This window comes from Perognathus longimembris, chromosome 16 (genome assembly GCF_023159225.1).
Source record: "Perognathus longimembris pacificus isolate PPM17 chromosome 16, ASM2315922v1, whole genome shotgun sequence".
NCBI classification, from domain to species: Eukaryota; Metazoa; Chordata; class Mammalia; order Rodentia; family Heteromyidae; genus Perognathus; species Perognathus longimembris.
In genome coordinates this window covers 29,431,867-29,562,513 of record NC_063176.1, presented here as the reverse complement: position 1 = coordinate 29,562,513, position 130,647 = coordinate 29,431,867, and the positions used below count along the sequence as shown (strand labels likewise).

General features: G+C 42.2%; 2 pseudogenes; both read right to left on the bottom strand.

Moving 5' to 3' along the window:
- Window positions 1-44,620: 44,620 nt before the first annotated feature.
- LOC125364708 lies at window positions 44,621-50,494 on the bottom strand (annotated as a pseudogene).
- A 4,607-nt stretch (window positions 50,495-55,101) lies between these two features.
- Window positions 55,102-121,554, bottom strand: LOC125364515 (annotated as a pseudogene).
- Between the last annotated feature and the right edge of the window lie 9,093 nt (window positions 121,555-130,647).

Here is a 130,647-nt window from a genome sequence, read left to right as displayed (position 1 = left end):
ATAACATCAATCTTGACTTCTCCAAATACTTGTGAAGTAACAGTGAGGAGACTTTCCTGTTTACAGTGAGAATCTAGTGAGGAGACTTTCCTGTTTACAGAGAGAATCTAACACTAAAGGCAGCTGGTCTAGCAAGTCTCCTTAGGGAGACTTGCTAAGTAGGGGGAAAAAGGAGATTCTCACAACAACTGGTGGCTTCCTTTGGCCCACAAACACCAGAAATTCCTTACTGGGAATGAGTTCCCAAGGGCCTATTAGTGTGCTAATGAGGCATCGGAGTAACCGTGCCGGGGCTAAATTTTTCCACTGGTTGGAGACTTTAATTCTCCAACAATTCCCCCTTTTTTATTAACTTTATTAATTTTATTAATTTTCCACAGCCGCTTCTCTAGAAAGTTTAAGGGCAGTTAGTAAAACATCAGAGGAATTATTCCTAGTGTAACGCTTTATTATAGCTATGATAGAACAATATCCTAAGAAAAAGACACATATCATAAGTATTAAGGCAATAGAAGCACTTCCAACACTATGGGTAATACTTTGCCACCACCCCCTAGGGTCTAGTCCTTCTAAGGTCTGAGCTAGTCCTTGGGCTATATCATCAATAGAAGAGGCATCTGGCAATTCCTTTTGAAAAGCTTCAAAAACCTCCCTGTACAAGCTTTGTTCACTTAACGTACCATTTAGTAGGGCTCCATCTATAAGCATTTGTATATCATTCCATTCACATTCAGAGGCATTATATTTATAAGGTGTTACACAGACATGACTAGAATTCCAATCACAAGTCAAAAACAATCGTTGCTGTAAAGCCAAATATTTCTGTCCAAGCCAAAACACTCCTCCTTTAACAGCTTCTAACTCATCTTGAAGGTGGGCATTTACTTCCAGCTGGTGTTGCCACAAATTGTGGGAGTCCTGGTGCCACTGCACCATAAAGTCATGAGTTTGTACGGATTGTCGCAATGCGGCTCCGGATACTGCTGCAGTTGTAGCAATGGCAATCAGTCCAGCAAGTCCTGCAATAATCATTCCAATGGCACGACGACTCCTCCTCAGAAGCCGCTTGAAAAACTGCATTACCAATCCTTGTACAAGTCCTCCAGCCCAGGGACGATGCATGCGAACAGGAACCCAAAGGGAGTTGCGCTGGGTTAAAATCATGATCCTATCTTGACTAAAAATAAAGGTGACATTGTTATTCAAGCAAGTATACAATTTACAATTTATGCTGGTACTGGCATTCTTAGTTATGTTTATGGGGCCGACCATCAGTACTTGTGGAAAATGAACACAAGCAGAGATATTATAGGTCTTTACAACTGTGAAGTTGTAGGAGGCCGAGGATCCTTTAGTTCCTGAGTAAGTTCCATTGGCCAGCAATACAGGAGCCAGAGAAGCTGCTAATTTCCAGAGATGACGTTGTGGAGGAAATAGCCTGTTTCCATGGGCGAGAGCAGGCCGGGGGTCACTAAAGCCTGCTCCAAACCACCCTAAAAACTGTTTAGCAGACATGGCATTGGACATGTTCATAGATAAAGTAGGTTCACAAGATGAGTTATATTCAGTGCAGTTTTTCAACCACACACCAAAAGGTCCCCAATCATACCAAGTATGCTGGGATGTATTCCAAATAGTTGGAAAAATTCCTCGACAACTTTCCCAATGTCTTTCAGTAAAGTTCAGGTTCAGATAAGTAAAATTGTCACATTTAGGCAGGCCAGCAGGGCTAGGATAATTATCTAATTTATAGGTATGAGATCCCACAGACCAGGAAGACAGTCTAATCAGCCGAGTTCTACTGGAGTTATATGAACCTCCATGCTGAATCCAATATTGATATCTAAAAGGGTAACATGGGGAACGGCCTTGACAGATAGCTTTAGAGAACTGAGAATAAGAGAAGTTAAATGATCTTTCCTCTTCCATAGGAAAGACTGGAATGCCAGACCCATAGGGGGAGAGAGTAAATTAGGAATAGATGTAAAAACAGAGACAGGGGCTTTTGTCCATAAATATGGATGTAATAAAGGAGGGTTAGAAAATATAGGCCCAATACATTACCTCTGATGTAGCCCCTACAGGTTACCAGTGCACACCTGTCCATTTGAATGGCCTTATCACTTGAATGAGAATGTCTCACCCCCTTGATGGACAGAGGGGTGTTTGTTGCTGGATCCACTGGTGCAGGTGCTAGAAAGATGGGCTGTCTTCTGTAGAAACATAAGCATACCCTCGCCCCTGGGTTAACAACTCCCCGGGGACCCAATCTAGCCCAACCCCCAATCTAATCCAAACCGGCTGCTGTTTGTTTTGCATAGGCGGAGCTAGGAAGTGTCGCTCAGCTCTTGCTAAAACATCTCCTTGAGACAAATTTAAAAAGTTAAGGACAAATAATGCTTCTGCAATGACAGCAGGGGCTGTTTTATAAATACTTTTCATAGAAGTTGCATATCCCTCAGTACTATCCATACTCCTCCTCTTTAGTTTTGTAATTTGTGTTTTTAATGTATAATGAGCTCTTTCTACTGTACCTTGACCTTGAGGATTGTATTCGATTCCTGTAACATGAAAAATGTTATGAAATTCTAAAAATTTTCGTACTTGTTTACTGGAATAAGCTGGTGCATTGTCAGTTTTTATTTGAGAAGGAATCCCCATGACTGCGAATGTTTCTAGTAAATGTTGAATGACATGAGTCCCTTTTTCCCCTGGTAGAGGTGTTGCCCAAATAAAAGAAGAATGTGTATCAATGGATACATGCACATATTGTAAGCGGCCAAATTCAGGGATGTGTGTTACATCCATTTGCCAAATTTTATTAGGAGCAGTTCCTGACATGTCAATTAATTTTTGAGGGCTACATAAATCCGAATCTCCTTGAAGAATGGAAAATAGGTTAGGAATTCTGGGAAATCCTAAGAAAGGGCAAAGCCAATTGCTGTCCCTAGTAACTTTTGAAAATTATTAAGAGTTTTAAACTCTTCAGTATGAATTTTTATTAATTGGGGGGTAATTACTTGTCTTCTAACTAAATATCCCAGATACTTAAATGGTTCTTCTGTTTAAATGAATTTTATCAGGGGCAATTATTAAATTATACTGTTGAAAGTCTAAAGGCAAAATTTGTAACAATTTTGATACAATATTTTTATTAGGTGCAGCAAATAATAAATCATTTTATTGAAAACCTGTAAAACAAACTGGAGTAGTAATTAAACAATCATCTTGATAGCCATCGTTTTCCTATATCCAACTTAAAACAAACATTTTAAATTTTTTATCTCAGAATACATTTTTGATCTCAAGTCTTTTACCAAGCCTGGTTGTATTAAAAGAAATCTGGAGCCTAGGTATCACCCATTGCTTCATGCTGCTTGTTTTTCACTTCCAAATTTCTTATCTAGAAAGGCATTCTAAAACCTTTTAAAGTAGAGGCTTTCACACCTTTACCTCAGCCTGTATTTGCATAGAAAAACTGAAGCCCAGGGGGCACATTGCCTCCTGGTTGTCTGCTTTAAAAGAGCCATTTTCCTATATACAGAGAGTTAATGAAAGTTGTGTACTTCTATCCCCCATTAGTTTATATACTTTAAAATATTTACCTGATTATATGTGACTTAAGATAGTTAATCTTACTGTTACAGTACAGTTTACACTTAAAAAATTTAGTACCTGATTTGTTAAAGTGATACCCAAAACAATTGTAACAAGAGTACACTTAGCAGTGTGCCCCAGAATTATAACCATGAGATTTCAGAGTTAGCATATTTGCCTTTTTAATACATCCAAATTGCAAACCTGTACAGAAATCGAGTTATATCAGGTAAATAAACTTTTAACTCTCCTTTAAGATATTCCAATTTTAATCCATCCTAAGGGGCAGTTTTAGAAGTATCAGTCAAATCATACATTTTACCCTGAGGTTTCCAATGTTTATACCTGGAAACAAAAGAAATAAAAGAAAGGCCTCCATTGGCCTGTCCTATAGAATGGGCCTATCTCCATCCTACTCCTTAGAGCTTGATGAACTGCCTTGGGGCCAGCTTGCCCTCTCCCACTATGAATGGACGCCACCCTACGGCTGTCCCATCACGTGGATCGGCTAAACTGTACTTTTGTCAGTTTACCCCTCACTACTGAGGATAGGTTTAAGGGCCCATGCTAAGTTCTTATTTATTTATTTATTTATTTATTTATTTTTAACCATGAATTAAAGAATTTTTAACTATAGTTCCTTTTAAAATAAATAATCCTTTAAAGCTTTTGGTAATGCCCAAATTCGATGATCTTTTGAAGTTTAAAGTTAAACTAACCTATTTTTACATCATACCTTTTTAATCTTGAACACATTCACACCCACATACATTTGTGCGCGCGCACACACACATACATACATTCACATATGTAGGTATTAATGTAAACAGAACTTAAAAGCAGTCCAAACAACTATCAGCCATACATTTTTTAGTGGCAAAAGGTATATTTTCCAATCTTACTCTTGTAATGACCAAAACTTAAAACAAAACCTTTAATGAATGATTTTAGCATTGTTTAGTCTTATTCACTAGGGCCTATTAGTTTTAGCAAAGTATCTTAGCATACTAAACACTGAAGATAACTGGGTTGGGGTCCCCTGGAGTATTACTGAGTCCACCTAGCACTTGACTCAGTGTTTACTCTCAGGCTAAGATTAGCCTAGCCAGCTGTTTGAACTCAGCTCTTAGCAGCCTGTACTTTTTCTGCCTTCTTGCAGAAGGAGACACAGTACCTAGTAAATGTTTTGCCCATAGACATGTAAATGGACAACAGAAATAAGGGAAACAAAAGTTTATGTTTAAAACTGGTGCCAATCTCAAAGACAAAACTAGTCAAGACAAAACAGAACATAGAAACAGAGGCTTTTACGCCTTGGATGGCATGTCCAGCGTCCACAAGCTGCCAGCCAGAGTGATGGAAAGTCCATAGGGCCCTGAAAATTCTCAGGGGGATCCTCCCCAGTGGAGATTTCCATCCCCTGGCAATCAACCTGCCGAGGCCGCCCACTAGAGGACTTTTTTCCCAATTTAGCACTCCACACGAAACACAACTAATCAAACAAGGACAAAGACACATGAAACATGTAGCGCAGGCGCAAATTAAAAGTGCAATTGCAGTAAAAATTCTCTTGAGAAGTAAAAGAAAAATCACTAGTCCTTCCCCAATTCCAGGCTGATGGACTAAAACAGGGAGTGTCAGCTCCCCTGCTAGTGCCTGGTTGTAAAGAAAAGATGATGGGGAAGCCTCCTTCACTGAAAGGGAGCCATGAGACGGCCCCGTATTACAGCTGTCCTAAGTTAAGTGACCCTGGTCAATATCTTGTTAATGAGGGGGCTGTGCTACACCTCCAGTTGGAGGGGGTTGAATGACAGGAAAAGTTTGATAGCAAGAGAGAGAAGCAGAACCATAGGACTTAGATTAATTAAAGTAAAAGTGGGCTCCGCGGCCACAATTATTTGTTCTTTACTTTCACCTTCCTGACTGCCCCTGGCAGATCGAAAGAGCATCTGTAGCACTTTGACTGCACTGCTGAGCTGCCTAAATTAGCATCATTCTCTGAAGGAGCATAGGTAGAGGCTGAAGGCTTATTTGATGTTAATTTTTCTTTAACAAAACTGACAGGAGATAGTTCAGGTGTTGCCATGTCTTTTAGCTCCTGCCCAATTTGAGTTTTTACCTCCCCGGACAAATTATAAGCCTTCATAGCTTTTTCCACGTCAGCCTCTGGCTCAGCAGCTGATGTTATGATAGCATCAGGAGACATCATGCTCACGGCTGTATATATTAATGCCCAAACAGACCAAAATGTAACTGGAACCTTGTCTCCACACCGATATTCATTTTCCATATTATTCTCTACTCGTTCCCAGACTTCTAAATCTAAAGTATCTCCCTCTGGGAACCATACATTATACTCCACTACCTGTACACACTCATCTCTTTGTGAACACGAGACCATAGCTCCATCCCGTTTCAATACATGGTGGATAAAATTAGAAAATGGAGTTGGTTTAGCTTGTCCCATAACCCCGTAATTTTTTAAGAATAGGAGCTCACCACACAGATCCCTTGTCTCCTGTGAATTACACACAGATCCCTTGTCTCCTGTGAATTAAAAATATCTCTCACCTCACTCGAGAGCTCGGCAGTTCCGCAATCTCCTGTGGATCAATTGTCAGGTCCCTGGGTCCGGACGCCAGATGTTGAGCCTGGGTAACTGCAGTGGAAATCAGGACACGGGGGATGCAAGGCGAGTGAACCAATGCATACTTTATTTCAAGAGGGCCAGGGTTTATATAGGGTTAGAAACCAATATTACAATTACAGGGTAAAAGATCAATACAGCATGACATTTGTCTCAAATACAGAAGTGGAGGAAATTTCCTACTGTGAGGGCAGGAACTTGATACAAATGCCTTTCTAATTACAGGAGGTAGTGACTACAAAGATTATTGATATCAAAACAAGGAACTGTATACAACCGAGGTAGAACTATAATTATCTCCTAGCTACTATCTCCTTAAGGCTAGATAACATCAATCTTGACTTCTCCAAATACTTGTGAAGTAACAGTGAGGAGACTTTCCTGTTTACAGTGAGAATCTAGTGAGGAGACTTTCCTGTTTACAGAGAGAATCTAACACTAAAGGCAGCTGGTCTAGCAAGTCTCCTTAGGGAGACTTGCTAAGTAGGGGGAAAAAGGAGATTCTCACAACAACTGGTGGCTTCCTTTGGCCCACAAACACCAGAAATTCCTTACTGGGAATGAGTTCCCAAGGGCCTATTAGTGTGCTAATGAGGCATCGGAGTAACCGTGCCGGGGCTAAATTTTTCCACTGGTTGGAGACTTTAATTCTCCAACAAGTGGTGAGATCTCTTTATTGTCCTTGAGAAGTCAAGTGATGTATGACATATTTGTAACTCCTGATAACTCATTCCCGGAAATGATATTTAACCTATTTACTCTAAAAAAAAAAAATCAAAGCTTATTCCTAAATAGTTTTTCCATTCATTTCAAATATCCTTAGCTTTCCAGTTTATTCCTTAGTTGGTTTCTTATGAGTGCAAGCAGAAAGCTATGAATTAAAACATGCAGTTTGCCAGATTCAGTTTGAATATGGCTCAAGGATATCTCCAGAAACCTCACAGATCACAAAGACAGCATGGTTCTCTTCTTGGTCCACAAAGAAATCTGCTACTGAAATCTCTGTGACCAAAAGTAACCTAGGAAGAAAATGAAAATGCCAAGAGTTTCATCTTCTCATTTGATTAAAACATTTACCCATTCTTCTCCAAAATACATCATGGAAACAATATCATGGATAGTTGTTAAGATGTTTTTGGCTTCAAGTGACTGAATATCAGCTGAATGTGACTTGGTGAATTTCTCATTCCCCTTTAACAATGGTCTGGAAATGCAGGTGTGATTACTTCACTGGGCCTTTCCTTCTTCCTTTCTGGAATTCTCTTGTATCTCCTCATGGTCACAAGATGACTGCATCACTTGTAAGCATCACACCTCCCCTGACATCATCCCAACAGAGAAGGGAAAGCCCAGAGTTCTCTTTAGGCATATCTTTATTTTATTCTTAACTGTATTTCTTTTGTTTTTTTCTTTTCTTGGTACTGGGGATCGAACCCAGGATGTTGCACTTGCTAGGCAAGTACTTTACCACTGTGCTACATCCCAGCCCTCTTTTTTTCAGGAGGAAAAAAACCCTTTCCCAAAGGCTCCCTGGCTGTCTTCTCCTTCCTTATTGTCTGGAGTTGGGCCAGGTGCCCCCTTGATGTCTATAATTGGTAAAGACTGTCAGTACTTAGAACAGACTGGATTGTGGCAGGAGCTTCTTAAGCATTTGCTGAATGAATGAATGAATGAATGTAAGTGGCGTGGATAATCATCTGGGCTTAGCAAGGGCAGCCTATACTAAAGTCCATTTTTCTAGAACACACTAGATGCTGCTGGATGGATGAAGAACACTGATAGTTTTTTAGCAGGGGAGAAGAAACTGATTGCCACATAACACCATATGCTACTGCTTTTTAGTGTAGGGAGCCAAATGCCCAGTAAAGGGGTTTATTATCTCCTAATAGCTACTTTGTTTTAAAAAATAATTTTTGGTTTTAAGTAAATTGTTCATGCAAGAGAATATCTTAGTAGCAGACAAGTTACTATATTCTGAAGATAAACAGGTATTGGTTACTATGGGATGCTCTCCCTGCCCAAAGGCAGAAGGGTGAGCATCTCTCCAGTGTATCATCCAGCAATCCAGACCTCTGCATGCCACAGCACTCTCCACACTGGCCTGCACACTGCTGTCCTTTCTTCACCCGCCTAGAGGCTTTCCCTTGTTCCTCCACCCCTGCCCCTTCCTTTCCTGTGTTCATGGTTCTGTCAGCCATTCTGCCAGCCACTTCCACAAGTGGCTGTAGAAGCCATGCTGTTGGGCCTGGGTAACTGCAGCCGTAGTCAGGACACGGGGGATGCAAGGCGAGTGAACCAATGCATGCTTTATTCCAAGAGGGCCAGGGTTTATATAGGGTTAGAAATCAATTTTACAACTACAGGGTAAAAGATCAATACAGCATGACATTTGTCTCAAATACAAAAGTGGAGGAAATTTCCTACTGTGAGGGCAGAAACTTGATACAAATGCTTTTCCTATTACAGGAGGTAGTGACTACAAAGACTGTTGATATCAAAACAAGGAACTATATCCAATCGAGGTAGAACTATATTTATCTCCTAGCTACTATCTCCTCAAGGCTAGACAACTTTGATCTTGACTTTTCCAAAGACTTGTGAAGAGACTTGTGAGGAGACTTCCCTATCTACAGTGAGAATCTAACACTAAAGGCAGTCTCCCGGAAGAGACTTGCTAAGCAGGGGGGAAGGGAGATTCTCACAACAATAGGTGGCTTCCTTTGGCCCTCAAACACAAAGGAACTCCTTACTGGGAATGTGTTCCCAAGGGCCTATTAGTGTGCTAATGAGGCATCCGAGTAACCGTGCCAGGGCCAAATTTTTCCACTGGTCAGTGACTTTAATTCTCCAACACCATGCCTCACTCTACAGAGCTCTTTACAGCCTGTGGCTGAGAGGAGAGGTCTGTGAATACAGAAGAATGTGGGGGGAGGGGGTGGGGGGACAGGAAGGTGCCTGGCACCCTGTATGGCTGCAGGACCCCATCACCAACCCAACCCAAACCCCACTCAGCACCAAGATCACATGTTCTCTCATGCTGAGCACTGAGAACTGTTTTTTTTTTTTGTGCATTAATGTTATGATATTTGTCTGACATTGACTAATAAGTTCCTTGTGAAAATCTCCCACAAGCAGAGTTCTGTATCTATCTTGCTCAGTGTGCTAGTCCTTTCTCTTCCAGTTCCTTCCTTCTTTCTTTTCCTCTAAAATTGATTTCTATTTTTCCTACCAATTGGCTCTGAATTTTGGGGTTACGTGAAAAAAGAATGCTACTTCAAGTGTGGCATTTAGTTTGAATGGCTGTGCTTTTGGACATTGTCCAGAAGGGTTTTCCAGAGTGCACATGGTAGCCAAGTGACTTGGGGGACTGCTAGGAAAAAAGATGAAGCAAAGTAGCAGCTGAGACTCCAAAGGTCCAGATTAAAGTCAGTTGCATAAACCAAGGTAGGACATGAAAGTACCATCCCAGAGAACCATGCAGACACAGTCATGTACAGAGAAAGGAGTTTTCAATGTCAGCAAAGGACTGACAGGCTAGCTCTCAGGATAGAGAGAAGGAAGTTTAGTTCTACATTGCAAGGGAGGCTAAAGGTGAGACAGGGAGGCTGAGGGTGGGAATTTTCACTAAAGGTGGAAAGTACTACACAGATGGACAGATCTGAGCAGATGCATTCTGCTGATGCAACTGGAGGCTGTACTTTAGGAATGAGATGGAGGTTAACAATTGTAGCCAGGCCTGGCATGGCAACAGTAGGCTTGGTCCCCAGATAGCTTGTCTGGGTCTCTCTGTTCTCTCTTTAGATGGAAAATGCAAGAAAGTTAAGATGGAAAGCATTAATAGTAGTTGAGCACAGTGACACATGCCTGTAATCTCAACACTCACTAGCCTGAGACAGGAAGGTCACAAATTTAAGGACAGCCTGGATTACATACTGAGATCCTGTCTCAATAAAATAAAAAGAAAAGGGGCTGGGAATGTGGCATAGTGGTCGAGTGCTTGCCTTGCATACATGAAGCCCTGGGATTGATTCCTCAGCACTACATATATAGAAAAAGCCAGAAGTGGCACTGTGGCTCAAGAGTGCTAGCCTTGAGCAAAAAGAAGCCTGGACCATGCTGAGGCCCTGAGTTCAAGCCCCAGGACTGGAAAAATAAAAAATAAAAAGAAGAAAAGGGGAGATGGGTGGAAATAAAAGAAAATAAGAAAGGAGAAAGAAAAAGCATTCATGATTTGAAAAGCTTAGAACTGCAGGTGTGTGGGAAACACCTGCATAGTGATTGGTAGGAGAGGAAGAGGAGACTAGACGGATGGACCAAAGGGCAGATGGTCTCCTGTCTTCATTAGAGTGCAGTCTCCCAATGATGAGCCACTAGCCTGTGCCTGACTCCGTCCCACAGAGTGAGCAGAGACACTGAGAAGCTACTTATGAGGGTAAGTATGAAGCCTTGGCTCCCTGCCCAGTTCAGAGAACTATGAATACAACTCTCCTGGGTCAATTCACCACAAACAATGTGATGGGTTCAAATAACTCCCTTTCCACAGAAGGAGGGCCAGTCCTGGGTAAAGGATAAAGTTTAGAGCCTGGCACTGGTAGCTCACACCTGTAATCCTAACTACTCAGAAGGCTGAGATCTTAGAATCTCAGTTCATAGCCAGCCTGGGCAGGAAAGTTTATGAGATCTGTATCTTAAATTAGCCAGTAGAAAACCACAAGTGTAGCAGGGGCTCAAAGTGGTAGACTGCTAGCCTTGAGCAAAACAGCTCAGTGATAGTGCCCAGGCCCTGAGTTCAAGCCCCATGGCTGATTAAAAAACAAAAGAAGATAAGGTTTTTGCTGGGTTTCTGAGAAACATCTCATGCTGTTTCTCATCCTAGATGCCTATGGGAGAGTATAGCTTTTTCCTTCCCAATTTCACCTTCTTCTTCTATCAAAACTGACCTGCCGCTCTCTCATCCCTTCAGGGTTTGCAGTGTGCTGAGTACTATCAAGGTTATGTAAGGACATCAGCAAATAGCACACTCACTTTTCTATCCTCCCTCCCTCCCTCCCTCCCTCCCTCCCTCCCTCCCTCCCTCCCTCCACACTTTCTTTCTTTCTGGTGGCTGTGGGGCCTGAAATCTGAGCCAGAGCACTGGAGCTACAGAAACCCTTTCGTTCTTGGGTAGTTAACTGGAGATAAGAGTCTCACAGAATTTCCTGCATGGGTTAGCTTTGAACTAGGATACTCACATCTGAGCCCATTGATTAGATAGGATTACAGGTGTAGGAAACTGGCACCGGGCTTGCACACTAACATTTTAAGAAAGGTGCATCTACTCAAAGAGGGAATTCTGAATAAGTATCATGTGTTTGGAGAGTAGGTCACTCCAACTATTAACAATTCTACAAATACCCATTAGTAACATGATTATTTAAGTCCACTATTCTCTCAAATGATTTGGACTGAAACAGTTCATTTAATCGAATTTTAAAACCTTACTCTAGCAATAGCCCCAACCTAACCCTAAACCTAGCCCTAAATTTAATCATAGTCCTAACCCTAACCCTAGCCCTAACCCTAACCCTAGGCCTAGCCCCAACCCTAACCCTAGCACTAGCCCCAACCCTAAACCTAACCCTAGCCCCAACCCTAACCCTAGCCCTGATAACAATGGGAAGGGAAGTCTTAGGATTATCAGCAGGGATGTGGCTGTCATGATGCACAAGATGGATCTCTAGCTGTCCTCAAAACCCACACAAGTTTTGGGGAGAACTGTTATGCCCTCCGGGGGAAATGGCCCCTTCTCATCCAGTGAAGCTGCACGTAGACCCTCCTCCCTTTGGTTTCCATGCAGGACCACACATGTCCTTCCCCAGAAGTCTGTGTTAACTGGGTGACTGGCTCATCTGGGGGCAATTACCTTCCCCTCCTCTGAGGTCACATCCTGTACCACTTTGGTCAGGCCTCCTTGGGACCAGGGGAGGTCATATCTGCATCCACCCCAGCCCCTCCTCCTCCCTGCCCTCTCCCTACACAACTCCAATCTCACCAGGAGTGGACCCCTTCTCTACTCAAGCTACACCACCTGTGGGCTGGCAGTTTGGTTACCTCTAATAAACTCTTTCCTGCCTAAACAACCGCATGGCAGTTCCTTCCGGCAAACCTTACAAGAACCACGAGAGATGATCAGGGATATACACCCTCAGACACCACTGTACCAAGAAGCAACCCTTGCTATCTGACAGCATAAAATGTATCAGGGGAGAAAAGATCAGCACACAAACACAGTCTTCCCTTGTTATCAAGAGGTAAGTTTAAAGACCCAGGTGTGCACTCAAATCAGTGTACACTGAAGTCTCATGAAAAATAATTTGGCCTTGCAGCCCAGCTATGCACATCTCCTCTCCTATGCTGAATCATCTCGAGATTATTTACAATGCCTAACACAATGTAAATGGTTTTATACTACATGTTTGGAGAACAAGACCTAGGAAAAAGTGACTGACTGTACACAGTACAGCTACAACTACCACAGGCCTAACTATATTGTCCATCTGAGACTGGTTGAGTCTGGATGCAGGATCTGTGGGCACAGAGGGCCAGCTGTGAAATCTACAGCTAAATAATAATTTTAAATATGAATTTCTTCCTTTTTCTCTCTGGAGTCCTTCTTTATGTCCCAGCAGCCTCTTAGTGGTAGAGTGCTTGCCCTGGGTTCAATTCCTCAGTACCACATAAACAGAAAAAGTCAGAAGTCACACTGTGGCTCGAGTGGTTGAGTGCTAGCCTTGAGCAAAAGATGCTCAGGACAGTACCCAGGCCCTGAGTTCAAGCCCAGGATTGGCCTAAATAAATAAATAATAAAGTCCTGTTTTTAATAGTCTTGAGCTTGTGCCCATGTTTCAATACAGTGGAGGTGACAAGAGATGGGAGAGGAAAGAATGCAAGTGGCCCTGGGCTGCAGGAGGCTGGGGTGGGAATTGTGGAGAGACGATTTGAAGTTTCCTGGTCCAGGCGTCACCTAGTCTTGGTTCTCTGCTTAAGCAAAGCTGCGCGTTCTGGCAAAGAAAAGTTATTATTCATCAACAAGACACTCATTAAGATACATCACCTGTAGTTGTCATGATTCTCAAGTACTTAAACTTTTTCAAGTATGTGTGTTGATGTGGTGACTCATAAGCTAAAAATTGCCAAGATACAGTGTTTACTTCCTAACCAAACACAGGAAGGTTTGGAATTTTCCCTATAAAGGGTAAATGTGGTTCTTCTGAGTATATGGATTTAATGCTCATGCTAGTCACCAAGTGAGAAGACTTACTTTGGCAATGGGTTTGAGAGCTTTTATCATTCTCATTTGCTTCTGAACCTTTACACCTTGCAAATTAGCATTGCACATTCACAAAATAAAGAAGTATCAGCATATTTTAGCCTGAACTGTGATATATTATTCAAGATTTCCCTAAGAATGTAGCATGTAACCAGTCTCCTCTTCCATAGCTTACCTTATAAAAGAATGGATTGACTGTTTTTCTTTTTGAAAAATTTTAGGTTTACAGAAAAGTGAGGCAAAAAAAGATTTCTTATATACCTCATTTTGACCTCTTCATACTGTTTTGTCTATTGGCATCTTGCATAAGTGGGATATGGTAGTTAAACAGCTGACGGGCCCAAATTAATAAGATTCATACCAGATCTGCAGTTGACATTAAGGTTCACTCTTTTTTTTTTTAAGGTAGCAGTTTACAATTTTATTTTTTATAAAAATTGGAAAGGAGATCAAAATTGCCATCATCCAATTACTCTATTAACAGCTGCATGCAGGAAGCAACTCGCCAGATGCTTTGCATTCTTTGCAAGCTTTTTGGACAAATTTTTGCTTTTCATTTTAATTTCACTGACTTTGACTTTGTGTGCAGGAGGCAAGTTGGTTGAAACTAAAAGCTTTCACAGATTAGTGCTCAAGGAAGACCCACAGTTTGTGACACCAACAGGTAAATGGTAGGATAATGGTGGGTAGTGTGATTCCATGTAGAATGGGAACTTCAGTTCGGTATGCTCAGTAGGCAGAGCTCACAAATCTTTTTCACCTTCTCTACCCTCTCACACTGGCCAAACATTCAAGGGAAACGCCAGCCTCACAAGCAGGCACACACTACATCGTGAGTCTCCAGGAGCAACAGAAGGGCTCTTCCTTAGCAAAATTCTCTCACTATTAGGCCCTGTGTCTTTTCCTCTTTAAGATCAGGGGCAGGTTCGACTTCTACAATCTTACCTTCTCTGTGACCAACAGCAAGGACACAACTGTTATGGCAAGAACTTGCAGAACCTCATAGCTCACACAGAGGGCGGTCAGAATCACCCAAAGAATTTCCAGTCTTTTCATCTTGCTTGATTTGAGCAAATTAACTTCTTGAGTTTGCGCTGGGAGAGAGCTGGGTGGTAGTTCTCAATGCACCTGAAAAGACCCAGCCTCCCCTCCGCAGCTCCCCAAAGGCCCTTTGCACGATAGGCCTGTCTTCTTCCTCGGTGTCTAGGTAGCCCTAGGGCACCAGGGGCTGAGCTGCTTTTTAGGGCCTCACCTTGTGGATGCAGCTCAGTTCGCAGAGCCTCACTGGCTCGGGACCTGGACGGTCTTCTGCAGCCAGCGTGCACCCTTCCCTGTCACCTGAAAGCCATCCAAGGTTAGTGGAAAACGATAGGGTCAGTACTCTCCATCCCTGAGAAAGGTAGGCCATGCACTTCCGTGACAGGTCTGCTGATCAGGCTCCAAAGAGAGTCAGTTGTGGGTCCCCCGAGTCCCTGGGTGCAGGGAGGGGGGCGCAGAGACAGGGACCTTGAGTGGCTCCCTAGTGACACTCTCCCAAACACAGCTGTGGTCGCAGGGAAGATCTGGAAAGTTTTCTGCAGAGGCAAACTTCACTGATCCGATGGTGCTGATCTCCAGTTCCAATCACGCGTAGCAACTACACATACGGAGGAGAGGCTGCTCCCCACCTCCTACCCACTCTCCCTGCCTCTCGGAAGCTTGGGGCATCCAGGCTCGAAGTCCTGGGCTCCCCTCCGTAGTGCTCCACAACATGCCCTGCGCCCTGCATGCATGGCCCTGGCGCCAGGGAAGGCCTGGGCGTGGCTGTAAGCCGTAGGCTGGCCACTCTTGAGGCCTGAAGAGTGGAGTCCCGCAAGTGTGACCAGATCATCTTCTGGGGTACTGGATCAGCCCACTATCCGTCTGGAGTCTATCTTCCATTAAGGCCACCTTGGGCTGGCTGAAATGGTCCTTGCTTGCCTCAGCCTTGGTCTGGGCGGAGCTCCCAGGTCGCCAAGGCCACAGCAAGCAGCTCTGGAAATGGTCACCTCCAACCCAGATGCTCAGACACAAAAGCTATGTGTTCTGCTTCAAGGATATAGGGAGAGACAAGAAACAGGGCCATTTGTGCAAGTGCTGCAGGGATTGGCTCTCACTGAGATCGAGACAAGGCTGCGGCCTCACAGGCACACGTGAGCCACCCGCCCAGCCCTGGAGCCCCCCTCCCCATGCTTCCACACCTGCTCCCACGCCCCAGGATGTATGGCCACCCGGTGCCTGGCACCAGCGCCAGTGGGCCCTTGTGCCCAGCGCGCTCTAGGGCTCACTTGCTGTTGTACTTTCTGTGGCTTGGGCAGATGTACATTGCTAGGTCTACCATTGTGGCATCAAGCAGAGTAATTTCACTGCCCAACAAATCGTCTCAACTTCTGCTCATCCCTACTTCCTGTCCCGTTGAAACCTGTAAATTGGCTTTCAAGAATCACATGAGGTTCCATGTTCACTTAATTTTGTCCTGTATTTTTCTATTTCTTTGGTAAAATTATAATAATTTTTTCTTTTCTTTTTTTGCTTACAGGTATATACTTAAGCCACATAGCTTTTCAATGATTAGTTTTTTTTTCAGTGATTAGTTTTTTCTTCTAGTAAGTCTAAAAACAGTCATTCCTTGGTAAGAAAGTATACAATGTAACATATTTACTATGTAGTGTTATATGGATTACATATATTTTTAAAGGGAAAACTTTGAGTCTCACTTAATACCACCAGCACCACTGTTCTGGAAGCTGCTCACATTTGCTCAAGGAAACACAACCATTGTAGAGTGAAAGCATTATTACCTCTTTGCTGTTTCCAAGATTTCAGCTCCAATAAATCTACACATCTAAGAGAGTTGTTTGAAATAGTCTAAATATAAAATCACCTCAAATAATTGAAAATATTTTAGTAATGTAAAAGACAATTTCATACAAGGCATTTTTTTTTATGCCTGTGGCTGAGGTGCATGCGTGTGTATGGGAGGGGGGTGGAATTGGGAGAGTGTACAGTTTTTCTTAGATGATTACTAAACTTTTATTAAGAAATGCCTCATATCATTTTGGTCTAAAAGAAAATGTCAGTTTCATGCCTGTTACAAGTGTTCATTTTGTTTCGATTATTTTACACTTGTAACCTTGAATCTAAATCTTGGAAACCTGGGAAGTTTTCCTCTATCTGTTCCCTCTCCTATTTTATTGTTATTATTATAGGAGCTGGTGTCAAGATTTGTAAAAAAAAAAAAAAAAATACACGTTCTTCAATAATGATCTTATATTTAGGAAAGTTTTTGTTAAGGATGTATGTTTCCAGTATTGTCTTTCATTCTATTGACCTTGGCAAAATACACAGTAGATTTTCCTGATCATTGCATTTTTTTCTCAGTCACTGAAATGTATCTTTTGTGGTTTTAAGTGGATTATTTTACAGGTGTGACTTTATCACTGAATTTTTAAAAAGAGGTAGAATTAAGTGGAAATTCAAGAGAAACCCTTCTTATTAATTCAGATATATTGGAATAAGAATATTTTGGGTGTGTGTGTTTATTTTTTAAGGAATTCATGTTTACTTGAGATTGGAGAACAATGCTTTATATGTGGAGAAGTAGCAAATGAACAAGAAGAGTAAATAAAAGTGATGGGGAATAGTGTAAGGGGATTTTATAGACAGATAAAACATTAGCTATCAGGCAGTCTAAGTCTTATGTTTTGTAGAAAACAAAGTTGGCTTAGAGAGGTGGCATGTTTGCCTACAACATACAGTTAATTGGAGAAAAGACCTGGAATAGCATCTAGCATCAGATAAACCTCAGATTCTTGTCCAAGGCACCAAGAAACTAATTGTAATGATTACTGGCCAGCATATTTGCTTCAGATAGTAAAGAAAGCATCAAAAGAGCATACATAGTGTTTAAAATAACGTATGAGATATGTGTTGATTTCCAGCAGTTTGAGATGATAAAAAGTGAAGCAAATCCTGTTATATCATTGGAAAACTTGGAAAAATCATGTTAAATAAATAATGACATACAATTAAAAAAAGAAAAGAATCACATGAGGGGCTGAGAATGTGGCTTTGTGATACAGTGCTTGCCTAGCATGCATACAGCCGTGGGTTCAATTCCTCAGTACCACATGAAAAGAAAAAGCTGGAAGTGGTGTTATGGCTCAATTGGTAGAATGCTACCTTAAGCACAAGAAGCTCAGTGACAGGCCCAGAGTTCAAGTCCAAGGACTGGCAGAAAAAAAAAAAAAAAGCATCACAGGAACAACTCCAGAGGAATTTCAATCAATGTGAGCATCATTTAAATTAAGGTTCCATTCACTTGATTGATTGGTTGGAAGTCGGTTTGTACTCTAGGCCTCATGCTTCCTAGGCAGGTGTGCTATTACTTGAGCCACACCCTCAGCCCAAGCTTCTCTTTCTATAAATAGGCTCATTTTTTCCATAATTATGGAACCTGTGCATCTCATTTTATATGCTAATTGTTTTTGCTCAGTATTGTTTCATGATCAGTTTCCATATCCAAGCAGAGTCCACCCATTGCTGACCTTGTTCCAATGTGTTGTAAGCACAAATGACTTTGAACTGCTCTGATCTTGCAGGATGAATTGCCCTTTGATTACCAGATGTTTGTTCAAGTTCTAGCTCTTCAACAGTTGTTCAAGTTCTAGCTCTCTAGAGCTATCACATTTAGGGTTGGGGGTAGGAAACAAAGGCATGAAACTCACTCATTTCATACTTTTGGTCTGCATACACAGCTGGTGTCTGTCTGAGATGCATTTCTGTATCTGTTTTGGCCTTGAAAACAATTTGATTCTTGTGAACTGAGTGATGTCTACCTTTTGTTCAATCTCTTGTCTTGTGTCATTGTTTTAAGGACAAGAATCTGAGGATCCTTCATTACTCTATGTTCATCTTTGCAATCCTAAAAATACACAGGAGCTTAGGGATTGTGTTCCTGGAGTATAAACATCCATAGCTGTCTTTAATGTTGATTATGATGTTGAGAACACTTGATTGGTCTAGGACTTGAACATATAGCATAGCATACTTTCTTGTTCATGGGCAGCACTCTACCACTTGTGCCAGTCCAGTCCAGAATTTTGCTGGTTAATTAGGGAGTGCCACAGACTTTTCTCCCCTGATTGGCTCTGAACTGCAATCCTCAACTCAGCCCGATGATCAGCTCTGTGATCCATTGACACACAACTTGAAATATTTTAACTATCCCAGAAGTATTGTCTCTTAAATTAATATCACAGTGTTCATTTACCATGTTCACATCATTTTACTGCATCTAACTTTTACTCAGGCCCTTTTGGATTTACAGTTGCAATTTCCAGCCTTTGTTTTAGCAACATCATCACTTAAATGATACTTTATTTGGATTTATAGAACTTTGAAATTGAGTTAGAGTCAATGTTAGGATAACACTTTTTGCATTCACTTTTCTCTACTCCTGGCCTGATGCCTTCCCTATCTTGCAGTCCTGTCCAACTTTCTGGAAGTTCTAGCAGGCCACACCTTGACAACAGGGCCAGCACAGGGCCATGTTGCTGGTGGGTGGGAGGTCTTCTCATCTGGGAACACCTCCCAGATGAAAATCAACACACACTGTGAAGGAATGTGTGTCTTCAGGCTCTCTCTTCCTGCCTGTGGGGTGTCTCTGGTTTAGGGTGTCTGCGAGTCAGGACCTCCTGGATCAGACCCTTAGGACACAAAGTCCTATGGAAGGAAGAGGCTGTGAGGTAGGGTGGATGATGGGTCCTGTGGTAGCCAAATCACACCTCCACCTCTGTTCACACTAGTTCTTAGTCGCCAACCTACTGTGCATTTTACAGCAGATCTGCTCTAAGTTGATTTACACAAGTTGATGTGAGGCTTACACACCCCAATAAAGAAGTATGTAGTTGCAGTTTTAGTAGACCACAGTCAAAGTCATGCTCAGGAGCCTATGCTCTCAGCCAGCTGCTCACAGAGCCATTCTGCTTCCCCCTCCAGTCCAGAGCTAACCGTGTAGGATTCGAGTTCATCTTCTCAGTCAGTCTCAAAGAGTTGAGAGTTTGGAAGATTGAGTAGAAAGGAGAGAGAGCCAGAGAGAGACAGACAGACACAGAGAAACAGAGAGAGAGAGAGACAGAGATAGGAAGGACAGGGGGGAAGTGACGAGGGAGGGACAGACTGTATAATCCTCTGACCAGAGCCAGGTGGGCTGCCTTGTCTTTTAGGAGGTTTAACCAGATGAAAAAGTAGAAGCACCAACACAAAAGGAAAAAGGACACAGGCACAAAAGTTTATTCAAAAAGCTAAAAGATCAAAGCTTCTCCATGGAGAAGAGGCTCCAGGGCTTGGTGACCATTGGTGTGAAGACACTGGTCTCCCTTGTTCCCTGCGTACTCCCACACACATTCCCTGTGCAGAACCCTGCCTCCTCTGGGCAGTTGACAGTTACTGGATGGAGCCCAGTCCCGGCTTTCCCAAAGCTACTCAGGCACTTCAGAATCTCCCCCAGAGGGTAAGTGGTGAGGTTTTAAGGAAATCAGGAGATGATGGAGCACCTCCCTCCAGAGGGATTCATATAACAGCAGAGCACCAGGTTAGACTCTGAGAGAGTGGATTGCTACAAAAGAGTGAATATGACCCTCCCCAGGCTTTTCTTTTCTCAATAGGTGAAAACTTCTATATGTGTTGCATTTACTCATAAAAATGGGGGCATGGTCCATTCTCCAGCATAAAGGGTATTGTGTAGGGTTAAATACCAAATCAGCAATGATCTAGAATACAATGTTGTGAAAAAACAAGGAGGTAATGAAACTAAGCCTTAATTAACACTAAAATCAATCTGACCACAAGTGGATCATTCCCAGAAACCGAGTGGTGACTATATGTTGTGAGTCACTAGCTTTCACATATCTGCATGGCAGACATGCAAAGACTGGCTTCTGGGCTCCCTCATCCATGCAGAAGCCTGGGCTTCCTGGGCCTTGATGATCACAGTCACCTGTGTTTGTGCAGGTGGAGTTCACAAACCAAAAGGACAACAAACTCAGGGAAATGGGCACTCACTATGGCATCTGTTCAAACCCCTTAAAACCAGGCAGGTCTTTCCTGTGTGATGTACAAACCTCTCAGGCACAAATGAAAGCAGGTGCCCCCCACCCAGCTCCGTGAGGGTATTTATGGTATGGAGTCTGTGGTTGTTGGTCATCTCTCCAGGGCTGAGATATTTGAAAGGAAATTGAGCTCTTTGCCATAATGAATAAATGCACCTTCAGGTAGATGTGGACAACCCTGTTTCATAATAAGTCCACAGTTTCTCTCCTTAGTAGAAAAAATAATAGCTATTTGCAAAAGGAGCTTGAAGTATTTGCCCTACTAATTATCCCTGAATTGCATGCTCACAAGACTTGGTGAGTGAATACAAAACAGAGTTTATTGACTGGATTCCCTATTCTTATGAAACTCAGGAATTTCGGTTTAGTCTGTTCTTCAGAACAAATGGAAGCAAACCAGTATAGTGACATTGGTAAGAAATAGAACAGGGAAATGTCCTTAGGATTTGTGATCTGATTTGCCTAACTTGCTGCATGCCCTGAGCAGAGGTGTGAGCTCTGAACTAAGGAGTACCATGCTGCTCTCAGCTTCACTAAACTAGGTATTGTTAGAAAGGGAATAAGTGTGCATCAAGAATCAGTCAACAGTGAAGGAGAATGTGTTGAGTTCTGCCTATAGGCATAAAATGATCATTTGATGGATGCTGGTGGCTCACATTTGTAATCCTACATGGCTGAGAGCTGAGGATCATGGTTCAAAGCCAGTCCAGTCAGAAAAGCCCCCAAGGTTCCTATCTCAGTTGACCAGAAGAAAGCTGTAAGTGGAACATTGGCTCAAGTGGTAGAGTGCCAGCCTTGAGTGGAAAAGCTAACAGACAGTGCCCAAGCACAGGAAATTTGGGAGAGAAAAGTTAATTTAGTCTAAAATTATTTTATTTAATACAAACACAGGAAAGCTTCCTCCTAAGTGTGGGATGGATTGTGGAACAGTGAATGAGCCACAGAATGGATTCATTGAGCACCTTAGAGAGCCAAAGCCCTGGACTGTGAGCAGTGAGCACAGAAGAAATGAGAATACTTCTGCCCTCTTCCACCCCAAATGTCCCTACTAAAATGTGCCCAAGTAACTCCTAGATTTTCTGAGGTAATTCTTTTGTTTAAAAATGTATTGTTATTATAAAGGTGATGTATGGAAGACTTACAGTTACATAAGTCAGGTAATGAGTTACATTTCTTTTTGGACAATGTCATCCTTCCCTTTCTACCTCCTAGTTTTTCCTTGCATCCCCACCCATAATTTGTAGAGTTTGTTTTCAACGTGGTGTGTTGGATAAGAGACTGTGGGAGGCCATTAATCTATATCTGGACTACAGTAAGCCTGGGTAGGTGGTAAGTGGAAAAATCATGGATTATACATATCTTCATAATCTTTCCTACTTTCTAAGGAACAAAAGCAGATGTTTCTCTCCAGGAACCTCATAAGGAAGTCAGTCCAAAAGAACTGAGAAACAGACTAGTCAATCCACATACATACACATATATGTACATTAATCTAATAGTTTATACATTAGACAATGATATATTTGGTAAAGAAGTGACAGAGTGAAGGATGGGGAATAATTAAATGAGAAAATTGTTTTTTGCCAGTCCTTGGGCTTGAACTCAGGGCCTGAGCACTGTCCTTGGGTTCTTTTTGCTCAAGGCTAGCACTCTACCACTTGAGCCATAACACCACTTCTGGCTTTTTTCTGTATATGTGGTGCTGAGGAATCGAACCCAGGGCTTCATGCATGCTAGGTAAACACTCTACCACTAAAGCACATTCCCAGCCCCATGAAAACATTGTAATGCATAAGTTTGTGACAGTACCTGGGGAGGCTTACTGTAAGCTCTGGCCCATCTGGCATCTAAGACTTGATTTGAAGTTAGTTGAGCTTCCTACTGTCATGACTTCCTCTGATGGAAGTCATCCATCCATTTCAAAGTGAAAGAGGAGAAGCTATTTTTTAATGCAGTAAAAAGTCTGCAGAATGTGCTTGATAAGCAGATTTCACCACATAGGCTTTGTTTTTAGGAATGCTGAAAGGAACGAGGAAACTAACCTAGAATGACTGACTTTAATAGAAAGGACACAAACAAATGCCAGGGCATTTTATGGAAATCATTGCAGAAACATTTTTCCATCATTAGTCTTTGTGTGTTTGAGTCCTATGGTGGATGAGTTTCTAGTTATAACTATTTTCTGTGATTAACCCAATTGTAATATGTCAGTTCCAGGAGCCCTGGCAACTTGCTATTGAGAACTGGGTCAACTAATAATCAAATCTAAGATATCCAAATGGCTTTGGAGCCAGGATTGTACCTCATTCAAAGGTGCTCCATTGGAAGCCTGTAAGCTTATATCACAATACATATATACTGCAGGTCAGCAGCTTGGGAGCACACCACCATTTTCATTTAAGAAGAGAGTCTCAACTGGGGCTGTAGCTCAGTGGTAGAGTATTTTTCTAGCATGTACAAGCCCCAGGAGCAACAAAAAGGAAAAAAGAACTAAAAAAAATATCTTTCAATATTCTTATTTGACCCTCTCAAAGAATAGTAAAATCTTTAGACTGTAGGCACCTGACAACAACAACCCCGTGGCTCACACCTATAATCCTAGGTACTCAGGAGGCTGAGATCTGAGGATTGCAGTTTGAAGCCAGCTGGGGCAGAAAGGTCTGTGAGATTCTTATCTTTAATAAACTACTTTAAAAAAAGCCAGAAGTGGCACTGTGGTTCAAGTGGTAGAGCACTAGCCTTGAGCAAAAGAAACTCAGGGACAGTACACAGGCCCAGAGTTCAAGCCCTAGGACTAGCAATAAATAAATTTAAAAAAAAATTAAAATCTGTTGTCGTAGAATTATAAGACTTTCAGACCAATCAATTGACTGTGGAAAATGAAGAAAGAAGAAGAGCTGGGGAAAAGCAGTTGGAAATAGAGAAAAGAGCACTTAATTTCTTACCAGTAATTGTTTTCTATTTTTCAAAGGTTTTATTTAATTCAGCCTAGCCTAGTGCTTCTGAGTGAAATCCTAATGCTGGCTGATAGGTGGGATGTTCAGAGGATTTGCACTAGAATTTTCTCTAGTATCAGGAAATAACTTGAGTCCAATTTTTAGGGTGTGTACACACACCCAGAGTCAAACATGTCTGAATGGCTTCAGCTAATGCTTCAAGGAAACTAACTACAATGCCCAGTTCATGACTGTTGCCTGGTAGCCTCAGGAAGCAAGCTTCTACTATGATCTGCTAGCTTTTGTATGTTTTGGATCCTTCGGTTATTTCAGGCACTGGACTCAGAACACTACGCCCTAGTGTCCACAATCAAAGCAAAACCAAAGAGCTCAACTTTCAGAAAACTTGTAAGTTCAGAGAACTATTGCTCTCAGTACACAAAGTCCTTAACGTTTGACAAGAGAAATCCTCAGATTTGCTACATCTCATCATCAAAGTCATGATTACTAATGATGTGAAGAATCCACTTATTTTCTAAGGAGACCTAGAGTATGTTGAAGTTGTGGTTCCAAGACAGTCAGTAACTTACCATACACCATCAGTCCCTGAGTCTGCTTGATCCCAAAGTGCCTACAGAATGTAATTGTAGCCAGCAATTGACATTGTTTAGATCAGCTAGCAATATGTTAAGCTCCTTACATAAAATAATTGACTCAATCATCACAAAGCTAAGAATACATAGGTGTTGTTATTGTTTAGCTAGTGTTTTGAGCTACACAGAGAATAAGTACCCTAAAGATATTTCTCAAGGTCACCATGAATTGTGATCAGCCCTTATTTTTGTTTCCCTACAGCTCTAGAGAGAATTCTGATTTGTGAGGGATTGAAGGAATTCTAAATAAGCACATCAGTGACTTGAATGGATTTGTTTCGGTTTTTTAAATTTTTATTGTCAAACTGATATACAGAGAGGTTACAGTTTCCTACATTAGGCATTGGATACATTTCTTGTAGTGTTTGTTACCTCCTCCCTTGTTCCCCCTCCCCTTTCCCCCCTCATCAGTTGTTCAGTTCATTTACACCAAACAGTTTTGCAAGTATTGCTTTTGTAGTCATTTGTCTTTTTTACCCTGTGTCTCTCGATTTTGGTATTCCCTTTCAGTTTCCTAGTTCTAATACCAGTATACACGGTTTCCAATGTACTCAGATAAGATACAGAGATAGTGCAGGTACAACCACAGGAAAGGAATACAAGAAGATCATCAATAATAGAATCTACGGTTTCACATAGCACGTTGAAAGTAGTTACAACAATGATATAACAATAGTTTCCATAACATGGAGTTCATTTCACTTAGCATCATCTTATGTGTTCATAAGGGTATAGCTCCTGGGCTCTTGTGATCCTCTGCTGTGATTTGCCTAAACCTGTTCTAATTATTCCCTATGAGGGAGACCATAGAGTCCATGTTTCTTTGGGTCTGGCTCACTTCACTTAGTATAATTTTTTCCAAGTCCTTCCATTTCCTTATGAATGGGTCAATGTCATTCTTTCTGATAGAGGCATAACATCCCATTGTGCATATATGTTCCACATTTTCCTGATCCATTCGTCTACTGAGGGGCATCTGGGTTGGTTCCATATTCTAGCTATGACAAATTGTGTTGCAAAGAACATTGTTGTGCTGGTGGCTTTAGTGTGTTCTTGTTTGTGGTCTTTGGGTAGATGCCCAAAAGTGGGACTGCTGGGTCATAGGGCAGTTCTATGTTTAGCCTTCTGAGGAATCTCCATACCGCTTACCAGAGTGGCTGAACTAGTTTATATTCCCACCAGCAATGAAGTAGGGTTCCCTTTTAGCCACATCCCCTCCAACATTTGTGATTGTTAGTTTTCTTGATATAGGACATTCTTACTGGGGTGAGATGGAATCTCAATGTTGTTTTGATTTGCATTTCTTTTATGGCCAGTGATGTAGAGCACTTTTTCATATGTCTCTTGGCCATTCTCATTTCCTCATCAGAGAAGTCTCTTTTTAAGTCTTTAGCCCTCTTGTTGAGGGGCTGTTGTTTCTTTGCGGTTTTGTTTTGGAGGAATGTAATTTTTTTAGTTCTGCATATATTTTAGATATGAGGCCTTTGTCCGTTGTATGGCCGGTAAAGATTTTTTACCAATCTGTGGGCTTTCTGTTTATCTTGAAGGCTATGTGCTTTGCCCTGCAGAAGCTCTGCAGTTTGATGTCTATCCTTTCTTTGATTTGTAGCGGATTTGTTTGTTTCTAACCAGCCTCTAATCTTGAAACTGTCTCTGACAATTGGATTTTGCATTATTCCCAAAGCCAAGTCTCCCACTAGATTTTCATTCTTTCTAATCGCAATGACATGTCTGCTCAGAAAACTCAAAACTGAGGAAAAAAACATTATTTTAAATGTTGGCTCATTCATTTGCTCATTCACTTATTCCTTAACAACTATGTGCCAGGAGTATAATTTGTGCTGCTAAAAGCTACAAAAATATCCATGAGATATAATTTCTTCTTCTTCTTTTTTTGCCAGTCATTGGGCTTGAGCTCTGGGCCTGAGTGCTGTTTCTGAACTCTTCAGCTCAAGGCTAGCGCTTTACCATTTGAGCCACAGTGTCACTTCTTTTGAGTTCTCTGGTGGTTAATTGGAGATAAGAGTCTTACAGACTTTCTTGTCAGGGCTAACTTTGAACCACAATCCTCAGATCTCAGCCTCCTGAGTAGTTAGGATTACAGGTGTGAGCTACCAGCACCTGGCTTCCATGAGATATAATTTCGTACAACTAAAAACATGATCTCCATGTCATAGTATCTTGTGATTTGATAACTTTTTAAATAGAACAATATGATATTCAAAAACCATAGCAGAGTTATTAGCTAATTGGTTATTATAAGGATTAAAAGAAAAAATAATTGAGCCTGCCTGGTGGCTCATGCCTATAATCCTAGCTACTCAGGAGGCTGAGATCTGAGGATCAAGGTTCAAAGCCAGCCCTGGCAGGAAAGTCTGAGAGACTTTTATCTCCAATTAATCACCAGAAAACTGGAAGTGGTGATGTGGCTCAAGTGGTAGAGTGCTAGCCTTGAGCTGAAGAACTCAGGGACAGCATCCAGGTCCAGAGGTCTAGCCCCATGACCAACAACAACAACCAAAAAGATAATTGAGGCAAAGTATATAATACCTAGCAATTTTGACTATCTACTTTCTGGAGTTATCTGTGGTTTTAACCTTAATAACACAAAAGTGCACTGGAGTAGTAAGGCCATTGAGCATCATACTCCTATGTATTAAATGTAAGAATAGAGAGAGGCCAAACAGCCAGGCACTGGTGGCTCACACTCAGTCCTAAGATCTCAGCTTCCTAGGAGGCTTAGAATTGAGATCTTAGAATTGAGGTTTGAAGTCAGCCCATGCAGAAAGTCCATGAGACTCTTTTTTTCTTTATTGAAGTTAAGTAACTACATAAGTTTCATAGTACACATTGTAACCTTCCCAATGATGGGCATCATCATTCTAATATACAAAGCTTATGAACCCTATGAACATTAACAATAAGACATTTTCTTCCAGAATGGTTGATATGTACATTTCTTTCCTTTTGTTGAATATCATCTGTTCCCTCTTTTTCTCTCATTTCGTTCCTTTCATCACTGCCCTTGAGTTGCTTAGTTCACTTTCATCAATGTCTATTGCAGCTGTTGGGCCCATCTGCTGTACTTTTTCACCTGCTTTTCATACATTCTTTTTAAAAAAATGTATGTTACAGTGACATTCACATACAAAATTGTTACTGAGAGTGGACATTTTGCTATTCCTGATGATGTGATTCAGAAGTCTCTGCAAGGAATTCTGGAGGAATTCAGAAATGTTTTGGGTGCTAGCTAGAAAAGGCTTGAAATGCTGTAAGTAGAGCTTAATGAACAATTCTATTAGGTTCCTAGAATGACAATGTGGCTGGGGCATGCAGACAATAAAGAGTTCACATAAGATCTCATATGAGGATGAGGCCTCTATTGGGAATTGCATTAAAGGCTATATGTTTTACACTCTAGTACAGAGCTTTGTTGGTATTTTGTACATGTCCTGAAACTCAATGTGAGGGTAAATACAGGGTTGCTAGACTAGTTGATATTACAGAGGAAATTTGAAATCAGCATGGGGACTGTGGCATGTTTATTGCCAGGTACTTTAAGTCAAATGTATGGTAAATATTGTATGATGAAAAAGAAAGGTACATGTACAAAACTGGGACCAAGAAATAGTGGCTGTTGAGAGATTAATTGAAAAGAAACCAAGGGCTGGGAATGTGGCTTAGTGGTAGAGTGCTTGCCTAGCATGCATGAAGCCCTGGGATTGATTCCTCAGTACCACATAAACAGGAAAAAACTGAAAATGGCACTGTGGCTCAAGTGGTAGAGTGCTAACCTTGAGCCAAAAGAAGCTCATGGACAGTGTTCAAGCCTGAGTTCAACCTCCGCGACTGGGGGAGAGAGGAGAGGGGAGAGAGAGAGAGGGTGGGGGAGAGAGAGAGAAGAGGAGAAGAGAGGGAGAAATGCTGGAGGGGAGGGGATGTGGCCAAAAGGGAACCCTACTACATCACTGGTGGGAATGTAAACTTGTTCAACCACTCTGGAAAGTGGTGCAGAGGTTTCTCAGAAGGCTAAACATAGAGCTCCCCTATGACCCAGCAACCTCACCCTTGGGCAAAAGATTACAAACAAAAATATACTAAAGCCACCAGCACAACAATGTTCATCGCAGCACAATTCATCATAGCTAAAATATGGAACCAACCCAGATGCCCCTCAGTAGACAAATGGATCAGGAAAATGTGGAACATATATACACAATGGAATGTCATGCCTCTATCAGAAAGAATGACATTGCCCCATTCATAAGGAAGTGGATGGACTTGGAAAAAATTATACTAAGTGAAGTGAGCCAGATCCAAAGAAACATGGGCTTTATGGTTTCCCTCATAGGGAATAATTAGCACAGGTTTAGGCTAGTCACAGCAGAGGATCACAAGAGCCTAATAGCTATGCCCAATGAACCCATAAGATGATGCTAAATAAAATGAACTCCATGTTATGGAAACGAGTGTTATGTCAGTGTTGTAATTACTTTCAACATCCCATGCAAAACTGTAGCTTTTTTCTTGTTGATGATCCTCTTTGTTTATTTGTTTGTTTTTGTTTTTGTTGCCAGTCCTGGGGTGTGGACTCAGGGCCTGAGCACTGTCCCTGGCTTCTTTTTGCTCAAGGCTAGCACCCTACCTCTTGAGCCACAACACCACTTCTGGCTTTTTTCTGTATATGTGGTGCTGAGGGATCGAACCCAGGGCTTCATGTATACGAGGCGAGCACTTTACCACTAGGCCATATTCCCAGCCCAATGATCCTCTTGTATCCTGTTCCTGTGGTTGTCCCCACACTATCACTATATCTCATCTGAGTATCCTGGATAATATATACTGGTATTAGAACTAGGGAAGTGAAAGGGAATATCAAAATAGAGAGGCAAAGGATAAAAAGACAAATGACTACAAAACCATTTCTTGTAAACCAACTGAACAACTCATGGGGGGAGAAGAAAAGGGGGAGAGGGAGAGGGGAAATCATGGAGGTGTTAACAAATTATACAAGAAATGTACCCACTGCCTTACATATGAAACTGTAACCCCTCTGTACATCACTTTGACAATAATTATTCAGAAAAAAAAAAGAAACCAAGTACTTTTTCACCAGGACAATAGGAAAGATAGGTTAAGGGAATGTTATGAATGTGTAGGATGCACAACAGGCAAGCTCAAGACTGAAATGGTTGAATTCATGGGAAAGAACTTGAAGAACATGCTTTCCAGAGAGAGAGAGAGAGAGAGAGAGAGGCACACACTCAGGAATGCTCTGTTCACAGAAGGCTGCGTAGGCAAGTATTTCCCTTAGTGCCATCCAGGCATTCAAGGACAGCTAAGGCCATGATCTTTTAGGGCCCAGCTACTGCTTGAACTGCGGCAGATCTTGGCATTGGTGCCACATTTGCAATGGCATTTGCAATGGAAGAGTTAGGAGGACACAAAGATAGATTTCAAACGAAGAAGTAAGGTTGAAGCTAAAGATGCAAAGGAGAATTCAGGAAGTTAATATCTGTCAAGGAGAGCCAGGGACAATGAGTGCTATAAGCTAAAGGAAAAGACCACACAGGCTGCAGCTGGCGAGGCCTTTGGAACAAAGCTGTTCCAAACCTTTGGAACTTACATGCTTCTTCCAGAGGCTCTGGATGATCCTTATGTAGCTATTGTACTTAGTGATAGTTCTACCATGTTTTCAGACTTGCTTTGGTTTCATTCTTCCTATATCACAGCTCACCACTTGGGGATTGTAATTTTCATTATGTACATTTGTATATTAAAATTATATAATGTACGTTTTTAGTTTACAGGGCCTGACTAAGAGTTTGCCCCCAAGTCGCAGAAGAAATTTGGACTTGAACCTTTGAGCAGTCCTGAAACTGTGAAACTGTTGTGGACTTTTGGTTAGCAAATGAATACATAGTGCAAAGAGATAACTGTGAGCTTTTGCGGTTCGGGTGTAGGTGTCTCATCTGGTTACATGAGATGTGTTTGGTTGCACGGTTGACAAGGGGTGGGTTATAATTTTTAATTGGGCTAAATTGATTAGATTGAGAAGGGGCTAGGAGATTAGGAAAGCACACCTCTGGGTATGTCTGTGAGGTTATTTCTAATGAGGAGTGGTGAAATGGGAAAATCTTGTTCCAGATGAGAGTGGCTCTATGCCATGGGCTGGGGCCCAGATGAAATCAAAGGGGAAAAGGGCCAGCACTGGTGGCTCTCACTGGTAATTCTAGCTACTTGCTGAGATTGTGGTTCGAAATCAGCCCTATCAGGCAAGTCTGTGAGCCTCTCATCACCTATTAACCACCAGAAAATAGGAAATTGCACTGTGGCTCAGAGTGGTAGAGCCCTAGCTTTGCGTGAAAAAGCTCAGGGCCATGAGTTCAAGCTCATTGACCCTCCCTCCCTCCCATAAAATGCAGAAAGGGAAGAGTGCTGCTTTTTTTTTCTCCATCTTTCCCCCCTCTCCCTCCCTTCCCTCTTCTTTCCTTTCTTTCTCCTTTCCTCTTCTTTCCCCTCTCCTTCCCTCCCTCCATCCTCCACTATCCTCTCCCCCTTCCTTCCCCTTCACTTTCTGTCTCTCCTGCCTCTGTATCTTTTCCTTTTTTCTTCCTTTCTTCTCCATGCCATAATTGTCTGAAGTAATGAGCCAGATCAAACTTGACTCCCCCCACCCCCAAGCTGTTTCACAGCAATAAAAAAAACTCATTAGCACAGTTTCTTGGCCTTATCCTGTCACATACACGTTAGGATCTTCTGTGCCTTTGTCTTCCTTGTTACAGTGCTATGTGACATCAAATTCACTATGAAGTCTGATGCCTCAATATTTCTAGTGTACTTTGGTTTGTTCCAGTTGTTCCATTCCCTCTAGAGCCTGTCTCACCTTCACCCAATCCCTACTACCCCATTCTCTCACATGGGCCATTCACTCAAAATTACAATCACAAGTAGAATTTTAATTATTTTATTATTAAAAATTTAAACAAAAACACATACTACAAGAAAAGGGGAGGACAGAGCTAGGCCTCTCAGCCTCCCTTCTCTGTAGGCCCAGAACTTGGGCCTGCTCCATCTACAGGACTGGGGCTTGGGCCTCCTCTGTCTGCAGGCCTGGGATTCAGGCCTCCTCCATCCACAAGCCTGGGGTTCCCCCTCCCTTGGCCACAGTCCCAGCCTCATCCATAATAGCATTGCCCTCACTTAATGGTAAGAAGAGGCAAAGTGAAGTAATTTGTTGGAGGGACAATGATGTGAAATTATGCCCATAAAATTGTCCCAAGCAATGGCCCAGGAGTCACAATGAATATAAAGCCATTCTTGCTGTTGTAAAGTATAGGGTATGTAAATAACCTGTGAATCTCATCCAAGATACTTATAAGATTCCACACGGCACATATGGAACTAAGGTGGCTACCAATTTATAATAGGGAGTTAACACTTTTGAGGGAGTAGCAGGCAAGGAAAGTCATAAAAGAGGTCCCTTCTGCCAGAGGACCGCTGTTGGAGAATGAGGTGTAGTTAAAGTATATGCTTCCCAAGGGGCTGAGTAATCAATATAATTTACATGTTGGGAAGAAATGGCAGAATTTACTATGCTTAAGGCTTTAGCTGCTTCAGTTGTCATTTTTCTGGGAGATGTAGGGTCAGGGTCCCCCTTTAATAGATCAAATAAGGGTTTTAATTTAGCTGTGGATAATGTAAGATAAGGGTGAAGCCAATTAATATCTCCCAGAAATTTTTTGAAAATCATGCAAAATATGCAAATGAGAAGTCCTAATCTGCAATTTCTGACTAGTAAATTAATAAGGACCTCAAATATGACCAAGAGGGATTTTTATTTTTCTCTGCCTGGGCTGGCTTTGAACTGTAATCCAAGAAGTCTTAGCCAAAAAAGCCCTTTTTATTTCCAATTAAAGCAACAGGAGAACAAAAGGAGTAGCGTTTACCTGTAAGTTGTTAAGAATTGACCAACAAATAGTTGTCAGAGTCTGCTGTAACACTTAGAGAATAGCAGACTGAATGAGATCCATGTGCCATTAAATCAAATCATATTATTTAACCTTACCTTACCAGCAGGTGGAAAAGAACACAAATGAATGTCTGGGCAAGGCTGTAGTGGCATCTCTGGATCCCCTGGATAGATTGTCACACCTCCTGCTGGTTGCCTGTAAATTTCTACACAGACTGGTTAAAGACATTTTTTAACAGATATTAGAAGGCTTGGGCCTTTAACCATCTTCCTAGTCACAAAATCCACACAGATTGAAGGCCAACCAAGTATGCTCTCTGTAGCAGCCAGGACAGTTTGTGAGTCATGGAGGGAGAAGACACCAATGCTACCCCAATGCAACCCTGTGGTCACCAAACACAACTCTGATGCTTTTAACCTTGGAATAAGTCTCAGTTGCAACTCTGTCATGATAGGCCTGCTAAAAACCCAACTCTAATCTTGGGGCAGGCAGAGACAGGGTAGTAGCCTTTGACAGCCTGGGCCTGTCAAAATTCTCACAGGACTCCTAGATTGCCTGAGCAAACCAGGCAGTTTGGGAGCTGACTGTGGAGGCAGCTTCCTGTAGCCACAGACTGCCACAGTCCACTCAGCTAGCACACGTGTCAACCTGCATCCTATAAAGCAAAATGTTAATTTTGGGTCAGGAAAATTTAGGTTAATAGTCACATTTGTGCAGTTGTTCCAAAATGACTCTGGTCCCTTGATCTTAAAGAGTTTATGAGAGCATAGGGAAAAAAAGAGGGGAAAAAATGGAGAAGCAAAATCTTAGTCTATATCAAAGAATTGTCAGGATTAGATGTACACTTGACTAGAACCTTTTGGAGTTTTTCTTAGACACATTTGCTTGCACCCAAACATGATCAGTTTGGGTTTAAAACCTGTTTTTTTGTTTAGTTTTTAAGTTTTACCAACAGATAGACATAGACAGACATACACAGACATACAGACAGTGTGCACAAGCTTTGGGGTGCACTTAGAATTGTTCTTTAATTGGCCATGTAAGTTTTCTGGAATTCCAGTGGCAAATGATATTATTTTGCCTATATTCTAGAATCACATGGTTAGATAGTAAACAAAAAATACCTTTTCAGCAAACCAAAATTTTCAGATTATCCGAGAAGCCACATTTTGAGAAACCAGTTTAGCTCCCATGGGGAGCTTATGGGAGACAGGACATGAACACAGACAGCAAGCTCACAGAAAGACACTTTAATCTTCCAGCATTTGAATTGCAAGGCACCTTTGAAATGCAAGGCCATAGTTACAGAGTTCAGAGTGGGGGCAGGGTTACCGGGAGCTGGAGACCCCAAGTCCCTGCCTAGCCTCCAGGAATTTGGCATGCCTGTCACCTGAGGGATGGGCAGGCTTCCACTCCAACCAATCCTATTGTTGACCATGTGCTCAATGCTAGAGAAAGCTTACGATTTAGCCAAACAAGCAGGATTTAACTGAGTCTCCAAACTTAACATCAATAACAAGAATAGAAAACCTTTTTTTCTAGTCTTTTAAAGCACATGCTAAACAAATATTGGTAACTTTGGAAGCTAGCACCAGCCCACCCTATGTCACAGGCAGGCAGGCAGAGTTTAGAGAGAGGCAGAAAAAGAGACAGAGAGAACTTCATCTGCCTGAGTGCTCATAGAAGTTAGGTAAGTCCTGCAAAATATTCCAAATATGTAAGTGCGGCGGGCGGCAACCCGATCCAGCGGGGAAAGACGACCACCACACGAGGATCCTTCTCAATCACACTTTATTGAAGAGCTGCTTGGTTGAGGGAGAGCTGAAGCGAGGGGCGCCAAAAGGCCAAAAACGCCTGCTTATATACAGTTGGGTGAGCATGAGTCGCTCCCTGATTGGTCTGTGACCGGTTGCTACTAGCAACCGCCACGGGATTGGCTGGGACTAGAACTCACTTGCGCATGCGCGGGGTTTAGGCGGGTAAGTCCGTTAGGCTTTGCCGTTTATGGAGTTGTTTACCACTAAGGCTGCAAGGAAGTAGGCGCCATCTTGTAATGGCGTTGTTGCCGGCTTCCCGCAGTTCCCCCTTTTTGTTTTTGTGCAGGTAAGAGTAGAGGTCTGATCTCTGTGTGCTATTTTGGAACATTGTACTGGATTTCCCATGAGTGTTATCCATTCATCGGACGCCAGACCCGTCCGATACCTTTTTTCCAGAGGTGGGGTCTAGGGTATCTACCCACGTGCAATCAGACTTGCTCTTCTTGGGGCCTGTTACCCCAGGACTCCCAAGTGCGGTGCTATTGCCCGGCATCCTGCTCTGCTCAAATGCACGCCTATCCCTAGTGCAAGTGAAGCTACCAGCTTCCTCGGGTGCAAAGGCCGTGCAATTGAGGGCTTAGTCCCTTTTTAGGGCTGAAAGCCAAATCTGGGGGGAAGCTCCATGCTCCAAGGTGGCTAATGCCTGTGAAATTACAACCTTGTCCCTTTGTGTTTGGGTTCGCAGGCGACAGACCAACCAGAGGCAGACCACACTGCCCCCTAGGCATAGTAGTAAAAATACACCTGTTCCCACCCACTCCTTAAAATAGGATATTGCAGAAGATATCCAGTCGGAAAATTGCCCCAGGGTTATTGGATGGACACGTGTCCCATTTAACAAAGTTATTTTCAAAATAAGCACGGCAGGAAGGGGAAGCCCTGAACTGAGTGGAATTTCTCAAATCTTGAGCCTGGGTATTCAACGGCATCATGGCCTCCGTTAGCATCAGGGTCTTATTGACCGGGGCCGTAGATGTCTTGTTTCCCTCCAGTTCACCTAACACTTTAATCAACATCACAGGATTACGTAAAAGAAATCTATTAGTACTCTCCACATACGTCAAATTTCGTCACCCCAGCCGTATGCAGGAGTGATTCCCTTTGAGGGAAAAACAAAAGGTCCCACTAAGGTGTATGCTGGTGTGGTTGAATCTCTCTACCGGATTATCTCTAGGAGTAATGCATGGGACTTCCATGTTGCAGTCTGCAGAAAACAAGGTGGGGAGGAAGGGAGAATCTGCATGCAAGGGCATAGGTACTGGCCATGCCTTAGTCACAGCCCATAGTGTCATTTCTTTTGCTGCCATCGGGGCTGCAGTCAGCACTGTTGCAAGTAGCAGGGGGATCAGTCGTACCACAGGGCAAGTGGATGGCGTCTTCATCTTGCGGGTCTTTATTTTCGCAATGGGTTTCTTCTGTCGTTTCCACAGGCCTGGTCAATCTCGTTGGCACCCAGTGAGGCACTTCTTGGCCCTGAGGAAAAACACAAACAGCTCCCCTGGATCTCGTTATCACCGGATCCGGTCCATACCATTTATTATCCAAAACCTCTTTCCACATGACCATATCCTTTCTGACGGTGACCTTAGTGGCTGCATGACTATTGGCAGCCGACTCACCGGCATCATTTAAATTAAAAAAATTAAGTGTAAAGAGTACAAGGGAAAGCCTTTCCCTGGGGGTCGCTGTCTCGGCTATTCCCCCTTTTTGTTTGTCCAGTAATTCCTTTAGGCTCTTGTTAGCCCTTTCAACAATTCCTTGGCCTTGAGGGTTGTAAGGCAATCCCGTTGTATGGGTTACATGCATCTGAGCGCAAAAGGCGCGAAATCCATGGGAGGTGTACGCTTGGCCATTGTCTGTTTTTATTTTTAATGGTTTACCCCACGCTGCCCAAGCCTCCAGGCAGTGGGTTTTTACATGTGCAACCTTCTCGCCAGCCAACGCAGTGGCATGAATTATCCCTGAGAATGTATCCACTGACACATGCACATATTTTATCCTGCCGAATTCTGACACATGAGTCACATCCATTTGCCATAAGGCATTGGGCTTGAGACCTCTTGGGTTTATGCCAATATGTGGGGGGTGGAGAAAGGTGACACAGGACTGACAGGCTTTTACAATTCTCCTGGCCATTTTCCTGGGTATGTGGAACTTTTGCCTCAGTGTATTAGCGGAAACATGATAGAGTCTATGGAATTCTTTGGCCAAAGCTATTGGGTCATCAACAATGCAGGCCATAATTTGTGCAGCTCGATCCACTAAATCATTGGCTCGTGCCATGGGTCCTGGCAATAAGGTATGTGCCCGAATATGGCCAATAAAGAATGGACAGTTGCGTTGTGAAATTGTGTCCTGAATTTGGAGGAGCACATTAGAAACCATGCTGCTCTGTTTAATAGAGGCTGCGATCTCAAGGGAAGCCACAGCATTGACCACATACTGAGAGTCCGAATACAAATTAAAGGGCTCTAAAAAGGTTTTAAACACTTCCAATACTGTCAAGCACTCTACCACTTGTGGAACATCCGGGCGGAAGGTCAGAACCACTGGTGTTCTGCCCTGTACCAAATACGCTCCTTGTCCCGATTTAGACCCATCTGTGAATATGGTTAGCGCTCCTGGCAAAGGATCCTTTTGTGTTAACACTGGGAAATAAACCAAATTTCTCTCTATAATAGCAAATAACGGATGCTTGGGGTAATGGTTATCAATTACCTTAGAGTAGGAGCAAACAAGCACGGCCCACACATCTACTGTAGCAGCTAAAATTTCCACCTGTTCGCGGGTATAGGGTATAATCAGTTTGTCCGGAACTTTTGCAAAGTGTGTTAGGCAATATTTAAAACCTAAAAGTGTTTGAGAAGCTACCAATTCTGGAAAATACTGGATTGTCCTGGCACCAACGGAGTTACCGTGAAGCCACCACAAAGGGCCGTCCTGCCATATTACTCCAGTGGGATAGTTTTTTGTTTTTATGATGCACAAAGCAATTGGAGCAGCGGGATCATACTGCCGCAGTTGTGCCTTAGTCATGGCTTCTTCGACCCTACGCAAGGATTGTAGCGCAGAGGGTGTTAGGACCCGAGGGGAAGTAACCTCTGGGTTCCCTTCAAGTATAGAGAATAAAGGCAATAATTCTGATCTAGGCATGTTAAGAAATCCCCTTATCCAGTTAATGTCTCCCATTAGTTGCTGAAAATCATTGAGGGTCTTCAAATGTGAGGTCCGAAAAGAAATTTTTTGTGGCCTAATAGTTTCCGGGCTTATAACTGATCCCAAAAATTCAATCACATTTGATTGCTGAACCTTTTCAGGGGCGATGGTCAGGCCCTTGGCTGTTAACAAGGATGTAATTTCCTTATATACTGTATGGAGTGTCTCTAAGCAGGAGGCGGTCAGCAAGATGTCATCCATATAATGAATAATTTTTACTTCTGGGAATCTCTCCCTTACTGGAAGCAAGGCCGAATCAACAAATAACTGACACATGGTAGGGCTGTTAGCCATACCCTGTGGCAAGACCTTCCATTGAAAGCGCGCATCGGGTCGCTCATGGTTTACCGACGGCAGAGTAAAGGCAAATCGTTCCCTGTCTTCTTCACATAAAGGTATGGAGAAGAAACAATCTTTGATGTCTAAGGTAATGACTGGCCAATTGCGGGGCAGCGCTGAGAGCAAGGGAAGTCCCCTCTGGATGGCCCCCATGACCTGCATTTGGGCATTTACGGCACGCAGGTCATGTAGTAGTCTCCATTTTCCGGAGGCCTTTTTGATTACAAAAATTGGAGTGTTCCAGGGTGAGACAGAGGGTTCAATATGTCCTAATCATAATTGTTCTTTTATCAGTGTTTGAGCGGCTTCTAGCTTTTCCTGAGAAAGGGACCACTGGGGGACCCATACCGCCTTTTCTGTTTTCCAAGGTATGGGCACCTTGCCGGGTGTAGAAGCCTTATTTTCAGAGACCCCTAGGAAAAACCCAAACCTTGTCTGTCCTTTTTACTGGACGGTTGTAGGGGTTCGGGCTTGCCCTGTAAATGTTTGCCTAATCCTAGTGATGGGACAAACCCTTGATGTTGCATCATCCTCTTGCTAGCTTCTGAGTATTCATTGGTTAGTTTTAAATTTAACTGTTGTTGGACGTCCCTTCCCCATAAATTTATCGGGACTTTGATGACAAACGGTACAACCTTGCCTTTTTGGCCTTCCTCCGTCCTCCAGACCAGCTCTTTTGCACTGAGATCCGGAGAACTAGCGTACCCTAGTCCCTGTAATGTTTGTGAGGATTTTTGTGTAGGCCACCGCTTCGGCCATTCATCCTTCCGGATTATGCTCCGATCTGCACCTGTATCCACTAGTCCAGAAAAATTCCTTCCCTCTATTTCTAATGTTAATATTGGCCTTTTGTCTAATTCCATGGACAAACATGTAAGGTCCACTCCAGTGGATCCAAGGTCTGCATTGTTTCTCTCAATATTTTTTGCAGGAAAACGGTCATGCCTTGAAGGCAGCAGTAGAAGCTGAGCAATTCGATCTCCTGGAGCTATGGAGATAACTCCACGGGGAGCATGACAAAGGATTTTTATAGTTCCTTCACAATCTGGGTTAATGACTCCTGGGAGGACAATTAGCCCTCTCATAGTGGAAGAGGAACGACCAAGAATCAAGCCCACTGTGTCTTTTTCAAGGGGTCCTGTCATATCAGAGTCTATGACCTGTACACCCATCGCCGGAGTTAATACTGTTCCGGTGGCGGCACAGAGGTCCAGCCCTGCGGAGCCTGAAGTTGCCCTTCGAGCCTGGGTGGTTGCAGGTGGGGGGCTGGTACCGACGTTTGAAGTGCCCCATAGATTTGTGGGCCCTGGGGACGGGGGCCCCTCTTCCCGTTTTTTGACTCTAACGGTACAGCTTGGGGGATCGGATGTCCATTGATGTCCTTCACTGACCTACATTCATTGGCCCAATGTTTTCCCTTTTTACATCGGGGGCACAGACCTGGTTGTCGCTGTCCTCCCGTTAAATTAGCTGGGGTCTCGTTAATTTTCGGGCATTGCCGCTTAAAGTGTCCTAATTGGCCACACTTAAAGCAGCCCTTCTGTTTGTTGTCCCTAGCCATGCGAGCGGCAGAAAGCACGGCCGCCGCCAAGCCTGCATTTGTCAATGGGCCTCCCACCTCTCGGCAAGCTTTTACCCATGCCTCAAGGCCCTTTTCCTTTATAGGAGTTATCACTCTTTTACATTCCTTGGTACTTTGCTCATAGATTATTTGTTGTACAAGTGGCATGGCAGCATCCAAATTCCCAAGTACACGCTCCGCCGTCTCAAGCATGCGTGCCACAAAATCAGAAAATGGTTCATTGGGCGCCTGAATCACTTTTGTAAGGTTGCCAGCCACCTCTCCTTTGTTTGGCAAGGCCCGCCAAGCCTTGTAAAATATCTCATTTACCTGGCGGTAGACTTCAAAGGGGTAGGTGGTCTGTTCCACTGCATAAGCTCCCTGTCCTAGGAGCATGTCCACCGACCATTCGGCTCTCCCTTCTTGGAGATTCTTTCTGAATTGTATTTGTGCCTTGTCCTGAACAATGGACCTAAAGTCAAGGAACTGCCCGTGACTGAGACATGTGCGCGCAATCTCAAACCAATCCGTGGGCGTCATGGCATTAACCGTGAGTCGCCGCAATAAGGCAGTGGTATAACTGGCTGTAACTCCATATGTGTGCACTGCCTCCATTAGATCCCTTAGTTGTTTATAAGAGACTGGCTCATAGGTCCTTTCATCTGTTATTGGGTTCTCAAAGACTGGAAAAGCCGCGGCCAACCTAGACCACATACTTCTCTTTATGAAGTTGCTCCGCCCGGACACTGCATAAGGCGCGGGGGGGGGGGGGGGGGGCAGAGGGTGTTTTTTGCCTGGGGGCCCTGGCCCCAAGGGGGTAACCAGGTCCGTATCTGTCCTCTTCGTACCTAGCAGCTGCTTCCTCCAAGCCCTCTTCATCTTCTGGGCTCAGCTCACTGCCCGAGGTATGGCCACTCTCGGCCTCGCTCTCTGATTCACTGCCCTCTATGCTAAGAGCTGAAAAGGAGTTATCAATCTTAAATTCCTCCAAAGAAGGATACAACGGGGCAACTGGTTCTTGTCCTTGTCCCTTTTGAGTTTGCTTTTGTTTTGTCTGTCTCGTCCCCGCCGCCTGCGCGGTCGAGGATTTTCCAGAGGGCTGCAGTCCCTCCTCCAGACCCTTATGGGGTCTCCCTTTTCTTTCTTTCATCCTTTTGTTTTTATTTTCCTTAGGCCTAACCACTTCCCCCTTTACTGATGAGGACTCCGAAAGACTATCCTGGTGTTTACTAAGGGCCCTTTGACCTTCCTTTATAAGATCTGTGGAGTGTCCATCTTCCAGGCATGAGCGTACCATGCGCCATAAGGGCATCGTCGCTCCCGAGATCTCACCCTTTTCCTGAGCGCTGTCTAAGTCCCTGCCTAATTTGTCCCAGCAGACGAGGGTCAAGCCGCCAGAAACCGCGAACCACGGCGCCTGTTGGTCTATATCAGTAAGAACCTTCTTGATAGTTGCCTTGCCAACCTTAAGACCGCACTGTTTCAGCAATGTCTGAAGAGGAGTGTAAAGGTCCTCGGAATCGGTTGTTTTCCCCTGAGAATTTCCCATGTTGCACCCTTATCTACGAGTGTCTTATCCACGGGCGAAAACCACGTTATCTACTGTGGACTTACTTTCGCTTTTAACTTACTCTAGATCAATGCAGCGGCACTCTTTTCCAGGTTCGTCACAGCGCAAACAGAGCAAGCACACACCCGCCACCAGCACCCACAGCGGAAGGATAATAAGAAGCCACCAGACAGGAATGGCAGTCCACATACCTGAGGGAAGTTACCTCCTCATGCGTTGGGTTCTGGATCCTCTTCAGCCCCTCGCGTGGTTCCCGGGTTTCGGCACCAGTTGCGGCGGGCGGCAACCCCGTCCAGCGAGGAAAGACGACCACCACACGAGGATCCTTCTCAATCGCACTTTATTGAAGAGCTGCTTGGTTGAGGGAGAGCTGAAGCGAGGGGCACCAAAAGGCCAAAAACGCCTGCTTATATACAGTTGGGTGAGCATGAGTCGCTCCCTGATTGGTCTGTGACCGGTTGCTACTAGCAACCGCCACGGGATTGGCTGGGACTAGAACTCACTTGCGCATGCGCGGGGTTTAGGCGGGTAAGTCCGTTAGGCTTTGCCGTTTATGGAGTTGTTTACCACTAAGGCTTCAAGGAAGTAGGCGCCATCTTGTAATGGCGTTGTTGCCAGCTTCCCGCATGTAAGATTGGGCTCAAGCTTGAGCTGCTTTCCTGAAGCATTTTAGACTGTCCCCCACTTGATGAGCAACCAGCAGAGCTGAACTAGAGATCAGTTGACTCCAAACACCCACAATTGCTGATCCCCTTGACCTAGCCCAGTGGCTTTATGGAAAATCCAAGCTCCAGGCTAATGGTCACTCACCCTGGTTGGGGTTTCAAATCTGTCATGGTGGATGGAAGTAGAGCTCTGGGTCAGTAGAAGTTACCTTGGTGGTGTTAGCATTTCCCTTGCCTCAGGTCCCTCCCCTCTGTGAGCAGCCTGCATCTAGGAGAGCTGTAAGTCTGCCAGGACTGTTGGTGGGGGCTCACCAGTATCTACCATTAAAGGAGTTTGTTGTTCTGGATGAAGCTATGACAATAGGGCTATGACTGATTTAAACATATTCTCAACATGGGTCAATCTATCTTTAGTAGGCTCATTGAATAATTTCTCCTCAGTGTCTGAGCCATCTGAGTCTTCCTTAATATCTAGCCCATTGGGTTCAGATCTTATTAATTTTCTCAGCTCTTCCTAGGCAGCAGCATACGCTCCCAGGGCTGGGCAACACTCATCAGGTCCCTGTTCAGTTTCTCCAATCGACTGATTGAATTTAATCTGTTCATGTTGTAATGCCCAGATTTTAAGGCCACCAAAGACAACCATCAGAGTCCACAGTCAAAGCCAAACTGCAGGGTCGTTTTATTGCAAGTTCGAACCCGGTCCCCCCTGCATACTCCTTGCCAGTGATGCTGAGAGGCCCCAAGCACTATTCCAGCACAGCTTTTATAGACAAGTACAGAGAAGATGAGGGAAGATGAGGAAGACCCCCGGTTACAAGTACACGATTGGTTGACATTTGCCCCAGTTTACTGGTTGCCTCAGGATTGGTCTGGGTCTTCCCGCCGAAGCATGGGTCAGACAGCCTCAACCCTGGGGGTGGGCCTCCAGGAGTGGTCACGTAGCCACATTCCTGGAGGCAGGCGGTGCCCGGGTCCGGAACGGGGTCTGAGAGCTGACACTTAGTCATGTCCAACCTTGAGTGGGCTCCGGGCATGGACAATTAATCATGTCCGGGGCCAGATGCACGGCGGGAGGGGGGGAGGGGGGGAGTCGTGTGTTTACAGAGTAAGCTATAGGAAGACTGCTGGTATTTTTTCACTTCCCCATGGGTTAGCAAGCAAAGGTACAGAAGCAAAATAGCTGTTAGGGGCATAATGTTCACAATTTTATTCTCTACACTCTTCAATGTCTAGGAGCTAAGCAATCTCGGACCAGATACCAAAGAATAATAGCATCCACTGGGGTTTTCTCAGGGCCATTTGCATCATAATGTTCCTGAATCTTTTTGTCAATTTTCTGCCAAGTTTCTAAGTTATTGGTTCCTTCCTCCAGGAGCTGGGGGCATGCTTCCTCAATAAAGTGAAAGAGATGTTCTAACTGACTTTGGCCAACTTTCACCACCCGGGCATGAAGCATGTCTTTGGGGGCCTGCATGTATAGCATGCAGCCTATACTTTGTCCCATAATTTCTTACTCCTGACAATACTTTCTCTCTCCCGCTCTCCTTTCCAAGTGATCTGATGTCCTTACCTGAGCGGGGTCCTCTGCCGTCATCCCAGATGTTCAAGTCCTTGTTCAGGCGCCACATCTGCCGAGCCAGCCGGGAGCAAAAAGGAATCCTGACTGAGGGTGGTGAGGATTAAAGAAAAGGAAAAATACAAGACAAGAGAAAAAAGACAAGAGGCAAAGATGGGGTACGGGAGGTCTGCAGCCTCAGATTGTAACTCAAGACTGCAGCCATGTTTATTCTTAAATTCCAGCTTATATGCAGTATGAAAACCAGGAAATATCATAGGCTTAAAATTCCAGAACACAAAAAGGCTTGGAGTTAGCAATACCCGACATAGCTAAGACAGGGTGAGGTTGATTAACATAAGAATGGACTCCAGAGCAATATCTGATGGTAGCTAAGACAAAATGAGTTTGGTTAACATAAGAATGGACTCATGGCAGACATAGTAAAGCATTTCCAATTTTCCATTAAGCCATGTCCTTGCACGTCCTTGAAAATACAGCCAGAGGTCAGGAAGACTTTAGCTGCAAGTTTGGCTCCTGACAAGTGCCAGGTAAGCAAGTCAGACCTTGAATCCCATTCTCAGTACTGCCAAAAGAAAACAAAAGCCGGGTGCTGGTGGCTCAGGCCTGTAATCCTAGCTACTACAGATTGAGATCTGAGGATCCCAGTTCAAAGCCAACCCAGGAAGGAAAGTGTGCGAGACTCTTATCTCCAATTAACCACCAGAAAGCTGGAGTGGAGTGTGGTTCAAAGTGGTAGAGCACTAGACTTGGGCTGAAGAGCTCAGGGACAGTGCCCAGGCCCAGAGTTCAAGCCCTATGACTGACAAAAACAAAACCAACCTCCAAAATAGCCTCATATGGAGCTGATGTGGTTGTCGGCCTTTACAGAACTGATGTATTTCTTCAAGAATTTCCAACACTTGCTCTCCCATCATAAATATGGCTTTTTTTTTTTTTTTTGCTACTCCTGGGGTTTGAACCCAGGGCCTGAGCACTGCATAAGCTTCTTTTGCTCAAGGATAGCCCTCATGCCACTTCCAGCTTTTTCTGACTATGTGGTACTGAAGAATCAAACCCAGGGCATCATGCTTACTAGGCAACCACTTTATCACTAAGACACACTCCCAGCCCATGGCTGCCTTTCTTATACATACCCATCACTGGGCTGTAGTAATTATACTAGACTCCAATCACAGTGGACAGATTTATTCTTCCAGTTTCAGAAATCTTATTTACAAAACCTTTGTTTCTATAGCATGCACAAAGTGCTGGGGCTCCAACACTTAAAATCCTTTCAGCCATCCCTGCCTAACTTTCTTATTTAACTTCCAATAGTACTATAAAGGACTTGGTTTTTTTTAAAACATTAAATAATTTTATTCTTTTTTCCTTTATATTGCTTTACAGTGTTAAGCATGTTAGAAAACCTGAAGAAATAAAACTTTTGGTTTATGTAAAGTATGTATAAAAATATCTCTTCAAACCAGTATCTGATAATTACATTGCCCCATTTTAACAATGCCAAAAATAAAGAAAAAATAAAAATGGCTGTAAGTCAAACAAGAAGGCTAATTTTGTTAAAATTTATTTTAACAATTTAACTAACCCAACTAGTGCTAATGAAATCACACTTAAAGTTACAGCCAGATAATATGAGAGAAAACATTGTGTGTGGCTACTTAAACGTATTCCTCAAACAAAATCTGGTTTGTGCTTAGATGGCTGGGTTTACAGTTTCAACAGGAAGCAGCAATAAAGGTTGTGAAAATCCCCAACTTTTCTAATAACCGCTTTTTTATAGCAAGGAAAAGTGAAATACTATTACGTTTTAACTGTTGGTATGAAAACTGGAATTGTTAGTATGTTAAGTAAAGCTCTTTAAAAAAAAAAGTCAACACAGCAAGACAGTTAATTACTTTTGATTTATAAAGCCCCCCAAAACAAATTTTGCTTGCTGGTGCAATTGATTTAACCTACAGGCAGTAACTGTCTTTGCTTTGTCAAGTATTTTAACAGTGCAAAACATTAGTAGTCTCAGTATCCATTGCTCACCACATGTGTCACTGCAGCCCGTGATCCATCACAGGGAGGAATCAGTGCTGAGGAAAATGCAAAGCAGCATTTTTGGAAGATGCTGTGATTTCCAGGCACACTACCACCTATGTCAAAGGTAAGTAGGCAGCTTCATGTGCAAGAGGTGGCATATGTAATCAAGATGTCCATAAGCAAATGTAAGATACAGTATTGAATCTTTCTGCACAAAACCCAGTGATAATAATTCTGCTACTCAGAACAGTATTCAACATGGACGAGCAGATCTCCATGCTCAGTGGCTGGATACTGGACATTGCACTTGGGACATTACACCAGGCTTTCATTTAGTGCAGCACTGGGACTTTCTGGTGAGGTAATTTTTCTCGTTTTCACTTTCTCCCTGGGAAGCTGCAAATGCCTCTGTGAAGGCAAACTCGTGAAGTTGTTTCTGTTGTTCCAACAGAGCTACCCTTGCTTGTTCCTCTTGCTGCCTTAGCAGAGACCTGTAAAGAAACCGGACCTGAGATCGAAGAGCATAGAGAATGGAATTATAACCATTATGCCCCAACAGCTATTTTGCTTCTGTACCTTTGCTTGCTAACCCATGGGGAAGTGGAAAAATACCAGCAGTCTTCCTATAGCTACTCTTTAACCCCCCGAACCCGAATCTGAGCACGAGAGATTACAACTATCTGGCGCCAGGATGTGATTGATTGTCCACGCCCGGAGCCCACTCAAGGTTGGACATGACTAAGTGCCCGGTCTCAGACCCCGGCCTGGATCTGGGCACAAGAGACAAGAACCATCTGGCTCCAGGAATGTGGCTACATGACCACTCCTGGAGGCCCACCCGAATCTGTACCCCAAGGTTAAGGCCATCTGGCCCATACGTTCGGCGGGAAAACCTAGGCCAATCCTGAGGCAACCAGTAAACTAGGGAAAATGTCAACCAACTTGTAACCAGGGTTCTTCCTCATCTTCCCTGTACTTGTCTATAAAAGCTGTGCTGGAATTGTGCTCGGGGCCTCTCAGCGTCACTGGCAAGGAGTGCGCGGGTGGGGGGGGGACCGGGTTCAAACTCGTAATAAACGACCCTTGCGGTTTGGCTTTGACTCTGGACTCTGATGATTGTCTTTGGAGGCCTTAAAATCTGGGCATTACATTTGGTTCCCTAAAATGTTAAAAGGCTACACTGCTGTAGCCCAAAAAGAGGTCTGTGTACTTGAAAGTTAAAATGTTGAATGTAATTTCCAGTTTGGAGTAAAGCTCCTAATGGACATCTGATCCTGCAGCCCCTTGGTAAAGTAGAATAAAATTATAGATCCCTGGCGAGGTAAGGTCAACGTCCCTGAGTCAGCCTGAAGAATTTACAGAAGATGGATGATCTTCACCCATCAGCCCCCCCCTCTTAGGACCAAGGGACCAGAGTTGTTTTTGGGAAGATGAGGCAGGATAGACTAGAGGCATGGGAAACAGGTAACAGTATACAGAGACTGCACTTGTGAGAAATGGTTACAGGCCAAGCATTCTATGTTGGTTTTTAAAAAAGAAAATATTCCTAGCCTTATTGGAAATATCTGATTTAAACTTATTTTCCTGGCAAAATGACCCAAGGGCCATTGATTACCTAAAGCTTGTCTTGACATTTAGTGATGTGCCAGCCTACAAAAGCTAGTGTGCTTAAGAAGAAATCAGGAAAATACTAGGAAATTTACTAAAGTTAGACTTTAAGTTAACTGAGGTTAAGCTTCTCTAACCAGTCTTTGGAGAAAGTTGCAGGTAACCCAGCAGAAGGTGTGACATTCTACTGGAACCACTGGGAGCCACTGCTGCCTGACACCACCATGGCCCCTGCCCATTGCATTTGAGTGAGGACAAGAAGAGTCTAACAGTCATCTGGAAGAATCTACATCTTCAGATGGGACTCTTATCACATGCAACTGATTTTTGTTGGAAAGTACTTTGGATCTGCTAAAACCAAAATTTTGGGGGGACATTCTTGAGTTACGTGGAGTTAACTAGCTCTTTTGAAAAAATTGGATATTGTAAAAAAAAATTTCAAGCAGACTGGCCTGCTGCTAAATTCAAAGCATGTATGACAGGCTGGAGAGTCACTTCCAAGCAATGCCTGGGTGGGAGGGGTGTCCAAGAGTATTAAAATATGTCCAGATGGATTAGGATGTGAGCTCAGAGAAGAGAGGGAGGTAACTGCCATCAGGTGTGTGGCAGTTACCAAGGTAGCTGGACAGAGATTTAAACTGCAGGGGGCATCTTCATGGAGCCCTCCTTAGGGTGGATCTTACACATGCCACTGGGCAACCTTAAAACTCTAGCAGCAAAGAAGCCCCAGGAAATGTAAAGAGGAAAGTTAGCATAGAAAGCCTTGGAAAAAGGGATAAATGGTTTCCTCTTGATTAAAAAAAAAAAGGGATTTAAAAAGTCAATTATCACAGAATGTTCCAGTAAATTGCTGATGGCGTGAGAAATTAAAAGATGATGTGAGTGGGGATATGTTAAATTTTACTTTAGAGAGAAAATTGGGAAAACAAAAATGTTTCCTTTAGATTAAAGGTTTTGGCATGTTAAAAGTAAAAAAGACAATCCCTAGAAAGTTTGAGTAAGTGACAAATGGTATCAGTATATCCTAAAATTAAAGCATATGAGTAAAGTTGGTATGTAATCAAATTGGCTATAATATAAATAGGGTCAGAATTGGGACTTCGGTGTGAAACTATGTTTGTCTGTACTTGCATCTGCAGGGCTAAGGGACTTGGATGATGTCATCTAAATGTTAACCAGAAAGATCTCATGTATCTTTAACTACTTGATTCCCTTGCTAAGATGGTTTTGTATGTAAAGCCTGGATTTGCTCATATGTAGCCTTAGGATCAGATTTGGGATCCCCTCCCATAATTCCTAGCTTGCAATCAAATTTGTTATGAGCTTTTATCCCCCCTCAGAGCCCTATAGCAGGTCCACCAAGAGATCTGGCCCAATTTAAGGGCCCTTTATGAGACTGGACCTCCTCCTGAGCCACAACTGCTACCAACTAAGTAAAGCGCCACCGACAAGGAAACTTGGATGACTGAAGCCTGTGGACTCATTCACAGTGAGAGAGAACATTCTACGCTGGTGGCACAACAGAGGCTGTGTACCAAAAGTTGGACTTGGCTAACTTTACCTTGCTAGGCCTGACATATATGGTTGGTACTTCCGTAGCTAGGGAGAGAGCCTAGACACCCATAAACCCTACCTATGGGTGGTCCGGTGGCTTGGGGATGAGCTACTGTAAATCCCCTGGCCACTATTAATTACTCCTACTGGAGTCATGAGATCATGGCCCCACTGTAAAAAATGAAGAAAAAAGTATTTCCCCTGCCAACAGCACTTTACTTTCAGTTGTGACCAGACCCTTGTTTGTGATTATGCTTGTCCTGATTATAAGACCCGGTATTATTAATAAGTTAGCTGCTTTTTGTTAAGGATAGGATTAGCACAGTGCAACTCATGATTCTTAGAGCCCAATACCAACCCATTGACCCTGAAATTAGAGACTCAAGCATGTAAGATCCAAGATTTGCTCTTAAAGGTTCAATTGAAAGGGGGGAATGAAGAGCATAGAGAATAGAATTATAACCATTATGCCCCAACAGCTATTTTGCTTCTGTACCTTTGCTTGCTAACCCATGGGGAAGTGGAAAAATACCAGCAGTCTTTCTATAGCTACTCTTTCATCCCCTTCACCCTTTTCTGAACTCTATACGTACCCAAATCTGAGCTGGAGAGATTACAACTATCCGGTGCTGGGACATGATTGATTGTCCACGCCTGGAGCCCACTCAAGGTTGGACATGACTAAGTGCCTGGTCTCAGACCCCGGCCTGGATCTGGGCACAAGAGACAAGAACCATCTGGCTCCAGGAATGTGACTACATGACCACTCCTGGAGGCCCACCCGAATCTGTACCCCAAGGTTAAGGCCATCTGGCCCATATGTTGGGCGGAAAAACCCAGGCCAATCCTGAGGCAACCAGTAAGCTAGGGAAAATGTCAACCAACTTGTAACCAGGGTTCTTCCTCATCTTCCCTGTACTTGTCTATAAACGCTGTGCTGGAATTGTGCTTTGGGGCCTCTCAGTGTCACTAGCAATGAGTGCGGGGGGTGGGGGGACCGGGTTCGAACTCGTAATAAACGACCCTTGCAGTTTGGCTTTGACTCTGGACTCTGATGGTTGTCTTTGGGGGCTTTAAAATCTGGGCATTACAAGATAAGAGCTCTTCGAGTCTCTTTCTCTTTTCTTCAAGTTTTTCCCTGGCACTATCATTCTCTTCTTTGTATTTTCTCTGTTTTATGCCTGCTGTCTTCTAGCTGTTGTACATCTGCATTTCTTTGTGAACACAACAGCTGATTTAAATCGTGAACTTCTTTTTGAGTTTCTTCATATTTTCTTTGAAATTCACTAAGTTCAAAATTGAACTGAGTTATGGTTTGTCATTATATCTCAAAACCTTTTTTGGCATTTGCCAATTGGTTGTAATATTTTTGCTTCTCTTCCTTAAGAAAAGCTTCAGATTCAGTCTTTTTTGTCTGCCATGGGAGTAAAGGAGCAGCTGCTCCTATTTTCTGTTCCAGCTCAAAGATCTTTCCTAAAAGTCCTTTAACGTAGACCTCATGCTGCTAGTCATATACAAGCCACTACTGATTCTTCTCTAGAGCATCTTTTAGCTGCATTTCCATCTTATGAATATTACCCACTGATGAGTTGAGGCAGCCAGCAGCCGAAGTCTGTGATAAAGGGATGGTACTGGCTTCGCTATCAAGTTCAGCAAGTCTTGTTGATGTGGCAGACAACTGTTTCTTTAGCACATCTGTCTCTTCAGATAAGGATTTCAACAACTGTTCCCTCCTTTCACCTTCCTTTGTTTTCTCTCCCAGCTGTCCAAGCAAAGCAGTTGTATTATATCTGGTCTTCAGCTGTTCTCTGAGTTGCTGTAGTTCTTTGTCCTTTTCTGTGAGGTAATAAGCATTCTTCTCTCTCTCTCAGCTTCAAGAACTCAAAATTTCTCCAAAAGTGTGTGTTTATCTTTATCAGTCAGTTGTCCTTTCCCGTTTGTGGGTTCATCCACTGATGTTTTATTTATTTTTATTTTTTTAATTGCTTTTTTGCCAGTCATGGGCCTTGGACTCAGGGCCTAAGTGCTGTCCCTGACTTTTTGCTCAAGGCTAGCACTCTGCCACTTGAGCCACAGCGCTACTTCTGGCCATTTTCTATATATGTGGTGCTGAGGAATCGAACCCAGGGCTTCATGTATAGGAGGCAAGCACTCTTGCCACTAGGCCATATTCCCAGCCCCCACTGATGTTTTAAAGCTGTGATTTAACCCTTAAATTTCTGTAATTCAGTTTCTAATTTGGAATTATTAGGCTTTAGTCCCCACTTACTCTTAATTAAGTCTTTTGGACTTCTGGAAGACATCTCTGAAGTGGTTGCCAAGTCCAAAGGAGGGATCCAGACGCCAACGGCTGATGGAGGGACACCGTGCCCGGGGCAGGCTGGAAGCCGGGACCTGCGGCCTGCCCACCGCCTCCCAGGTAGACCGACCTCTATGAAGTACTTGTTTGTCAATCCCCAACTACCATAAAGTAAAATATGTAAAGGATGTAGAATATCTATGAACTCTCTTGGAGGAAGGTAGGGACCACTGAGAGAACTTGGGGTTCCTTGTCACACCCGTAAACCTTTCTGCTTTCAATACTTTTTCTTTGCCAGTCACAATGCTTGAACTCAGGGCCTGGGCTCTGTCCCGGAGCCTCTTTGTGCTCAAGGCTAGCACTCTACCACTTGAGCCACAGAGCCACTCCTGATCTAAGATCAGGTGTGACTCACTGAATCTGGCTCTGTGTGTGTGTGTGTGTGTGTGTGTACATCAATTCTGAGGCTGGAACTTAGGGCTTGGGTGATGTTCCTGATTTTGGGGGTTTTTTTGCTCAAGGCTAGCACCCTACCATTTGAGCCACAACTTCAATTCCAGTCTCTTGGAGTCCCATGGGCTATCCTGCCTCCGCTGGCTTTCAAATGTGAAACCACCTATTTCAAGCCTTCTGAGAAGATAGCCTTACAGATAGGAGCCACCAATGTCTGCCTGGCATTTACTTTTTTTTCTGAGATAGGGTCACATTAACTTTTCCCAAGCTGGCCTTGAACTCTCAATCTTCTGCTTCTTGAGTAGTAGTTTCCATCCACCCTCTCCCTCCATTTTTTTCTTTTTCTTTTTGCCAGTCCTAGGGCTTGGACTCAGGGCCTGAGCACTGTCCCTGGCTTCTTTTTGCTCAACAAAAAACTAATCATAAACAAGGCTCCATTATTCTGTTAGTTCAAACATGGATTCTAATTCTGTGGATAAAAACTAAACAAGAGCCAGGTACTGGTGTGGCTCACACCTGTAATCCTAGATATTCAGGAGAATGAGATCTGAGGATTGCCCCAGCAGGAAAAACCTGTAAGACTCATCTCCAACTAATGACCAAAAAGCCCGAAGTGGAGCGTGACAAGTTGTAGACTGCTAGCCTTGAGCCCTGTATTCAAGTCTCAAGACTGGCACAAATAAAATAAAATAAAATAAATGAAACTAAACAAAAACAACAGTGCAACCTAAACACAAATCTTAAGATTTCATTTTTGTGATTGTGGCCATAAAAGAAAGCACTACTATTTCCATTTTTCCAGAGTTGGAAAATCTTAGAAAAGCAAATGAATTAGAGAAAGTAAATTCCATTTTTTTCCCTCCTGATTGTCCATGAGATACTTTTTCACATAGTTTATCTGGGATTACTTTGGGGTTTAACATACCAAATATTCCATCCTATAAACTTCACAAAAGTAGAAATGTAGTGAGAAACATTCTCTGTACTTCTTACTCTTTAGTATAAGTGCTTACTTCTCTATGAGTCATGAAAATTAAACTTCTTCAGAACATATTGAGCAGAAACAATTATTTCTAAACAGGAAGTAAAGAAAAGCACTGTGGAATTTACAAATTTATATTGTAGACTCTCGAAAAATAAAACACACACACACACATACACACAAACCCTCTGAAGACTTAAGATTTGGTCCTTAGAAATTTCAGTGTAGCTTAAATAAACAACAGTATGTTTCAATTGTCTTTTCTCCATCGAAATCTTTGCAACTTAGTAGTACATCCAACAATATGATGTTATTCAGAAACTAAAGAAAAAGGACACAAGAATTTCAAGGGCTCAAATATATTTTTATATTGATATTGTGTCTTTCTACCCTAAAATAATACACTATTATTGATTACATACAAGATGAGGTGAGGTATTTGTAAAATATTTGATAAAAATAATTAATATACAGTATTCTACATGAGATGGAACCTTATGAACTTCTAAGTCTTCTAAGTGTTAAGTTGATCATCTAGTTTAAATTGTCCTGAACAGACTTGTATAGTTGTTCCCTAAAACCATGTTCAAAATGGAGGATCTTACAGTTCTCCAAAATTGATGCTGAAAAGGGAAAGTACACAATTGGCAATTTGTTTTTCATATCCAAAGTAATGCATTCACACAAAATCAAGACCTCCATACTTAGCATAAAAAGAAAAAAATACTGTATCAGAGATATAAAATCTCTAAGCAATGGTTAGGCTAATTCACCAACACTAAAGAAATTCAAGTGGTCAACAGTCTTGAAAATGCTTTATTGAAATGTGTGATTTGTGTGTAGAAGATGTGCTTGAAAATCGGTTTTTGAAACTTCTCAACAACCAATTAACAAAAAAAAAGGAAAAAAGAAAAGAAAAATCCCACTATCCCACTGGACTTGACTTCTAGTAGCCCAGTGTAAAATTTTCCTTCAAAACATTTTCCATTACAGAAACTAAAGGAAACAAAGCTATTATATTTGGAAATTGTTGGAGTTTCAGAGAAGAAGCAACATTTTCTTAGACAAAGAGGTGACTTCTTTTTGGTACAATTGGATGAACATGAACTTCACAGTTCTTAGTAGAACACCAGAGAGGTGCTCAAATCTGTATGCTTGTCAGGTTGAAGAAACAGAGAAACACAGACAGGAAAAGACAAAGATAGTGGGAAAGAGAGGGGAGAAAAGAGGAATGGAATGAGACATGATTAGGTTTGAGTCTAGTAATAAATTTATCAGAAGCTGTGGGCACCTTTTTAAAAAGTTCTAAAATTACATTACAAACACTGCCCCCCAACCCCCAGACCCATTGTCCCTGCCTTGGAGCGATTGTGAACATCTATGCACAAAACTTAAAACAGAAAACAAAATAACTCGGCCCCTCCAAACCCCAAAACAAACCCAAAAAGGCTGTACATTTATTTACATAGAATTAATAATACAAGCATATAGGTGGCATGGTTCAATTAAAAGGCTTTACTTGTTATGCCAGAAACCCCACTAAATAAAAGGAACTAAGGTTAGCATTAGGAATTTTGTTGTAACATCATGACAAAATCTGGGAAGGCAAATCCTCAAAGCTCCCCTCATACTGATCTGTCTCAGCAAACTACAGAGCAAATACATAAATAACGCAGAATATGATTGAAAATGTGAAAAATTTAAAAACAGACAACATAGTTCATGGTAACTTTGTTGAACAGTAAAATAAATGAAATTCATCTACACCTGAATGAAACATGTTTAACAATCAGAAAAAAAGTTTAAACAACCACAAAAAGTAAAAACTTGAAACAAATAGTAGGATTTGTTTTAAGGGCAGGCACACAGCGCCCCAGCAGCAGATTCCGAGTTGTTGCACTGGTGTCTTCTACAGGTGAATTAAACAGGCTGGGCTCCCATGGGCAAGATGACTAACAGGGGGACAGGACAGTCACACAGGCGAAGCGCCACACCTTGCGAGGACCCCCAGATTGCACTGCAGAGCTGGCTTTGTGCATAGGAGGCACACAAAGAAAGGTGATTCAGGCAGATATTATTTGTGGGAGAATTAACTTCTCTGACCAGTGGAAAACATAGCCTTGGCACAGTTACTCAGATGCCTCATTAGCACACTAATAGGCACGTAGGAAAAAATTCTTACTAATGAGTTCCTTTGTGTTTGCGGGCCAAAGGATGCCACCTTTTGTTATGAGAATCTCCCCTTCCCCCATACAGAGTCTCCCTGAGGAGACTGGCTTGACCAGCTGCCTTTAGCGATAGAGAAATAGACTCTCACTGTAGATAGGAAAGTCTCTTCACAAGTCAATGGGAAAGTCAAGATCAAAGTTATTTAGCCTTGAGGAGATAGTAGCTAGAAGATAATTATAGCTCTGCCTTGACTGGTTATGGTCCTTTGTTTTTATATCAATAATCTTTGTAATGACTATCTGTAGTGATAGGAAAACTTTTGTATTAGTCTCCTTCCTCCCAGAAGTAACCTCCTCCACTTTTGTATTTGAGATGGATATCATGCTGTATTAATGTTTACCTTTAAAGTTGTAAAGTTTATTTCTAACCCTATATAAACCCTGGCCCTCCTGAAATAAAGTGTGCATTAGTTCACTCGCCTTGCATCCCCCCCACCCCCCCACCCCCATCCTGCAGTTACCCGGTCCAACAATTATTCAAAAGCTACTTTGTCACATAACCGTTGAATAATGTTTGGGAAAGCTTTGGGCTTTGTTGTTTGTTTGTTTGTTTTTTAAAGTTTTACTCCTTGTATTTAATTTTTAAATAACAAGGTCACCAAAACTCATGCACGCTGCAAAAAAACTCATGCAGTAGTTAAGGTAAACCATCCAAGCAGTTTTTATTCATTAATATTCATAAATACACACAGCAGCTTCATTAGAGATTTCAATTTTCCTCTTAGTTTGAATTAGGAGAGCCTTTTGCATGTCAAGGTACAGGAAGCAGAAATCACTGAACTGCTACCTACATTTACCTGCTAGAAGTAAAAATTAGTTAAGTGGAAATGATCATCATATATATTTTCTCTCTTCCTTTTGAATGTACACAATGTAACAAGAGTGAAAGACCTGAAATTAAAATCACCAAACAAACCAATACAGCACAGAGGACACTGTTTACGAATTGGTAGGTCATCAAAGAGGAGGTGATGGAGGCTCATTTCCTTTATTACTCACTTTCAATTAGGTTTTCTAAAGCAACATCTAAAGGCATAATATCTACCCAGCACATTGCACCAAAATCTGCCATCTCCCCCTGTTCATCCTCATCGGAGGTTGAGCTCTCTTCACGTACTAAAGTGGACCGAAGGAGCTCTTAGACGAACAGGCTACGGTCTGCATACTCGCTTTCCATGGACTGGCACGCTCTTTCAGACATTTTAGGATCATTCAACCTGTGTAAGTTAAAAAGAAAGAATTCATTGCTAAAAGTCAGTGAGCCCAGGGGCATATCACCCACTGTGCCAGCTCCAGGGGCAGCACTTAGAACATGGGACACTTCACTGGAACACCTTGCTCTACCCTATCACCTTATTGTGGTTCCATGAATCCCTCACACTTGTAGTGACACCATTGCCTTGAGGTGTGACTGTCCCAATTAGGCTCAGTGAGAACAAAGCAACAAAAATAAACACTTGGACTCAGTTCCTACTCCTTCTAGAAAAAAACAGTGCTTTTTTTACTCTATGTGCTATACTGGCCTGGAATTCAGGGTGCCTTAACCACTGGTTTTCTTGCTGGCAGGTGGCCACTGATCATTTGCCTGTACCTGTAGTCCTGCTTTTTGCTGGTTATTTAGAGATGGGGGTCTTTGCCTGGGCCTCAGACTCCTGAGTAGCTAGAACTACAGGTGTGAGCCACTGGTGCCCAATTTAATTTTTCCTTTTTCTGAGGAAATATTTCTGATGATTAGATTCTTAGGGAAGTTATTATTTCTTTATTAGCCAGAATTTCATGTGTGGGTTGGGAGAAAAAGCAGCAACCCTGATGACAAAACAAAATCTAAACATAGACAGCAGAATATTCAAGTTTTAAGGAAAAAAAATATAAAATTTCTTTTGACTGTTTCTATTATTTCCATTTTATTCTTTTGTTGCTGGTTCTGGTCTTGAACTCAGGGCCTGGGCACTATCCCTGATCATGTCTGCTCAAGGTTGGTACTCGTATTCTACTACTTAAGCTATAGCTCTACTTCTGGCTTTTTGGTTCTTAATTTGAGGTAAGTAAGAGTCTCACAAGTTTTCCTGCCTGGGCTGACATTGAATTGTTATTCTCAGATCTCAGCCTTCTGAGTAGCTAAGATTATAGACCTGAGCCACCAGCTCCTTTATCTTATACTAACATAAACGTGTCTAGATATGCAGCAGCAGGGGCTGGGAATGTGGCTTAGTGGTAGTGTGCTTGCCTAGCATGTTTGAAGCCCTGGGCTAAATTCCTTAGTACCACATAAACAGAAAAAGCTGAAGTGGTTCTGTGACTCAAGTGGTAGAGTGTTAGCCTTGAGCAAAGTTCACTGACTAGGACTGACAAAAACAAACTAAACAAAAACCAACAGCAAGAAAACTGTCATGATGAACTGCCCTATGTTCTGGTGAAATATGGGCTATGATAGGAAACATGGCTTATCCTCAGAGCCTGGAGAAATGATATGAATTGAGAATCCTACTTATTGCTCGTAATGCCTAGATTTTTAAGGCCTCCAAAGACAACCATCAGAGTACAGAGTCAAAGCCAAACCGCGAGAGTCATTTATTACCAGTTTGAACGCGGTCCCACCGCCCCCCCCACCGCCCCACCACACACTCCTTGCCAGTGATGCTGAGAGGCCCCAAGCACAATTCCAGCACAGCTTTTATAGACAAGTACAGGGAAGATGAGGGAAGATGAGGAAGATCCCTGGTTACAAGTACACGATTGGTTGACATTTGCCCTAGTTTACAGGTTGTCTCAGGATTGGCCTGGATCTTCCCACCAAAGCATGGGTCAGACGGCCTTAACTCTGGGGGTGGGCCTCCAGGAGTGGTCATGTAGCCACATTGCTGGAGCCAGCCGGTTCCTACCTCCTGGTCCGGGCCGCGATCTGAGAGCTGACAGTTATGTCCAACCTTGAGTGGGCTCCAGGCACAGACAATTAATCATGTCTCGGTGCCAGAGAGTGCCCAGATTGGGGGGGGGGGCGTGTGTTTACAGAGTAACTATAGGAAGACTGCTGGTATTTTTCCACTTTCCCATGTATTAGCAAGCAAAGGTACAGAAGCAAAATAGCTGTTAGGGGCATAATGGTCACAATTTTATTCTCTACGCTCTTCATTCCCCCCTTTCAATTGAACTTTTAAGAGCCAATCTTGGATCTTACATACTCAAGTCTCTAATTTCAGGGTCATTGGGTTGGTATTGGGCTCTAAGAACCATGAGTTGTACTATGCTAATGCTATCCTTAACAAAAAGCAGCTACCTTATTAATAATATAGGGTCCTATAATCAGGACAAGAATAATCACACACAAGGGTCTGGTCACAACTGAAAGTTTTTATGGTTGGGCCATGATCTCATGACTCCAGTGGGAGTAATAATAGTGGCCAGGGGATTTACAGTAGCTCATCCCCAAGCCACCGGACCACCCATAGGTAGGGTTTATGAGTGTCTAGGCTCTCTCTCTAGCTACAGAAGCACCAACCATATATATCAGGCCTAGCAAGGTAAAGTTAGACAAGTCCAACTTTTGGTACACAGCCTCTGTTGTGCCACCAGGGTAGAATGTTCTCTCTCACTGCAAATGAGTCCACAGGCTTCAGTCATCCAAGTTTCCTTGTCGGAGGCGCTTTACTCAGTTGGTAGCAGTTGTGGCTCAGGAGGAGGTCCAGTTTCATAAAGGGCCCTTAAATTGGGCCAGATCTCTTGGTGGACCTGCTATAAGGCTCTGAGTGGGGGGGGGGGAGGGAAATCATAACAAATGTGATTGCAAGTTAGGAATTATGGGAGGGGATCCCAAATCTGATCCTAAGGCTGCATATGAGTAAATCCAGGCTTTACATACAAAACCATCTTAGCAAGGGAATCAAGTAGTTAAAGATACATGAGATCTTTCTGGTTAACATTTAGATGACATCATCCAAGTCCCTTAGCCCTGCAGATGCAGGTACAGACAAACATAGTTTCACACCGAAGTCCCAATTCTGACCCTATTTATATTATAGCCAATTTGATTACATACCAACTTTACTCATATGCTTTAATTTTAAGGCATACTGATACCATTTGTCACATACTCACTTTCTAGGGATTGTCTTTCTCACTTTTAACATGCCAAAACCTTTTAATCTAAAGGAAACTTTTTGTTTTCCCAATTTTCTCTCTAAAGTAAAATTTAACATATCCCCATTCACATCATCTTTTACTTTCTCATGCCATCAGCGACTTAGTGTAACTCTGTGATAATTGACTTTTTAAATCCCTTTTTTTATCAAGAGGAAACCATTTATCCCTTTCTCCAAGGCTTTCTATACTAACTTTCCTCTTTACATTTCCTTGGGCTTCTTTGCTGCTAGAGTTTTAAGGTTGGCCAGTGGCATGTGTAAGATCCACCCTAAGGAGGGCTCCATGAAGATGCCCCCTGCAGTTTAAATCTCTGTCCAGCTACCTTGGTACCTGGCACACTTGATGGCAGTTACCTTCCTCTCTTTTCTGAGGTCACATCCTAATCCATCTGGACATATTTTAATACTCTTGGACACCCCTCCCACCCCAGGCATTGCCTGGAAGTGACTCTCCAGCCTGTCATACATGCTTTGAATTTAGCAGCAGGCCAGTCTGCTTGAAATTTTTTTTTTTACAATATCCAATTTTTTCAATAGAGCTAGTTAACTCCACGCAACTCAAGAATGTCCCCCCAAAATTTTGGTTTTAGCAGATCCAAAGCACTTTCCAGCAGAAATTAACTGCATGTGATAAGAGTCCCATTTGAAGATGTAGATTCTTCCAGGTGACTGTTAGACTCTCCTTCATCCTCACTCAAATGCAGTGGGCAGGAGCCATGGTGGTGTCAGGCAGCGGTGGTTCCCCAGTGGTTCCAGTAGAATGTCACACCTTCTGCTGGGTTACCTGCAACTTTCTCCAAAGACTGGTTAGAGAAGCTTAACCTAAGTTAACCTAAGCCTAACATTAGTCAAATTTCCTAGTATTTTCCTGATTTCTTCTTAAGCACACTAGCTTTTGTAGGCTGGCACATCACTAAATGTCAAGACAGCTTTAGCTATCCCTTGGGTCATTTTGCCAGGGCAAAAAGTTTAAATCAGATATTTCCAATAAGGCTAGGAATATTTTCCTTTTTTAAAAAAAAATCAACATAGAAGGCTTGGCCTGTAACCATTTCTCACAAGTGCAGTCTCTGTATACTGTTACCTGTTTCCCATGCCTCTAGTCTATCCTCATCTTCCCAAAAACAACTCTGGTCCCTTGGTCCGAAGGGGTGGGGGGAGCTGATGGGCGAAGATCATCCATCTTCTGTAACTTCTTCAGGCTGACTCAGGGACGTTGACCTTACCTCGCCAGGAATCTATAATTTTATTCTACTTTACCAAGGGGCTGCAGGATCAGATGTCCATTAGGAGCTTTACTCCAAACTGGAAATTACGTTTAACATTTTAACTTTCAACTATACAGACTTCCTTTTGGGCTACTGCAGTTTAGCCTTTTAACATTCTAGTTTGTAAAAGCTTTTTCCTGACTGGCTGGGGAATTGATCTCTGGTGGTCTAAAAAATGTCTACATTACCTTTTCAGGCCTTTAGCAGATATCAATAAGGATACAATCTCAGGTCTACAAGCTTTTTTTCCTGAACAGGTGTACCAGCTCAAAATTCACTGCTAGTTAGGGCTTTGAGCAGATGCAGAAGGTTGTGATTTTCAAACTATCCTCACATTTGACAAACTTACCTTTACTATCCACTATCACAGATGACTGGCAAGTTCCTGCCCAATAGACAGACATGGGCATTAGAAAGGCATGCTTACGAACTATTCTTCTAGGACCTCCCAGCTCTGATTAACTTTTGAAAGGCCAAACAGGAGTGACTCTAGGATCTGACACCATCTCTGCCACCCAAGCAGGGGCTTACTGCCTCTGGATGTTCCATGACTTTTGTCCCAGGAGTGATTTTCCACGCTGGTATAAATGCACCTTTGGCATTTCTCTTGGTCCGTCACTGGACTTGGACTCAGGGCCTGAGTGCTGTCCCTCAGCTCTCCAGCTCGAGACTAGTACCCTACCACTTTGAGCCTCAGAGCGACTCACGACTCTGTTCCCAGCACTTCTGCTGGCCAACTGGACACGAAAACTCTCACCAGGACATTTCTCTGCCTGGGCTGGTCACAAATTGCAGATTCAGATCAATGAGTCTTACAAGAGGCCACTTTACTCCAATTAAAAGCAACAAGGTGGTCCACACAGAAGTAGTTTTTAAGCATGCTCTTACCGGGAACTTATTAAGGGCCAATGTTAGATCTTGACAAACTTGTAGGAATCATTTGTCCTTCTATGTGGGCCTGCTGGAAATTGTTACCAAAAAAAAAACTACAAACAAACTGGGGTGGCATTTAAACATTCATTTTGGTAGCCATAATTTTCCTCTATCCAACTTAAAACAAACATTTAGGACAAGTTTTACTTCCAAATCTCTTACCTTGAAATGCATTTTGTTTTAATTTAAAGTCTTTATATTTACTATTTAGTGCTCTGGCTGCTCAAATTCTTTATCTAGAAATGTATTTTAAAAGCCTTTAAAGTCAAGGCTTTTACACCTTTTCCTCAGTCTTATTTGCATCCAAAAGCTCTGAAACCCAGGGGGCATCCAGCTTCCTGGCTGCCAGTTTTTTTTTTTGTTGTTGTTGTTGTTTTTATTAATTGAACATAAATTTTTTTACAAGGTGTTGTGCAAAGAGAGTGCAGTTACATAGTAGGGCAGCGTGTACATTTCTTGTGATATCTTACAACCTGTTTTTCCATCCCTTGTCTAGCTCAGGTAGACATATATGCAATATACAATGTATCAAGCACATATACAGTGTTCACAGACTTGGTCTCTACTGTCTCTCCGTCTCCCTTTGTTAACAGTCATATATCAGGGAGATCATGCCCCTTTGTTTTCTGTGTTCTAGGCTTGTCTCACTCAACATTATTTGTTCGAGTTCTGACCATTTCCCTGTGAATAACAATATTTCACCATTCCTAATCGCTATGTAGTATTTCATTGTGTATAAATACCATATTTTTTGGATCCATTCGTCTGTGGAGGGGCATCTGGGTTGTTTCCATATTATGGCTATTGTGAATTGTGCCGCGATAAACAGAAGTACAAATGTCTTTTTGATATCTTGGGTTTTGCTGTTTAGGATAGATGCCTAGGAGTGGTATGGCTGGGTCATAGGGTAGGTCTATATTGAGCTTTTTGAGAAACCTCCATACTGTTCTCCAAAGTGGTTGTACTAATTTGCACTCCCACCAACAATGGAGAAGGGTTCCTCTTTCCCCACAGCCCCTCCAGCATTTGTTGTTTCCTGAGTTCCGAGTATAGGCCATTCTAACTGGGGTGAGGTGGTATCTCAGGCTTGTTTTTATTTGCATTTCCTTTACTAGCAGGGATGTTGAGCATTTCCTCATGTGTTTCTTTGCCATTTTTATATCTTCTCTTGTGAAGTCTCTCTTTAGCTCTTTTGCCCATTTCCTAATAGGTTTATTGGGTTTGGAGGGGCTTAGTTTTTTGAGTTCTCTGTAGATGACAGATATCAGGCCTTTGTCTGTTGCTGTGCTGGTAAATATCCTTTCCCATATCGTTGGCTGTCTTTCTATTTTGGTGGCTATGACCTTAGCTGTGCAGAAACTTTTTAATTTGTAGTAGTCCCATTTGTTGAGTCTTTCCCCTATTTGTTGTGCCCCTGGGACTCTATTCAGGAAGTTCCTTCCTGTGCCTATAAGTTCTAGTGTCTTTCCTACTCTGTCCTTCAGTAGTTTCAATGATTCAGGTCTGATGTTGAGGTCCTTGATCCATTTTGAGTTGATCTTGGTGCATGGTGATAGGCTTGGGTCTACTTTGAGTTTTCTGCATATGGCTGCCCAGTTCTCCCAGCACCAGTAGTTGAAGAGGCTATGTTTATTCCATTGTATGTCTTTAGCTCCTTTGTCGAATATCAGTTGGCTGTAAGAGTACGGTTTTATTTCTGGGTCTTCAATTCTAATCCACTTGTCTTCCGATCTGTTTTTATACCAATACCATGCAGTTTTTGTTATGATGGCCTTGTAGTAGAGCTTGAAGTCTGGTATGGTGATACCTCCTGCAATATTTTTTTTTTTTTTTTTGCCTAGAATTGCTTTGGCTATTCTAGGTTTTTTGCTGTTCCATATGAATTTATGGATTGGTTTCTCTATTTCAGTGAAGAATGTGGCTGGGATTTTGATGGGTATTGCATTGAATTTGTATAACAATTTGGGCAATATGGCCATTTTCACTATATTGATTCTGCCTACCCATGAGCATGGGAGGTCTTTCCATCTCCTTGTGTCTTCTTTGATTTCCCTTATTAGATTTTTGTAGTTTTCATTGAATAGGTCCCTCACGTCCTTGGTTAAGTTGATCTCTAGGTACTTTATGCTTTTTTTGGCTACTGTAAATGGAATTGTTTCCATAATTTCCTTTTCTGTTTGTCTATTGCTGGTGTACAGAAAGCTGCTGACTTTTGTGGATTGATTTTGTATCCTGCTACTTTGCCAAATTGGTTTATTAGGTGTAGGAGTTTGGGTACTGAGTTTTTTGGGTCCTTCAGATATAAGATCATGTCGTCTGCGAATAGGGATAACTTGATTTCTTCCTTGTCGATGTGGATCCCTTTGATGTCCTCCTCTTGCCTTATTGCTATGGCTAGGGATTCCAGCACTATATTGAACAGAAGTGGGGAGAGTGGGCATCCTTGTCTTGTTCCTGAGTTTAGGGGGAATGATTTAAGTTTCTCTCCATTTAATATGATATTAGCAGTTGGTCTGTTGTATATGGCTTTTATTGTTTTGAGGAATGTTCCATCTATTCCTGTTCTCTCCAAAGCTTTTAATAGGTATGGATGTTGTATTTTGTCAAAGGCTTTTTGGGCATCGACTGAGATAACAATGTGATTCTTGATTTTAGTTCTGTTTATGTGGTGAATTACGTTGATTGATTTACGGATGTTGAACCATCCTTGTGACTGAGGGATGAAGCCTACTTGGTCATGATGTATGATTTTCTTGATCAGTTTCTGGATCCTATTAGCTAATATTTTATTGAGGAGCTTTGCATCTGTGTTCATTAGTGATATTGGTCTGTAGTTCTCTTTTTTTGTTGGATCTTTGCCTGGTTTGGGGATGAGTATGATATTAGCTTCATAGAATGAGTTTGGAATTTCTCCCTCCGTTTCTATTTCGCAGAAGAGTTTGAGGAGTATTGGTATTAGCTCCTCACTAAAGGTTTTGTAGAATTCATTGGTGAATCCATCTGGGCCTGGGCTTTTCTTAGTAGGGAGGTTCTTGATTACCTCCTGTATCTCACCGTAAGTTATTGGTTTATTTAGTTGATTTATTTCTTCTTGGTTCAGTTTGGGTAGTTTGTACTTCTCTAAGAATTGATCCATTTCTGTAAAATTATTGTTTTTTGCTGAGTAGAGGTTTTGGAAGTAGCTCCTTATGATTGTTTGAATATCGTGTGTATTTGTTGTAATTTTTCCGTTGGAGTCCCTGATTTTTCATATATGAGTCTCTTCTCTTCTTTTTTTTTGTAAGTCTTGCAAGGGGTCTGTCAATTTTGTTTATTTTCTCAAAGAACCAGCTTTTAGTCTTATTTATTTGTTGAATGGTCTTTCTATTTTCAATCAGATTTATCTCTTCTTTAATCTTTGTGATCTCTCCCCTCCTAGTCGTTTTAGATTCTGTCATTTCTTGTTTCTCCAGTTGTTTTAGTTTCATCGTGAGGGTATTCACCTGCTCTGCTTCCATTCTTTTAATGTGGGTGCTGAGTGCAATGATCTTGCCCCTCAGTACTGCCTTAGCTGTGTCCCATAGGTTTCTTTGTGATGTGTTTTCTTTGCCATTGTGGCTTATGAATTCGTTGATTTCATCTTTAATTTGGTCTGTGGCCCAAGTGTTGGGTAGCAGCATGGGGTTTAGTCTCCAAGAGTGTGTATAGGCTCTGTGGTATCCTTTGTTGTTGAGGGTTACCTTTAATCCACTGTGATCAGATATAATACATGGGATGATGTCAATACTTTTGTATTTGCTGAGGTTCTTTGTGTGGCCTATGACGTGGTCTATTTTGGAATATGATCCTTGGGCTGCTGAAAAGAAGGTGTATTGGTTCTCTGTAGGGTGAAAGGTTCTATATAGGTCTGTTAGATCCATTTAGGAAATGGTGTTATTTAGGTCCTCAGCTCCCTTACTAATCCTCTGGGTGTTGGATCTGTCTCTTGGAGAGAGAGGAGTATTAAAGTCACCCACTATGATTGTGTTTGCGTCTATCTTGCTTTGTAATTCTTTGAGAATTTATTTGACATATGTCGGGCCTCTTTTGTTTGGTGAGTATACATTTATCACCGTGAGTTCTTGATTCTGGATTTTTCCTTGTATTAATATGTAGTGTCCTTCTTTGTCTTTTTGAGTGGACTTTAAAGAGAAGTCCAACTTGTCTGAGATCAGAATGGCTACACCTGCCGTTTTGGTGGGTGCATTTGCTTGGTAGATCTTGCTCCATCCTTTCATTCGAAGCCTGTTTTTGTCCCTTGCTGTAAGGTGGGTCTCTTGTAGACAGCAGATGTCAACTTTTTATTTGCGAATCCATTCTGCCAGTCTGCTCCTCTTAATCGGAGAGTTTAAGCCATTTATATTTAAAGAGATCAAGGATAAGGGTGTTTTTTCTCCTTCCATTTTCTTGTTGGGCTGTTTTTTCCTGTTTTTTTTTTCTTCTTGTCTTTAGTGAGCTGGTCTTTCTGCTGGACTTTGGCTATTGAAGTTTCTTTCTGATTCTGTCTGTGTGTCTTTTACGATCTCTGTTGGGTGTGCTTCCCCTCTTAATATTCGCTGTAGGGCTGGTTTTTTTATTCACATACTCCTTTAGCTCCTCTTTGGTGTGGAAAGATCTGGTTCTCCCTTCGAATGTGAACTCCAATTTCGCTGAATATTTGATCCGAGGTTGTAAATTGTTATTCTGAAGTACTTGGATGGTGTTCTTCCACTCACTTCGAGCTTGGTAAGTTTGTGTGGATAAGTCGGATGTTATTCGAATCCTCTTCCCATTGAAAAAAGTTTCCTTCTTCGCTTTGGCTGAATTCAGAATTTGCTCTTTAATCTTGAGGTCTGTAGCCTTGAATATTATGTGCCTTGGGGTGGTTTTCCTGGGGTCTGGCCTGCCAGGTGTCCTATATGCTTCGGTTACCTGGATGGGGTCCCCTGTGAGATTGGGGAAGTTTTCTGCAATAACTTTATTGAGAACATGATTAAGCCCTCTGTTCTGGTATTCGGCTCCTTCTTCTATTCCAATTATGCGCAGATTATATCTCTTGTATTTGTCCATTATTTCCTGGATTAGTCTTCCCTGAAGCTTCACCTTTTCTTGGAGTGTAGTCATTTTCTGGTTGTTGTCAGCTGCTTCATCGTCCAAGCGAGAGATTCTGGATTCTATATGGTCCACTCTTTGTGCTATGGTTTCAATTGCGGAGTTTAAGGATGTCAGAGAGCTATTTATGGTTGTCATATCAGCTCTGATCGTGGAAATTTCTTCTTTTAAAGAGTTGTATTTTAAATCTATTTTTTTCATGCATTTCAATTCTCAGGATGTGGAGATTTTCTTTAAAGGCGGCTGGCATTGTATCCATTTTTGCTTTCATTTCTTTAAAGCAGGCTTGCATTGTATCCATTTTTGCTTCCATTTCTTTCTTGGTTTCCTGGGTGTCCTTCCAGATTTCCGCTCTAAACTCCTGGAATTGTTTTCTGATTTCATTTCTGACACTTTCGATCATTCCTGTTAACATGGCCTCATTTGCTTTTTTAGTCTCCATCTCCTCTTCAGTCCTGCTGCTTTTTGGAGGTGGCGAGTTGGCTTGCCCTCTGATGAACTGACTTATGTTTCTTTGTGATTTGCGCTTCTGGAAATCTGTGGATGGCTTCTCAGGTTTGGTTTGTAGCTCTTTCCTCCCTCCTGTGTAGGCGTATCTATGGCAGCAGGTGCTGCCGCTGTGGCCCCGCCCACCAGTGCAAGGTACACCTACCAGAGCGGGCGCTGTCGCCGGGGGCCCTGCCCTCCTGTGGGCTGTTGTCCACTACAACATGCACTTTAGCTGGATATGCCTCCCAGAGCGAGTCCTGGGTTGTTGGGTTGTGCTTGCGCCCTCCCGCAAGTCTGTTGGGGGAGGCAGTATGTTTGGGGCCCAGTGGGATCAACTGTCCGGGTGTGGCTTGGCACCCTCAGACCTCGCCTCCGCTGCGAGGGGGGGGACGTGATCAGGCTCAGGTGACCCTGCTGGGCTGGTATTGCCCACCAGCGCCTGTGATTTTTTTTTTTTTTTTGGCCAGTCCTGGGCCTTGGACTCAGGGCCTGAGAACTGTCCCTGGCTTCTTCCCGCTCAAGGCTAGCACTCTGCCACTTGAGCCACAGCGCCGCTTCTGGCCGTTTTCTGTATATGTGGTGCTGGGGAATCGAACCTAGGGCCTCGTGTATATGAGGCAGGCAGTCTTGCCACTAGGCTATATCCCCAGCCCACGCCTGTGATTTTAGTTGTAAGAGTCCGCAAGGTCCAGGCACCTCGGGTGGGGCTTTCCCTGCCAGCCATCCCCCGGCCCCTGTTGGGAAGGGGGCGGAGCTGGTTCTGCCAGTTCAGGAACCTGTGGGGCCTTGGGGCTGTTCCGCCCTTCCCCTGCTAAACTGGCTTCCCAGCGCCTGATGGGAGCTTCCCGCCTGATTTGGGGGTTCTTTGTTCCCTCGGGGGTGGGGAGGGGGAGGGAAGGAGATCTAGCTTCTTTGTTGGGCTTGGGTCTCTGATAGCTGGTCTCCCGTTGGGGGAAGGGATTATGGGGGACTCACTTTTGCTGCTTTGTGTGTGTGTCCCGTGCAGCCATTGGCCCTTCAGGGGTTGGCGAAGTGTCGTGGTGGCTTCCCTGGTTCCCTCTTTCTGCCACGCTGGGTTCCCTTGTCCGAACCCGGTGTGGACCCGAACTTCTCGTCGCTGCGGTGTGTGTCTTGGTCCGCACCCTGCCTTGTGTCCGTGGGGTCTCCCGCTATCTGAATTCTGCGCTCCTGGCAGCCTGTCTGCCGATTGCTGGGTTCCCCTTTCCCAGCCTGACCCTGTTTGGGCCATGGTCGACTGGTGGGGGGAGGGTGCCCCGGTGAATCTCCGGCTCCATGTAGGTTTTCAGTTCTTCTTTTTTGCTCCTTTTTGTTTTCCTGCATTTCTCCACTGCTTCTGGATGCTGGTTTTGCTGGGTTCTTGGTGGGGTGTTGGGTGTTGGAGTTCCCAGCTCGCTATTCAGTTGGTGCGAGTCTTGGTGCCTCCCTATTTTTTCGGCACCATCTTTCTCCTATCTTCTGCAAACTTCTTATCTGGTCTCCTAACAGGATGTTTTCCTACATCTCTGTCAGCTCCTTACCATGCATCCTCCTTCTCAATGCCGCAGCCTCTTTAATCTTCCCTTGGCCATTCGATACTGTTCTGTGTGAAGTGCAGTGTGTTATCTGAAAGTTAGTATTAGTAATTAAGACTGGAGTAAAAAACCTGTGATGCCAATCACTCAGGCTAGCAAGTGGACTGTCCCTGGCTGCCAGTTTAAAAGAGCCATTTTTCTTTTCTTCAGTTCCAGCTACTTCAAGAAGACCTTTAAACTCGAAAGACAATTTTTCTTAATGCAAGAGTTACAGTTAATTACAATTGCAAAATTAGAAATACTTATCCATTCAGCTTTCCAATAAATTAGTGAGAAACATTGGCTCATTTTGCCATTTTTTTCTACATACACAGAGCTAATGAGAGTTTACATACTTCAAAATACTTGCCTGATCATATGTAACTTAAGATAGTTAAGAATCTTATTTGTTACATCACAGTATACACATAAAATTTAGTACCTGAATCATTAAACTGATATCCAAAACAATTGTAACAAAAGTACTTTTAACAGTTCACCAGAATTACAAACACAAGAAATTCAGTCTCAGCATCTTTGCTTTTTCAATACATTTGAATTGCAAAAACAGCACAGGAATCAAATCACGTCAGGTAAATAAACTTTTTAACTTAGTATCTCTCAAAGGGCAGTTTTAGAAATTTTAGTCAAATCATTTCTTTTTACCACCAGGTTTCCAATGTTCACCTGAAAACAAAGAGACAAAAGAAAGCCCTCTATTGGCTCCATCTTGACTCCATAGGGCTTGATGAATTCACACCAACCTGCCCTTTATTAAATCAAATCTTAATTCATTAAGATACCCACTTTCTTTTGGCTGCTAATTAAAGAACCCTGAGTAATCTTTTTTAACTCTAGTTTCTGTTTTTTTTTAAACATTTGGTAATGCCTGAACTTGATGATCATTTGAATTCAAACTTAAACTTAATTTTGCATCATACTACAGTTTTGAACATGTTCACACTCACACATGCACACACACACATACATACTCAAAAGATCTTAAAGCGCACAAAATAAATATCGACCGTACATTTTTTAGTGGCAAGAGATATTTTTGCCAGTCTTACTCCTGTAACACGCAAATTTTAAGACAAAACTTTTAACAAATAATTGTAGCATTCTCCAGCCTCATTTTCCAGGGCTTGATAGTTTTAACAAAACATTTTAGCACACCAAATAATTTTCTGCTTAAGGAGGAGGCTGGGTGGGAGTCCCCCAGGGTTCTTTTTTACAGACACTCACTCTGATTGTGAGCTGTCGCCTGTAAATCTTCTTAATGAGATAAACATAAATCCAGGGGGTTAAGGGAATCTGTCCATTTCGTTCATCACAGTCAGGGAATACAGAAAACAGAGAACAGTCCAGACCAGAACAATATAGGCAAGCATTTTTTTCTTTTTTTATATCCATATGGCTTCTTCCCTTAACATCCTTAAAATTATCAAGTAAGAGAGTTAGGGGAGTGCCCTGGGTCTGCCCCATCTGAGAGGGAAAGAGGTGAGTCAGAAAGACAAACAAGGAAAGGAGGAGAATTCCACAGAGGCGTGGATCTAGGGGCTGTGAGATAAATGAGCAGATAAGGAAGTCCTCCTTCACAGGCCAGGGTGAATCTGCAAGTGAAACTGGTTAGGGAACACAGAACACAGGACAATTCGCTGGCATGCTTCAGCGTTTCAGGCCACTTCCCAGAACACAGAAGCAATCACAATTCGCAGGATGGGATAGAGTAGCTCCAGGCCACAGAAACAAATGCAGGCATGCTGCCCCTACATGCCCGACCAGATGGGCTGAAAACAGCTCCAGACTCAGACTCAGGCACGAACTCTCACTTTGTGTCTGACCACACGGCTGAAAACAGCCCCAGATTACAGACTCAGGCACAAACTCACTTCATGTCTGACCAGACGGCTAAAAACAGCCCCAGACTCAGATTCAGGCACGAACTCACTTCGTGTCTGACCACACGGCTGAAAACAGCCCCAGATTACTGACTCCGACTCAGGCACAAACTCTTACTTCACGTCTGAGACCACAGACACAGATTCAGACAATGACAGACAACACAGAGACAGACAGAGCTAGCTCACTTATAGATCAGCTTTCAGCGACCCGTTGACTAGACGTCTGGTGGGTCTGGGGGTTTCCCGGTCAGGGAACCAAATGTAATGCCCAGATTTTTAAGGCCCCCAAAGACAACCATCAGAGTCCAGAATCAGAGCCAAACCACAAGGGTCGTTTATTACGAGTTCAAACCCGGTCCCCCCCCCCCCCCCACTCCTTGCCAGTGATGCTGAGAGGCCCCAAGCACAATTCCAGCACAGCTTTTATAGACAAGTACAGGGAAGATGAGGGAAGATGAGGAAGACCCCTGGTTACATGTACACGATTGGTTGACATTTGCCCTAGTTTACTGGTCGCCTCAGGATTGGCCTGGGTCTTCCAGCCGAAGCATGGGTCAGACGGCCTTAACCCTGGGGGTGGGCCTCCAGGAGTGGTCATGTAGCCACATTCCTGGAGCCAGCCGGTTCCTACCTCCTGGTCCAGGCCGGGGTCTGAGAGCTCACACTTAGTTATGTCCAACCTTGAGTGGGCTTTGGGCGTGGACAATTAATCATGTCCCGGAGCCAGATAGTGCCCAGATTCAGGTTGGGGGGGGGGTATTTGTTTACAGAGTAGCTATAGGAAGACTGCTGGTATTTTTCCACTTCCCCATGGGTTAGCAAGCAAAGGTACAGAAGCAAAATAGCTTTTAGGGGCATAATGGTCACAATTTTATTCTCTACGCTCTTCATTGCTAACTTGTTAAAACAATTTAACAATGTCAATACTTGGCCAGGCATGGTTCATGCCTATTATCCTAGCTACTCATGAGGATTGCAGTTCCTGGCCAGCCTGGGCAAGACTGTGCATTAGCTCTTTGAACAACCATCAGTTAGTACCTAGTAACATTTTACAGGAATAGGAACCTGAAGCAGAGATTAAATGAGTTGCTCATAATCTTACAGATGTTAATCTCTAGTGAATGATTAGATTTATGGTTCAGAAATGAAAAGCTCTACATCATAGAAATGAAAGAAAATGTATATATATTGTATATATGCCTACCTGATCTAGGGAAGGGAAAGAAAAATGCTAGTGTAACAGATCACAAGAAATGTATGTAACTGTATCCCTTTTGCACAACACCTTGCCAGTAAAATTTAATTAATATAAAAAAGAAAATGTACATAGAAAAAGTAGTTATATAAAATCCACTAAATCTGCTTTGAAGGAAAATGACAGGTTACATTCACAACTGAAATTAAGTAAGAGCACTGGGTGTGCTGGTGGCTCATGCCTATAATTCTAGCTGTGGCCCAAAGTGGTAGAGTGCTAGTCTTAAGCAAAAAATCTGAGTTCAAGCCCCACAACCACCGCCCCACCCCCCAGAAAATGTTAAGAAAGTCACTAGAGGGGCTGGGAATATGGCCTAGTGACAAGAGTGCTTGCCTCGTATACATGAAGCCTTAGGTTTGATTCCTCAGCACCACATATACAACAAACGGCCAGAAGTGTGGCCCTGTGGCTCAAGTGGCAGAGTGCTAGCCTTGAGCAAAAAGAAGCCAGGGACAGTACCCAGGCCCTGAGTCCAAGGCCCAGGACTGCCAAAAAAGAAAAAAGAAAGTCACTAGAGAATAGTTGATGGAACAGTGTGTGGGTACAAGGCTATATAGTCTCAATGAGAACTACGTAAGTGTTAAAAATTGAATTGTAAGACCAGGCACCAGTGGCACACATTTTGTAATCCTACTACTTAGTAGTCTAAGATGTGAGTTCCAAGCTAGCTCAGGCAGGAACATCTGTGACAGTCCAATTTCCAATTAACATCCAAAGACCCAGAAGTGGAACTGTTACTAAAGTAGTAGGGTCCCAGCCTCTAATCAAAAAGCTAAAGGACAAGTGCTGAGGTCTACAGTTCAAGCTCCAATACTGGCGGGCGCACCGCCCCCCCCCCCCACACACACACAAAGAATGGCGTTGCTTTGAAAAGGCCAAGTCAAATCTATTATATGAAGGTACAAAGTGGCACAGACTTCTACAGTATCAAAAGAACTATAAACAAAATAGGAGTGAGACCTGTAGCCCTTTGGAGAACATGTGATTCTGATATTATTGTCTTGATTTTCAGGACATAACCTGATGTGATACCTAAAAGGAATTGTTTAGCGAAGATCTTTAAACAAGGGTTAGCAAAACTAGCTGGCACCATTACCAAACCCTGATTTAAGATAACTCATCATTTTCTACATCAAGTATCTAGGAACCCACCCCCCAGAAAAAAAAAAAAAAAAAAAACACACCAAAAAAAAACCACAAAAAAACACAAAACCAAAAACCTATAATCCCATTATAAGTTCTCAGGCAAGATGAATAGAAACTGCCTATGGTCAAAGATGAGACCAAAGATAAAGTCCTAATATACTACATACTAATTGCATGATCAGAGACCTTACAAACACCATAGCTGCTTTCCTTACTTTAAAGTATGATAAAATGTGATGTTCTAAGGAACTCAGCATTCAATAATCTGAGGAGCTCAACAATCAATAAATCTTATTTCTGTTACTTGGTTTTCTACTTTCATCAGGAAAAATGAATGAACACAGATAACTACATATTTGTCAGAATATGTAAAGTTTGGGGGAATTGTTTTGGAGAAATACTGCCTTAGATAAATCAAGTGAGTCTGGATCAAATGATATAATAAAAGATGTGAGCAAATGGCAACTCCTTCGTATAGCTACTTAAAGATAATAAAAGTGTAACTTAAAAAAATGTTCAGGGGGCTGGGGATATGGCCTAGTGGCAAGAGTGCCTGCCTCATATTCATGAGGCCCTGGGTTCGATTCCCCAGCATCACATATACAGAAAATGGCCAGAAGTGGCGCTGTGGCTCAAGTGGCAGAGTGCTAGCATTGAGCAAAAAGAAGCCAGGGACAGTGCTCAGGCCCTGAGTCCATGCCCCAGGACTGGCCAAAAAAAAAAAAAAAAATGTTCAAAAGGCAGGGCATGGTGACATATGCCTGTAATTCCAGAACTAGGGCAATGTAAGCAGGAGGATAGTGAGTTTAGGGCTAGCCTAGGCTCCATACATAATGAGACCTTATTTTATTTAATTATTTATTTTGGCCAGTCCTGGGGCTTGAACTCAGGGCCTGAGCACTGTCTCTGGTTTCTTTTTGCTCAATGCTAGCACTCTACCTCTTGAACCACAGCGCTACTTCTGGCTTTTTCTATATATGTGGTGCTGAGGAATCAAACCCAGGGCTTTATGGACGCAGGGCAAGCACTCTACCATTAGGTCATATTCCCAGCCCTGAGATCTTATTTTAAAATAACAAGAACACCCTTATAAAATGGTATGCAAACTGCATGCACAGCTTCAGGTGACAAGAAGTCCTTCCAGAATCTACAACTTGAATCCAAGGACAGCATTTAAGAGGCAGCCCATGTTATACTCTGGGAGTATTGGGTAGAAAAAAAAAAGAATCCCAGAGCCAGGTGCTGGTGGCTCATGCCTATAATCCTAGCTACTCAGGAGGCTGAGATCTGAGATCTTGCCCAGGCAAGAAAGTCTGTGAGACTTTTCCCTCCAATTAACTACCAGAAAACTGCAAGCGGTGCTGTGGCTCAATGTGGTAGAGCACTAGCAGCAGTAGCCTGGAGCAAAAGAGCTCAGGGAAAGTGCCCGGGCCCTAAGTTTAAGCCCCACCACTGAACTCCCCCCAGAACCCCCTCCCCCCAAGCCCAGATCAAGTCCACTGAGTGAGCAGGTTTGAGGTTAAAAAAGTGAAAAGTGACAACAGGCCTTTTTCATTCCTCTCACTTGAAACCTCATCCTTAGATCCATAAAAGATAAAAACTGGTCCCAACATTTCAATAATTCTCTCTTATGTGGCAAAACTCCTGGGATACTGATAAAAAAAAATACTAAGACTTGAGAAATCAAGTCACTTGTATATGACCCAAATCTATGACTTTGCAAAATCATGGGCCCTCATACATTTTTTATTTCATAGTTTCTTCTAATACACTAATGAATTATCATACACACTACAAAGATAATTCTGTATACTAATTTTCGTTTTTCTTTATATTCTTCTTTAAAATCCCAAACTGTTCTTCTAAAATGTTTCTTTTTCTTTTTGGGGGGTGGGGGTCATTGTGTGCTGATAATAAGGCTTAAAACTCAACACTTGGGTGTAGTCCTAGAACTTTTCTTCTCAAGGCTGGAGCTCTACCACTTGGGCCACAGCTCTCCTGGCTTTTGCTGGTTAATAGGAGATAAAGAGCTTTATGGACTTGTTTGTCCTGGCTGAACCACAATCCTCAGGTCTCAGCCTCCTGAGTAGCTAGGATTACAGGAGTGAGGCCACTGGCAACTGGCTCAAAAGTTCTTTACCGGGGCTGGGGATATGGCCTAGTGGCAAGAGAGCTTGCCTCCCATACATGAAGCCCTAGGTTCAATTCCCCAGCACCTCGTATACAGAAAATGGCCAGAAGTGGCGCTGTGGCTCAAGTGGTAGAGTGCTAGCCTTGAGCAAAAAGAAGCCAGGGACAGTGCTCAGGCCCTGAGTCCAAGGCCCAGGACTGGCAAAAAAAAAAAAAAAAAAAAAGTTCTTTACCTTGAAAATAGGGAAGACATAAAGGGGCTGGAGGCACAGCAAGAAGTGGGGACAACCTGCCTGGCAAGATGAGGCCCAAAGTTCAATCTTCTGTTTGCCTATAAACTTTGGACAGAAAACTATTTTCTTTCTTTTTCTTTTTTTGCCAGTCCTGGGGCTTGGACTCAGGGCCTGAGCACTGTTCCTGGCTTCTTTTTGCTCAAGGCTAGCACTCCACCAACTTGAACCACAGTGCCACTTCTGGCCTTTTCTGTTTATGTGGTGCTGAGGAATCGAACCCAGGGCTTCTTGTAAGCAAGAAAAGCACTCTACAACTAGGCTATATCCCCAGCAGAAAACGATTTTCAATTACCTGTAATTTCAGGTTATCCAATGGGTGGCTTACTGTGTACTGAAAATTATTTACACAATGGTACATCACTTTTTAAACATATTGTGTGCTAATAATAAGAATTGAAAAATGGATAAGGGGGGAGGTAGAAAAGGGGGGAGGTAGAAAAAATGTGGGAGGAGGTAACAAGTTGGATAAGAAATGTGCTCATTTGCCTTATATATGAAATTGTAACCACTCTGTACTTTGACTTTGACAATAATGAAAAAAAAGTATAATCCCCCAAAGTATTTATATTTAGTGTTCTTAGAAATTCAAAGAAAATCACCACTGTATTAGGAAATTTCTTTTGTACCTTTTGATATTTCACTGCTTACTGAAAATCATGTTATGAAAACAAATGTACTTAGTATAGCTGATATATACATGGTGTTTAAGTTTTATGTAAGGTATAAAAAATTAAATTCATATTTGATGATATATGCCTTGAGAAAAAGAAAATCATAATTCTTTATCTAAAATAATTTGTAGTTTTAATTGGGCTGTTTTGAGTTGTCATGGTTTAATCAAAGGAAGAGGTTCCATTGATTTTTGGGTTTTTTTTTTTTTTTGGCCAGTCCTGGGGCTCAGGGCCTGAGCACTGTCCCTGGCTTCTTTTTGCTCAAGGCTAACACTCTGCCACTTGAGCCACAGTGCTACTTCTGGCCATTTTCTACATATGTGGTGCTGGGGAATTGAACCCAGAACTTCATGTATGCGAGGCAAGCACTCTTGCCACTAGGCCATATCCCCAGCCAAAGGAAGAGTTTTTAAAAGCTCAAATATATACATACATATAAAAGAAAAAATATTAGACTGCAAAGAGTCAAATAAAAGTGTTTCTTCCCCGCCCTGAACCCTCCCCCAATCTATTAATAAACAAGTACCTTGTTAAAAAAAAAACTGGAAATTCTGGAGAGACCGCTGACTGCTTTCTGTATTTGCTGTGTTGGTTGTTGCTGAAGACTGTGTGATTGTAGTGGTGACACTGCTTGTGTTAGTGTGCCGGGTGGCGTGCGGTCTCCAGTTGTTGCTGTGCTGCCTGGGCATGCTGCTGTTCTAGCTGCAGCTGCAGCTGCAGTTGTTGTAACTGAGAAGTGGAAGGGCCAGAAGAATTAAGCTGTCCTCCTGTAGAACGTCTCATTCCTGATAACTGAGATAAAAGCTCTGCCAATGGAAGAGAAGACAGTTAACACAGAGGAAAATAAGCTACAGATCATTCTTTTACTGGGAGAGCACCAATAGCATTGTGAATAAGTAAACAGAGCAATAAACAGTTCAGCTAAGGGCTCAATTCCTGCCTCTTATAGGCAGAGATTTCTGTTTATGGGGAATGCAAAAGCATGGATGCTAGCTATATATATATATATATATATATATATATATATATATATATATATATATATATATATCTGCTTAATGCAAAACTTGAGTATTTTTTTTTTGGTGGCACTGGGGACTGCTAGGCAGGTGCTCTTTATTTGAATCATGCCACCAGCCCTGTCTTTTGCTGGTTATTTTGGAGATTAAATCAGTGGATATTTTCTACCAGAACTTGAAGTCAGGACCTCATACTCTTGAGTCACATCTCTAATTCAGTATTTTGATAGTTAAATGTGGAGTTGTGCAGACCCTCCAGGTCTCAGCCTTCTAAGTAGCCAGTATTATACAGGCATGAGCCATCAGTGCCTGGCACAGAGATTTTTAAAAATCACTTTCATGATGTAAAAATTTATACTACCTCTTAGCAATTCATTAAAGTGGTGGTTTATAGGTCCAAATCATAATGTAAACCCTCTCTTTGTACATTCACAAAAGCAAAGATCAAGCTTACTGCTTATTATAACCCTAGCTCTTAGATCAGAGCCTGACAATGAAATTCAATATTTATTGAATCACTGAGAAAATTATGACAAATCCAAAGTTCTGATTCCCTTTATAACTGTGGCCCTTGTATATTTGCCTCTGTCATGTCTCTCTTGTTGCCTCTTGTTGCAGAACACCAGAATGCTACCAGCATTTCTCAGCAGGGATGTTCCTGAGAACCTGAAGTTTTGACCTTGCAGAGTATTGAGTGGGTTATTATGACCCAGACTTGTATTTCCCAGAGTGTACTCATCAAGGGAAATGTGAATTTCTTTGACCTTGTGCTCTCATCTAAGAAATATGCAGTCATTGCTGTCTCCTGAGTGGAGCATCTTACAGGACAACTGATGATGTACTTATGTTCCCAGGTCAGCAACAGCTCTGATTCACTATTAAAATAAGTTGAGTGCTGGTGGCTCGCACTTCAAGTCTTAGTCATTCTGGAGGCAGAAATCCAGGATCATGGTTTAAACCAGCCTGGGCAGAAAAGTGTAAGACTCAAGTTTCCAGCAAAAAGCTGAGCTGGAGGCATGGCTCAAGTGGTAGAGTGATGGCTTAACAAGCAAATGAGTAAATTTGAGGCCATGAGTTCAAATCCCAAAAATAAAAATAAAAACAAAAAAACAAAAATGAGCTACAACATAGTAACAGAGCTAGTTATTGCTTTCTTGCTCATCCTAAAGATTTTTACAAGGGGCTGGGATGGAGCTCAGTGGCAAAGTGCTTGCCTAGCAAGTGCAACGTCCTGGGTTCGATCCCCAGTAAAAAAGAAAAGACAAAAAAAAAAAAGATTTTTACAGAACTCTTTAATGGGAGACATACACACACACACACACACACACACACACACACACACACACAGAGCCCATTACTAAACAAATTTTAATTGATGGAAAAAATGTAATATTTCAAGTTTGAATTTTGCTTCAAGAAATTACCTTTGGGGGACTGTATTATAAAGATCCTGGCTTTTTTTGCTGGCTAACTGGGAGTCTTTGTGGACTTTTCTGCCTGGATTGACTTCAAATCTCGAACCTCCAGGTCTCAGCTTCTTGATATGTGAGCCCACTTGTGCTTAGCAAAAAAATATTCCCCAAATTCAGTTTATTGGGCTTGTTTTATTATTGCATTCAATTGTTCAAAGCACATCCTGTTATTTTATTTCTTTTCTTTTGCCAGTCCCAGGGCTGGAACTCAGGGCCTGAGCAGTGTCCCTGGAGCTTTTTTGCTCAAGGCTAGCACTCTACCACTTGAGCCACAGCGCCACTTCCACCCTTTTCTGTGTATATGGTACTGAACAATTGAACCAGGCCTTCATGCATGCTAGGCAAGCGCTCTACCACTCAGCCACATTCCCAGCCCCTTCTGTTTCTTCTTTATTTATTTATTTATTCATTTGTTTGTTTGTTTTGCCAATCCTGGGGCTTTGAACTCAGGGCCTGGGTGCTGTCTCTGAGCCTTTCTGTCCTAAAGGCTAGGGTTCTATCATGAGCCACAGCACCACTTCTGGCTTTTTTTCTGGGTAATTTATTGGAGATAAGAGTCTTGCAGACTTTCTTGCCTAGGCAGGCTTTGAACTGCGATCCTCAGATCTCAGCCTCCTGAGTAGCTAGGGATTACAGGCATGAGCCGCCAGTGCCCAGTTTCATGTATCATATTTTAAGTAATATTTTATGAGTAAAACTATTCTGAGCATCACAGATGCTATTTTCAGGTGTTGAGCAAGGTGCATTGTGGGTTCTAGATACATATTCTGAACACATTTCAAAACTTAATTTAATATATGATCCCTTTAGTATGTTAAACAACAAAACAACTCAAGACAAAGACAAAGTATTTATAGTCTTGTCAATGAGCCTTTCTGTGTTCTGGGGTAGGATGGACCAAGAACTTATAAAGGTCTTCTACTCTGAAACCTTTAATGATTTTATTGTGCTTCAACAGAGACCACAAACATAAAAATAAAGCTCTTCTGTTATATCAATTCTCTACTTACGCAAAATGCAAAACAACATCAACTCCGTTATAAGGTATACTTAAAAATGTATTTTATAATTCTGAAATATTCTAAGATATTTTGTGAGGGAGCATAGGTATAAGAAAAGACTAAAACCACAAATCCATGAAAACATTTTAAAAGGCACTTTTTACCCCCTGCCAATTCCTAAATGAAACTGAGATGAACTTACCAGTGGTAGGATCCATGGCTTCCCTATGGCTTGGAGAATATGAACTCTGAGAAGAAGAAAGTCCACCAGTAGAGCTGCTAGTAAAGTGCATGTTTGATCTACGAGCACGAGGACCTCCTAATCTCCGGCCAGGGTGAAACATTCTACGTACATGTCGAACACCACTCAATTCATCATAACTTTAAGTTAAGAAAATGACCAACTATTTCACAAAAGGAAAAAACAAAAAACATTTGAGCCACTGCTAGATAACACATTCAGAACTCCTAAATTGTAAACAGTTTAAAAATCATATGTAAATTATAACGCAAATTTCCCAACTCTATCTATGAAGCCCATTAAACCTAAAAATGTTTCTCAAATATAAAGGTGTGTGTGTATGTGTGTGTGTGTGTGTGTGTGTGTGTGAATGTGTGTTTCCATAAAATGGGAGAAACTTCTTTCCGGGCTCAGGAGTGACAATTCCAGTTAAGGTCAAAGGGATTATTAGCTAGATATTCAAGGTGAACATTCCCTTACCACAGTCTCAGTATTAAATTTCAAATGTTTACATGTAAGTAATAATAATAAGTGTCAATTTTTATATTTGATACCTTAGGAAACTTTCTTAGTGTAAAAATAAAAGGATCACAAAAATAAAAAAGGAAACCCATTTTTTGTCTATAATGAAAAAGGGACAATTTGAATAATTTTAATTCAATAGGTAAGTCTTTTTAATTAGTTTTCTCCTTTATCTTCAAGTTCTCCCCTCTAATGCTGCTTTATGTCAGTGGATGCATAATTAACAGGACATTTATTAAGAAATCAGATTTCTGGGATGTGCATGAACAAATGCACGACTGGTTCTCAGTACATACTATGTGGGAAATGAACTATGCAACCTGTAGACAGAGAAGAGAGGAGGAAGGAAAGAGAAGGGATGACATTGTATAAAAACAAATGTACTCATTGCCTGACTTATGAAATGGTAATCCCTCTGTACAATGTCTTGATAACAATAAAAATATGTTTAAAAAATCGGACTTTTAGAGGAAAGGGAATGGAACAAAGGAAGTGAATTGGAATACAGAGTGAACATGGGTAGAAAGGTAACAATGAACTCCCCAATTTAAAAAAGAAATGAGTTAATTGTCTTTTTGAAAAAAGAAAACATTTCTGGCTCCTCTTCCATCTTACATAGCTGAGTGTGGGTTGAACTAATGAAGGTCTTGAATAGCAAATACCTCTCAAAACTATGAGGACAACTTTGTATTTTCCCATAGGGATGGGAGGGGATGGGGGAAAGACAGATCTTGTTGAAGAAACTTCTTTCAAAGTAGCAAACAGAGCAGCTCTGCAATTCATACTGTCTTGCTGGCTTCTCAGTTTTTCAACCGATGGGGTAATTAAGGGGCAGGGTGGATAGCTCTACAGGGCAGTGAGTACGGTTTTATCGTGGTATTCATGATGGTGGAGTAGGCTCTTCAGAAAGGGATAGTATGATTACTATATTTTGTTTCTAAGAAGTAACTAAGTGTGGAATGCACTTTAGGAAGACATCCTAGTGCTTAGTAGCATAAGAAAAGGTTCCCTCCAATGTTAACAAATTTACTACACAGTAACACTGGAGTACTTAAACACTGAGATTTTCAAGATAACTCTCATAGCAATTTGCTTTTAGAATTTAATGGTAAGAAGAAATTTAAATGTCATTTTGTTGGAGAATTAAAGTCTCCAACCAGTGGAAAAATTTAGCCCCGGCACGGTTACTCTGATACCTCATTAGCACACTAATAGGCCCTTGGGAACACATTCCCAGTAAGGAGTTTCTGGTGTTTGTGGGCCAAAGGAAGCCACCAGTTGTTGTGAGAATCTCCTTTTTCCCCCTACTTAGCAAGTCTCCCTGAGGAGACTTGCTAGACCAGCTGCCTTTAGTGTTAGATTCTCTCTGTAAACAGGAAAGTCTCCTCACTAGATTCTCACTGTAAACAGGAAAGTCTCCTCACTGTTACTTCACAAGTATTTGGAGAAGTCAAGATTGATGTTATCTAGCCTTAAGGAGATAGTAGCTAGGAGATAATTATAGTTCTACCTCGGTTGTATACAGTTCCTTGTTTTGATATCAATAATCTTTGTAGTCACTACCTCCTGTAATTAGAAAGGCATTTGTATCAAGTTCCTGCCCTCACAGTAGGAAATTTCCTCCACTTCTGTATTTGAGACAAATGTCATGCTGTATTGATCTTTTACCCTGTAATTGTAATATTGGTTTCTAACCCTATATAAACCCTGGCCCTCTTGAAATAAAGTATGCATTGGTTCACTCGCCTTGCATCCCCCGTGTCCTGATTTCGACTGCAGTTACCCAGGTTCAACATCTGGCGTCCGGACCCAGGGACCTGACAATTGATCCACAGGAGATTGCGGAACTGCCGAGCTCTCGAGTGAGGTGAGAGATATTTTTAATTCACAGGAGACAAGGGATCTGTGTGTAATTCACAGGAGACAAGGGATCTGTGTGGTGAGCTCCTATTTTTAATATTACGGGGTTATGGGACAAGCTAAACCAACTCCATTTTCTAATTTTATCCACCATGTATTGAAATGGGACGGAGCTATGGTCTCGTGTTCACAAAGAGATGAGTGTGTACAGGTAGTGGAGTATAATCTATGGTTCCCAGAGGGAGATACTTTAGATTTAGAAGTCTGGGAACGAGTAGAGAATAATATGGAAAATGAATATCGGTGTGGAGACAAGGTTCCAGTTACATTTTGGTCTGTTTGGGCATTAATACATACAGCCGTGAGCATGATGTCTCCTGATGCTATCATAACATCAGCTGCTGAGCCAGAGGCTGACGTGGAAAAAGCTATGAAGGCTTATAATTTGTCCGGGGAGGTAAAAACTCAAATTGGACAGGAGCTAAAAGACATGGCAACACCTGAACTATCTCCTGTCAGTTTTGTTAAAGAAAAATTAACATCAAATAAGCCTTCAGCCTCTACCTATGCTCCTTCAGAGAATGATGATAATTTAGGCAGCTCAGCAGTGCAGTCAAAGTGCTACAGATGCTCTTTCGATCTGCCAGGGGCAGTCAGGAAGGTGAAAGTAAAGAACAAATAATTGCGGCCGCGGAGCCCACTTTTACTTTAATTAATCTAAGTCCTATAGTTCTGCCTCTCTCTCTTGCTATCAAACTTTTCCTGTCATTCAACCCCCTCCAACCGGAGGTGTAGCACAGCCCCCTCATTAACAAGATATTGACCAGGGTCACTTAACTTAGGACAGCTGTAGTACAGGGCCATCTCATGGCTCCCTTCCAGTGAAGGAGGCTTCCCCATCATCTTTTCTTTACAACCAGGCACTAGCAGGGGAGCTGACACTCCCTGTTTTAGTCCATCAGCCTGGAATTGGGGAAGGACTAGTGATTTTTCTTTTACTTCTCAAGAGAATTTTTACTGCAATTGCACTTTTAATTTGCGCCTGCGCTACATGTTTCATGTGTCTTTGTCCTTGTTTGATTAGTTGTGTTTCGTGTGGAGTGCTAAATTGGGGAAAAAAAAGTCCTCTGGTGGGCGGCCTCGGCAGGTTGATTGCCAGGGGATGGAAATCTCCACTGGGGAGGATCCCCCTGAGAATTTTCAGGGCCCTATGGACTTTCCATCACTCTGGCTGGCAGCTTGTGGACGCTGGACATGCCATCCAAGGCGTAAAAGCCTCTGTTTCTATGTTCTGTTTTGTCTTGACTAGTTTTGTCTTTGAGATTGGTACCAGATTTAAACATAAACTTTTGTTTCCCTTATTTCTGTTGTCCATTTACATGTCTATGGGCAAAACATTTACTAGGTACTGTGTCTCCTTCTGCAAGAAGACAGAAAAAGTGCAGGCTGCTAAGAGCTGAGTTCAAACAGCCGGCTAGGCTAATCTTAGCCTGAGAGTAAACACTAAGAGTCAAGTGCTAGGTGGACTCAGTAATACTCCAGGGGACCCCAACCCAGTTATCTTCAGTGTTTAGTATGCTAAGATACTTTGCTAAAACTAATAGGCCCTAGCGAATAAGACTAAACAATGCTAAAATCATTCATTAAAGGTTTTGTTTTAAGTTTTGGTCATTACAAGAGTAAGATTGGAAAATATACCTTTTGCCACTAAAAAATGTACGGCTGATAGTTGTTTGGACTGCTTTTAAGTTCTGTTTACATTAATACCTACATATGTGAATGTATGTATGTGTGTGTGCGCGCGCACATATGTATGTGGGTGTGAATGTGTTCAAGATTAAAAATGTATGATGTAAAAATAGGTTAGTTTAACTTTAAACTTCAAAAGATCATCGAGTTTGGGCTTTACCAAAAGCTTTAAAGGATTATTACTTTATTTTAAAAGGAACTATAGTTAAAAAATTCTTTAATTCATGGTCAAAAATAAATAAATAAATAAATAAATAAATAAGAACTTAGCATGGGCCTTTGAACCTATCCTCAGTAGTGAGGGGTAAACTGACAAAAGTGCAGTTTAGCCGATCCACGTGACAGGACAGCGGTAGGGTGGCGTCCATTCATAGTGGGAGGGGGCAAGCTGGCCCCAAGGCAGTTCATCAAGCTCTAAGGAGTAGGATGGAGATAGGCCCATTCTATAGGACAGGCCAATGGAGGCCTTTCTTTTATTTCTTTTGTTTTTAGGTATAAACATTGGAAACCTCAGGGTAAAATGTATGATTTGACTGATACTTCTAAAACTGCCCCTTAGGATGGATTGAAATTGGAATATCTTAAAGGAGAGTTAAAAGTTTATTTACCTGATATAACTCGATTTCTGTACAGGTTTGCAATTTGGATGTATTAAAAAGGCAAATATGCTAACTCTGAAATCTCATGGTTATAATTCTGGGGCACACTGCTAAGTGTACTATTGTTACAATTGTTTTGGGTATCACTTTAATGAATCAGGTACTAAAATTTTTTTAAGTGTAAACTGTACTGTAACAGTAAGATTAACTATCTTAAGTCACATATAATCAGGTAAATATTTTAAAGTATATAAACTAATGGGGGATAGAAGTACACAACTTTCATTAACTCTCTGTATATAGGAAAATGGCTCTTTTAAAGCAGGCAACCAGGAGGCAATGTGCCCCCTGGGCTTCAGTTTTTCTATGCAAATACAGGCTGAGGTAAAGGTGTGAAAGCCTCTACTTTAAAAGGTTTTAGAATGCCTTTCTAGATAAGAAATTTGGAAGTGAAAAACAAGCAGCATGAAGCAATGGGTGATACCTAGGCTCCAGATTTCTTTTAATACAACCAGGCTTGGTAAAAGACTTGAGATCAAAAATGTATTCTGAGATGTGAAATTTAAAATGTTTGTTTTAAGTTGGATATAGGAAAACGATGGCTATCAAGATGATTGTTTAATTACTACTCCAGTTTGTTTTACAGGTTTTCAATAAAATAATTTATTATTTGCTGCACCTGATAAAAATATTGTATCACAATTGTTACAAATTTTGCCTTTAGACTTTCAACAGTATAATTTAATAACTGCCCCTGATAAAATTCATTTAAATAGAAGAACCATTTAAGTCTGGGATATTTAGTTAGAAGACAAGTAATTACCCCCCAATTAATAAAAATCCGTACTGAAGAGTTAAAAACTCTCAATGACTTTCAAAAGTTATTAGGGGACATCAATTGGCTTCGCCCTTCCTTAGGAATTCCCACATATGCGCTGCATAATCTATTTTCCATCCTTCAAGGAGATTCGGACTTAAAAAGCCCCCGTGAATTAACTGATGAGGCACGTCAGGAGCTACTTCTAGTGGAAAAGGCCCTGGCTCAAAATTCCTTAGCTCTGGTAGACCTATCTGCCCCTATTGGGTTGCTAATTTTACTTACCAAAGACTACCCTACAGGGGTGCTAGCTCAGTACAATAAGCCTTTGGAATGGATATATACCAAACACACTTTCTCCAAAACGTTATCCACCTATCCAGAGATGATCAGTTTCATTATCATGCAAGGCCGTAAGAGATGCCTGCAAATCAGTGGGCAAGACGCCTACTTCATTATCACCCCTATACCTAAACAGCAGTTTGAGTTTATGTTACAAACCTCTGATCTTCTCCCTCTGGCTTTAAATGGCTTTACAGGGGAAATTTTATACCATTTACCTTCTAGTCCTCTTTGGCAATTTTTTCAAAGACAAACTTATGTTATTGATAATATTTTACTCTCTGAGCCCATTCTAAATGCTCCCAATGTTTTTGTAGATGGTACTAAAAATAACAAATGTGCTTTCTGGACAGAAGATAAATATCAAGTTTTCTTTACCCCTTGGCAATCAGCACAACAAAATGAGTTACAGGCTATTATATATGCTCTGGGAAATTTCTTGATACCTTTTAATTTAATTACTGACTCTGCTTATGCAGCACATGTTTTATGCAATATATACTCTGCTGTTATTTCTCAAATAAAACCCCCACTAAGTTCACTATTTAAACAATTACAGAACCTGTTGTGCCAGAGGCAACACTCTTTGTATGCAGTCCATATTCGAGCTCATTCTAATTTGCCAGGTCCTATGGCATACGGTAATGCTAAAGTAGATGCTTTAGTCTCTTTTGCCTCAGCAGAAGAAGATCATGCTGCCCGGCACTCTAATGCAGGTCATTTACATGTTACTTATAAAATTCCCTTTAAACAAGCTAAACAAATCATTGCTAACTGTCCTACTTGCAGACCCTTGCATCTGCGAACTCTTCCCCACGGTGCGAATCCTTGAGGACTGGCTCCTAATAAAATTTGGCAAATGGATGTAACACACATCCCTAAATTTGGCCGCTTACAATATGTGCATGTATCCATCGACACATATTCTTTTATTTGGGCAACACCTCTACCAGGGGAAAAAGGGACTCATGTCATTCAACATTTACTAGAAACATTCGCAGTCATGGGGATTCCTTCTCAAATAAAAACTGACAATGCACCAGCTTATTCCAGTAAACAAGTACGAAAATTTTTAGAATTTCATAACATTTTTCATGTTACAGGAATTGAATACAATCCTCAAGGTCAAGGTATAGTAGAAAGAGCTCATTATACATTAAAAACACAAATTAAAAAACTAAAGAGGGGGAGTATGGATAGTACTGAGGGATATGCAACTTCTATGAAAAGTATTTATAAAACAGCCCGAGCCGTTATTGCAGAAGCACTATTTGTCCTTAACTTTTTAAATTTGCCTCAAGGAGATGTTTTAGCAAGAGCTGAGCTACACTTCCTAGCTCCGCCTATGCAAAACAAACCGCAGCCGGTTTGGATTAGATTGGGGGTTGGGCTAGATTGGGTCCCCTGGGAGTTGTTAACCCAGGGGCGAGGGTATGCTTATGTTTCTACAGAAGACAGCCCATCTTTCTAGCACCTGCTCCAGTGGATCCAGCAACAAACACCCCTCTGTCCATCAAGGGGGTGAGACATTCTCATTCAAGTGATAAGGCCATTCAAATGGACAGGTGTGCACTGGTAACCTGTAGGGGCTACATCAGAGGTAATGTATTGGGCCTATATTTTCTAACCCTCCTTTATTATGTCCATATTTATGGACAAAAGCCCCTGTCTCTGTTTTTACATCTATTCCTAATTTACTCTCTCCCCCTATGGGTCTGGCATTCCAGTCTTTCCTATGGAAGAGGAAAGATCATTTAACTTCTCTTATTCTCAGTTCTCTAAAGCTATCTGTCAAGGCCGTTCCCCATGTTACCCTTTTAGATATCAATATTGGATTCAGCATGGAGGTTCAGATAACTGCAGTAGAACTCGGCTGATTAGACTGTCTTCCTGGTCTGTGGGATCTCATACCTATAAATTAGATAATTATCCTATTCCTGCTGGCCTGCCTAAATGTGACAATTTTACTTATCTGAACCTGAACTTTACTGAAAGACATTGGGAAAGTTGTCGAGGAATTTTTCCAACTATTTGGAATACATCCCAGCATACTTGGTATGATTGGGGACCTTTTGGTGTGTGGTTTAAAAACTGCACTGAATATAACTCATCTTGTGAACCTACTTTATCTATGAGCATGTCCATGTCTGCTGAACAGCTTTTAGGGTGGTTTGGAGCAGGCTTTAGTGACCCCCGGCCTGCTCTCGCCCATGGAAACAGGCTATTTCCTCCACAACATCATCTCTAGAAATTAGCAGCTTCTCAGGCTCCTGTATTGCTGGCCAATGGAACTTACTCAGGAACTAAAGGATCCTCGGCCTCCTACAACTTCACAGTTGTAAAGACCTACAATATCTCTGCTTGTGTTCATTTTCCACAAGTACTGATGGTCGGCCCCATAAACATAACTAAGAATGCCATTACCTGCATAAATTGTAAATTGTATACTTGCTTGAATAACAATGTCACCTTTAATTTTAGTCAAGATAGGATCATGATTTTAACCCAGCGCAACTCCCTTTGGGTTCCTGTTTGCATGCATCGTCCCTGGGCTGGAGGACCTGTACAAGGATTGGTAATGCAGTTTTTCAAGCGGCTTCTGAGGAGGAGTCGTTGTGCCATTGGACTGATTATTGCAGGACTTGTTGGACTGATTGCCATTGCTACAACTGCAGCAGTATCCGGAGCCGCATTGCGACAATCTGTACAAACTCATGACTTTATGGTGCAGTGGCACCAGGACTCCCACAATCTGTGGCAGCACCAGCTGGAAGTAAATGCCCACCTTCAAGATGAGTTAGAAGCTGTTAAAGGAGGAGTGTTTTGGCTTGGACAGAAATATTTGGCTTTACAGCAACGATTGTTTTTGACTTGTGATTGGAATTCTAGTCATGTCTGTGGAACACCTTATAAATATAATGCCTCTGAATGTGAATGGAATGATATACAAATGCTTATAGATGGAGCCATACTAAATGGTACGTTAAGTGAACAAAGTTTATACAGGGAGGTTTTGGAAGCTTTTCAAAAGGAATTGCCAGATGCCTCCTCTATTGATGACATAGCCCAAGGACTAGCTCAGACCTTAGAAGGACTAGACCCTAGGGGGTGGTGACAAAGTATTACCCATAGTGTTGGAAGTGCCTCTATTGCCTTGATACTTATGTTATGTGTCTTTTTCTTAGGACATTGTTCTATCATAGCTATAATGAAGCGTTACACTAGGAATAATTCCTCTGATGTTTTACTCACTGCCCTTAAACTTTCCAGAGAAGCGGCTGTGGAAAATTAATAAAAAAGGGGGAATTGTTGGAGAATTAAAGTCTCCAACCAGTGGAAAAATTTAGCCCCGGCACGGTTACTCTGATACCTCATTAGCACACTAATAGGCCCTTGGGAACACATTCCCAGTAAGGAGTTTCTGGTGTTTGTGGGCCAAAGGAAGCCACCAGTTGTTGTGAGAATCTCCTTTTTCCCCCTACTTAGCAAGTCTCCCTGAGGAGACTTGCTAGACCAGCTGCCTTTAGTGTTAGATTCTCTCTGTAAACAGGAAAGTCTCCTCACTAGATTCTCACTGTAAACAGGAAAGTCTCCTCACTGTTACTTCACAAGTATTTGGAGAAGTCAAGATTGATGTTATCTAGCCTTAAGGAGATAGTAGCTAGGAGATAATTATAGTTCTACCTCGGTTGTATACAGTTCCTTGTTTTGATATCAATAATCTTTGTAGTCACTACCTCCTGTAATTAGAAAGGCATTTGTATCAAGTTCCTGCCCTCACAGTAGGAAATTTCCTCCACTTCTGTATTTGAGACAAATGTCATGCTGTATTGATCTTTTACCCTGTAATTGTAATATTGGTTTCTAACCCTATATAAACCCTGGCCCTCTTGAAATAAAGTATGCATTGGTTCACTCGCCTTGCATCCCCCGTGTCCTGATTTCGACTGCAGTTACCCAGGTTCAACATCATTTTTCTTGCATTTTTTTCATAATTTAATCTTGATGACCAGAGATATTTGTAAAAATCTCAGGAAAAGGAATGGGACATGGGACATGGGAAAAGGAAAAGGACATGGGATAATATCCTGCTGAATGGATACTGATAAAACTAGAGGCCCCAGGATTTACTGAAGATTTGCTGAAGATGGAGTGATGAATGGACCAAGGATAACCTTTCTGGGTATTATTAAGGATTCTTTGTGTGTGTGTGTGAGTCCTAGATATTGAACTCAAGGACTGGGCATTGTCCAGGTAGGCTAGTGCTCTACTAGTTGAGCCACAGCTCCACTTCTGGCTTTATCTAGGATTATAGGCATGAGCCATCGGGCACCCAGCAAAGATTTTTTAATAGATAATGAACAGGTACTTCAAAGTATTCTTAGGCCAGTTAGATGTTTACATTATGTTTTCTTTGTAGTTTCTGTGTCCCATGCCCATAGGGAGAAGAAGGGCTCACTGGTTTCTTCTGTTCACTGACTGCCAGCCTCTGGCCTGGCTCAGTTCTCTTTATTATTCAGCTTGGTTCCATTTTTCATCTTTCATCCTTAGTTTCTACTTTGTCTCATCTGAAGAGCCACATATTCAACTAGAAAATTAAAAGCTGTGAAGGAGGACAGGAGCTGCAGAATGAGAAAACTGCAAGCTTATTTGGTATGGCGATACAGGCCTAAAACTCCACCTATGAAGGAGGTGGAGGCAGAAGGATTTTGAGCTTGAGGCCAGAATGGGCAAAGGTAATGCTGAGATCCTGGATTTAAAAAGAAGTGATGAGGGCATAGCTCAAGTGGTAGAGAGCTTGTCTAGTTATACATAGGCCCTAGTCAACTTCCTGTGCTGGGAAAAGACACACCCACCCACCATACACCAACACAAAACACCAAAGGTCTAAAGTTGTGTTATAATTGCTAAGAGGTAACTAAAGGAATCAGAAGAATGTTAAGCAGAGAGAACAGTTTTGGTTAACTCTGAAGTGCTTCACTATAAACTGAAACTTTGGTAGGAGAACAGAACCCTAAATTTTAAAAAGATAATCATTGCCTGAAAGTTTGCAGAAGCACCAAGTCTTCAAAATAATTGCTCTGGTAGGTAAGTTATCTCAGGAAACAGAACCAAGAACTACTAAGAGATGGGGAAAAGGATAAAGAAATGAAAGCAGGAAAGAACTTAGATAAGACCTATCCTTCTCAGAGACTGGAGAAAGAATGGCTCTCTCTAGAGAAGGGAAACATAGGAATAGGAAGCTCACCTACCTCCTCATCCCATAACAGGATAAAGCATCAGAGGAACAGAGGTGAAGCAAGTACAGTTTCCCTCTATTTAAAAGTTCTACTTTAATTTGGATGATTAACAGTGTCCTCTCTTTCATGAAAGCACCTTCTTGAAAGCCTTACAGTTGTTCAAACTGTCTTCAGGTCAAATGTCAAACACAATTATCATGTTAACAAACATCACCCATATAATAGTGAAAAGTCCATTAAAAGGTCCAGGCACTGGGCTGGGAATGTGGCTTAAGGGTAGAGTGCTTGCCTTGCATGCATGAAATCCTGGGTTTGATTCCTCAGCACCACATAAACAGAAAAGGCCTCAAGTGGTCCTGTGGCTCAAGTGATAGAGTGCTAGCCTTGAGCAAAAAGGAATCCAGGAACAGTGCTCAGGCCCTGAGTTCAAGTCCCATGACTGGCAAAAATTAAAAAAAAGAAAAAAAAGAAAAAGTCCAGGCACAATAGTTCACACCTGTAACCAATCTCAGCTGCCTGGAAAGCATAGGTAGAAGGATTGTGGTCGGGAGGGGGGTGGTGAGGGAGGGGGTAACAAGTTTGACAAGAAATGCACTCATATAAGACTCCATATAAGACAAGGATAAGCAAACTCTATTGTTGACGTTACATTTAAAGTCCTAGGTGAATTTCCTTTGGTGTAGGCCATGTGGCTACTGTATATGTTTTTGGTACACTGTGTATTGTATATATATCTACCTGATCTAGGGAAGGGAAAGAAAAACAGGGTGTAAGATATCACAAGAAATGTACACACTGCCCTATTATTTAACTGTACCCCTTTTGCACAACACTGGGTCAAAAAAATTTTTTAATTAATAAAAAAAAGAAACATCAGCCAAAAAATAAAAAGAAATGCACTCATTACCTTAGTTAACTATAACCCCTCTGTACATTGACAATAAAATTGACAACAAAATTAAAAAAAAAAAAGGATTGTGGCCTGAAAACAATTTGGGTACAGTGCATGGGACTATCTGAAACATAACTAAAGCAGAAAGGGCTAGAGGAGGGGCTCAAGTGAACTCAAAAGGCTCTGAACTCAACTCCAGTACTTCTTTCCCTGTCCTAAAACAAGTTCATAGATAGAGAAATAAGAAATTGCCTCTCAAAAGTGAATCACTGGGGCTGGGATTATGGCTTAGTGGTAAAGTGCTTGCCTAGCATGCATGAAAGCCTGGGTTTAATTCCTCAGTGCCACATAAACAGAAAAGGCTGGAAGTGGCACTGTGGCTCAAGTGGTAGAGTGCTAGCTTTGAGCAGAAGCTCAGGGACAGTACCCAGGCCCTGAGTTCAAACCCCAGGACTGGAAAAAAAAAAGTGAGTCACTGGCTGGGTGCTGGTGGCTCACACCTGTATTCCTAGCTACTCAGGAGGCTGAGATCTGAGGATCATGGTTTGAAGTCAACCTGAATAGAAAAGTCTGTGAGAGTCTTATCTCCAATTAACCATCAGAAAACTGGAAGTGGTGCTGTGGCTCAAAGTGGGAGAGCCCTACGATTGACCAAACAAAACAAAATAAAACAAAAAAACAACCCTAATGCTGGGCATAAGTGGCTCACACCTATAACCCTAGCTACTCAAGAGGCTTGGATCGGGGTTTGAAGCCAGCCCAGGCAGTAAAGTTTGTGAGATTCTTATTTTCAATTAAATCCCAAAAAAGCAGGAAGTAGAGCTGTAGCTCAAGTGGTAGAGTGCTAATCTTGAACATGAAAGCTCAGAGAACAGTGTCCTGGCCCTGAGTTCAAGTCCTAGGACCAGCACAAAAACTAAAAGCAAAAACAAAAATGACTAATATTACCAAGAATTCTTTCCCTTGTTGCACTTATAAGGATATTAAATCTCTAGGGGCTCTGTGTTCAAGCGTAAGATAAGCTGCAAAGTCATCTGTGACATGATTAGGATCGCCTCCAGGTAACACTGCACATATTGGACTAATCTGAAATGAAAGTAAGGAAAGCAGGTTTAATAAATGTATGTGGGTCAAGCACTTTTCTGGATGAGAATTACTATTAGCACGTTTTAACCAGGCAAAAACATAGTAGTAGATCTTAAACTGCTGAAGAGCAATAGAGACCTAGGCAAGAACAAATGCAAATTTATGCTCCCACCCAGCTAAAATACCACTTTTCAAGGTTATATACATCAGGAAGGGGTTACATTGTCCAAAAGGAAATATACTCACTATCTGACTTATGAAAAGGTAGTGCCTCTGTGTAATACTTTAGTAATAACAATAAAATTATATTAAAATTGTTTTGCAAAAATGTTCTGCAATGCATATTTATGGCTAAGTCCAGTCTTGGATGGTAAAGAAAGATATAAGCCTATGCTATACTTCTCTAAAGCAAGGTATCCTTGAGGGTCAATTTTCCATGAATATTGATCCTGGTGGCTCACATCTATCATCTAGCTACTGGGAGGCTGAGATCTGGAGTGTCCAAGTCTGGCCGTAAAAGATTAGAAGACTCCATTTCAGGGAGGGAAAGGGGGTACAGTGGTGTACACCTGTCATTCTGACTATGACAGGAAGACTAAAGCAGGTGGATTGAAGTCTAAGTGCACATTTGGACAGAAATTGGGACCCTCTATAAAAATAGGCCACTCAGGAGGCTGAGATCTAAGGATAAAGGTTGAAGTTCGAAATCAGGCCAGGCAGACAACTCTGAGAGAGTCTTATCTACAACTACCCAGCCCAAATCCAGAAGTGGAGATGTGACCCAAGTGGTATAGTGTTATCCATGAGTTGCAAGAAAGGTGAGTGAGGGCATAGTGCCTTGAGCTCAGCCCCAGTACTGGCACAAAAAGCAGTACAAAACAGGGTTGGAGGCATGGCTCGGTGGTAGAGCATCTACCTAACAAGACCAAGGTTCTGATTTCAAACCTCAGTTTTACATCCACCCCTCAAAATCCTGATTAAAATGCAACTGTACAAACTTCTATCCACAGGGCTGGGCACCAGTGGCTCATGCCTGTAATCCTGGCTACTCAGGAGGCTGAGATCTGACCATCCTGGTTCAAAGCCATCCAGGGCAGGAAAGTTTGTGAGGCTTTTCTTCTTTTTTTGCTAGTCCTGGGGCTTGGGACTCAGGGCCTGAGCACTGTTGATAGCTTCTGTTTTGCTCAAGGCTAGAGCCTCTGCTCTTGAGCCACAGCACCACTTCTGGCCCTTTCTGTTTATGTGGTGCTGGCATGCTAGGCAAGCACTCCACCACTAAGACACATTCCTAGCCTCTCCTTGAGACACTTAGACTCTTATCTCCAATCAACCACCAGAAAACAGCAAGTGGCACTGTGGCTCAAGCACATGAAGAGCTCAATGACAGCACCCAGGCCCAGAGTTCAAGCCCCATGACCAACCAAAACAAACAAACAAGTTATATCTACTGACAAGTAGATTAAAATTGGTAATGGTTACTAAGGTACAAATGTGTTCTGTAAATTCATGGATTTGATTTTGGAGCATAGAATGGGAGCTCATTTAAGAAGCTTTGTTTCTCTGAAAGATGAGCAGTGTGGTAGGAGTTTGTGACCAGGTCAAGTTCAAGGAGTAACAAAAACAAACTTTCAAGTTCTTCCTACTCAGCAAGACAAATAATACACAACATGTACAAAGCAGAGTTCAGAGGAGGACTGATTGGGAAGATTATTTTTTTTGTTTTGTTTTGTTTTTTGGCCAGTCGTGGGCCTTGGACTCAGGGCTTGAGCACTGTCCCTGGCTTCTTCCCGCTCAAGGCTAGCACTCTGCCACTTGAGCCACAGCGCCGCTTCTGGCCGTTTTCTGTATATGTGGTGCTGGGGAATCGAACCTAGGGCCTCATGTATCCGAGGCAGGCACTCTTGCCACTAGGCTATATCCCCAGCCCGGGAAGATTATTTTTGAAATAGTAGTTTCAATAAACAAAATCACAAAATGGGAAGCAGGGGAGAGGAAGGATAGGAAGAATGAGAACCTTAGCTGGGCTTTGGTGGCTCACGCCTATAATCCTAGCTACTCCAGAGGCTAAGGTCTGTGGGCGGTGGTTTGAAGGCAGCCCAGGCAGAAAAAGTTTAAGACAACCCCCTCTTTTTAGTCCAGTGCCAGTCCTGCTTGAACTTAGGGCTTGGGTGCTGTCCCTGAGCTGCTTTTGCTCAAGGCCAGCACTCCACTATTTGAGCCACAGTGCCACTTCTGGCTTTTTCTGAGTAGTGTTTTTGGAGATAAACAGTTTCATGGCCTTTCCTGCCTGGGCTGGCTTCAAACTGCAATCCTCAGATCTCAGCATCCTAAGTACGTAGGATTATAGGTATGAACCACCAGGACCCAGCCAAGAGATTCTCAGCTCCAGTTAACTACCAGGAAAAGTCCAAGAGACTCTTATCTTCAATGAACCACCAAAAAGCAGGAAATGGAGCAATGGCTTAACATAGAGTGCTACTAGCTTTGGACACACAAGCTCAAGGACAGTGCTCAGGCCCTGAGTTCAAGCTACAGGATCTGCACAAGAAAGGGAAGAAAGGGTGGAAAGAAAGAGAAAGAAAGAAAAAGAAAGAAGGAGGGGGGAGGAAAAAAGAAGGGAGGGGGAGGAGAGAAGGGAGGGAGGGAGGGAAATATGATTCATCATGACAGTACATCTGCCATGTGTAAAATTCAGGCTACCAGCTGACTTTATTGTTCGCTTACAGCAAAGTGGGAGATGAAAAAAGGTGAGATGCAGAAGGACAATGGCTCTGATAGCTAAAACCTAAGCAGATACAACTAGAGGGAGATCTTTGAGAGTCTGACTCATTTGAAACCAGTCTCTTATGCTCAATTAGCTGTCCTTATTTTGTGACTCAGAACTTGAGAAATATCCTCAAGAAAATCTAAAGATGCTCTTCAAAGATAATGCATGACAGCCAGGAAGGAGAAAATGGAATGTGCCTGAGGGCTGAGTGAAAAAGACAAGAAGAGGGCTTGGAATGTGGCTTAGTGGTAGAGTGCTTGCTTAGCATGCATGAAGCCCTGGGTTCCATTCCTCAGCACCACATATACAGAAAAAGCTGGAAGTGGTGCTGTTGCTCAAAGTGGTAGGGTGCTAGCCTTGAGCTAAAGAACTCAGGGACAGTGCTCAGCCCCTGAGTTTAAGCCCCAGGACCAGGAAAAAAAAAAAGACAAGAAGACAGGCTCATGACTTTCTTAGAAGATGTCAAAGGAGTAGTCAGACATTCTTTTCCTCCCTGCTCACAGTTTATTATTAATTTTCTCTTCAGTAAAACTTAGGTTTTATAGACTGTATCACTCTTGTGCTCTGATATTCAGTATTTAATATATTTATTTTACTTCCCATGTACTTTTCTGTATTGCTGGCTAGATTATAAATTTGCTTGGGGCTGGCCTGGTCTACAACTCTCTTATTTATTACATCTCCTGCATAGCTGGAATTACAGGTATGAACCACCATCCCAGCTTAGATAGTAAACTTTTTAGAGATGCTGGGCAATATAGGTTGCCTTTGTTTTTTAACTGAGAGGAAAAGAGAGACAAGGAGAGAGAACAAAGTAAAAAAAGAGAAACAAGGTTCAGTTATAGACAAAATAAGCGTATTTTTGAGACATTTCATTTTACAATTGACACGTACCAGACTATGTTCTGTTGTTTTATTACAGTATCATAAGCCACATAATTGTGTGTGTGTGCGTGTGTGTGTGTTGGTTGTGGGGCTAGAACTCTGGGGCCTGGGGCTGGCTGTCCTTGAGTTCTTCGGCTCAAGGCTAGCGCTCTACCACTTTGAGCTACAGTGCCATTTCCAGTTTTCTGGTGGTTAATTGGAGACAAGAGTCTCATGGACTTTCCACCCAGGCTGACTTTCAAATGCGACCCTCAGATCTTAGCCTCCCGAGTAGGTAGGGTTACAGGCATGAGCCACCAGTGCCCAGCATAAGGCATATAATTTTTATCCAAAGAGAAAATAGTACCCAAAGAGATCTTTCCCCAAGATAGTTCCTTTTAGGCAGGCCTTTGGATAAAATAGAGAGAGAACTGGAACTGAACCAAGACAGCTGAAGACGCTTCAGTGTTCTAAGGGCAAAGCTCGATATTCTTAGATGAGCTTACAATTCTAGTTGAGATCAGAGGAGGCAGGAAAGTACTTGATTCTCCATCTCCAGGAAAATGCCAGGTTGGCATGTGGCTCAGATGGAAGGGCACTAGCTGTGAGAACCTTGCAGGTCTGAATTCAAGCCTCAGTATCATATATTTGTACATATACATATACATGTACATGTACATATACATATACATGTACATGTACATATATTTGTATAGAATATATATAATATATTTTTTTCTTTAGATGAGAAGCTACTTCAAAGACATATACTCTTAGAAGACAGTATATAAAGCATAAATACATGTATTAAGAATGCCTTAATTAGATAATCCACAAACTAGAGAAGTACTTTTGACATGGGGATCTAAATTAGAAAATCAAGATCTCACAATTATTTATTAACTTCAGCTCGATACTCAAAAATTTTTAAAGTACATTGCAGAAACTGTGCTAAGAGAGCAGAAATGAAGATATTCAGGGAGAAATAAAACAATCTGGCAATTAGCTTCCCTGATGACTCAAAATGCTAGTCATTCCTACAGAACAAAAGGAAACTATTCGAGTAGGTGGATTAATCAGTTTGGCAACTGGTGTGGAAAATCAAGAGAACAGATTTAGAACCAAGTAGATGATATTGCTGTCATGTTTGGGCTATATGAAGTTAACTCATATGATAACCTGAAAATAAAAAGACTAAGTTCCAAGCTGAGTGCCAGTGGCTCATGCCAGTAATCCTAGTTTCTCAAGAGGCTGAGATCTGAGGATTATGGTTCAAGCCAGCCCAGGCAGGAAAGTCCATGAGACTCTTATCTCCAATAACCACCAGAAAATCTCAATGGCACTGTGGCTCAAGTGGTAGAGCTCACAGACATCATGTAGGCCCAGAATTCAAGCCCCATGAATGGGAGGGGAAAAAAAAAGACTAAGTTCCAGTGCTGATGGGCAGAGGCCTGGAGAAGTTTTAAAATTCGTATGTTATACCTATCAGATGAGTTAGTGTTTAGAAATAAGTAGAATAAAATTTCCCTCCCCTCTTCTCCCTCCTGTTTCTTTTTTAAAGGGGCCAGTATTGGAGCTCGAAGTCAGAGCCTTGAGCTCTCAGCTTTGTTGTTTCTGGCTGGTGCTCTAGCACTTGAGCCACACATTCCCATTTAAATTGCTATTTTGCTAGGTAACTGGAGATAAGTTGCACAAACTTTTCTGCACAGGCAAGATTCTAAAAACAATCCTTCTAGGACTCAGCCTCCTGAGTAGCTATGACATTAGGCATGAGTGACCAGCAACTCAGTTGTTGTTTTTTTTTTTTTAATTTCTCTCTTTAAGTATATAACCTGCTTTTAAATGGTTATATTCTGATTGTAAGAGGGGGGAAATTATCTTTTTGCTTGCTATCTGCTTTTGTTTTCCTTTCTCTTTTTCGGGTGCGTGGGGGGAGGAGTACTGAAGTTTGAACTCACAGCCTTGTGCTTGCTAGACAGGCACTCCACTTCTAAGCCATGCCCTCACTCTATGGTTTCAGTCTTCCATGCTTTCAAAATTAATCATCTTTTTGGGAGGAAAAGAGACAACTCAGATTTAAACTCAGGGCCTTGCACTTGCCAAACTGGCAGTATACTGCTAGGCTATGCTTCCAGCCTCGTTTTCCCTTTTTTTGGGGCGGCCAGTCTTGGAACTTGAACTCAGGGTCTGGACATTGTCCTTGAGCTTCTTTTGCTCAAGGCTAGCACTCTACCATTTGAGCCACAGTGCCACTTCTGGCCCTTTCTGTTTATGTGGTGCTGAGGAATTGAATCCAGGGCTTTATGTATGCTAGGCAAGCACTCTACCACTAAGCCACATTCCAGCCTCCCTGTTTTTTTAATTCTTAATTTTTTAATTTTTAATTTTTTTTGTTGTTGGTTGTGAGGCTTTAATTCAGGGCCTGTGTATACTCCCTGAACTTTGTCATTCAAAGCTAATGCTCTACTACTTTGAGCCATGGGTCCACTTCTGATTTTCTTTTCTGTAGTTAATTGGAAATAAGAATCGCACAGACTTCCTGGCTAAGCGTGCTTTGAACCATGATTCTCAGATCTCTGCCTCCAGAGTAGCTAAGATTATAGGAGTGAGGTAACAGTGCTTGGTTTCTGTGGTTATTTTTAGGACAGGGTTTTGTGTCCTGCACCCACCAATTTTACGTTTCTTTTTACTGATGGATCATAAGTGGGTATCACTGTGTTCAGCTTCCTTGTGTGGCAACAAAATCTCTTGGGCTCCCTAGAATTGTGATCTTCTGATTTGTTAGCCTCCCTAGCACCTAAAATAACTGATTGTGTGCCACTAGCATACCTCAATACTAACCGTCCTAAGTTAATTTAAATTAATCTTAAGGAGACAGACAAGGGCTGGAGGAATGGCTCAAGTCATAAAAGTGTTTGCCTGGCAATCAGGAGGCCTGAGTTAAAATCTCAGCACTACAAGTGTAATGCCCAGATTTTTAAGGCCCCCAAAGACAACCATCAGATTCCAGAGTCAAAGCCAAGCCAAACCGCAAGGGTCGTTTATTACGAGTTCGAACCCGGTCCCCCCCACCCCCCACCCCCGGACACTCCTTGCCAGTGATGCTAAGAGCCCCAGAGCACAATTCCAGCACAGCTTTTATAGACAAGTACAGGGAAGATGAGGGAAGATGAGGAAGATCCCCGGTTACAAGTACACGATTGGTTGACATTTGCCCTAGTTTACAGGTTGTCTCAGATTGGCCTGGGTCTTCCCGCCAAAGTGTGGCACCAGAAGGCCTTAACCTTAGAGTACAGATTCAGGTGGGCCTCCAGGAGTGGTCATGTAGCCACATTCCTGGGGCCAGATGGTTCTTGTCTCTGTGTCCAGATCCAGGGCCGGGGTCTGAGACCGGGCACTTAGTCATGTCCAACCTTGAGTCCCAGGCCAGATAATGCCCAGAGTCAGGTAGTACAGAGTTCACAGAAGGGATGTGGGGTGGGGGGAGCGTGTGGTTACAGAGTAGCTATAGGAAGACTGCTGGTATTTTTCCACTTCCCCATGGGTTAGCAAGCAAAGGTACAGAAGCAAAATAGCTGTTAGGGGCATAATGGTCACAATTTTATTCTCTACACTCTTCATTCCCCCCTTTCAATTGAACCTTTAAGAGCCAATCTTGGATCTTACATACTCGAGTCTCTAATTTCAGGGTCAATGGTTTGGTGTTGGGCTCTAAGAACCATGAGTTGTACTATGCTAATCCTATCCTTAACAAAAAGCAGCTAACTTACTAATAATACAGGGTCCTATAATCAGGACAAGCATAATCACAAACAAGGATCTGGTCACAACTGAGTTTTTTACGGTGGGGCTATGATCTCATGACTCCAGTAGGAGTAATAATAGTGGCCAGGGGAGTAACAGTAGCTCATACCCAAACCACCAGACCACCCATAGGTAGGGTTTATGGGTGTCTAGGCTCTCTCCCTAGCTACAGAAGCACCAACCATATATATCAGGCCTAGCAAGGTAAAGTTAGCCAAGTCCAACTTTTGGTACACAGCCTCTGTTGTGCCACCAGCATAGAATGTTTTCTCTCACTGCGAATGAGTCCGCAGGCTTCAGTCATCCAAGTTTCCTTGTCGGTGGTGCTTTACTCAGTTGGTAGCAGGCGTGGCTCAGCTCAGGAGGTCCAGTCTCATAAAGCGGCCTTAGCTTGGGCCAGATCTTTTGGTGGACCTGCAATAGGGCTCTGAGGGGGATAAAAGCTCATAACAAATGCAATTGCAAGTTAGGAATTATGGGAGGGGATCCCAAATCTGATCCTAAGGCTACATATGAGCAAATCCAGACTATACATACAAAACCATCTTAGCAAGGGAATCAAGCAGTTAAAGATACATGAGATCTTTCTGGTTAACATTTAGATGACATCATCCAAGTCCCTTAGCCCTGCAGATGCAGGTACAGACAAACATGGTTTCACATCGAAGTCCCAATTCTGACCCTATTTATATTATAGCCAATTTGATTACATACCAACTTTACTCATGTGCTTTAATTTTAAGACATACTGATACCATTTGTCACATACTCACTTTCTAGGGATTGTCTTTCTCACTTTTAACATGCCAAAACCTTTTAATCTAAAGGAAACTTTTTGTTTTCCCAATTTTCTCTCTAAAGTAAAATTTAACATATCCCCACTCACATCATCTTTTACTTTCTCACGCCATCAGCGACTTAGTGTAACTCTGTGATAATTGACTTTTTAAATCCCTTTTTTTATCCAGAGGAAACCATTTATCCCTTTCTCCAAGGCTTTCTATACTAACTTTCCTCTTTACATTTCCTTGGGCTTCTTTGCTGCTAGAGTTTTAAGGTTGCCCAGTGGCATGTGTAAGATCCACCCTAAGGAGGGCTCCATGAAGATGCCCCCTGCAGTTTAAATCTCTGTCCAGCTACCTTGGTACCTGGCACACTTGATGGCAGTTACCTCCCTCTCTTTTCTGAGGTCACATCCTAATCCATCTGGACATATTTTAATACTCTTGGACATACCTCCCACTCCAGGCATTGCCTGGAAGTGACTCTCCAGCCTGTCATACATGCTTTGAATTTAGCAGCAGGCCAGTCTGCTTGAAAATTTTTTACAATATTCAATTTTCTTAATAGAGCTAGTTAACTCCAGTCAACTCAAGAATGTCCCCCCCAAATTTTAGTTCTAGAAGATCCAAAGCACTTTCCAGCAGAAATCACCTGCATGTGATAAGAGTCCCATCTGAAGATGTAGATGCTTCCAGGTGACTGTTAGACTCTCCTTCATCCTCACTCAAATGCAATGGGTAGGAGCCATGGTGGTGTCAGGCAGCAGTGGCTCCCAGTGGTTCCAGTAGAATGTCACACCTTCTGCTGGGTTGCCTGCAACTTTCTCCAAAGACTGGTTAGAGAAGCTTAACCTAAGTTAACCTAAGCCTAACTTTAGTCAAATTTCCTAGTATTTTCCTGATTTCTTCTTAAGCACACTAGCTTTTGTAGGCTGGCACATCACTACATGTCAAGACAGCTTTAGGTAATCAATGGCCCTTGGGTCATTTTGCCAGGGAAATAAGTTTAAATCAGATATTTTTAATAAGGCTAGGATTGTGTTTTTTTAAAGCCAACATAGAAGGCTTGGCCTGTAACCATTTCTCACAATTGCAGTCTTTGTATAGTGTTACCTCTGTTTTTCATGCCTCTAGTCTATCCTGCCTCATCTTCCCAAAAACAACTCTGGTCCCTTAGTCCTAAAGGGGGGCTGAGGGGCGAAGATCATCCATCTTCTGTAACTTCTTCAAGCTGACTCAGGGACGTTGACCTTACTTCGCCAGTAATCTATAATTTTATTCTACTTTACCAAGGGGCTGCAGGATCAGATGTCCATTAGGAGCTTTACTCCAAACTGGAAATTACATTCAACATTTTAACTTTCAACTATACAGATCTCTTTTTGGGCTACCGCAGTGTAGCCTTTTAACATTTTAGTTTGTAAAAGCTTTTTCCTGACTGGCTGGGAAACTGATCTCTGGTGGTCTAAAAAATGTCTACATTACCTTTGCAGGCCTTTAGCAGATATCAATAAAGATACAATCTCAGGTCTACAAGCTTTTTTTCCTGAACAGGTGTACCAGCTCAAAATTCACTACTAGTTAGGGCTTTGAGCAGATGCAGAAGGTTGGGATCTTCAAACTATCCTCCCATTTGACAAACTTACCTTTACTATCCACTATCACAGATGACTGGCAAGTTCCTGCCCAGTAGACAGACATGGGCATTAGAAAGGCATGCTTACGAACTATTCTTCTAGGACCTCCCAGCTCTGATTAACTTTTGAAAGGCCAAACAGGAGTGACTCTAGTATCTGACACCATCTCTGCCACCCAAGCAGGGGCTTACTGCCTCTGGATGCTCCATCACTTTTGTCCCAGGAGTGATTTTCCATGCTGGTATAAATGCACCTTTGGCATTTCTCTTGGTCCGTCACTGGGCTTGGACTCAGGGCCTGAGTGCTGTCCCTCAGCTCTCCAGCTCAAGACTAGCACCCTACCACTTTGAGCCTCAAAGCGATTCACAACTCTGTTCCCAGCACTTCTGCTGGCCAACTGGACACGAAAACTCTCACCAGGACATTTCTCTGGAGGCTGGCCACAAATTGCAGATTCAGATCAATGAGTCTTACAAGAGGCCACTTTACTCCAATTAAAAGCAACAAGGTGGTCAAGAATCTTTTCAGGACCCCGACTCACACCAACTGAATAGCGAGCTGGGAACTCCAACACCCAACACTCCACCAAGAACCCAGCAAAACCAGCATCCAGAAGCAGTGGAGAAACGCAGGAAAACAAAAAGGAGCAAAAAAGAAGAACCGAAAACCTACACGGAGCCGGAGATTCATCGGGGCACCCTCCCCCCACCAGCCGACTCTGGCCCAAACAGGGTCAGGCTGGGAAAGGGAAACCCGGCGATCGGCAGACAGGCTGCCAGGAGCGCAGAATCCATATAGCGGGAGACCCCACGGACACAAGGCAGGGTGCGGACCAAGACACACCCGGCAGCGACGAGAAGTCCGGGTCCACACCGGATTCGGACAAGGGAACCCAGCGCGGCAGAAAGAGGGAACGGGGGAGCCACCACGACACTTCGCCAACCCCTGAAGGGCCAACGGTGGCGCGGGACACACACACAAAGCAGCAAAAGTGAGTCCCCCATAATCCCTTCCCCCAACGGGAGACCCAAGCCCGACAAAGAAGCTATATCTCTCTCCCTCCCCCTCCCCACTCCCGTGGGAACAAAGGACCCCCAAATCAGGCGGGAAGCTCCCATCAGGCGCTGGGAAGCCAGTCTAGCAGGGGAAGGGCGGAACAGCCCCAAGCCCCCAAAGGTTCCTAAACTGGCAGAACCGGCCCCGTCCCCTTCCCAACAGGGGCCGGGGACGGCCGGCAGGGCAAGCCCCACCCGAGGCGCCTAGACCTTGCGGACTCTTACAACTAAAATCACAGGCGCTGGTGGGCAATACCAGCCCAGCAGGGTCACCTGAGCCTGATCACGTCCCCCCGCCCTCGTAGCGGAGGCAAGGTCCGAGGGTGCCAAGCCACACCCGGACAGTCGATCCCACTGGGCCCCACACATACTGCCTCCCCCCCCAACGGACTCGCGGGAGGGCGCAAGCACAACCCAACAACCCAGGGCTCGCTCTGGGAGGCAGACCCCACTAAAGTGCCTGTTGTAAGGGACTCACAGTGCACAGGAGGGCGGGGCCCCGGCGAAAGCGCCCGCTCTGATAGGCGTGCCCTGCACTGGTGGGCGGGGCCACAGCGACAGCACCTGCTGCCGTAGACACGCCGACACAGAAGGGAGGGAAGATCTACACAGACCTCCAGATGCGCAAATCACAAAGAAACATAACTCAGTTCATCAAAGGACAAGCCAACTCGCCAGCTCCAAAAAGCAGCACGACTGAAGAGGAGATGGAGAATAAAAAAGCAAATGAGGCGATGTTAACAGGAATGATCGAAACCGTCAGAAATGAAATCAGAAAACAATTCCAGGAGTTTAGAGCGGAAATCTGGAAGGACACCCAGGAAGCCAAGAAAGAAATGGAAGCAAAACTGGATACAATGCAAGCCTCGTTTAAAGAAATGGAAGCAAAAATGGATACAATGCAAGCCGCCTTTAAAGAAAATCTCCACACCCTGAGAATTGAAATGCATGAAAAAATAGATTTAAAATACAACTCTTTAAAGGAAGAAATTTCCACGATCAGAGCTGATATGACAACCATGAATCGCTCTCTGACATCCATAAACTCCGCAATTGAAACCATAACACAAAGAGTGGACCATATGGAATCCAGAATCTCTCGCCTGGACGATGAAGCAGCTGACAACAACCAGAAAATGACCACACTCCAAGAAAAGGTGAAGCTTCAGGGAAGATTAATCCAGGAACTAATGGACAAAGACAAGAGATATAATCTGCGCATAATTGGAATAGAAGAAGGAGCAGAATATCAGAGCAGAGGGCTTAATCATGTTCTCAATAAAGTTATTGCAGAAAACTTCCCCAATCTCACAGGGGACCCCATCCAGGTAACCGAAGCCTACAGGACACCTGGCAGGCCAGACCCCAGGAAAACCACCCCAAGGCACATAATATTCAAGACTACAGACCTCAAGATTAAAGAGCAAATTCTGAATTCAGCCAAAGCGAAGAAGGAAACTTTTTTCAATGGGAAGAGGATTCGAATAACATCCGACTTATCCACACAAACTTACCAAGCTCGAAGTGAGTGGAAGAACACCATCCAAGTACTTCAGAATAACAATTTACAACCTCGGAACAAATATCCAGCGAAACTGGAGTTCACATTCAAAGGGAGAACCAGATCTTTCCACACCAAAGAGGAGCTAAAGGAGTATGTGAATAAAAAACCAGCCCTACAGCGAATATTAAGAGGGGAAGCCCACCCAACAGAGATCGTAAAAGACACACAGACAGAATCAGAAAGAAACTTCAATAGCCAAAGTCCAGCAGAAAGACCAGCTCACTAAAGACAAGAAGAAAAAAAAAAAAAAAAAACAGGAAAAAACAGCCCAACAAGAAAATGGAAGGAGAAAAAACACCCTTATCCTTGATCTCTTTAAATATAAATGGCTTAAACTCCCCGATCAAGAGGAGCAGACTGGCAGAATGGATCCGCAAACAAAAAGTTGACATCTGCTGTCTACAAGAGACCCACCTTACAGCAAGGGACAAAAACAGGCTTCGAATGAAAGGATGGAGCAAGATCTACCAAGCAAATGCACCCACCAAAACGTCAGGTGTAGCCATTCTGATCTCAGACAAGCTGGACTTCTCTTTAAAGTCCACTCAAAAAGACAAAGAAGGACACTACATATTAATACAAGGAAAAATCCAGAATCAAGACATCACGGTGATAAATGTATACTCACCGAACAATAGAGGCCCGAAATATGTCAAGCAAATTCTCACAGAATTACAGAGCAAGATAGATGCAAACACAATCATAGTGGGTGACTTTAATACTCCTCTCTCTCCAAGAGACAGATCCAACACCCAGAGGATTAGTAAGGGAGCTGAGGACCTAAATAACACCATTTCCCAAATGGATCTAACAGACCTATATAGAACCTTCCACCCTACAGAGACCCAATACACCTTCTTTTCAGCAGCCCATGGATCATATTCCAAAATAGACCACGTCATAGCCCACACAAAGAACCTCAGCAAATACAAAAGTATTGATGTCATCCCATGTATTATATCTGATCACAGTGGATTAAAGGTAACCCTCAACAACAAAGGATACCACAGAGCCTATACACACTCTTGGAGGCTAAACCCCACGCTGCTATCCAACACTTGGGCCACAGATCAAATTAAAGATGAAATCAAAGAATTCATAAGCCACAATGACAAAGAAAACACATCACAAAGAAACCTATGGGACACAGCTAAGGCAGTACTGAGGGGAAAGATCATTGCACTCAGTACCCACATTAAAAGAATGGAAGCAGAGCAGGTGAATACCCTCACGATTAAACTAAAACAACTGGAGAAACAAGAAATGACAGAATCTAAAACGACTAGGAGGGGAGAGATTACAAAGATTAAAGAAGAGATAAATCTGATTGAAAATAGAAAGACCATTCAACAAATAAATAAGACTAAAAGCTGGTTCTTTGAGAAAATAAACAAAATTGACAGACCCCTTGCAAGACTCACAAAAAAAAGAAGAGAAGAGACTCATATTCGTAAAATCAGGGACTCCACAGGAAAAAGTACAACAAGTACACACGATATTCAAACAATCATAAGGAGCTATTTCCAAAACCTCTACTCAACAAAAAACAATAATTTTACAGAAATGGATCAATTCTTAGAGAAGTACAAACTGCCCAAACTGAACCAAGAAGAAATAAATCAACTAAATAAACCAATAACTTACGGTGAGATACAGGAGGTAATCAAGAACCTCCCTACTAAGAAAAGCCCAGGCCCAGATGGATTCACCAATGAATTCTACAAAACCTTTAGTGAGGAGCTAATTCCAATACTCCTCAAACTCTTCCGCGAAATAGAAACGGAGGGAGAAATCCCAAACTCATTCTACGAAGCTAATATCATACTCATCCCCAAACCAGGCAAAGATCCAACAAAAAAAGAGAACTACAGACCAATATCACTAATGAACACAGATGCAAAGCTCCTCAATAAAATATTAGCTAACAGGATCCAGAAAGTGATCAAGAATATCATACATCATGACCAAAGAGGCTTCAGCCCTCAGTCACAAGGATGGTTCAACATCCGTAAATCAATCAATGTAATTCACCACATAAACAGAACTAAAATCAAGAATCACATTGTTATCTCAGTCGATGCCCAAAAAGCCTTGACAAAATACAACATCCATACCTATTAAAAGCTTTGGAGAGAACAGGAATACATGGAACATTCCTCAAAACAATAAAAGCCATATACAACAGACCAACTGCTAATATCATATTAAATGGAGAGAAACTTAAATCATTCCCCCTAAACACAGGAACAAGACAAGGATGCCCACTCTCCCCACTTCTGTTCAACATAGTACTGGAATCCCTAGCCATAGCAATAAGGCAAGAGGAGGACATCAAAGGGATCCACATCGGCAAGGAAGAAATCAAGTTATCCCTATTCGCAGACGACATGATCTTATATCTCAAGGACCCAAAAAACTCAGTACCCAAACTCCTACATCTAATAAACCAATTTGGCAAAGTAGCAGGATACAAAATCAATCCACAAAAGTCAGCAGCTTTTCTGTACACCAGCAATAGACAAACAGAAAAGGAAATTATGGAAACAATTCCATTTACAGTAGCCAAAAAAAGAATAAAGTACCTAGGGATCAACTTAACCAAGGACGTGACGGACCTATTCAATGAAAACTACAAAAATCTAATAAGGGAAATCAAAGAAGACACAAGGAGATGGAAAGACCTCCCATGCTCATGGGTAGGCAGAATCAATATAGTGAAAATGGCCATATTGCCCAAATTGTTATACAAATTCAATGCAATACCCATCAAAATCCCAGCCACATTCTTCACTGAAATAGAGAAACCAATCCATAAATTCATATGGAACAGCAAAAAACCTAGAATAGCCAAAGCAATTCTAGGCAAAAAACATAGTGCAGGAGGTATCACCATACCAGACTTCAAGCTCTACTACAAGGCCATCATAACAAAAACAGCATGGTATTGGTATAAAAACAGATCGGAAGACCAGTGGATTAGAATTGAAGACCCAGAAATAAAACCGCACTCTTACAGCCAACTGATATTCGACAAAGGAGCTAAAGACATACAATGGAATAAACATAGCCTCTTCAACTACTGGTGCTGGGAGAACTGGGCAGCCATATGCAGAAAACTCAAAGTAGACCCAAGCCTATCACCATGCACCAAGATCAACTCAAAATGGATCAAGGACCTCAACATCAGACCTGAATCCTTGAAACTACTGAAGGACAGAGTAGGAAAGACACTAGAACTTATAGGCACAGGAAGGAACTTCCTGAATAGAGTCCCAGGGGCACAACAAATAGGGGAAAGACTCAACAAATGGGACTACTACAAATTAAAAAGTTTCTGCACAGCTAAGGTCATAGCCACCAAAATAGAAAGACAGCCAATGATATGGGAAAGGATATTTACCAGCACAGCAACAGACAAAGGCCTGATATCTGTCATCTACAGAGAACTCAAAAAACTAAGCCCCTCCAAGCCCAATAAACCTATTAGGAAATGGGCCAAAGAGCTAAAGAGAGACTTCACAAGAGAAGATATAAAAATGGCAAAGAAACACATGAGGAATTGCTCAACATCCCTGCTAGTAAAGGAAATGCAAATAAAAACAACCCTGAGATACCACCTCACCCCAGTTAGAATGGCCTATACTCTGAACTCAGGAAACAACAAATGCTGGAGGGGCTGTGGGGAAAGAGGAACCCTTCTCCATTGTTGGTGGGAGTGCAAATTAGTACAGCCACTTTGGAGAACAGTATGGAGGTTTCTCAAAAAGCTCAATATAGACCTACCCTATGACCCAGCCATACCACTCCTAGGCATCTATCCTAAACAGCAAAACCCAAGATATCAAAAGGACATTTGTACTTCCATGTTTATCGCAGCACAATTCACAATAGCCAAAATTTGTAAACAATCCAGATGCCCCTCCACAGATGAATGGATCCAAAAAATATGGTACTTATACACAATGGAATACTACATAGCGATTAGGAATGGTGAAATATTGTTATTCGCAGGGAAATGGTCAGAACTCGAACAAATAATGTTGAGTGAGACAAGCCTAGAACACAGAAAACAAAGGGGCATGATCTCCCTGATATATGACTGTTAACAAAGGGAGATGGAGAGACAGTAGAGACCAAGTCTGTGAACACTGTATATGTGCTTGATACATTGTATATTGCATATGGGTCTACCTGACCTAGACAAGGGATGGGAAAACAGGTTGTAAGATATCACAAGAAATGTACACACTGCCCTACTATGTAACTGCACCCTCTTTGCACAGCACCTTGTAAAAAAAAATTTATGCTCAATTAATAATAAAAAAATTAAAAAAAAAAAAAAAGCAACAAGGTGGTCCACACAGAAGTAGTTTGTTTTTTTTTTGGCCAGTCCTGGGCCTTGGACTCAGGGCCTGAGCACTGTCCCTGGCTCTTCCTGCTCAAGGCTAGCACTCTGCCACTTGAGCCACAGCGCCGCTTCTGGCCGTTTTCTGTATATGTGGTGCTGGGGAATCGAACCCAGGGCCTCGTGTATCCGAGGCAGGCACTCTTGCCACTAGGCTATATCCCCAGCCCCTCAGAAGTAGTTTTTAAGCATGCTCTTACCTGGAACTTATTAAGGGCCAATGTTAGATCTTGACAAACTTGTAGGAATCAATTGTCCTTCTCTGTGGGCCTGCTGGAAATTGTTACCAAAAAAAACCTACAAACAAACTTGAATGGCAATTAAACATTCATTTTGGTAGCCATAATTTTCCTCTATCCAACTTAAAACAAACAGTTAGGACAAGTTTTACTTCCAAATCTCTTACCTTGAAATGCATTTTGTTTTAATTTAAAGTCTTTAATATTTACTCTTTAGTGCCCTGGCTGCTCAAATTCTTTATCTAGAAATGTATTTTAAAGCCTTTAAAGTCAAGGCTTTTACACCTTTGCCTCAGCCTTTTTCTTTTCATCCAAAAGCTCTGAAACCCAGGGGGCATCCAGCCTCCTGGCTGCCTGTTTAAAAGAGCCATTTTTTTTTCTTCAGTCTCAGCTACTGCATGAAGACCTTTAAACTCAAAAGACAATTTTTCTTAATGCAAGAGTTACAATTAATTACAATTACAAAATTAGAAATACTTATCCATTCAGCTTTCTAATTAATTAGTGAGAAACATTAGCTCGTTTTGCCATTTTTTTTCCTACATAGAGAGGTAATGAGAGTTTACTTTCATCCTCATTAGTTTTATATATATATTTTAAATTACTTGCCTGATCATATGTAACTTAAGATAGTTAAGAGTCTTATTTGTTACATTACAGTATACACATAAAATTTAGTACTTAAATCATTAAACTAATACCCCAAACAGTTGTAACACACAAACACAAGAAATTTAGTCTCAGCATCTTTGCTTTTTTAAAATACATCCAAATTGCAAAAACAGCACAGGAATCAAATCATGTCAGGTAAATAAACTTTTTAACTTAGTACCTCTCAAAGGGCAGTTTTAGAAATTTTAGTCAAATCATTTATTTTTACCAACAGGTTTCCAATGTTCACCTGAAAACAAAGAGACAAAAGAAAGCCCTCTATTGGCTCCATCTTGACTCCATAGGGCTTGATGAATTCATGCCAACCTGCCCTTTGTTAAATCAAATCTTAATTCATTAAGATACCCACTTTTTTTTGGCTGCTAATTAAAGAACCCTGAGTAATCTTTTTTAACTCTAGTTTCTATTTTTTTTAACATTTGGTAATGCCCGAACTTGATGATCATTTGAATTCAAACTTAAACTTAATTTTGCATCATACTACAGTTTTGAACATGTTCACACTCACACACGCACACACACACACATACTCAAAAGATCTTAAAGCACGCAAAATAAATATCGGCCGTACATTTTTTAGTGGCAAGAGATATTTTTGCCCATCTTACTCCTGCAACACATAAATTTTAAGACAAAACTTTTAACAAATAATTGTAGCATTCTCCAGCCTCATTTTACAGGGCTTGATAGTTTTAACAAAACATTTTAGCACACTAAATAATTTGCTGCTTAAGGAGCAGGCTGGGTGGGAGTCCCCCAGGGTTCTTTTTACAGACACTCACTCTGATTGTGAGCTGTGGCCTGTAAACCTTCTTAATGAGATAAACATAAATCCAGGGGGTTAAGGGAATCTGTCCATTTCGTTCGTCACCATCAGGGGATACAGAAAACAGAGAACAGTCCAGACCAGAACAATATAGGCAAGCAATTTCTTTTTTATCTCCATATGGCTTCTTCCCTTAACATCCTTAAAATTATTAAGTAAGAGAGTTAGGGGAGTGCTCTGGGTCTGCCCCATCTGAGAGGGAAAGAGGTGAGTCAGAAAGACAAACAAGGAAAGGGGGAGAAGGGCGCCCAAGAAAGGACAGAATTCAGCAGAGGTGCTGGTGCAGGGGCTATGAGATAAATGAGCAGATAAGGAAGTCCTCCTTCACAGGCCAGGGTGAATCTGCAAGTGAAACTGGTTAGGGAACACAGAACACAGGACAATTTGCAGGCTTACTTCAGTGTTTCAGGCCACTCCCCAGAACACAGAAGCAAACACAACTGGCAGGGGCACTTCAGCATTTCACACCACTCCCCAGAACGCAGAAGCAATCACAATTCGCAGGATGGGCTAGAGTAGCTCCAGGCCACAGAAACAAACACAGGCATGCTGCCCCTACATGCCCGACCAGACGGCTGTACCCAGCCCCAGATTACACTCAGGCACGGAACTCTCACTTTGTGTCTGACCAGAAGGCTGAACACAGCCCCAGATTCGGGGTGGGGGTGGGGGGGTCCGGCAATCATCTCCCACCGGCCCACCAGCAGCCCTATAGGCGCATCTGCCAGGACTATTTGGCAGTCTCTGATTCCCCAGACAGACTCAGACGCAGGCACGAACTCTAACTTCGTGTCTGACCAGATGGCTGAACACAGCCCCAGATTACACACTCAGACTCAGGCACAAACTCTTACTTCGTGTCTGAGAACACAGACACAGATTCAGACAATGACAGACAACACAGAGACAGACAGAGCTAGCTCACTTATCAATCAGCTTTCAGCGACCCGTTGACTAGGTGTCTCTTGGGTCTGGGGGTTTCCCGGTCAGGGAACCAAATGTAATGCCCAGATTTTTAAGGCCCCCAAAGACAACCATCAGAGTCCAGAGTCAAAGCCAAACCGCAGGGGTCATTTATTACGAGTTCGAATCAGGTCTCCCCCCACCCCACCCCACCCCCACTCCTTGCCAGTGATGCTGAGAGGCCCCGAGCACAATTCCAGCACAGCTTTTATAGACAAGTACAGGGAAGATGAGGGAAGATGAGGAAGACCCCTGGTTACAAGTACACGATTGGTTGACATTTGCCCTAGTTTACAGGTTGTCTCAGATTGGCCTGGGTCTTCCCGCCAAAGTGTGGCACCAGAAGGCCTTAACCTTAGAGTACAGATTCAGGTGGGCCTCCAGGAGTGGTCATGTAGCCACATTCCTGGGGCCAGATGTTTCTTATCTCTGTGTCCAGATCTGGGGCCGGGGTCTGAGACCGGGCACTTAGTCATGTCCAACCTTGAGTGGGCTCCGGGCACGGACAATTAATCACGTCCCAGGCCAGATAATGCCCAGAGTCAGGTAGTACAGAGTTCACAGAAGGGATGTTGGGGGGCGGGGGGCTGGGAGCTTGTGGTTACAGAGTAGCTATCCACTTCCCCATGGGTTAGCAAGCAAAGGTACAGAAGCAAAATAGCTGTTAGGGGCATAATGGCCACAATTTTATTCTCTATGCTCTTTACAAGAACAAAAGGAAAATAAGATTTTTTTGTTGCTGTTGTTGGGAAAGGAGGCAAAACCAAAATGAAACAAATACATATATACAAAAAGCATTAGGCAGACAGAGAGATAACAAGATTGTTGGAAAAATTAAGTCTTCAGTAGACTTTATTAGCTTTGTCAGCTCTCCATAAGCACTTACTATGGTAACAGTGATATTCGCTGTGACATATCCTCTGGCTCCTAAATGTTCCAAAGGTATATTGCTGAGAGTAAGATCCCACTTCTTCTACAGGAATATATGAATTGGTGGTCTAGCAGACAAATGTAGGTAACACTGAGGTAAAAGCAAGATATTGTGAAGAGGAACTGTGGCTCAAAGAGGCCCCATGACTGAGAAAAAAAAAGAAAGCTAAAACTCAACAAAAAGCAAAATAGTGAACTGGGCACTTAGAAAACCAAATGTTAAGAGGAACAGAGAAAGAGAGATAGTTACTGCTATGTGAATATAACAGCCCACCAAAATGATATGGTTCACTCTTGAACACAGTGGATACAAAAAGAAAAGTCTGATTTACTACAAGTGGCAAAAGACTGTATGGTGATATTGAAATTTTCATGTAACTAATGTATTAGAGTTGATAATACAGTATACACATGTATAGGGAGGCCTATCTGGCTGTCATCAATCCTAAGCATACTTTAGTGTGCTTGGTGAATATCAGTGCTGGATGGAGGACTTGATCCACATAATTAATGAGAAAACTCTGTGCCTTCACATTAAACATTATTTTTTTATTTTGGTCAGTTGGGGGACTTGAACTCAGCACCTGGGCACTGCCCCTGAACCTCTTTGTGCTTGAGGCTAGCACTCTACCACTTGAGTCACAGCATAACTTCCGGTTTTTGAGTGGTTAATTGGAGATAAAAGTCTCACAGGGACTTTTCTGCCCCAGCTAGCTTCAAACCTTGATCCTCAGATCTCAGCCTCCTGAATAGCTAGGATTACAGGTGTGAGCCACTGGTGCCCAGCTTTACATTAAACATTTTTACTTGCTGTTTTTCACTTTGAAATGTCTGGGTGTGTTAAGAGTGGGTAAAGAGGCAGATGTGTTAATCATTCAAAGACTAAGGGTTAACTACACCAGGAAATGAAAACAAGAGGCTTTTTTTTTTCCTTCCTTTTTGTTCGGTTCGTTCATTTATATATCTTTAGGAGTATAAGGGGAGGCACAGAAATAGGGAGACAAAAGGTGAATAAATGTAGTAATGGCACTCACTAGACACTGTTGAAAATGAAATATACAAGCTGGGTGCTGGTAGCTCATGCCTGTAACCCTAACTACTCAGGAGGCTGGGATCTAATGGTCCTGGTTTAAATCCAGCCCAGGCAGGAAAGTCCATGAGACTTTATGTCTAATCTCCAATTAACCACCAGGAAACTGGAAGTGGTGCTGTGGATCAAAGTGATAAGAGCTCTATCCTGAAGCAAAAGTGCTCAGGAACATCGCCCAGGCCCAGAATTCAAGCTCCACAACCTCTCTTACCACCACCACCACCACCAACAACAACAACCAAAAAACAACCAACCAAATAACCAAAACCGAGAGAGAGGAAAAAAAAGAATAAGAAAATGAATTATGCAACTTGTAGATGGGGATGGGAGGGGAAAATGGGGAAAGTGAGGGAAGGGGTGACATTGTCCAAAAAAGAAAGGTACTCTTTACCTGACTTATGTAACTATAATACCTCTGTATATCATCTTTATAATAACAATTGAAAATTGAAGGAAAAAAAGACTAAGGGTTGAAAGGAAGGTGAAATCCTTAAAATATCCCAGGAAACCAATATGAAAAACTAAAATAGTGTCTGCTTTGGGCTGAGAGCCAAAAGGCCGACAACCTAAGGTAAGTAAATAACTGAACACAATTTGTGGGTGGCAGACCACAAAAACATTTGGAAATGGTTGGCATTTAATTTCCAAATGATCTATCAGGTGTAGAGGAATGCAAACTGATAGTAACTCCTTTTTTTGGGGGGGGGGGTGTCAGTTGTGGGACTTGAACTTGAGGCCTGGGAGCTGTCCCTGAACCTCTTTGTGCTCAAAGCTAGCGTTCTACCACTTGAGCTATATAGTGCCACTTCTGGTGAGATAAGAGTCTCATGTGGATTTTTCGCCTGGGCTGTCTTCGAACCACAATCCTCAGATCTCAGCCTCCTAGGTAGCTAGGATTACAAGTGTGAGCCACCGGCACAAATCTTTACTTTCTGGAAATAGTACAGAAACACAAGGCTGCGTCATGGTGTGTGTGTGTCTATGCGTGTATGTGTACACATGCCCCTCTGTGCCAGCTCTGGGACTGTGTGTGTGTATGCGTGTGAGCACACACATGTGCCTGTGTGCCAGTCTGGGGGTGGTCCCTGAGCATTTCTGCTTAAAGCTCATGCTCTATTTGACCCACAGCTCTACTTTCTGCTTTTTGGTGGTTAACTAGAGTTAAGAATCTCATGGTCTTTCCTACCTGGACTGGCTTCAAACTCCAATCTTCAGATCTCAGTCTCTTGAGTAGCTAGCTGGGATTACAGGCCTGAGCCACTGGCACTCAGTTTCTGATTCTTAATTTATAAAAATTAGTAACTCGATTTTCATTTATGGAGTTAGCTTACGCATGTATTCTTCAATTTTGGATATGAAAAACAGGTACTTTTCTTACCTACTTGGTTAATATATACTAGGCCTATTTGCTATATATACTAGGCCTACTGCCTAAAGACTTCACACTCTACTCCCACTCTATTCTTTGCCTTGTTGTATCTAGGTAAATAAGGACCCAAACATAACAGAAATTAAACTAAAAAAAAGGTGTAAATTTTCTACAACATCAGGATGGTTACAAAGGGTCAGTCTTCTTTACTTTGTTAATGCAGACTGCACCAAATGGAAGCCAAGTTATGTTATAGAATGAAAAGAACCAAGAGTAGGAGTAAAATGGGACAATAGTACCCTGAGACTCCCCTAGAAGATGATACTATTCCTGACCTGCAGACAGACAAATTTGTCTTAAAGACTACAAAAGTAACTTTACCGATTATCTGAACTCTAAATCTTATGACATTTTAGAAAGCACAAATTGGCAGTGTCCATGGGAACAAAGGTGACCTTGTATTTTTCCAGGCAGCAGAGATGCAGCCAAATTAAGTAGAGACTGTGGATCTCACAAGGCCTCTAGCAAAATGCTAACATCTGCCTGCTTTTGAGTGTGCTTGTTTATTTTTCTGTTTAATTTCAGTTAATTTGTCTTCAATACACTTAGTAGTTGAAGTATGTACTACTGGGCCCAAAGTCTCCAAATTCACTATCTGTGGTTCTCCACAGAAGCTTCACTTTATCAATTATTGTCAATAGCAAAGAGTAAGATCTAAATCAAAATTCAAATCTGGATCTGCCTGATATAGTTACTATATACCCAGATACCTACCTACTTGTGCATGCATCTAGCCATCCATTTATTTCTATGCATTCCTCCTACCTCCATCTGTTCTTCCCTACAGAATCACTATCTTTAATTTCACATTACTCATTTCCTCAGAGACTCTTTTGGGTGTATTTATCATTTCTTCTTCTTCTTCTCCTCCTCCTTTTTTTTTTTTTTTTTTGTTGTTGTTCGTGGGGCTTGAACTTGGGGCCTGGTCACTGTTCCTGAGCAATTTTTGCTCAAGGCTAGTGCTCTCTACCCTTCTGAGCCACAGTTCCACTTCCAGTTTTCTGGTCGTTAAGTGGAGATAAGAGTCTTACGGGAATGTGGCTTAATGGCAGAGTGATTACCTAGCATGCATGAAGACCTGGGTTCGATTCCTCAGTACCACATATACAGAAAAAGCCAGAAGTGGCACTATGGCTCAAGTGGTAGAGTGCTAGCCTTGAGCAAAAAGAGGCTCAAGGACAGTGCCCAGGTCCTGAGTTCAAGCCCCAGGACTGGCAAAAGAAAAGAAAAAAGTCTTACAAACTTTCCTGCCCCTGCTGGATTTGAGCTGTGGTCCTCAGATCTCAGCCTCCTGAGTAGCTAGGATTAGAGCCACCGGTGCCAGACATTAATCATTTCTTGAAGCTTAATGAATGCCAACTCAGATGTCAAACGAAATAGCTAAAAAGTTCCAAAGTAAGACTTCTGTAGCATTCTGGGTCCCTGTGCCATTCTGGGTCCACTATTAAAGGCTTAGTTCTCAGTTTGTGGCACTACTGGAAAGTGGCAGAAACTTCACAAGAGGGTGGGGTTGGGCTGAGAATGTGGCCTAGTGGTAGAATGCTTGCCTTAGCATACATGAAGCCCTGGGTTGATTAAAAAAAAAAAGCCAGCTGTGGCGCTGTGGCTCAAGTGGTACAGTGCTAGCCTTGAGCAAAAAGCCAGGGACAGTGCTAAGGCCCCAAGTTTAAGCCCCAGGATTGGCAAAAAAAAAAAAAAAGATTCAAGGGCTAGGAGTATGGCTTAGTGGTGAAGTGCCAGACTTTGAAGTCAGGCCCCATTTTACCACGTGAGCCCCATTTTACCACGTGAACCCCATTTTAGAATCGAACCCTGAGCCAATCAGATTTGTACCTGTGTCCTAATCTTGCTTGCTTGAACAGCTGATTGTTGTAACCTTGTTCTTTGCCTTTATAAGCCCTGTATAATCACAGCTCAAGGCTCCCTCCTAACCTCCGCTGTGTCGGTGGGTAGGACGAGGCCCGAGTTGCAGCTCGCTTAAATAAAGCCTTGCCTTGCTTTTGCATTTTGGAATGTCTGAGTCTCGGTGGTCTTCTTGGTGGTGGTTTCGCGACTTGGCACAACATTTGGGGGCTCGTCCGGGATGGCCCCAGAGACCCCCCCCCAAGACCCCAGACTCCGAAGGTAAGAAAATAGCGCTCTTCATTCTGTGTGTCTGTGTCTGTGTGATTTGTAGTTTTGTTTTCTGTTTTGGCCAGCCACCTGAATCTGAACCTGTAGGTAGTGAAGGACCAGCCGGAGAGGACACACTCGTATGGGCAGTCCTGGAGAACTTGGGGGACACCTCAAGCCCTCCACAGGGGGCTCAGGCTTCCCACTACCACCCTGAACCTGAAGGACTGGACTGGGAGGCCCTTCTAACAGGCACCCGTCCAGTACACTCTATGTTTGGGGTTGTCTGGTCCGCTCCTACACAGGAACGGGAGAGAGAGAGCCTCAAGACTGTGTGGTCTGCCCCCTCACAGGGGCAGGAGAGACACAGTGAGACTGTGTGGTCTTCCCCCTCACAGGGGCAGGAGAGACACAGTGAGACTGTGTGGTCTGTCCCCTCACAGGGGCAGGAGAGACACAGTCGAACCTGTAAGCTGCGGCTCCCTAAGTCTGTCAGTAAGTGTTGTCTGGTCTTTGTGCCTGTGATTATTTTTGTGTGTTTCTTTCTTGCACTGTGCCTGACTGACAGGCAGATGATGGGGAACGTTCCTTCCACTCCCCTGGACTTGACTTTAGCTCACTGGAAAGATGTACAGGTGACAGCCCACAATCAGTCAATCAGTGAGAGTGTCCGCAAAAAAAGAACTCTAGGGGGACCCCCACCCAGCCTTCTTAAGCAGAAAATTATTTGGTGCGCTAAAATGTTTTACTAAGACTAAAAATGTTTTACTAAAACTATCAAGCCCTGGAAAATGAGGCTGGAGAATGCTAAAATCATTTGTTAAAGGTTTTTGTCTTAAAATGTACGGCCAATGCTTATTCAGCGCGCTTTAAGATCTTTTGAAAATGTATGTGTGTGTGCATGTGTGAGTGTGAACATGTTCAAGACTGCGGTATGATGCAAAACTAAGTTTGTTTTCAAAGGGTCATCAAGTTTGGGCATTACCAACCAAAGTGAGGTGACCCCCTTATTTTAGGTAGTTTTGGGCTTGCTCAGGAATACAGGTATAGCCACCCGACCCTTAGAGCACAGCTGAGAAGTTTATGTATTTTGTTGCTTACATTTGGATACTAAACACTATACAGCTAATGGTAAGTCTGTATAGCTGAAAGTTAATTTTCAGTTTGCAGTACTCCTGCAGTCCCTTGGTAAGGTTATATGTTCCTGGCTAGGTAAGGTCAACGACCCTGAGTAAGCCTGAAGAAGTTACAGAAGATGGATGATCTTCACCCATCAGCCCCCCTTTAAAACCGAGGGACCAGAGTTATTTTTGGATACTACTTTGGGCCCTACTGGCCCATGCCTTACCTCTATATCATCCCCTAGACATGCAAGCCATTGAAATGGACAGAATGGAGCCATGATTGGCTCCCAAGGTACCAAAAAGAAAAAGGGGGAAATGAAGTGCCAGACTTTGAAGTCAGGCCCCATTTTACCACGTGAGCCCCATTTTACCACGTGAACCCCATTTTAGAATTGAACCCTGAGCCAATCAGATTTGTACCTGTGTCCTAATCTTGCTTGCTTGCACAGCTGATTGTTGTAACCTTGTTCTTTGCCTTTATAAGCCATGTGTAATCACAGCTCGGGGCTCCCTCCTAACCTCCGCTGTGTCGGTGGGTAGGACGAGGCCCGAGTTGCAGCTCGCTTAAATAAAGCCTTGCCTTGCTTTTGCGTTTCGGAATGTCTGAGTCTCGGTGGTTTTCTTGGTGGTGGTTTTGCGACTTGGCAAAACAGTGGTAGAGTATTTGCCTTGCATGCATGAAGCCCTGGGTACAGTGCTTGCCTAGCATACATGAAGCCCTGGGTTTGATTCTTCAGCACCACATATACAGAAAAAGCCGGAAGTGGTGTTGTGGCTCAAGAGGTAGAGTGCTAGCCTTGCAAAAAAGAAGCCACGGATAGAGCCCAGGCCCTGAGTTCAAGCCCCAGGACTGCCTGCCCCCTCAAAAGGGTGAGGTCTAGTTGTTAGAAGTTACTAGGAATGTATCCTTGAAGAGGAAATTGGAACCTTAGCCCATTTCTTTCTCCTCACCCCCTCCCCCCCCACACACACTTTGTTTTTATTGGTCGTGGAGCTTGAATTCTGGGCCTGGGTGTCCTTGAGCATTTCAGCTCAAGGCTGGTGCTCTACCACAATGCCACTTTTGATTTTCTGCTGGTTAATTGGACATAAGAGTCTCATGGACTTCCCTGCCCTGGCTTGCTTTGAACCTCAATCTTCAAACCTCAGCCTCTTAAGTAGCTAGGATTACAGGCATGAGCCACTGCTGCCTGGCTCACCCCGCACCACCCCCCCCCCCTTTAAGTTTAAGCCAAGTATTCTATTTATTTATTTATTTATTTATTTATTTATTTATTTATTTATTTATTTGCCAGTCCTGGGGCTTGAACTCAGGGCCTGAGCACTGTCCCTGGCTTCCTTTTGCTCAAAGCTAGCACTCTGCCACTTGTGTGGTGCTGGGGAATTGAACCCAGGGCTTCATGTATACTAGGCAAGCTCTCTTGCCACTAGGCTATATTCCCAGCCCCAAGTATTCATTTTAGTATAATAGGGTTAAGAGAGAAATAGGAAAGGGGAAACATTTTGTGCTCCCTACGCAGTAAATGGGAGTTAAAGACTCCTTGCTCTTTACTTTCCAGCTGCCATTAGGCAAACAACAGCCTTTGTCTGCCATGAGGTCCTACTATAATGCAGTACCCCACCAGAGACCCAAAACAACAGGGCCATACAATCATAGAGTGAAAATTCTAAAACAATTTTTCTTTCTCTCTCTCGGTGCCAGTCCTGAGGCTTGAAATCAGGGTCTGAGAGCTGTTCTTAAGCTTCCCCCCCCCCACACACACACCAAGGCTAATTCTCTACCACTTGAGCCATAACTCATTTGGAGACATATGGACTTTGCTGCCCAGGCTGGCAGCTCAGATCTCAGCCTCTTGAGTAACTAGGATTACCCACCTAGGTAGGTGAGTGAGTCACTGGCACACAGATCCTTTTAAACTGATTATTTTAAGTATTTTGTCACAGTGCCCGAAAGCTCACATATTTAATTTTGAAAATAGTCATTCCACAACTGTATCCAATTTTATTGTAATTTACTTTTAATTTCCCCTCTATATACTGTGACAACATTAATATCAACAGAATTTTTTTAAAAAAGCATTCCACGCAAAGGATATAGTGCTTTGAGGTATAAAACAGATGACCATGGCCAATATGCCAACTCTTAGATGGAACTACTTGTCCATATACCATACTATTTTTTTAATGTCCAAAAATATTTTTAATAATTTATTTATTAATTAAACAAAAATTTTTGACAAGGTGTTGTGCAAAAGGGGTACAATTACATAGTAGGGCAGTGTGTACATTTCTTGTGATATCTTACACCCTGTTTTTCTTTCCATTCCCTAGGTCAGTCAGACATATATACAATACACAGTGTGCCAAAAACATATACAGTAGCCACATGGCCTACGCCAAAGAAAATTCGCCTAGGGTTTAAATATAATGTCGACAATAGAGTTTTTTTATCCTTGTCTTATATGAACGTACATACATAGCTTTTGAGCTATTGTGATCCACTGAGAGGTTTATTTTTGACCTTTATATGTTGAGTAGTTGTTTCATATACCATACTATTCTTAAAGCAGGAAGGCTCCCTAGGTATTCAGTTCCAGTAGGTGTAAACTTAAATACGATATCACTACAACACACTGCTCAATGGATTATGGTCTGTGTGGAAAGTGTATTTGCCTAATTATTGTCTTTCCAGGAATAACCCTATTTTTCTCTATAGGTAACATAAAGGAAAGTCAAAGTACATTTACTATGTTATGCCACTTCACCACAAGCAACAATTTATTAGCCAGGCACTGGTGGCTCACACCTGTAATTCTAGCTACTCAGGAAGCTGAGATCTGAGGATAGTGGTTCAAAGCCAGATCTGGTAGGAAAGTCTCCCTCACCTCCAATTAACCACAAGAAAAATGGAAATGGTGCTGTGGCTCAAAGTGGTAGAGCTCTAGCTTTGAGCAAAATGGTCAAAGACAGTATTCAGGCTCAGAGTTCAGGCCCCACGACTGAGCAAAATAGAAAAAAAAGATTTATTAAATAATTTCTGCAAAATACTGAAAAAAATTAAATAAGCATTCCAAGAAAGCATAAACATTCTCATTTTACTTGGAAATGAACTCTGTAGGAAAGGAGTTATTGGCATCCTAGGGGATTCTGTACTGTTACATCTTGTTGGCACTTCTATTCATATTATTGCTAAACCTCTAAAACCTCTGCTTTTGTTAGCCTGTATGCAAAAGTAACCCACTCTTAGGTGATGCCTGTAACCACAAGAGCACCACTGTTCTGTCCTGTTCTCACACGTCCACAAAGGATTATTAACTACACCTGGGCTGATAGACTCACTGTTCGAATGAGAATGGTGGTCAGAATGGGAGGCAGAGGGTTAGTTCTTCTAGGATCCATTGGGTCAGAGGCTTAGCAACCTTCACTGCACACAGGGCCAATCTCCATGTCCCTCTTCCTTTAGGGCAAACCTGTATGGTTTCTGAGAGCACTAATGCCTGTGTGAATGCTTTGTACATACTATAAATTGTTTAGGAAATTAATCAACATTTCTTTGACTCCTATAAGAATATGTAATATTTTGTTATGAAACAATCTAATTGAAAAAATGGTTAAACGCTCTTTTTTGTGGGGGGAGGGTAGGTCTTGGGGCTTGAACTCTGGGCCTGGGCACTGTCTTTGAGCTCTTTAGCTCAAGGGTAGGGCTCTACCACTTGAGCCACAGTGCCACTTCTGGTCTTCTGGTGGTTAACTGGAGATAAGAGTCTCACAGCCTTTCCTTCTAGGGCTGGCCTTGAACTGTGATCCTCTGATCTCAGCTTCCTGAATAGCTAGGATTACAGGAGTGAGCCACCGGCACCAGCACTTGGCTTAAGTGTTCTTTTTATTTTTTCTTTTTGTGCTGATAGTAGGATTCAAACTCAGGGTCAGGGCACTATCCCTTAGCTTTTCATTCAAGGCTTGTGCTTTTTACCACTTGAGCACAGCTTTACTTCTCACTTTTTAGTGGTTAACTGGAAATAAGGTTCTCATGACTTTCAGCTTCCAACCACCATCCTCGGATTTCAACTTCTTGTGTAGCTAGGATTAAAGGAATGAGCCTCAAGCACTGGTATTTACTTTTTAGATTTTTCTTATTTTAAGTTTTTATTATCAAACTGAATTACAGCGAGGTTACAGTTTCATCCATTAGGCATTGGATACATTTCTTGTACTGTTTGTTATCTCATCCCTCATTCCCCCTCCCCCCCTCCCCCTTTCCCTCCCCCCCATGTGTTGTTCAGTTCATTTACACCAAACAGTTTTGCAAGTATTGCTTTTGTAGTTGTTTGTCTTTTTTTACCCTGTGTCTCTTGATTTTGGTATTCCCTTTTAATGTCCTAGTTCTAATAACGGTTTCCAATATACTCAGATAAGATACAGAGATAGTGTAGGTACAACCACAGGAAGGTGATACAAGAAGATCATCAATAATAGAAGCTACAGTTACACATGGCACATAGCTAGAATCTGGAACCAACCCAGATGCCCCTCAGTAGACTAATGGATCAGGAAAATGTGGTACATATACACAATGGAATTTTATGCCTATATCAGAAAGAATGACATTGCCCCATTTGTAAGGGAAGGGAAGGACTTGGAAAAAGTTATACTAAGTGAAGTGATCCAGACCCAAAGAAACATGGACTCTATGGTCTCCCTTATAGGGAATAATTAGCACAGGTTTAGGCAAGTCACAGCAGAGGATCACAAGAGCCCAGGAGCTATACCCTTATGAACACATAAGATGGTGCTAAGTGAAATGAACTCCATGTTATGGAAACGATTGTTATATCACAGTTGTAACTACTTTCAACATGGTATTTACTTTTTTTTTTTCTTTGCCAGTCCTGGGGCTTGAACTCAGGGCCTGAGCACTGTCCCTGGCTTCCTTTTGCTCAAGGCTAGCACTCTGCCACTTGAGCCACAGCGCCACTTCTGGCCATTTTCCATATATGTGGTGCTGGGGAATTGAACCCAGGGCTTCATGTATACGAGGCAAGCACTCTACCACTAGGCCATGTTCCCAGCCCGGTATTTACTTTTTAAACACAAAACTAATGCCAAATTTAGGAGTATAAGATCACTTCTCTAAGAAGAAGGGGCTGGGGATATGGCCTAGTGGCAAGAGTGCTTGCCTCTAAGAAGAAGATGAAGGACAAAGGAGGAAGGAGCAGAAGAAGAAGAAGAAGAGAAAGAAAGGAAGAAAGAAAGAAAGAAAGAAAGAAAGAAAGAAAGAAAGAAAGAAAGAAAGAAAGAAAGAAAGAAAGAAAGGGAAAAAAAGAAGCCAGGTGCTGGTGGCTCATGCCTGTAATCCTAGCTACTTAGAAGGCTAAGATCAGAGGACTGCAGTTCAAAGGAGCCCAGGCAGAAAAGTCCCCATGATACTCACCTTCAATTAACCACCCCCAAACTGAAAGTGGAGCTGTAGCTCAAAGTGGTAGAGCACTAGCCTTGAGCAAAAGAGCTCAGGAACAGAGCCCAGGCCCTGACCTCAAGCCCCACAACTGACAAAAATTAAAATTAAAAAAAAATGTTGCCAGGCATTAGTGGCTTATACCTGTAATCCAAGCTCCTCAGAAGGTTGAGATCTGAGGATCATGGTTCAAAGCCAGACGGGGCAGGAAAGTCTGTGAGACTCTTATCTCCAGTAAGCCACAAGAAAACCAGAAAGGGCACTGTGGCTCAAAGTGGTAGAGTGCAAGGCTTGAGCTGAAGAGCTTAGGGACAGTGCCCAGGACCAGAGTTCAAGCCCCACAACTGACAAAATAAAATAAAAATGTTCACTATATAGTACATTTGTTCATATTAATTCCCAGGGAGATTTATATATTGAGCATTTATTATATGCACAAGATTTGCTGGGTAGATTTGGGGTAGTCGAGGATAAAGAACAGGTTTTCTTACTTTACACTTCTGGTAAAAGGCTTTTAAATGTCTTTCTCATAAGATCAGAAAGACAACAATGTGGTGTCTACTTTTGCCACTTCTACTTAGTATTTTATTGAAGGATGTAATCAGAGTCTGTAAGAGGCATCCAGACAGAAAGGAAGAAGTAAAACAATCTATGAGTTTGGAATATATAAAATCATAAGGAATCTACCAAAATCAAATAAACAAGTACAGCATGACTGCAGGATACAAAATTCATATATAAAAAATTTCTATATGTTTACAATGAATAACTTAAAAGAAAACATTTTACTTACAACAGTGAAAAGAATACTTAGGAATATATTCAATGAGAGAAACACAAACTTATACTTTGATAATTACAGAATTTTGTCCAAAGAAACCAAAGATCTAAGTACATGGAAAAACATTCTATGTTTATGGACCACTAGATTTAGTATTTTGATGATCATATAAAAATTCCTATCAAAATCCTATTGACTCTGTTGAATAAATGGTTGGGACATCCACACAATGTCAGAACTTATAGAGATGAAGATAGTATAGGACTGGTATAAATATGCGGTGACATGTAGATCAATCAAACAAGACTACAAAGATGCCAGGTGCCAGAGGCCCAAGCCTATTAATCCTACCTACTTAGGAGACTGAGGTGTGAGGATCATGGTTTGAAGCCAGCCTGGGCAGGAAAGTCTATAAGACTCTTACTTCCAATTAAGCATCAAAAAGCCAGAAGTAGAGCTCTGGTTCCAAGTGGTAGGATGCTAGCCTTGAGCTTTTAAAAAAATTCAGGGACAGCACACAGCCAGGTCCTGAGTTCAAGCTCCAGGACCAGCACATGTACACACACACACACACACACACACACACACACACACACACACACTTACAAAGACAATTCACTGGATAAAGCATAGTTATTTTAACCAATGATGCTGAAACAAATGAATACTCCTATGCAAAAGCTGGCCTTCTACCTCAACTTCATACATAATAAGTTAATTCTAAATGGATAAAAAGATCTATATATCACTTTTGGCAGTATTTCTTTTTAAAGACAGGGTACCAAAGCATGTAACATATAAAAAATAGACATTATAAAAATGATTCAAGGGGGCTGGGAATGTGGCTTAGTGGTAGAGTACTTGCCTAGCATGCATGAAGCTCTGGATTCAATTCCTCAGTACCACATAAACAGAAAAAGCCACAAGTGGTGCTGTGGTTCAAGTGGTAGAGTGCTACCCTTGAGCAAAAACAGCTCAGGGACAGTTCCCAGGTCCTAAGTTCAAATCCCAAGACTGGCAAAAAAAATTTTTTTTCAAAATCTACCAGACAACTGAAAGTAAATTTTTGTAAATTATTTGATACAGAACATATGTACATATCATGAATTATTATAATTCAATAATTAATGCATATTATATAATTTATAAAACAGGCAAAGGATCTGGATATTTTTTCAAAGAAAATATACACGTGAAGAATAAGCACACATAATAAGATGCTATGAGAATTAACCATCAGAAAAATGCAAACCCCAACCACTGAGATACCACTTCACACATACTACACAAAGGCTATAACCAAAAAAAACCCAAAACACCCAAAAAACAAAACAGTGATGGATAAGAAGTTATAGCATGAAACATTTATAACTCTTTTTTTTTGTCTGTTTATATGGTACCAAGTAATTGAACCCAGGGCCTCTACATGTTAAGCAAGCATTCCATATTCCTAGCCCAACTTTTCTAACAGATCAACAATGCCCTTTATACACTACAGAAACAATTCTTGTTCTGGTTACCAGAACAAGAACTAGTACTGTATGCTATTGGCAAGAACAGTTTGCTTGATTCCTTTCCTGAGGTATTTTCAATGTTTCATCTGAACTTGTATTTCTTAGCTTGCAAGTTGTGGATTTTACAGAAGAGGTTCCATAAAACTCTGATTAAGAGACAAATACTTATAAGTTCATTCTATTTTAAATAAATTTGGATATATGCTATACATAGTTTTAGAACATTTTGTTTTGACTTCTTACATACATATGCACAAAATTATAAAGTATAATTCATGGAAATTCTCACTGAATACTTACCAAAATCTACCCTTGTTAATATGCACTGCATTGGGTGGTCATTTGTATGCCTTGTTGTTGCACCACTTTGATAACAAGATGCACAAAGATCATAATTGTAGCAAATTAAACACTTAAATCTGTGATCTCGAAAATTTCCTTTAAACATGCATCACAGCTGACACCTATTGAAAATATTAAAAAGGAATATATTTAATTAGCAGCTATAAAATTGCACTTTCCATTTCACTTGTATAAACATTTAAGGGTTGATTTAACACCATATATCCTTTCCAAAATCACTAGAAATAACACAATGAAGTTACAATTTCCAGCAGCATGGTGGGTTTATATACTTGACAAAATAACTTTAGGTAAGTACTGATGATTCACATCTGTAATTCTAGTTACTCAGGAAGCTGAGAGCTGAAGACTGTGGTTCAAAGCTAGCCTGGCAGACTTCAATTAACCAGCAAAAAGTCCAGAACTGAAGGCATGGCTCAAGTATAGTGTGTTGGCCTTGAGTGAAAAAGCTAAGGGGTGCTATAAGGCCCTGAGTTAAAGCCCCTGTACTGGCACAAACAACAACAACAACAACTACTGGAAAAAAAACAACAAAAAAACATTAAGGCTGGGCACTGGTCTTTCCTGCCAGTAATCCTAGCTACTCAGCCTCCTAGGCTGAGATCAGGATTGCAGTTTGAAGCCAGTCAGGGCAGACAAATCCCTTCCCTTAGGGGATTACAAAAAGTGCTCTAGTGAACTTCCCAACCTGAATATGAAGAATAGGGGTAAGTGGGGGCAGGGGAAAAATCTGAAAAGTCATAACCACAAAGCAGTTTTCTTCTAGGTTTGCCATCTAAATTCTACAAAACGGTTCCAAAAGCCAGGGTCAACAATGCAGTGTAATGTACTCTTATTAATTAGTATTACCAAAGAGGACTAATAAATACACTTTAAATAGAAATCATCAGAAGTAAGTATCACATACAAATTTGTTGTTTTCTGAAACAGGGTCTCTGTGTTGACCAGGATAGCCTCAAACTCAAGATCCTCCTGCTTCAGCCACCTGGTTCTGGTCTTACCTGTTTAAGGCCATGCACCACACTCCACCTGACTCCTTGTAACAATTCTTGTTATGTGAATAATAAAACAAAACAAAACCCCCTAAAATTTCAAACTCAACAGACAAGCTTATTTATGCAGAACACTCACATACAACTAGAATCTGAATTATGTATTAATAAGCAAGGGTGCTAGATTAAAAAAACTAAGTTAATAAAATATTTATTTCATTTCTTCTTTAAAAATATATCAAATTGGAAGCTGGTGGCTCATGCCTATAATCCTAACTACTCAGGAGGATGAGATCTGAGGATCAAGGTTATAATTTAGGCAGGAAAAATCCTTAAGACTCTTATCTCTAATTAAACAACAAAAATCAGGAAGTGGAGCCGTGGCTCAAGTGATATAGTGCTTTTCTTGAGCACAAAAGCTCAGGGACAGTACCCAGGCTCTGAGTTCAAGTCCCAGGATTGGTACAAAAAGAAAACCAAACCGAAACAACAACAAAAAACCAAAAAATGTTATCAACTGAGCATAGAGGCACATTCTTACAATGTCAGTACTCAGAAGGCTGAAGCAGGAAGATCTTGAGTTGGAGGTTGCTTTAGGCTATCTGGAAGAAAAAAAAAAAACTAGAACAAAAAATAATTTGTGATTTAAGCTAGATCAGTCAAACTGAGAGAAAGTAAAATACTGATTACCAAGGGGACAAGGAAAGGTGGGAATTGGTTAATGTGTAGGGTTTCAGTTTGTGATGATATCAGTTGGAGATAATAGTGGCTAACAACAATGTGAATGTATTTAATGCCACGGATCTGCAAATCAAGAGGTAAAAATTTTAATTTTATGCCACAAAAAATAAGCTACTACTTATGTCAGGTGCCAGTGGATTACACCTGTAATCAATCCTAGCTACTCAGGAAGCTGAGATGTGAGGATTGCAGTTCTAAGCCATCCCAGACAGGAAGTCCACTAGTCTCTTATCTCTAATTAACTACCAAAAAGCCAAAAGTGACTTCACAGACAGGAACTGTGACTCAAGTGTCAGAGTACTAGTTTTCAGCAAAAAAAAAAGCTCAGGGACAGTGCCAAGGCCTTGAATTCAAGATGCAGGACACACCAAAACCAAAATAAAAGCCAGTAGCAACAGCATTTTAAAAAATGCCTATGAGGGGCCGGGAATACGGCTTAGTAAGTAGTAGAGTGCTTGCCTAGCATGCTTGAAGCCCTGGGTTCAATGTCAACACCACATAAACAGAAAAAGCCGAAAGTGGCGCTGTGGCTCAAGTGGTAGAGTGCTAGCCCTGAGCAAAAGGAAGCCAGGGACATTGCTCAGGCCCTGAGGTTCAAGCCTCAGGACAAAAAAAGAAAGAAATATTAGGTTCATGAGTAGGATGGTTCATAATAAAACTAATTTCTCTTCAAATTCATTTGTGTAGTTAACATAATTCTAATCAATATCAACAAAGAATCTTTTTTTGTTTTCGGCCAGTCCTGGCTCTTGAACTCAGGGCCTAAGCACTGTTTCTGGCTTCCTTTTTTGCTCAAGGCAAGCATTCTACCTCTTGAGCCACAGTGCCACTTCCTGCTTTTTCTGTTTATGTGGTGCTGAGGAATGGAACCCAGGGCTCATGTATACTAGGCAAGCACTCTACCACTAAGCCACATTCCCAGCCCAACAAAGAATCTTTTTATGACATGGTAAGTTGAACAGACTTTTAGGCAAGCTGCAAAAAGCCAAGATGTGTCAAAAGACTTCTAAAGAAAAGTAAGATGGAAGACTCAGCACATCAAGAACTACTGAAATAAATACAGGAAAGGAGGAAGGAGGAGGGAGCACAGAGTAAACTGTGACTATCTATCTATATGGAGAAAAATAATATTGGGTCTCTTCCATATATTCTCTATATAAAAATCAATAATAGAACACAGTATAGGGAACGTATTTTATGTCCTCAGAAAAGGAAATAATTTCTCAAATCAATTTCTCTCTCAAACATGCATACAGCACACAATCCAAACCATAGAGATAAAATAAAACACACTAAAATTACGACTTTTAGTTAAGCTCTGGTGGCTAGTGAATATTAATCCTAGTTACTCAAGAGGATCCCGGTTTGAAGGCAGACCTCACAGACAAAATCTCGAGACTCTTATTTCCAATTAACTGACAAATAGAACTGAAGGCCTAGTATAAGTGATGGAGCCCATGGCCTTGAGCAAAAAAAACAAGCTCTGAGTTCAAGCTCCAGTACTGGCAAGTGTTTGTACATGTGACTTTTGTCTTTTACCACTTGAGTGACTAAAAAGACAAGGCCCACAATGGTGTTACGCATGACATACATAATAAAGTTTTATACTCAGAACATATCAGCATCTCTGATCTATCAATGACCTATATACAGTAGAAAAATAGACAAACTATCAATGAGCACTATAAAGAACAACAACACAAATGCATGAAAAGATGCTCCATCAGATTACTTCATCAAAGAAGTACAAATAAAAACATGAACCATCTTTTTACGTCTGGCAAGTCATATGATATCAAGTTCTAGTGGGGAAAAAAAGGGGCTATAGAAAGAACTTTGGGGGTTGCGAAAGTGGCCTAATGGTAGAGTGCTTGCCTAGCATGCATGAAGCCCTGGGCTCGATTCCTCAGCACCACATAAACAGAAAAGGCTGGAAGTGGCTCTGTGGCTCAAGTTGGCAGAGTGCTAGCCTTGAGCAAAAGAAGCCAGGGACAGTGCTCAGGCCCTGAGTCCAAGCCTCAGGACTGGCAAAAACAAACAAAAAAACAGTTGGAGCGTGTTAGAAGATAAGTGTTATGGATAAAACAGCAAAGAGAGGAATAATATGAATAGAGAGGTTCACTAAAAAGATACATGAGCAAAAAGATAAATACTCAAAGTAATATTTTAGAATAGTTTTCAGGCATGCCAATGCTTTTAAACATAAGATTGGAAATACTGAAAGGGAATAAATATCCAATTAATGTGACTGAGTACCATAATCTTGACAAGTAAGTGTGATGTGAGCTTAGAGGCCCAAACGGTAAATCTAGCTCTGAACACTTGACTTTCTGGTGTGTGGCTTAACAGATTTCCCACTTAAAATTACACTCTTTTTTTTTTATTGTATATATTTTTTTGTCTTTTCTTTTTTGGTACCAGGGATCGAACCCAGGACATTGCATTTGCTAGGCAAGCGATTTGCCACTGAGCTACATCCCAGCCCAAAATTACATTCTTTCTATATCTATTTTTCAGAACTTCTATCAATATATAGCAGAGAACAACAAAATTTGCTCCTTTAGGTAATTCAAAGTTCTTATTACAGAAAACAAGTTAATCCTCGTTTTAATCCTTGTTTAACAATGTTGCTACCTAGTACCAGGA